Here is a 104,487-nt window from a genome sequence, read left to right on the forward strand (position 1 = left end):
TTATCTACCATTTCAAGAAACACAGCTATCATATCTCTGTCCATATTTATGGTACCAAGCATTAATGCAATGTTTGGAAAACGACATGTACAATCTACCTTTATGTAGTTCTCATTTAGCTCTTACTTACCTTTAAAATGTAAGTTAAACCAGAGATACCATTATAAATAAGCAAATTAAAACAGTATCTTCTGTCTCTAATACAACATCTTTAATTTAAGAAATCATCACAGTATCACGATAAAGTCATCACTGACTCTGGTTGGGTATCAAAAATCATTAGAGTTAGCTAGCTACCAAGTAATTAAGCACAAATACCCTTCTTGCTATCAAATGCCACTCACATATAATTTTCCTAAACTGTCAAACAAATATGCCAGCTCCTTAGTCATTATTGTTATTCACATTTGCAGTGTTTGGAACTTTGTTACTTACAGCCCAGTCCAAAGATGCAGAAATCAATGCAAGATTCCCATTAGCATTTGATGGTTTTACATCAGCCTATGGATATCCAGCACAAAGGAGTATTATAGAATCATAGAATCATAGAAAGTTTTGGGTCGGAAGGGACTCCTAGAGGTCATCTAGTCCAACCCCCTGCAGTAAGCATGGACACCTCTAACTAGATCAGGTTGCTCAGAGCCCTGTCCAACCTGGTCTTGAATGTTTCCAGGGATGGGGCCTCCACTACCTCTCTAGGCAACCTGTTCCAGTGTTTCACAACCCTCATTGTAAAGAATTTCTTCCTTATATTCAGCCTAAACCTACCCTGTTTTAGTTTAAAATCATTACCCCTCGTCCTGTCACTGTTGTCTCTACTAAAAAGATTGTCCCCATCTTTCCTATAGGCTCCCTTTAAGTACTGAAAGGCTGCAATCGGGTCTCCCTGCAGCCTTCTCTTCTCCAGGCTGAACAAGCCCAACTGTCTCAGCCTGTCCTCATAGGAGAGGTGCTCCAGCCCTTGGATCATTTTTGTAGCCCTCCTTTGGACCCGCTCCAACAGTTCCATGTCCTTCTTGTGCTGAGGGCTCCAGGGCTGAACGCAGTACTCGAGGTGAGGTCTCACCAGAGCAGAGTAGAGGGGCAGAATCACCTCTCTCGACCTGCTGGCCACGCTTCTCCTGATGCAGCCCAGCACACGGTTGGCCCTCTGGGCTGCCAGCGCACATTGGCGGCTCATGTCCAGCCTTTTGTCTATCAGTACCCCCAAGTCCCTCTCAGCAGGGCTGCTCTCAATCCTTTCATCCCCCAGCCTGTATTGATACCAGGGATTACCCCGACTCAGGTGTAGGACCTTGCCCTTGGCCTTGTTGAACCTCATGAGGTTCACACAGGTCCACCTCTCCAGCTTGTCCAGGTCCCTCTGGATGGCATCCTGTCCTTCTGGTGTATCAACCGTACCACTCAGCTTGGTGTCATCTGCAAACTTGCTGAGGGTACACTCGATGTCGCTGTCCATGTCATTGATAAATATATTGAACAGCACCGGTCCCAGTATGGACCCCTGGGGGACTCCACTCGTCACTGGTCTCCATCCGGACACTGAGCCGTTGACCACTACCCTTTGGCTGCGACCATCCAACCTATTTCTTATCCACCGAACGGTCCACCCATCAAATCCATGGCTCTCCAATTTAGAGAGAAGGATGTTGTGGGGGACCGTGTCAAAGGCTTTACAAAAATCCAGATAGATGACGTCCATAATAATAATAATAATAATAATAATAATAATAATAATAATAATAACAACAACAACAACAACAATAACAATAACAATAACAATAACAATAACAATAACAATATATAGCCAATAATAACAATAATAATTATATATAGCCAGTGCACATAAAATAGTTATATTAATTTCACCACAGTTTTATGGCTGAAGGCTCCAGATGGGCAATCCTTAGAGATATCTCCCTAAGTTTTATTTACATGTGAAATTCCAGGGAGCATCTGTAGTCTACCAAAAACTATTCATGTCACACTAAGGATCAAAGGAACCTGATAAAAGGTGGCATACTCTGATGTACAGAAGCTGATGCTTAGCAAAAAAAGGTATGACACAAGTTCTTCTTAGTCCTGCAAAATTTTAGAAGAAAATCATTCTGAGATAAAAGAGCACTATCTGAAACAGCCCTGGTGAAATGATGCTATTTCTACCTCAGTAACTGCTAACAAAAAGACCTCTGATACAAAAGTCTAGTTTGTCCATGATGTTTATATGGGCTTAGTTATCACTCTCATTAGTCACCAGATGTCACCTGACATAGTTTGTTTTCCCCTGGAAAATGTTCTTTAACTTCCCCTGTTCAATGTAAACATTTTTCTTCCACACCAAAGTTCAAGTTAATGAAAATATCTAGATCACTGTGGGACACAGATTGCAGAATATTTTAACAGACCTCATAGACTGCATGGCATTTGTGACACTGAAGCAATAACAAAATGAATTACCAGCTTATATATGGCTTGCAAAAAATGTTGTAGAACTTCTAAAGATCAGCATGTGTTCCAGTCATATACCTGCACTTAGAGCTATGGACTGACACTCTTAACAGTTGACTTAAATGGATCATAATCTGAAGAGTCATTTCAGATTAATTTTGCTGATTCTTACAAATAATGTATTTGGAGGTATTAGAAAAAAATAACAAAACATTCGCTGGCTAAACATGGGGTTTGGTCAAATGTTTGAATACTGTTCAATCAGGCCCAATTTCCTTGAAACTCAGGGGACGCTGATTTTAATTTAAAAAAAAAATTAAAGACATCTTAGAACTGATCTGTGGTGTGACTAAGCATGAGACCCACTCTGAACTGGACAGAGTGGGAACTGTTGGCAGATCAGAGACACAGGGACAATGTTGATGCATCAGCCTCTGTTGTGTCACATTACAGAGAGCTCTAACCTGAATCTCCACACCAGTGCATACCAGCTGAAACAGCGCTCTGCTCAGGCCATGCACAGCTTTCCTTCTCCAGCTCACCTCGGCAACATGAGTGAGCACTGAACCTCAGTCTGATGGTTAGACAGAGCCAGGGCACCTCTGTGAAGGACAGGGGCTTAATTAAATTTGTTACAATCAGATGTGTTCCAGATTATTTCTTTTTAGGCCTGTACCAGAAATACAAAACCCAACTATCTCCAATATCATTGACTGCATTCTTTCAAACAGAAGTGGGTAAAAGCAGAAATCTTGATGTCTGAGGGCTGTGATGATCATATCCTGCTTATGTTGTGTGTGTTATTTGCTCTCAGTACAGCAAGATCTACAGCAAATGGACAGACATACTTGGCACATGCTCATCCAGTGGAAAAATATAGGTTAGCTATCAAGACTCAGATTATTCCTTCCAAATGTAGTGTTTTTTCTAGACCCAGAAAATGTGTGAGAAATAGGATAGTAACACTGGGTCTGTAGTTCTCATTACCAAAATGCTGCATACAGAAAGTCCATACACACTGGCATAAGGTTATAGTTTCTCACAAATTTCAAAACTCAAACACTTACTGAATTTGCAGACTCGCCCTGCTGCAAGCCTACATCATTTCCTGCATTTTTGAGAAGCAGAACACTTGCTGACTAACTTATGTTAAACTATTCAACAAACAAACAACAGTTTTGAATAAAGTAAAACTTGTACAAGATGTATAATGCCCTCTAGCAGTGCTACCTAGAGTGATTCTTGGTAATGCTTATTCTTAGTAATTCTTACATAAAACAAAGGTATAAATTTTCTAAAAAACTGAGTGGTGCAATGAAGCAGTTTTCTTCCTAGTACACTGGCCTTGTTAAGCCTCAACATCTGAAGTTTAAATTTTTTTTAAAAAGAGACTAAATAGGTCTATTGCAACTGAAAAAACTAGAACATAGCCAAAGCCAATCCAGAGTTTTTGATGTCGCAGATACTGCATCAGGAACTGATTGGATAATAATCAGTCACCATCAGTTCCTAATGCATTGCCTTCAGCATCTAAACAAGCATCTATGAGTTTCTAACATGAATAGCTGCAATATGGTACTGTTTGCATATTTGCTAAATGTCCACCCACCAAAAACTTGACAGCTCTCTCACAGAAACACAGTATTGCCTTTAGAGAGAAATCTAAATGTATTAGTGCTGTTCAGTGGGAGACCTCACTCCCTCCTAGATTAGGGCAGCGCAATTAGAACCAGACTGGGAGAAAAAATTGAAAGAAAAGAGGCTATTGTTGCCTGAGGTGGTTACCTCAACAATGTATTTCACTTCATAAAAGATTTGCAAGACATACCTAAAATAAAAAGACAGTGATAATGACAATAGTCATGTATATTGTGCCTTATTTCAAAGTACCCCAAAATTATTTACAATCTGTTTTGTATTATTATGATCTATGCACAAAAATATGCATACTGATTTATATGTATGTATCTAAGAGACCAAATGAAAAAGTAGAGAGAGAGCAATCTTTTCTTCGCTGATGAAAGAGAAGCCACAATGAACTGGAACACAGCAAAGGAAAGCATATACTATTAATGCACAACAATTCACTCAGGAACTGAATGAGGCATATCCAACTTTAACAGTGTCTGACATCTGTGTAAGTAGAAGGCCACTTATAAAATACTGATTTGGCAGATATTTGTGGCTCTTTGGGTTCCTGCCTCTCCAAAAGTAATCTGAGTCTTGATTTAGACCTCATCTGAAGAACACAGCCCTCACCAACACAATTTCTATTAATATCACAATTTCTCAGCTGAGCATTGTCTCAGAGCAAAGCATCTGGACCTTCCAGTACATCCATGGATAAGTTGGAGGTCTCATATCTCTATTCTGGGCTATCTCATCCCACATGAATTTGTGATCACCGGTCCACAGCAGAAATCTGGATAAACTGAAGCAGAAAAATGTACAGCAGGATACCAAAACTATCAGTGAACATACTTGTATTAATTGCTCAGAAAGATAACCTGGCAAATATTATCTGCAGTCTGACAGAAACAATATCACCTCCACAGTTCTCTGAGGGGAAAGCGGGTGCCTAAAGACTTCACTACGTTATAACAGAGTCAACTGACATTGTTTTATTCATTATTCTTACTCAGACCTGAAGCTCAAAAACTTTAAATACAATCTCCTGGCTATCTCCTCATGAGTTTTACCCATTTCTTCTACCTAAATATTAGTCTGGCCACAAACTCTGAATAAGAACTCCGATCTGGAACTCATCTCCATCCAACAAATTGTAGGCATTTCTTTAACCAAAGGTGTGTTTCATCATGTTACATTGGTAGGAAGCAAAATCTATATTCAAATCCTCAATCCAGAATCCATGTATTTGGAGATAGAAGTGCTGGCACAGGTCCACAGCTTAAATCCTCATACTGAACCATTCTACTGAGAAAGACATTTGCATAGCACAAAAGCAGTCTAAAGGCACTGCTGTACATAGAATCATAGACTCATAGAATTATAGGTTGGAAAAGACCTCTAAGATCAGCAAGTCCAACCATCCACGCAACACCACCATGCCTACTAAACCATGTCCCAAACTGCCAAATCTACACATTTTTTGAACACCTCCAGGAATGAACACTCAACCACCTCCCCGGGCAGCCTATTCCAATGTCCGACCACTCTCTCAGTAAAGAAATTTTTCTTAATATACAGTCTAAACATCTCCTGACACAGCTTGAGGCCATTGCCTCTCATCCTATCGCTAGCTACCTGAGAGAAGAGACCAACACCTGCCTCACTACAACCCCCTTTCAGGTAGTTCACAGAATCACAGAATCACAGAATGGTAGGGGTTGGAAGGGACCTCTGTGGGTCATCTAGTCCAACCCCCCTGCCAAAGCAGGGTCACCTACAGTAGGCTGCACAGGATCTTGTCCAGGCGGGTCTTGAATATCTCCAGAGAAGGAGACTCCACAACCTCCCTGGGCAGCCTGTTCCAGTGCTCCGTCACCCTCAGAGGGAAGAAGTTCCTCCTCATGTTCAGACGGAACTTCCTGTGCCTCAGTTTGTGCCCATTGCCCCTTGTCCTGTCACTGGGCACCACTGAAAAGAGCTTGGCCCCATCCTCCTGACACCCACCCTTCAGATATTTATAAGCATTTATAAGGTCCCCTCGCAGCCTTCTCTTCGTCAGGCTGAACAAGCCCAGCTCCCTCAGCCTCTCCTCATAGGAGAGATGCTCCAGTCCCCTCACCATCCTCGTAGCCCTCCGCTGGACTCTCTCCAGTAGCTCTTCATCTTTCTTGAACTGGGGAGCCCAGAACTGGACACAGAACTCCAGATGAGGCCTCACCAGGGCAGTGTAGAGGGGAAGAAGAACCTCCCTCGACCTGCTGGCCACACTCTTCTTGATGCACCCCAGGATCCCATTGGCCTTCTTGGCAGCCAGGGCACACTGCTGGCTCATGGTCAACCTGTCGTCCACCAGGACGCCCAGGTCCCTCTCCACAGAGCTGCTCTCCAGCAGGTCCACCCCAAGCCTGTACTGATGCATGGGGTTGTTCCTCCCCAGGTCCAGGACCCTGCATTTGCCTTTGTTGAACTTCATCAGATTCCTCTCTGCCCAACTTTCCAGCCTGTCCAGGTCACGCTGAATGGCAGCACAGCCTTCTGGTGTATCTACCCCTCCTCCCAGTTTGGTGTCATCAGCAAACTTGCTGAGGGTACATTCTAACTCTTCATCCAGGTCAATGATGAAGAAGCTAAACAAGGCTGGGCCCAGTACTGACCCCTGGGGGACACCACTAGTTACAGGCCTCCAACTAGACTCAGCGCCGCTGATGACAACCCTCTGAGTTCTGCCATTCAGCCAGTTCTCAATCCACCTCACCAACCACTCATCCAGCCCATACTTCCTGAGCTTTCCTAGGAGGATATTATGGGAGACTGTGTCGAAAGCCTTGCTGAAGTCGAGGTAGACAACACCCATGGCTCTCCCTTCATCTACCCAGCCAGTCATGTCATCATAGAAAGCTATCAGATTGGTCAGGCATGAGTTTCCCTTAGTGAATCCATGCTGACTACTCCTGATAACCTTCTTTTCCTCCACTTGCTTGTTGATGAGCTCCAGGATAAGCTGCTCCATCACCTTTCCCGGGATGGAGGTGAGGCTGACTGGCCTGTAGTTCCCTGGGTCCTCCTTCTTGCCCTTTTTGAAGATTGGAGTGACATTGGCCTTTCTCCAGTCCTCGGGCACCTCTCCTGTCCTCCAGGACCTCTCAAAGATGATGGAGAGTGGCTCAGCAATGACATCCACCAGCTCCCTGAGCACTCGTGGGTGCATTCCATCGGGGCCCATGGATTTGTGGACGTCCAGATCGCTTAAGCGATCCCTCACACAGTCCTCCTCGACCAAGAGAAAGTCATCCTCTCTGCAGGCTTCCTCTCTTACCTCCGGGGCCTGGGATTCCTGAGGGCCTGCCTTGGCACTGAAGACTGACGCAAAGAAGGCATTCAGTAGCTCTGCCTTCTCCGCATCCTCCGTTATCAGGACACCCGCCTCATTCAGCAGCGGCCCCACATTGTCCCTAGCCTTCCTTTTGCTGCTGATGTAGTTGAAGAAGCCCTTCTTGTTGTTTTTGACATCCCTTGCCAGCTTCAATTCCAGGTGGGCTTTGGCCTTCCTTGTTGCATCCCTGCACGCTCTGACCACATTCCTGTACTCTTCCCAAGTGGCCTGCCCCTCTTTCCACAGTCCATGGACCTTTCTCTTCTGCCTGATCTCCGCTAGAAGCTCCTTGTTTAACCATTCAGGTCTCCTGCCTCCTTTGCTCGATTTCTTTCTCAGGGGGATGCATTGCTCCTGTGCATGGAGGAAGTGTCGTTTAAAGAGCGACCAGCACTCATGGACCCCCCTGCCTTCGAGAGCCCTGGCCCATGGGATTCCTCCCAGTAGCTCCTTGAAGAGGGCAAAGTCAGCCCTCCTGAGGTCCAGGGTTTTGATCCTGCTTATCGCCCTGCTTCCTCCACGCAGGATCCTGAACTCGACCATTGCATGGTCATTGCAGCCGAGTCTACCTCCGACCTTCACATCCTCAACCAGTCCCTCCTTGTTTGTTAACACAAGGTCCAGCAGCGCACCTTTCCTTGTTGGTTCCTCCACCACTTGCATCAGAAAGTTATCATCGATGCTCTGTAGGAACCTCCTGGATTGCGCCTGCCTAGCTGTATGGTCTTCCCAGCTGATGTCAGGGTGGTTGAAGTCCCCCATGAGAACCAGGGCCTGTGACTGTGACGCTGCTTGCAGCTGCCTGTAGAAGGCATCAATTTCCTCCTCATGGTCAGGTGGCCTGTAGTACACACTCACTGTAATGTCACCTGTATGAGCCTGTCCCTTAATTCTAACCCACAAGATCTCAACTTGTTCCTCATTTGCCCCCAGGCCAAGCTCAATGCATTCCAGTTGCTCCCTCACATATAGAGCAACTCCACCACGTCTCCTTGTTGGCCTGTCTTTCCTAAAGAGTTTGTAGCCATCCATGACAGCATGCCAGTCATGTGAGTTGTCCCACCACGTTTCTGTGATGGCGACCAAGTCGTAGCCGTCCTGCTGTATAATGGCTTCCAGCTCCTCCTGTTTATTGCCCATGCTACGTGCATTGGTATAGACACACTTGAGCTGGGCTGTCAATCTCACCCCTGACCCTGGCACGCCAAACCTGGGCTCATCCCTAGTGAGCTGGGCGATGTCCCCTTCCCCCTTCAAACCTAGTTTAAAGCCCTCTCAATGAGCCCCGCCAGCTCGTGGCCAAGAATCCTTTTTCCCCTTTGAGATAGCTGCCATCCACCTGTCGCCAGCAGGCCTGGTGCTGTGTACACCTCCCCATGATCAAAGAAGCCAAAATTTGACCGATGGCACCAGTCCCTGAGCCACCTGTTAACCAGGTGAGTTTTCCTGCCCCTTTCAGTGCTGTTCCCTGCCACTGATGGGATGGAGGAAAACACCACCTGCGCCCCTGATCCCTCAACCAGTCGCCCCAGTGCCCTGAAGTCCCTTTTGATGGCCTTGGGACTTCTTTGTGCTATCTCGTCCCTGCCAACCTGCATTACCAAGAGGGGGTAATAATCAGAAGGCCGCACCAGAGCAGGGAGTTTCTTCGCAACATCCCTAACCCGGGCCCCAGGGAGGCAGCAGACTTCCCTGTGGGATGGGTCCGGTCGGCATATCGGGCCCTCTGTTCCCCTCAGAAGGGGAGCAATAAGGTCCCCCCTCAGCCTTCCCTTCTCCACACTAAACAGCCCCAGCTCCCTCAGCCGCTCCTTGTAAGACCTGTTCTCTAGACCCCTCACCAGCCTCGTTGCCCTTCTCTGGACACACTACAACAACTCAATGTCCTTTTTGTAGTGAGAGGCCCAAAGCTGAACACAGTACTCCAGGTGTGGCCTCACCAGTGCCGAGTACAGGGGCACGATCACCTCCCTACTCCTGTTGGCCATGCTATTCCTGATACAAGCCAGGGTGCCGCTGGCCTTCTTGGCCACCTGGGCACACTGCTGGCTCATGTTCAGCTGGCTGTCGACCGACACCCCAAGGCTCTTTTCTGCCAGGCAGCTTTCCAGCCACTCTTCCCCAAGCCTGTAGCGTTGCATGGGGTTGTTGTGACCCAAGTGCAGGACCCGGCACTTGGCCTGGTTGAACCTCCTAGAGTTGGCCTCAGCCCATCAATCCAGCCTGTCCAGATCCCTCTGCAGAGCCTTCCTACCCTCAAGCAGATCAACACTCTTGCCCAGCTTGGTGTCATCGGCAAACTTACTGAGGGAACACTCAATCCCCTCATCCAGATCATTGATAAAGATGTTAAACTAGACCAGACAAAACTGAGCCCTGGGGAAACACCACTCATGACCGGCTGCCAGCTGGATTTAACTCCACTCACCACCATTCTCTGCGCTCAGTCATTCAGCCAGTTCTTTATCCAGTGAAGAGTACACTCGTCCAAACCATGGGCACCTAGTTTCTCCAGGAGGATATCGTGGGGAACAGTGTCAAAGTCCTTACTAAAGTCCAGGTAGATGAGGTCCACAGCCTTTCCTTCATCCGCTAGGCGGATCACCTGGTCATAGAAGGAAATCAGGTCGGTCATGCAGGACCTGCCTTTCATGAACCCATGCTGGCTGGGCCTGATCCTCTGGTTGTCCTATGCAATCCCCCAGTTGTCTCATGCAGACACATGGAGCGCCTTCTAAAAGGCAGGAAACATGCCTTGTGGCAAGAGTAATTTTAGGAGTAAGACAAGAAGCCTGAGTAAGCAGATGTTGTCTGCAAGGTCAGAAAGGTAAGTCCGGTTTCACAACACTGCAGTTTATGCAGTGACACAGAACTTATTCCAGCCCCTCTGGGGAATCAACATCAATTGTGTTGGTTTGTATCTGTGATCAGATTAATCTGTGACTACAGATCCCAGATTGCTTCACATGGAGATCCACGCTGTCTCCAGCTGGCACTAAGGTTCTGAGGGAACAGTCTGAAGGAAACCAAAGTATTTTCTTAGCCCTCTTCCTTCCCCTTCCCAAGAAAACATTTCAAGCCTACCAACAAGCCTACTACACTGGCCTTTCACTTAGTTTTTCTGTATTGCCTATCTTTTTTTTTAGAACACTTGGATTCAAGGGGAAATATACCAAACATTTTTACTTATTACTTTATTTATTTTGACCTTTTCTAGCACCATAAAGGTATTCAGCACATCATGCATGAGTGAATGGCATAGTTCCACAGGCCAAACATACACAAAATGTGAGGAATAACTGCTGCAGGAGGGAACTAGAAATAAAAGGATTAAATGATTAATAGTAATAACAGTTATGTATGTATGCATTAAGTATTTTATACAAGAGAGAGAGAAGGGGAAGGGAGGGGAGGGGAGGGGAGGAAAATGGGTCCCATTCATTGTGCTCATTGATTCCACAAGCTCACACCTATTTCTGCAGGAGATACACTAATGTGGGCAGCTGGCAATGCATGGATAAGGGAGCAGAAGTGATCCTACACCACACACATACGCAGAATTGCATGACGGATACTGGTCTTGGTGCTGTGGCAATTTGAGCCAGCTTCCACCATGTCCACACACCAAAGAGCACAGATTTATTTCAGAAGTTAAGAAGAATTGAGCTCTCTGCAATTAGCACTGCCTGGTGACACTTGCACTCTGATCTCATGGCATACAATCCTATCTTCTCAAAGCCCAGGTCTCTCATTCAGATAGAGGCCAGGCCAACCCTAACCAATAAGACTACATCCTTCTCAGAACTTATTACAGACATAAAGCACACAGCTAGTTTTCTTTGTTCGATAGGAGCCATTTTACTTTTACTTTTATTTAGTCAATGTTTAACAAAACTTTTTTTAAAACAAGCCTTAACCTTAAGTTTTGCTAAACGTGAACGCACTCCATGAACTTAACTTTGTGGCCATATAGCCACAAAGGGAATGAGGGAAAGAAAGAGAGCGCTCCTACAACAAAAGCTGCAAAACTTCTTACTCCTTTTAGGTTTTGTTTAAATTTACTACACTTCAAGGTGTCTATATCCCTTCACAGTAGTTCTGAAGTGCTCTGAAACCTAGTACTTTTTAGCCTGTTAGATACATCAAGTTACCTATGCAGTGTAACATGCATTTATCTATACTCTAGACTTCCCAGAACTGGGGAGTGGGACTGGCATATCTGGGCCTTTGCTTTGGACCCAATTAACCACCAAGGAATTAGCATGGTATTATAGGTATCTTCAGATCCTGATTAACCTAAACAGAAATGCCGTGAGAGAGCAAATGGGTGGGAAGACTGAAGAGAGCTGATCTCATTAAGCTCACACTGTAATCTAATTCTAGATTGTTTAGGCCTCCTATCTCTCATCCTCTTCTTCTCTTCCTGTTTCTAGGAAAGAAAATAGCCTCCACCCTGCTAATGATCCCTCAGGGGAGGCAGCGTCAAGAGGCAACCCTTGCTGCAGGACAGAAAAGCCACGGCTGCTGCTGTTGCGGCACACAGCATCAGGCTAAGAGTATCTGCAGCCTACAGATATCAACTAATCTAAGTGGGTGATGAAGGAAGCCTCCCCCCTTGGGAAGTCAGCTGATTCATGGAGGGAGGGGAACAGTTTTCCAGTGAAAACAAAACACAGCTTCTCAGAACCCCAATAATGTCTATGCATTCTCCAGAGGATTTGCAGAAAGACGGGAACAAACATACTCAAACAGAAAGATGCATAGTTGGAAACATCATTTGAACATGACATTTCACAGTGAAAACATGGGGCAGAGAGCTTAAGAAGGTCCAAATCCACATCCCCACCAGCAGGCAGCAACGGGTCCCTCTTGCTTTGCTTTTTCATAATTTCTTTGCCTCCCTCCTCCCTGCTGAATGCTTATGGCCAGCTTCTGAGCTCCCTCACTGAAGCTGCTGAAAACAGGTAAGCAGGCAAAAGGGACCATTTATTCTTCTTCCACGATTTTTTTTTCTCCCCTTTCATACTTCTGCCCCAGTTCAGCTACTGTCTAATCAGCCTGCAGTGACAGCCACAAAAAAAATAGCATTAACTGTATTTCTCCTCACTTATCTTTTTCTCACTGCCAAGAGAGTATGCAATAATTCTCACCCTGGGAAACCTTTGTCATCTCAGAGGGAAAGCAACCTTTCCATTACTTGCTTCAAATCCCTGATTCAGTCTCTGCCAGAGGACAATGCGCAAATGCAATTGTCCACCAGGTTTGCTAACCACAGAACATCACATTCATTTATGACAGGTATGACCTGGGAGAAAAATGAAGAGGGAAGGAGGAGGAAGCATTTGATAAGCCAGTAACTAAATACTAACATGTTGAATCTCCCACTCTGCTCTCACTGCTTTTGAAGGCAATAAAATCCAGACTGGTATTTCCTAGGAATCTCTATACATACAAAAAATTATCTGAGGCTGTTGTTCCCTACAACAAATATTCTCATAATGGTGTCAGACCAAAGACCCATCTAATTCAGCTGGCAGTAACTAAAATAAGGTGCAAGAACACAGTAAACACAGTGGTACTTTCCCAAACGCTCTTCCAGGCTCCAATAATTTGTGGCTCATGAACTCCCCAACACATACATTCCCATGCTTTAATATCCCTAACAAATTTATTTTTCATGAACCTGTCCTGCACCCCCTCGAACTCACATAAGCTGCAGCATCCATAATACCTGAGGCAAGCAGTTCCACAGTTTAACCACATACAGTAAGGAAGAATCACTTCTTTTTGGTACCTCTGCTCAGTAGAGGTTCCTCCAAGCTTTACCTTGTTTGAAAATCTGGCAGCTGAGTACGCATATGAAAAGCAGTGGTTGTTCCTAAAAATTTATTTAAATTTTACCACACTATTCCACAATTCCTGTGGGAAATGGGAGAAAGAACAAAGAAACAAAAAAAAAACATGGGGCGGGGGGGGAAGCCTATGCAATGAGGAAAGAAAAGAAGGTGACTGTGGTGAAAGAGGTCATTGTATCAAAAAATCTCTAATTCCTACTTTAAGGATACAAAGAAGTCTTCCAGAGAAGTTTACACATCTTTTGAATTTCTGCCCAAGTATCTCAGCAAGTAGAAAGATGTTTTAAATGACAGGCCCCCCCTCTCTCCTGACTGCATACTTGGAGACTTTTAGATGCGATATTTATTCCATCAGGCTCATGAAACGAGTTACACCCAAAAAATGTGCTCCAGAGATGCCCATTTCAGACAGTAGGGTATGAGTAACTAGCACGGAGGTCTACGGTCTCCGCAGTTTTGGTTAATCCACCTCCCACTTGGACCGTATCTCAGCACAGACAGGGAAAGTGCACAAAGCTGTCCACCCTTTTGGATGACTCTACAGTCCTGATGGAGCAACAGCTTGGGGCACACACTGCACTAAGCCACCCACACACATAGGTTAATGCACTTTTTGATGATTCATAAACCCAGATCTAACAGCAGAATCAAGCTTTTTCTTCATTATTTTGGAATGAAACATCAGCTAACATTTTTTACAGATGACTGTCAAGGCAAAATCCTGGACTCAAGAGTCCTGCTTATCTAAAATGATTCTCTGCTACACCCTTTAAGGCAAAGCCATGTCTATTAAAAGAAATAAAGAAAATCCCAGAATCATAATCCTGGAACATTCAGCTCTGTACTGTACTCCGTGCAGTTCATTATGTCTAGATTTTGCAAGGATCCTCTGTACAGCAAATGCTATTACTGTGCTACATAATCCCTACTCACTGTGGACTAGTTAAAGATGGATTTATATAGTCTTAACTGCAAATTCTTCTGCTTTTGGGTGTTCTTGCTGAGTCTTTAATAACATAGCTTTGAAGTCTAATTACTCTCTTAATAGTTGCAACCATTGTACTTGAGAAATATACAAGATGAGTAATGAGGTTCTGAAGTAGAAGTTAACTTTAATCAAAAGGGGAAAACATGAGGAAAGTTTTATTCATCAATAGCTTTGACAAAATCAACTTTACTGTCATGCACATCAAGTTCAGTTTTCAAATCACTGGAAATCTGCCCTTTCGCTCCTTCCAGCAAATTCTATTCAATCACTAATTAGGAAAGAGAGGAAGAGTTGCTAATCAAGGGGGGGGGGAAGATTCACAACTGCCAGTTAACTTTACTACTAACATAATGGAAAACACGTGCAGAACAGCCACCCAGAAGATGATTGCCCACAACGTTTTGAAGAAAGAGTTACATCAGAAGAGAAGATGGCCACAGAAGATTACATTGGCACACAGCTCAATTAACCCAATGCACAGAGTTAGAATGAGACTACGGACACAGAGAAACTGCTTTAACATAAAGATATATTGCCACATTCCCTTTCTTAGAGAAAGGGGAAAGATTAACAACCTATGTGTCAGCTAACAGAGGACAGATCTTTATGAGGGAAGCATTTCCAGAATATTTTATATGATTGATCATTTTCTTTTACCTCTCCACAATACTGCAATACTCTCAGAGCTATACTACTCATATTTGCAAAAAGAACAAAGAAACTGAAAATGCAGATCCAATTAGCAATCTCCTTTTCTATCTTTACTGTTGTTTGCCTGATGACACAGACACAGTTTTAGGTAACAATGTACACAGAAAAATGTGTGTATGTAGAAGTACATAACACCAATAGCCCCTTTGCACAGTTGGCAATGAGAAGTGGAAACACATTATGGCATACACTTCATGTAGTCAACAATAAATACAAAACTATACATTTAGACTCCAGTTCCACAGCTGCATTTTCTCAGGCACCCACCTATACTGAGAAAGCATCATTTGCACAGTAAGCACATATTAGCAAGAAGGACTATAGGATTTATTTTCTCTACAATATTCAGTAAGATAAAGAAAATAAATTTATAACATAGGACATGACTTTTTCTCTGGCACAGCAGGTGCAGAGAGACACACATCATAGTGGCAAGATTCAACTTGCACATTTTCACACACTTACAAAACAAGTTGTTTCTACCTCTTACTGGTGTCTATGGAATATGAAGGGAAAAGACATCAAGATTATGTAGGATCATTTGAGTCAAACTGTCACTGTAATACAATGCATGCTGTCCATAAGAAAAAATCAGCATCTTTATATTTCTTTTGCTAGAGATTCTTCAAATGTCAGATATTACAAGAAAACTGGAGTGTTACTTCTTTCTAAATGCAGTACTACAATTACTAGGGAACTTCCAAATCCTGTGAGACAAAACATTAGGGTAAGAAATGTTTTTACCCAATTTACCCTAACTTTTTAAAACTAAAAATCCCCCTCTTTGCCATCTAAATAGAGCATGTCTGGTCTCTCACCAGAGGAAAACTTTCTGAGAAAAGCTAGAAACTTTTGTCATCTAAATCCTTCTGTAGAAAACTCACAGAATTCATATTGTCATTCACTGAGAACTAGACTTTTGTATTTCCAGTCTTCCTTCACATCAAGACATTATAGAGAGGTTTCCAAACTTGCCATTTAGGAGGCAGAATTTATTACCTTCATGAATCATTAATTTTAGGCTCCAATAAAATTACAAGGTCATTTAATGATGTGATAGATTATGTGCCATCCCTGAAGTCTGAGGATCATGAGAGTAGTATCTCCTTTGCTAAATCAACAGGAGGGACAGTCTCAAAAACATTCTGCCCAGAAGCCAGATTTACAAGCTCTGCTGAGAAACAATCAGCACTGCAAATTCTCCAAATTTCTCCACGCACTGTGCCGGCTGAGATTGTAACCACCAAAAACCCCAGCTGTTTGTGCCAAAGTCCTTTACGTAGGTGCACCATTGGAAGTTGTAAATTACATGTAGAAACAGCTGAGGCTCACGAAACTCCAAAACATTTCTCCTTTGACCAGTGTGGCCAGCAGGGTTGTAATTTCTGTGAATCCAGTATCTGGGGTTCTTGGAATTTGCCAGTCCTGCTGGCAAAACAGTCACATCTTGTAACTTCCATGTGGGCAGGAATGAGATTCAAGGAACTTACAAGCTCCCCAGGGTAGCTGGAGGAACTAGCAAATTCAGTTAGACAGATACCTAGTGTTCGTGGAATATTGCCAAGCCTTTTCAGAAAACAAACCACAGCTCATGACGCTTACAGATTTTTCACTGTTGGGACTAACAGTAAGGTCCACTGAAGAGGTTATATTCCCCACTAAATGCCTGAATGAGAATGTGTCTTTGCTGGGAATCTAAGTTATATTCTTGGCTGTGTATCTACAGAACAATACGAACTTCCCTAAAGATTCAATGGCTGCATCTTCTACCATATGCCTGAAGAATACTGTAAACGTTATTCTCATGTAAATTAACCTCCACAGGTACCTGGTGAAGATATAGTCTGTATCAAGTATATCTCACACAAAATAAAACAGGCATCAGAGGAGCCAGGAACTACTTCAGGTTTCAGCCTCAGGACAGTTCTGGAAGGCTTGATGAAAGGTGAAGATGTTCCTATGCACAAAGCATTTGTTTGCTCCTCTGGTAACTGCTTTCTTTTGTTTGAGATATCCCAAACTGTCATCAATGAGAAGCCCTGAACGGCAATAAGAGAGGGGGAACACTGATCACTGGGGAGGCAAGTGGGTATGGGTGATGGGACAGATGGGAAAAGCAAGGACAACAACACCTACTCCTGGATATGTTGCATTGTGAGATGGGCAACAAAATATCCCAAATGAAGGGACACATGTAACAAAATATTTCCAAATTATTATTCCACTGTTGCTTCAAATGAAGCATATGTCCTAGCTTCAGCTGCTTGAGCCTATCCTTCTAAGCACAGAAGTCTGATAAGTTTTAAAGATTCAGGCTGTTATTATAAGAATAGTACATGTCCATCAGTATAATGCGTATGAATTAACAGATATTCTGCTCTCTGACCATATCCACAGAGTCTAACCAGACTTAGTTATCCCTGGAAGTTTCCATCCCATGTCTGCCTCCAAGTGTCTATGAAATCACTAAGCAGCTTCTGTGGAGCATCTGCATCTCCCTACATCAAATATCAGTATATCAGTATATTAATATGACAGTCAGCCTCTTCATTCAATCAGATTCAGGACAGGCCAAAGAATACTCTGACCAACAGAACTGAGCCAAGATGTCAATTCTTACACTAAAAGCAAGAGAGTAGACCTTGGAGGGGAACAGTCAGAGAGACTAGTCAACATCAGGCCACCAAGGAAGAGAAGATTTTGCCCAATTTGCAGCAATTTAGGGAAGGCCAGGATTTTCTGGAGAGAGGTCTTTGACTCTGTGGCCTCCAGCACTGCCCTCTGACTTCCCAGTTATGCAGCTACATGAGTCCCATGTTAAAAATCACTCCTAGCTCCTAATCCCAGAGACAACCTGGTGCACCATTATCTTTAGTAATTCTGGTTCACAACATGAGAGAAGGGGTAGCCCCATTGAGCTATCTTTTCTTTCAGCTTTCTGCAAACCTGCTTTGCATAGCGTAGTACAGAGAAGCCTCTACAGAACCTGTGGAGACAAATACAGAAGATGCTACCAGAAAGGCCCTTACACAGCTGCATGTGCTCTCTCTCTGTGTATGCATGTGTGCATGTGCTTTTCAGCACATGTACATGTGTGTTCATAGGTCTGTCCATACTTCCAGGACTTCTGCACCCAGAGAAATTGATTCTTGCCTTCTAAGAAGCATTGCATTCATTAAGCGGAAAACAAAAGAGGCTGAAGGAAACATGAACAGGAGGAAGATGTACCAAATAAGCATGGATAAAGGAAAACTTGATTCATCGACACTCTTTAGACTCTGCTTCTTACACTGTCTTCCCCAGGCAGAAGTCTTCCCTCTCATTTTAATCTTTTGAAGACTCTGCACAGGCAGTAAAAACTGATAAAAACTGTTTGCAATCAATACTATCTTTACTTCTCCTTTTGTCCACACTGGTATTAATACACACAAAGAAACTTCGCAAAAGCCTTTCATACCCTTCTTCTCTGTGTCTTACTCTCCCCCCCGCACACGTATCACTATCACCTCAAATAATACACTGGGGTAATGCAGTCATTCCCAGATTCCCTTGTGGTGTACTCTTTCTAAATCTGAAACAATCTGTTATTCCCAGAACCTGAACCTTAAGACAAATCATTGCATTTAGGATTCCTAGTCTTGCCAGGTTCAGATTTTTTCCTGAATTCATCTTACCCAATTTTCTGTTTAACCTAATTGAAACAGAAGCCAGATTTTGCACAGAAGATGAAGATATAGCAGCAGCTTCAGAAAATACCACACCAGGACAGAAAAGCTTAACGCTCACTAGAGTAGAGTCTAGCTCTTCCTAACATCACATGGAAAGACACCTCTGTAGTCATTACAGAAACTCACATGATTTTCCACATAAACTGTATCCTAGAGGATTAATTGTTTTGACAAGGCAACAAAGGAAGCCTCACAAAGGATGTGTTTATATGTAACAGTTTGCTACGTCACTTATATAATTTATTCTGGTTGTCTTCTCTTTCATGTAATTTTAAAGAAGTAATTTGACTTAAGGGGGTCGGGGAGTAGTTATTACCACAGTTTAAACAAGAGGAAATTTAGTTTAATTGCATATATTATGTTAGAATATGCTGGCACTCTCCATAAAGACATCATCTTCCTTTTTAAGGTGAGTCTGTTCAGAATATTTATAATTTTGGCTCATTTCATCCATGAAGGTTCTTTCCTCATGAACCAGAGAAGTGAACAGGATTAATGTAGCACTCAGGAAAGAGTCCTTTCATCTAGCAGAGCATAACTATGGACAAAGCCACAGATTTCAATAGTTCCAGACTAGGGCAAGTTCAGCTACGAACTACATCCAGTTTCACAGATGATGTCTCTTCCCAAAATGAGCTGAAGCAAATGTCCAAATTCAAACTTCCTCAATACATGCAGAATTTTTGGAACAAGCTCTGGATATAAAGTCCGTGGAGCTCTTCTGTACATCATATGGTATGAGAATTGTGAAAAACAGCCTCCCCAGAAGGCACTATGCCTGTGCTCTACATCTAATATTCCATCTGCTCCAATGCTGGTTTGACATTTGAACTGCAACTATAGAATCCTCTCAAAAATATTTGGGCATTTTTGTTTGTCTTCCAGTAAACATTCCGCTTTTCAACCCCTGTGAGCACTGAAGGAGACAAAACACACCTCACGCTGCAATTTTGCCACTAGAGGGCAGCTCTATATTTCTACATTTTGTTCATGCCCTCAAAGAGGAATTAATTTCATTGCATTCCTACACAATGGATCCACAACGTGTAACTTCGGCTCAAGAATCTTATAAAAGCCTTCTTTGTTTCTAAATCAAAAAACAGTGGTTACCGTTTAATTCACCAGTTTATGAGGTATGCAGTATCCCTGTATGCAGAGTTCAGAAGGAACTATGCTGAGTTGACTTTTTAATGCAGACCACCATTGAGAAAACATCTCTTTATTTTGTCAGGGTGTGGTTTGTTTACATGGTGCATTCCCAATCTCATAGGCTTATGGTATTTTCTGCTGCTTGTAAGTCCATGTGCTTGAAACAGCAACAACAGCAATTTATCAAAAACCATGTTTTTAAAGTTCAGCATCATTCTTTTAATGTGCACATTTACTTAAAACCACAAATTTATGTTAAGCATTTTTCACCAGAAAAGAACTGGATCGTTCAAATTTCCTCATTTTTTTTCTAACACACACCCCCCCCCCCATCATATGGATAAATCTCCACCAATGTTACACTATGCCCTCAAATCAACATTTGCATTTAGATTTGCTTGCTTGTACACTCTCCCCTTCAAGGCCCACCCATCAGCCAATGAATGATTGCTGTCAATCAGATCACAGGAGCTCTGCCACATAGGGTGCACAGTCCCACTTACTCCATACTCAGCTGCATTCCCCACACAAGCTTCGCAGGATGGCAGGCTCCACAGTAACTTCTCACATAGCTTGAAGCAAAGTCCAATCTCCACGAGGCTCTAGTCACAGATCTGCATGGACATAAACCAAAAGCATCCTTCAAATAAGTCCCGCAGAGGTTTTGCCGTCCTATTCTTTTCTTTTTAAATGACTAAACAGACAATGCATCATGTTACTACATCTCTCATTCCCTTTAACAGAGAAGTTCCCCTAATTTTTGTCCCTTATTTCTCAGAACAGAAGCTGCAAGGATTACTGAGGCTTTGAAGCCAGCTGTTAGTATTATACCACAATAATCAAGGAAAGCATGGATTGAATCTCCGGACTCATTCATAGACCTAGTTCCTCTTCTGACCCCATCCACACCACAACACATCTCACACTGCTGCATGGCAATTGGTGCAATAGAAATGGGAGGTTTTTCTGAGACTACCATATTAAATTACTAGGAGAACACCCCACTAATAATAATATGTCATACAAGTTTCTTTTCGTATTATAAGTCCTACAAGTCAAGCCCTACAACTGAACACTTGCACTGGGTATCTTCGATCCATGAATTGAAAAACGCACTGACACAAAAGTTTACTTTAAAAGACACCAAAAGGATCACTTCCAGATTAGGCCAGATTGAATTTTCTTCGCATTTTGTGAAACTCCTGAGGAGATTTGTTGTGACATTCCACAGTTCCCCAGGCAAAAAAGCAAAACATACTGTACAGAGCTTGCAGATGCAACAGTTGAACACTTCTTTTTAGAAAACAGCAACCTACAATAACAAATCTTTTTGCTATTCACAAGAGAATAATTGAGTATTGCAAAACTTGATAATTACTGATTCATGACAAATTTAGGAAAAACATCAGCTTAAGTAATCAGGTCAGGGAACTGCTGCTGACCACAGTGTTGGCAAAAGAAAGAGTTTCTTTCCTCATATCTTTCATCAAAGTTTAACATTTCACAGTATTTAGATTTTAGCACTTCATTGGTCCAGACCAGTAAACAACTGATAGCTTGAGAACTAGAAGTAAAATTGTGAACAAACATGTCTATTTAGAATTACCTCATAATTCACTTACACCGTTCCCATACTTTCAAATTCAAGTTAGTAAAATTACTGAGGACCCCTAATAGTTGTAAAATAATTTATTACTTCTGTTAGTAAATTCACAGAATAATCCCTTACACAGCCTGCCACAAAAGGTATGCTGGGTCAGATATTGCCAATTGGGAATAAAGATTTCATTCAGATCTCAAGGTGGACAAAGACCAAACCTACTTTTTTTTGAAGGAAATGTATATTTGATCTTCATTTTCTCCTGGAAAATGAAGGAGTAAAAGTGAAGAGCTTTTCTCTAATAAAAATTACTGCAGGTAAATTCATTCCACCTTCTTCCATGCCTCCATGATATTCTTTACCTGACAGTGAGGAATCATTCTTAAAAGGCAGCAGTGCAGTGAAAGAAGGTCTCAATGAAGTATTATAATAGCTCCTATTTACCTTCCTAAGATGGACACTATAAAAAAAACCCAAACATTTAAAACTGAGAAACTGTTAATCCACCCCAAGTAAATATTTGTTCTGCTGTAGAGAAGATATTGTACTGACCACTTCATGTAACTATGCTAAATGTGACTTACACAACAAAGTGTGCTTTAGCAATTTAAACACAGCCCACAGGGGCCAACTTTTAACTATCACAACTTGCTACACTTCAGGCCTATATCACAGATAAATTTCCTGCATTATAGGAGGGTTTTACTAAATAATGACAGCCATGTTGAAGAGGAAAACTAAAGTTAATTGGATGAAGTGTGTCAAGAACCTGGAGTAATTCCATCCAAAGTAATGTCTTGTGCCACAGCCATAAGCTGTGATTTTCTACACAGAAGTATTTTTTATACACATTTGTTCTAAAATGAATGTTATGTGACTGCTGCTATGAATCATTATTAGCTCTAAAGGAATATTGTAAAACCACTCAACTCTCCACCTTCAGAGAAAAAAAATTATATATCCTCTTATAAAAACTCCTGCTAATTAAATAAGCAAGGGAAATCTTTCGTGGAAGGCAGGAAACTATAGGAAGAATAGCAGGTAAGACTGTTTTACAGTCTTCTCCTTAGAACTGTCATTAGAAAATTTTCATCCGTTCACGGGATTACACATTATCTTTGCAGACTTTCTAACTGAACAGATTGTATTAGGCATAAAGAACTCCCCTCTTCATAACAAGATGTGTCCCTGTAGATGTGATCAGGACACAGTGGCAGCGCAGTCTTGAGTACTTGGACAATGACTGTCAGAGTACATTACCTGTTACTCTGAAGCTCTTCAAGTTTTCACTGATCTTGTGATATATATACAAGTTAATGCACACGTACACTCACATATACCAGTGGCATTCTATTTCCACACAGGGTGAGAGCAAATTCTGAGTTAATGATAAGTTCAGTATTTACTAGTTTCAATGACTTGCCCAAGTAACATTGCGGTCCAGTAGTCACTTTTTTGTCTCTTTTTGCTTTTGGCTAATCTTCTTTTGAATCAGCATAATGAAGGGGACTGAAGAAATGCATGGAAAAAATAAGGAAAGGTCCTTCTTAATAACTGCAGTGCCTCAGTCTTAAGGCCAAAGTCACCTCCATTGTTTTTGTGCCTTCCCCTTTAAAGCAGCAAGGAATTTACCTACTAACAGCAACTACAAGACCTGCCCCCAAAAGGCATTATGCACAGTTACTCACAAAACTGTAACAGGCTCCTAACCCACTGGAGTTGGACCACAGGAGTTTCAATGCATTTGCAGTGCAAGGGAGAGAAAGAATCAAATCCTTAAAGCAACAAGTGTCAAAAAAGCTATTTTAGAATCATACAATCAAACAGTCTGCTTCAACAGGCTTAATTCATTCATCTTCGAGATGACATGCTTCTTAGTGTCCACAGCTTACTTAGAGATACCAGTCAGAAGCTCCAGTAACATTCAGAGATTTGTATATTAAATGCCTTCCTGAAAGATTTAGACATTCCAGGTACTTAATAACTGAGACAGATAAATTTGCTGACAAAATGTGAACAAAGAGCTCTCCTTTGATTTGAGAAAAGAACAGGCAACTCGATCAATTATGCTTCTCCTGCTCTAGCGTTTTCTTGTAAAGCTTGAATTTATGTGATAAGTCTGTTCTCTCTTAGAGCTACATATTTGAAATATGATTGATGAAAATGAGCATAAATGACCAAGGGCTAAAATTGACACGTTCTAATTATTGCTTCTAGAAGTGAAAATTCTGCAACCACAGTTCACTGTTTAAAGCACTGACAACTACTACAGTGAGAAAGGCACATTTTTTCAAGAGTAAGGGAGCTGGAAAGCAAATACTTTTTCTACATAAAATGGGATAAAAGGTAGTAAATAAGGAGTCTGAAAGTAAGTACTGGTAAGAGACTGAGTAAAATCCAGGTAAATATATTCCCCTCCTTTGCACTGATGCAAGTGATTTTTTCCACATGCCCTCTTCTCTTTTTGTTCCTATTTTATAAATGCATGGAAAGACACAAGGACAGCCTGGTGCTCCAACTGTAACTTGGTCTGCACAAAGTGTCCAGTGCTTTTCTTCAAGCATATATCTATCCTTTCTTCTGTGCAGTGAATTCAAGTTCAGTAAACCACTTTAACCAACTTTAAAGCACCTTCTTACACTCCCTGGCTAACAAAGGAAATGGCAGAAACATCATTTCTGAGAAGAACTAATCCCTATGCGGGAATCTCTTTGAGCGTACTCCATACAGTCACCTGACAGCCCTGGGAGGTACCAGGCTGCCTCGGAGGCAGGGGACAATACCTCAGGCATTCTGCAGCCTCCAAAGAGGGACACTTTAATTTCTTAATCTCCAGAACTGTATTTATGACCTGCAGCTGTGGTGCCAAAGAGGCCCACAGCCCTGTACACACTGAGACTATTGTTGGCAAAACAGAGCTCTGAGATTTCTTGAGTGACATATGCAAGTTAACTGAACTACACTAGGCTGAGAGGGTTATTTGTTATTCTTTGTATCGATCAGCTTATTTTGGGCCTTCATCACTTTTGGCATTAGCAGTCTTCTAAATTTTAATAGCCCTTAAAGCACAGTAAGGTGTGAATGAGCAGGAATTCATTCATCAGGGCTTTGGGCTTTAAGGGAGCTTGAACTTGAACTAATTAATAAAAAAAAATTTCCACGTTACACATAATTTAAAACTAGTATATAGTGTAAGTTATGTGTTGGTTTATTACACAGAAGAAATGTTTGGTATTGTTCTGCAGCCACTTAAAAGGGATACCTCAATGACTTAGAGCAGTGGTGTTCCATCTGTCTCACTCCCAGAACTGAGTTTTTCCCTGATGTAGTTAAACTCCTACAGAGTGTATTTCAGAAGCACACAGGGATTTGGACTTTTCTGTGTCAGCCTTCAGTTATATCATTTTCCAGCCTTTTCCAGAATTTTGATGCCTTGCAACCACACGTATCTGCAAAGAAGGGCAAGAGGATAACCACTTCAATCTCACAAAAAGGAAAATCCCCACTGTTATTTTTCTTCTGCTTTCTGTATGACAGCATGCAGACTAACACTAAGTTAAGTTTAATATTCTAGGGAATTAAAATGCTCTGACATATAACCTTTAGTCTTAATATGCAGATATTCACCAGAAAAAACTGTGTCTCCGGACAGTAATTAGCAGGTTAACTGGGCAGGTTGTTTGCCAAGTTCACCCACACACTATATAAATAAGAAATGCTGCTGTTTTTCCGGTATTAATAACTTTTTCAGAAAAGGGAAAGGAAAGAAAAGAAAACTCAGAGAGTTCAGAAGATGCTTATGAAACCAAATTATTGCTTAACATATCTACTGATCCTGATGTTTATGAATTCTAAAAAGCAGAACAGTCATTAGCAAGAGCTCTGCCCCATAAATCTGTTCTTTTAAGGTCCTCTTCCACTGCAGCATTTCTGAGATGTCTCATTTTTGTTGTGATGAAAGATCACAATACTATCACACTCCATTCGAGGTACATGAGGTTATGCAGAAAGCATTATGTTAAGGTTTTCTAATATAGATGTCTGCCTTGAAGGTGTTTAGCACTTACTGAAAATCAGGAATACTCGATGTCTTCTTGACCGAGGACAATAAAGGTTGACTTATTCAAAATAATTCAAAAACAGCTGGAGTTAAACACAAAACTAGAAAACTGCAAAAATTAAAAACAGGGCATATTAACAGGTTGAATAGCCTGCTGGAGTTGACCCGCCCGTTAGAAATCCATGCTAGTCATACATACATATTCTATTCTAGTCAGCTCACATTTAACCTTCTCAGAAATAAAAAAGACTATAGGACAAAAAGAGAAACCTACTGCTCAGAGGAAGCAGAAATGGATTTCCTACATGGAGGAAAGATAAAGAGAGGACACAGAGTTTTTACTCATCCACACTCATTTTTCTCTCTGAAACATGAATGTTGCAGTAGATGAAGTTCTCCTGATTTTACTTTCAGCACCTTAATGGCAAGGTGCCCATGGCAGGCCCTGTCACTGCTGCCTGAAGTCAACCTCACAGATAAGTATGCAAATTCTACGGACTTTCAAAGGGATATGGGTATCTAAGACAATTAACTATATTTGGAAATCCTTGATACATAAGTGAATGCATTCGCCCCACTTCCCTGTGCAAGCATCACATATTTTCTTTATTTCACAGATGGAGAGCGTACCAAGAAATAGATTAAATGATCTGCACAAAGCTTCATGAGAAGCCAATACTAGAGACAAAAAATGTCTCCAACATATTCTGGGTAATACTGGATCTGAATTCTGGCATTTCTGTTTTGCCTCTTAGCCAGAGCAAGGAAATTCAGTGACATAATTCAATCAAGAAAACTATATATTCCAGCTAGTATTTTGAGTATCAGGGAGGTTGCCTATTCCTCAGATGGGTTTCAGTTCTGTGAAGAGGTTCTAGACAGTTCTCATTTTAACCAAACTGGTTGAAACCTAGTACAGCATCAGACCTAAACTCCTGTATGCAACACCGCTGGTTTTCCAGAAAAAGGAAAGAAAAAATGATGACTCCAGTGTTACAAAAGCCATATAACTACACTGATGCGTGTTTCCTGGTCTGCTGTTTCTCTTATCTGGCATGAGAAGAAGAAAAAGAGAAGAGAAGGAAAATCACTGGTAGAGAGCTCAATGGAAAAGAGCTGCTAGACAGAACAAAATGATTGAATGATTCAGAAATACCCACACAAGCAAAAGATAGGAAGACTGATCAAATTCCAGGTACAATTGCTTAGCAAAATAAAATCTACACAGGAATAGTGGTGCAATTTAAGTCCCAAATTTGTCACATCTGAAATGCTTACCACATCAGATAGTCTTTACCTGAATGGCTAATCCATAAAAATAGGCACTCTTGGACTGTGAATAAACTTGTGTTAAGCTGGGCATCAGAGCTGTGCCCTTGAAAACACTGAGAAAGCACCTGTAAACCATATTCTCTCATTTTTCAAAGGGAAGCCTGAAATTAACATCACACCTAAGTATCAACAGGAGTGGTTTACAGTCATGAAAAATATTAATTACATAAGACACATTAGGTGGTGAACCATACATGGAAAGTAAAATGGACTCATCCTTCCCCGACACTATCACATCCTCATTTCATGTGTTGTTTTCAGCTGTATCAGAAAACTACTCACACTTCTGAAGCCCTTCAATTTTCTAATGTATTATGGCTGTACAACTGCACCCACAAAAAAAACGGGCAGCCTCTAGGGAGACACCTTTCTCATTCACTCTCTCTCTCACTCACATTTTCTCTTACTGTCACAGGACTCTGGTGAGAATACAATGACCACACTCTCTGGGCATTGAAATTTCAGCTGGAGTTTATGAAACATACAAAATATAAGGTCACATCCCTATAAATTGCAGAAGAAAAGCAAATAGCATGCTTGATAAATGGCATGCAAGCCACACACTTGATCTTTAGTAAAAGTTAAAATAAAAAATGGCAACAAAATTATATTTTAGTATCCTCAGAGCATTGTTAGACACTTAGAAATTACATTAGCCTAAGTTAGCGAAAGGCCTCAGCACAACAAAACTCACCCAAGACCGTAAAATAAAGGCTAAAATTCTAGGCTACCAGATTTTCTAATCCAACTGTCATGCTTTTTTCCTCACCAAACTGCAAGAATTACAGGGAAGGATTTTTCTCTAATTATGTGTTTGTATCATCTATCACCTATGTACCCTACTGTAATACAAGGCAGCAAACTAATACAAGGCTGCTGGAGAGCAGCTCTGTGGAGAGGGACCTGGGAGTGCTGGTGGATGACAGGTTGACCATGAGCCAGCAGCATGCCCTCGTTGCCAAGAAGGCCAATGGGATCCTGGGGTCCATTAAGAAGAGTGTGCCCAGCAGGTCGAGGGAGGTTCTCCTCCCCCTCTACTCAGCCCTAGTGAGGCCCCATCTGGAGTCCTGTGTCCAGTTCTGGGCTCCCCACTTCAAGACAGATGAGGAACTACTGGAGAGAGTCCAGCGGAGGGCTACGAGGATGGTGAGGGGACTGGAGCATCTCTCCTATGAGGAAAGGCTGAGGGAGCTGGGCTTGTTCAGCCTGAAGAAGAGAAGGCTGCGAGGGGACCTAATAAATGCCTACAAATATCTGAAGGGTGGGTGTCAGGAGGATGGGGCCAAACTCTTTTCAGTAGTGCCCAGCGACAGGACAAGGGGCAATGGGCACAAACTGAGGCACAGGAAGTTCCGTCTGAACATGAGGAAGAACTTCTTCACTCTGAGGGTGACGGAGCACTGGAACAGGCTGCCCAGGGAGGTTGTGGAGTCTCCTTCTCTGGAGATATTCAAGACCCGCCTGGACAAGGTCCTGTGCAGCCTGCTGTAGGTGACCCTGCTTTGGCAGGGGGGTTGGAATAGATGACCCACAGAGGTCCCTTCCAACCCCTAACATTCTGTGATTCTGTGAAACAAGTAATAATAATATAGCTTTAATTTTAATGAGAGGCTTCAGAAGAAGGAGAGAATATGTTCTCTGTCCTTTGCTACTGACATTTTGGTCCTTATTAACTTTTGGTAATTTCAACATCTATGATCAGAAACTGATATGACACATTTTTACCTCTCACTGTTAGCTTTCTATGAAAAGTGAGAGCAATTTGCTAATGCAGTTCTTCTTTCAAATTAAGTTCACAGTAAAGTAACACCTCACGCCACGTGCAATATGCTCACAATATCTCCCTTAAAGATAAATAAACTTGTAAAATCTTACCTCAAATAAAAGTTCAACATTTGTCATATTTAATCAGCAATACAGTGAGATATATAATTCTTCACAATTTATCCTTCAACCAACACGATGTCATTTCCAAGTTGAAATGTGGAAAAAATTTTGACATTTGCAGGCAGTGTGGCAGAAAGGCAGCCTGCCATGTTATCAAAATAATTTATGTTCTAAAATTCCTGGGAGTCCAAAATGAAAATAACATCTCCACCATTCCAGATCTTAGTTTAGACAACTCCAGTGTTACTTGATATGACATGCTCAGGAAAAGAAATAATCTTAAATTGACACTGATGGTCCCCTGAGCTGACAAATACAAGTTGCTTAAATTTGCTGTGTGCTTGATTTTCTGTTCTAGTGAGCTATGTTTGAAACAGGAAAAGGGGGTCAGATCTGGGAGCAGAAGAGATTAAACTGCAATTTTGTTCTCCTCATTTTCAGGCTAGCCTTTAGTATCAATCTCAGCCTGCTCTAAATTACGTCCAGCTGTCTGTTGCCCCCAGGGACAATTCTAGCAGCCAGATTTAGCTGGAGTGCAGTGACATATTGACCACACACAGTCTTCCTTCAGCCTACCTATCCTTGGCTCTTTGAGGACAATGTGGGGTGGCAACAAGCCCTGCCAGGAAGAAAAAAATGTGAATATTTAAGTCATAAACACATATGAGTTAAAGAGTGTACAAAACCCATGGTTTTTAAAGAAAGCAAAAAACTGAAAGGTGACAAAGAGTTCACTAAAGCAGTAAGGAACTGAGCGCACCATTTTCAGAAGGAGCCAAACATAAATAATTAGAGGCGAGCCTCATGGGGCTCCTTTGATAGGAAGCACTGTCAGCAACTGTTGTAAGGGGTTGACCTCGGCAATGCCATGTTGTATGGTCAGCAAGAAAGAATGGATGGTTTGACCACTTCTTACATGACGACTTCAGACATTTCAGATATGTAAATAAGTTGTTCTACTGCTAAGCTGCTCAGTCACATACCTCACACACACCTCAACATTTCCAAGGGTCTAAATACTGCTATCCTACATCAGACAAATTTCCAGTTGCCTCAGTAGGAAATATCTGAACTACAAAGTCATTAACTGAGTCTACTACCTCCATTTAAAGGACTGAGAACTACTGCTGGCAGAATATGGTATTTCAGCAAATGTGTAACACTGTCTGAAGCCAAGTATAGGATCTATGCTAAGCCATCGTTCATACATCCTCCAAAAGGATGTTTCTGTTATTCTCTGCTTTGCTTTTTCTAGAGTGAAAACAATCAATTGCAGTTCTATGATACAGGCGATGCTTCCTTAGGTGGTAGATTAAGACAAAAATTTTTAAAATTTTGACTTAATTCAGAATCGAAGTTAAATTCAGTTCTCTTTGCATGGCAGATATGACAAAGCATTCAAAACTCACTAAGTGCTGTTGCTAGTAGACATAAGTAATTGACGTTACAATTTTGCATTCATTAGATTATTAGAAGTGTCTGTACTGCTTTCTGTAAGCACGAAACTGTAAAATTTCAAAATATATTAGGGAGCATGTCACAAACATGAATCCAGTTTACAGTAATAGGAGTCAATAACTTAGAGCCAATCTAACACTTTGAAGCTGGATTTCTAAAAAATGATGTATAGGCTTTAAGCGAAACTTTTTCGGATTGACAGAGTAGGTGTCCAAAGATAGCGTGTTAAATAGGCCAGCATATGAAAGTACATGCAAAAAAAAAATGTAGTCGACCTAAATTTTCTCTGTTACTCCATGTTGTTGCTTCTGTACTTTAATTACCAGTGAAGTGTGTGGACTGCAGGTCCTACATTTTTAGGAGTCCCACTTATCTGTAAGCACAGAAACTGCAGTAAGAGAGAAAAAATCCCTTCTCTCATAACTACCTAAATAAAAAGAGATAGGCAACATACTGTTGCAGCTCCAAGCATTCTGATACCACCAACTTGGCTGTTTCTAAAACAGGTAAGAAAAGCAGCAATTTGGTTCAGAGACAAAATTAATGTGCACTGTACAGCCACCCAAAAAAGAACTGATGTTTTGCATAAGATCAAATATAATTTAATGGTAAGAATTTAAGGGATTATATAGGAAAGCTATACTCTAGGCCAGCAGTGCCAGAGATCTGCAACCTAGATTTTTTTCTGATTTTTTTCAGATCTTAAGTTCTCCAGGCCCTTCCTGGTCAATGTTAAGGAGGTAAAAACGTTTTTTTAAGATTAAAGATCTGGTGTTCAACTGTAGGAATAGAGTAGAGCTGCACTACTACGGCATAGTGCCCCCAGAAGCACAATTGGGTACCCAAAGATCCAGCTTATGTCTCTGTGGAAAGAGTTCGCTGGCAGACTGCTCCTCACCATAACTGTGCCACCTATGAGAGCTTCTGTATCTCTGTCATGCCTTCTCATCCTCTCTTCAGTGCAGTAACTTTCCCACTGGGTAGGGAAAAAACAGCGTTTCACATTCAGAAGAAGCTCTTAAAATTGCTGAACTTACATGGTGTCTAAAGGAACAGGCATTCCCCTGTGAAGGACTCCTCATGGGTTTTATTTACTGAATTCAGAATGGGCAGGAAAACACATCAGCCTTGCTATTTTAAATTTCAAATAGCTTGCCTAGCTGGATGAAGACCCCACACTATTGCTTGCGAAGTCACAATTCAGCTTAAATAGAAAAAAAGATGTATATATATACGGGTTTCCAAATATGTGCTCCAATGAGCAAGCCCAGCGTCCAGCATGAGCCATCTGATGAAAAGCTCAGTCAAGAAGATGGCAAAGCTCATTTGTCATGGAGCAAGACAGCCACCACACCTGAGTGCTCCTGGGATCGCAGCCCTACTTCATTCAATAGGGCAACCACACCATAAGCTACGCTATGAACAGCAGGGTTACTACAGGCCTACCACAATCTATATAAGGTACATCAGCAAGTGCGGCGGCGTTTCCCTCCTTCCCACCTCAGCGTCCTGGGGCTCCGTCGTTAGTCGCCAAGACTCGAAGCCTGACACACATGCCCTGTGACAGTCCCCAAAATGATGGTCGCCCTGCGCTTCCACGGAGATATCAACCGCGACAGTGCTGGCCGCCCTTGCTGGGGAACCCAACTGCACACGGCAACACCCCACAGCCGTGGCTGGCGTGAGGGAGCGGCTCTCGCGGGGTTCGGCAGCCCTCCCCTCACAGCTTCCCCAGGCAGGCATGGCGGGAGGGGGCCGCGTGCCCTCCCCGCCAGCCGCCTCTGTTGGCTTTGCTTAGGGCTCCCCTCAGGACGCCGCCCGCCGCCCGCGGCCCTCACGGACCCAACAGGGCGACGGGTCCCCGCACCTGCCCCGCCTCGAGGCGCCCCGGCCGGCGGCGGGCGGGCGCGGGGAGCGGCGAAGGGCCGTGCCCCGCCCCGCCGAAGGGCTCCGGCTGCCGCGGGGTCGCTAGGGGGCGTCCGGGGGCTCCGGTAGGAGCCGGGGCCGTTTCTATTTAGCTGCAGGCCCGCGGAGGGGGGGAAAGGAGAGCGAGCGGGCTCCGGCACCGCAGCGGAGCCAGCAGACGGACGGACGGACGGGGCCGCGCCGCCGCGGTAACGCGCCGACGGGAGCAGCCACCAGCCCCGCCGCCGGTAGGAGCGGGCAGCGCGGGGCGGGTTTGCGGGGCAGGGCAGGGCGGCCCCGGGCCGAGCCCAGCAGGTGCCCGGCGGCTGGTGCGGCGGCGCACCTCGGCCCGGCGGTGCCTTCTCCCCGCGGGGAGGTGGGTCCCGGCGCCTCCCGCCCAGGTCTCACCTCCGGCCGCCCGCCCGCCCTTCTGGCGAACGGTGAGCTTTTACCGAACAAATCGCTTTGCCACCTCGAAACGTGCGAGCGGAGGGCGGTCGCGCCGCCTGCGCCTTGCCCGGCGCCGCTCTGGAGGGCACCGCTTCCAGTCCAGCGTGGCGTGAAGCGCTGCGTTACTCTAAACTCCCCTTACCTATTATTTTCCCCTCCCCTCAGCTGGATAAAACACAACGGACTGGCGGCACGACCCAACCTCACCCCCTTCTTGCCCGGAGGAAGGGGGCAGCGAGCGGGCCGGCTCCCCCGGGTAGGGGCCGGGCGGGCGCTCTCCGCCGGGACGGGACCCGCTGGCCGCGGTGTCGGCTGCCTCCGCCGGCGGCGGAGACCTCTAAAAATATTCCCGCTTTATTTGTTTTTCTTGCTTTCAGGGTTCACGATGTTGACAGCTATGCTCTTGGCTGCTCTCATTCTTATTACAGTACATTCGCAGGAAACTGAGGAAACCATAACGTACACGGTAAGGTTTAACAGAGTTCGAGATAATTACTGCTTTGCAGGGATTCTTTGCTAAGTGACCCTTAGAAAAACCAAATTTCTTGCCAACGTATAGCATGCGATACACAGTTCTTTGAGTTCGAATGTTAACCATAAAATAAGCTGTTCCTGCACTGAAATGGTGTTTTAAAGTTGAAGTTGACAAGATTGAGCAAAATAGGCTACAACTGCCTGTTTTGCAGAGCTTATCTATGTGCTCAGCTTGATGAGCTGGACAAAATTAAGAGGTTTTAATTTTTTTTTAAAATCCATTTTCATAAAGTCAGGGTCCCTAGGACCTTCATTTGAAATGTATGAAATTTGACAGATAATTAGGTCAAACATTCTTTTGTGTTTTTTCTTTTGGATATTTCAAGCTGTTTTTAACAAAATATAAGTACTTCAACTTTCAGTGCTCATAGTGAAGCATCTAAGTCCTAGAGTGATCACAGGATTATTAGTTTCTGAGCTGGTTTTGAGCAGTGGTTTTGCATAGCTTGATAAAATTGTATAAGAACACTGGAAATAGGTTCTGCTTGCAGCCAAGTGATACGGTAAGAGAATTAAAGGCCTTTTTGTAAGGCTTTTTTTTTTTTTCTTTTTTTAATCTGCTTGTGTTCAGTCTTTGGCTTGCATAATGCATGTCATAGAAGGAGTGGCAATTACATTGGCTTGGGCTGGGGAAAAACCCACACTTTCACATCTGATTACAGTTGTAATCCCTGCAACTTGCTTCATATGGGTGGACCTCTGAATATGTGTACAGGCATTAGCGCAATGCCACACAAGCAGAAAATTCTGCACACATGCAAAAAGTTAGAGAACTACAGCCAAAGACTGAGATTGTGTTTTATACAAGTAATCCCACTGAAGTCAGTGGGATGGCTCAAGCAAGTAAATATTGCAGACTTGGACCCGCTCAAAGAAGCCTCAAGTGAGCATCAGGAAGTCGGTCATAAAATACTTTAACACCGGGCTTTGGGAGCAATAGATTTTTGAAGGTTGGGAGTACTTCTGTGTTCGAGGCTTCTGTGATTTAAGTCCCTCTATATAAGGAGAAGCTGAAGATCTAAGTATCTTTTGAAAATCTAGACTAATACAGGGATCCCATCCCCTTCGTTTTCTGCATTTATTACACATCCTTTTTAAAAAAATAAGTAGCATTTTCTGATAAGCCTACGTAGTTCTGGTTATACCAATGGAAAATTTCCAGCCTGCATATATGACTTGGGTTCCTATTTCAAAGAGGTCTTAGCATCTAGGTGCTTCAATGATCATTAGACTCTAATCGTGTAAAACAGTGTAACAAAAAAACTTAGCTTTTGGAAATACTACTCTTAGGATGCTACTGTTTCTCACGCATACATTGTATTCATTTAGGGTCAAATCATTTTCTATTGTAAAAGTCCCTTCAGCTGCAGTAATAGACGGACTTGGCTCCTTACAGTTAAACAGAGAGTACTTCTGTTGTGCATTAACAGGAATCAGGTGATTCAGTAAATGCATGAATTAGCTGTTTTCCTTTGGGCTTGCGTTTTCATAGCTACGTTAACTTCGGTGTTGTCAACTCAGCATGTAGTCATTGCTTTAGAGATTGAGAATTGTAATACAGTTTGCTGTCTGCTTACCCCTTTGGAAGAAAAAGCCTCCAAAGTTACAACTTGCTGCTATGTTTGGCAGATAGCTGGTGTCACCTGCAAATGAAGAAAATTTTTTCAATCCTATTGCTGAGTCAGTGGCCATTAATAAGAAGTTCCTCACAATAACTTTAGGATAGTACATGGAACAACTGGATCTCGGCATCGGAAGGTCAAATTTGTCACTTGTATAGTTCCTCTGCACAGAGGAGTTGCAACAAGATTTAGCTTGCTTGACTGTGACTAATTACATTAGCCAACTCGATTCTTTTTTTCTATAGGGCCATTAAAGTAATATCCTAAGCAACATAGCATGCATGTGCACCTACATAGTACAGTTTAGTTGATTCATTGATATTTTAAATGTGTTTGCTGCAGTTGGTAGCATTGTGATACTTTGCTAATCAGTTTCTGTAATTGTCACCTGTGATTAAAATTACTGCGCTGTAGACATTTTAGTGCTTCTGGACAGAGGAATAATGAAGATACCAACTGAACTACAGGGTGGAATATTTAAAATTCTTCCTGAAGTTATTAGTCTGCATTGATATGAGTAGTTGCTGAGTATAATCTTGTTTCAGTTTTGCAAAGTCTTATTTGTATAAGTAGTCCTGCTGTTACAAACTCTTAACTGTTTATTGTATGTCTCACAATATAAATGGTTCTTCCTAGACTGCAGTTCCTGGAGTCATGTGATTAAAAAGCACATGAATGAATTTCCAGCTGTCATGGGAACCTTCCCCATTGCTACAGTGCGAATGGGAGAGAGGATGAAGTACAGGGAAATAGAGGCCCATCAGTCCCCTCTGGGAAACCGGCCCCAGGAATGAAAGATGTTCACCTGTTGGAAGGCAGTGAATAAGATCAAAGTTCAGAAAAACTTGCTTCTTTTTCGTATGAAGATTTTCGTACTGGTCAGCTGGGTCAGTCCAGAGGTTCATCTGTTCTAGGATTCAGCCAGTGACAGAGGCTTTAGAACACAGTATAGGAACAAGGCGGGGAGAAGGTGGTGCTTTTCTCACTTTGTTCCCCAGCCCCGATAACGCGTACTCACAGCAAACGATATCTTAGGAACTTCCTTAGATAGAGGCTCTCTCTGTATATACTTGTTGTGCCTGCACAGCAGTGCTGTACCAATAGCCATTTTTCTGTCTTACTAAGGAATGAAAACATTGCATTTCCCTTGGTGTCAAACTCTGAGTCCATTGAAATATGCTTGATTATTTTTCCAAAATAAAGAAACCCGCATAGCCTAATTTTTTTTTTTTTTTTCCTCTATAGCAATGCACAGATGGCTATGAATGGGATCCTGTTAGGCAACGGTGCAAAGGTATAGTAAATAATTTTCAAAGAGAGACTTGCCATTGGTATTCTTCTAAGTATTATCATTACACACCCCTGTTTTGGACAAGGAGGTGTGCTTGCATGTCTCATTGTGTTATTTGTATTAGTGGCTGTTGCAGAAGGTTCGACTGTTAAAAGCATGACTTGTGTTGTTGCTAACCACAGATATTGATGAATGTGAAATAGTCCCAGATGCATGTAAAGGTGGGATGAAATGTGTTAACCACTATGGAGGATACCTCTGTCTACCTAGAACAGCACAAATTATTGTAAATGAGCGAGAAGAAGCAGCAGCTGAATCCACTAGTGGTCGAAACAACGTAATTCGACGGACTCCAGCTGATCCTCACCGTCCCCCTCCAAACCCAACTCATCAAATTCAGTGTGCAGCTGGGTATGAGCAAAGTGATCACAATGTGTGCCAAGGTAAGCAAGCTGCTATATGTTTTACTTTCAGTATAATTGGAGTGCGTGTGATACCAAATCTAATGCCTGGAAAATGACCACCTATAACTCTTGCATTTAATAGCACATGTTGTTGCACCATTAAACTGGACACGTACACACTTACTTAAGATATGTAAATAAAATACATGCATGTTGTTATTATTCAGGGTAACAGAACTAACAGTTTGTTACAGCTGTACAGTCTGTTCTATCTATTTCAGGCCAACAAGTAGAATTAATTCCGTTGTCTGTAGATCCTCAAAAAAAAAAAAAAACACCTTAATGCAAGGAAGCAACTTTAGTCAAACACTTTGTATAGTATTAAGTATGTCCAGGAGAGGCAGTGCTTTAAAAAAAGTAGGCAACTTAGCCAGTTTTATTATAGATGATTTCTAAAGATTTGCAAAACAAATGATTTCTACAGATTTGCAGTAAGTGAACACTGAATAGAACAAAAATCAACCACCATATGATCTTTTGCTTAGACCAGATTGTAATGAAGAAGAGTAGAGTGTTTTTATTATGTATGATCAAGCAGTAGGAACCAAACATTTGAACAGCTTGTGCTCTTCTGATCTCTATGGAAGGAGTTCTACACAGACCCTGCCAGCTTACTTCCGGTCATAGTCTGGCCAGTCTCTGAAACTATGGCAATGAAGAGCTCTGATCTGAGTGTACATACACCACACACAGTGCCAAAATTCTCAGGGTATTAGCAATCTTAATTGCATGTATTCAGGAACCAGACTTACAGCACTACTGTAAACTAAGACTGTTACATTTATTATTTTATATAAATAGTTTACTCTCATACTTGCTGAAGTAACAAATGTTTTGTCCACTGTTTTGTTTTCTTTCATAAAAATGTATTCTAATCCTTGTTCATAAACTTGGTTTTCAAGCATGTTAGTGGGATACCCATGCAAACAGAGGGCAAAACTTGACCCTATGGTTCATCTTTTCCACTTTGTGGCCCATAACAGTATAATCATATAAAATAGTGCTTAAGTGACTATAATCAGGGCAAGCTGTAATATACAGTGGTAGTTCCTTTCTCCCTGGTATTCATGTATACAGAACATTATTTATCACTAGTAAGTAAATTCCCTGTCATTCTGAAGCATAGTAATCATCATGGACGCTGGACAAGTTATTTTTATAGGCAAAGCCTCAGAATTGCATTTCTAGCTTATCAGCTAATGTTTAATGTTTCTGTCACTCTAATTCAAGAATGTCAAGTAAAGAACCTACCGCAGGAGGTCAGGACCGTGATCCATAGCCCTGAGCATTCACTTAGGATTATCAAGGAAATAATCAATGCTGAGGATGGCAAGTGTTTTTTCGTCTAGTTTAACTTCACAAAGTGTAGCAGAACCAGGAACAGAATACTGGACCCCTGTGTTTGATCTGGAACTCCCTCCTTCAGATGACGTTGCATTACTGTGGCTGGCACTCATCCTCGCTGGTGAGCTGCAATGAACTGCTTCAACTTTAGCCTGCAACAACCTTTTTCCTTGATTAAAAATGCAAGTAATGCTAGAAAATTTCCAAGCGTGAGCATCACTTGCTACAATGGCTTTAGGTGTATAAATCGGGTATAGCATTGGAAAGTTTAGCAGCGTGTAGTGTTACTAATACCTTATATTCCAAATAAAGGTCGAGAGTTAGGGTTAACTTAGAGACTGACAACAGGCTGAGGTTTTTGTTTTGTTGAGGAAAAGATTGGTGGTGATACATTACTATTATTTTACTTCATGCTCTGGCTTCCTGAAACTTGCAACTAAATATTTGTATTCAATTCACAAATCTTTGGTTAATTTATAACAACAACTAACTGTTGTTCTAGTACCAGAACTTCTTAACTAGCAGACACACAAACGATGGTGAAATCTTGGGCTTGACTGAATCAGAGTTTTGCTACTAATTTCCTCATGCCAAAATTTCAATCTAAATGCAGAAAGCATGGAAATATTAGTGTTTAAAAGCTGAAATGTATTGTACTGAATGAATTCCAGCTGGACAGCGTGCTTGAGAGAAAGTATAAAAGACCTTTGGAGCACTTAAAGCATGCGTTCAACTTCATGATCTTCATGCTTTTCATTGCTGAAAATATCTTTTATAAGATAATCTTGATCAGCAATGGTCCCACTGTGGTTTTATTTAATTATGGTTAAAAGACACTGCTATGATAACTGTTTGAGGCTCCTAGGGAGTGTAACTTACACATATAGTCACACTTAAGCTTGTTTTATTGTTTAGTAAATCAAATATGAAGTCCAGCTCCTTCTAATTGTTTGCAGATGTATGACATTTTCCTTCCAGTCCAGCAGCACTAAGTATTTTATAACCAATGTGAAAGTGCGGAGACCTCGGTTTAAAACAATAACGTGCTCTGAGGAGCTGTATTACTGACATCATACTAGAGTACCAGTGGCCTTCTGTTTTAATATAAATGTCTGCTCCCTTTTTAAGCATTGAATAGTGAGGGTATGGTAGGCCAAATGCACTCGTGTTGGTTTTTGTTTGGAATAAACACGCATAAATGACACTAGTCCTGTTGGGCTTTGAGAGGCTTCAGTGATGTGCTGAGCTTTGTCGTTAGGTAAAGCATGATGCGGTGTCGCCGGATCCTATTTCTATTGACAGGAATGAGAAACGTTCAGAGAGGCACGTGATTCGCTGCGCTGCCTAGTCTACCAAAACATGGCCATGTGCCTGAGTTACAAAAGATACTTAATACCTTCTTAACTTTTGCCCTGAAGGAAACAAGTGACAGCTATGATATTTATCAGTGTTGAGAGTCTTCTGTCTGCAGGGCATGCTGTTGCTTATTAGAGACCATGTAGCACATGAAGAGTACAGATGGCAGGTTGATAGCAAAGCACACTGCCTTGCAGAAGACAACTCCACAGAAATGACTGCAGTTTCCTATGATGTACATAATTTTTATAACTACGTTCTTGTATGGTTGTGTTGATGCTAGAAGTGTGGGTAGCAAAAATTTCTTAGGAAATTCTTAAGATACTGTACATGAGCAGTAAGTGCCAGGAACCCCCAAAATGAAAAGATGAGTGGTTATTCTGGAGGAAGTGCTCTTATGTAGAATGTGTACAGAGCACTGAGTTTAGTACTTCAACTTTAAACAGTAACTGTATCTTAAATTCTCAGTTTATGACCTTAACTAACCCCCCTCCCCCATCTCTGTGTAGTCAGTTCACACTTTACTGTCACTTCTAAATTTGCCTTTAACTCAGAGGGCTGCTGGATTGGTCACTAAGGTAGATTCCCATACGTGGCACCTGCCAGCAATTTTAGGAGGCCACTCAGATGTTCTGACCTGTCATTTTGAGAGTATCACTCAAATGGGGAAAGGCAAAAAAAACAGTAAGACAGAAGCAAATTACCGAGTTAGCTAATACAGACACATTTTGCTTGATAAAAAACATAAATAGCTAAACACTGTTGCCTACATACAAGACTGAATTGTATTTCTACTGTGTTGTTAGGCTGTCTGTGATATGAGTCTGTTCCTACTGAAGTCAGAAGAAAATCACCCAATTAATTAGATTTTGTCAAATCTAGTCCGCAAGAAACTACTAGCTTTTCCTAGAATGTTAATGATACTTGAATGAAAAAAAAAGACCAAGCAAAGGTACCAAATAACCTGTAAACTTGAGAAGGGAAAGGAACTTTTTTTTTTCTCCTTGCCTTCCTATCATGCTGGCAATACAAGCAATAAAGTAAGCAAGCATTTTTTTGCTTCTTAGCTAGATTAGCTTCCTGTATTCTTCCAGTCTCTTTATAACCCTTTGTTCTACTGTGACTGTAAAGTGCAGGGGGGAGACAGATTGTAATAAAAGATATCAATGCTTTCTTACGTGTAAGAGACACATTTTTCCACATAGTTCTGTCTAGACTTGGTGGGCGTCAGTTGCTTTTTTTCTTCTCTGTTGGGGAGGAAAGGAATGAAGTTGTTTTCTGTGCTGTGGTTATTTTTCCCCAGCAAAATCATTTTAGGGATCTCTTCATTCATAGGGGTTAGGGGGCTTAAGTTTTCCATTACTTTTCATAGTAACTTACTGTACTCAATGTAGGCTTTTATCTCAAGAAGTTAATGTAAATAAGTCAAATAAGCCTAAATTTTACATCTCTAGATTCCTTTTTTTTTTTTTTTTTTTTTTTTGGAAGGAAGGACAAGGGGGAGCAGTTCATGATGTTTTGTTTTCCATACAGAAATCACTTTATAACATATATATATATATATCAGGGATGTGCAACTAGCGTATAAAGGACATAAAAACTGGGTAAGTACAGGTGCACTCGGCCTGACCCTTTACAGAACTGGTTGAGGTTGGAGAGTGTCGATGTGCCTCTGGCAGGGTGTTCCTCACTGACATTTTGGCTGGGGCGCAGACTGCTCTTCTGAAACACAACTCCTTATGAGCTCCACTTAATGTGCTTTGGTTTGCCTCACCAAGTGGTCTTGGAACGTGCAAACCGGATTCCATTCAGAATAAACTAAGCCTGAAATGCACTGTAGAAGTGCCGCTAATACGCCACAACCACTAACAAGTGTTCATGCTCCAGGACCAGACTAGAGCGAGCCCAGAGACCCTTAGAAATGCATGTACTGGGTCACTGGAGCCTCTGCACCAACATCGGCTCATATGGGTCCATGCTATTTGCTAATATAGACATAACCTAAAATGCACCTATATTAGTTTCCTAGGCTGGCCCCAGAAATGTTTTGGAGAGCCTTTTGCAAAATATTGCACTATCTCAAGTTTTCCCCCTTCTGGTGTTTAAGGAGTACTTTAAAAAATGCTTTCAGGGCTACTTTTAAAAGAGCCTGAGTAGTGACAAGTTTAGTTCCAGAGTTGATCCTCTCAACACAAGACTTGTTTAGTTTGAGGATAGTGCGAGGAGAGAGGCTTTGGTAGGAAGATAAGGTCAAGTTGTCTGTTTTAGGATGCTGTTAGTTCATCGAAGTGCTTACTCAGGCACAGTTCATATGTACCTGTGTTAGCTGCAGTACTTCAGCAAGTGGAGAATACCCGTTGCCAGCAACAGCCACCCTAAGACCTGGTTACACATGCCATTTGAATGCTCATTACTTGGAAAAGCTGTCGGAATTTTACAGGTCTAAGAGGATCCACAGGGGGATACAAGCTGACATTTTCACAGTCCTTTGTACTGAGTGTTCATAGATGCCAATTAATTTCTTGTACGTTTAGGTGCGTCATGCAGAGATCATCTTTCATCAGCCCATCCTGAACCAATTGTTCAGGCTGTTAATCTGTGAAACCGCTGCGTTTTGCTGCAAAGAGGTGTTTCTGGAGCATCTCTTTAATAGCCTTAAGGGACCAGAGGGGATGTCGCAAAAAACCGTCTTGTTTTGAGGGCCTGAGGACCTGTTTTTGGGCATTTTCAAAATTTGGCCACTCTGAATCATCTTCCCATCTGTGCTGTTTGCACAGCTGTGAGTGTCATGTCAAGACCTTGGATAGATATTCTCTGTTCTGTCTGACCGTTTTACTGTGAACATCCATCAAGAGCATAAATACTAGCAGCTGCTTCACTTCCTTTAGTCACTTACTGCTTTTCCATTATCCTGACCCCTGCAGGAATACTCTTGGTACATTGCAGCGAAAGATTCATACCATATGCTAATCACGCTAAGTTTCCTAAATTCAGGCAAGCTTCTGAAAGTTGTGTTTACCTTAGCTGCTTGATTTGTAATTATGCAGGCAAGCACTAGACTTCAAGTTTAAGTAAACTCATTAGCAGTTCTCATGGCTTCTTATTCGAGAAAAATGGGATAATACAGTAGTCACATCAACTGTCATACTTTTGAGTTTGATTTGTTGATTGTAAAGCCTGTTTGCTTAGCAGCTCTGAGGAGGCTAATGTTTTGACAAATGAAACATAGCAAATGTATTCAGAAAGCACATGGCCTGAAGAAAGTCCAAACCTGCAGACATCTGTCTTCCTTCAGAATTTCACTAAGCTGGAGGTCTTTTTTGTAATGCAATCAGGAATAAAACCAGATAGAAATGGGAAGAATGTGCTTATGTCTGATCCTGATTGAGCATCCCAGTGTATTTGGTACCCTATTAAATGGCACAGAGTATTTATGTTTTCAAAGAATTCCCTGTAACTGTTGCAAACGCTCGGACACAAGCATCCTTAAAGCCAGTAAACCCTACAAGGAATGATAGCTGTCATCTGTTGCATTCAGTAGCATCAGACAGCATAAAACATGACTTGTGAGAGCACAGGCTGGCTTTTGTTCCCTGTTTCAATACATGCTGTCAATGAATTGTGGTCTACAGCACTGCAGTGATAACAGAAAGTTTCCCTAGCAGGAACAGCAGTGTGAGAGCATCCTGGCAGCACTCTTGGATAATTTTATAGTGATAACTACAGTATAGTGCTACTTTGTGGATAGATTCTTTCTCCCATACTACTATGACAGAATTATAGCGTTGTTCTGGATGTGTTTGCTTTGAGCAGCTCTGCAGTTATTTCATCCTGGACTACTGCATTATAGTTCTTTAGCCTGCCGAGAAAGATTGTGTGTTCCTTCTTTCTCCAGTTGTTTGCTCAGGTTAATTTTGTCTCAACTAACACTTTTTTCCTCTGTTTTCAAACCTGATTCCTGCTTCATATTACTTAGCATATAATGTAAGCGCTCTTACCTGTGTTTTATTTTCATTTTTGAAGTTTGGATTACCAAGTCACTGTTTCTAACCTTAGAACAATTCTAAAGGATCTCAGCATTACAGACACACACTTTTTAAAGGTCCAGTGTATTTATTTGAGCATCTCCAATGATGGGACGCTAATTCAGCAAGCTAGAAAACTAGTTCAAGAGCTGAAATTCAGAACTGTTATTTTCCTTATTTTGTTCTCTTTCCAAGTGAATTTCTTCATTTCTTTTCCATGTTGGCAAAGGAAGAGGATAGCTACTGTTTCTCTTTGCCTTTCTGTGTGTGCCAAAATAGTCCTAGAGGAAGAAAAAAGCTTCCTGCAAATAGAGAAGTGGTCTGATTCTTCACTGTACCTACCGCTAGTGATGCCTGTTTCTTTGGATAGCCTTTACTAAGGAAGAATATCTGCTGCGCTATAGCCAAGCGAACTGGTCTCCACCATTACTTGAATTAATTGTATTATTTAGGCTTGCTATTTTGTCATTTTTCCTATTGTCAAGGTCAATGAGAACATAGTGTTATAGGATCCCATACTAGTGAGATATTTTTGGTCTGATGGAAACTATAATGGAAGAGTAATTTTTGAGTTCACCTTACCAGGTTGTATCTTAAACATTCTGCATCTTTTGTGGTGTAGTCAACTATTCTTGTACAGAACTTTGTCACGGCAACCCATTTGTCCTCTGTATGTGTTAACTGAGTAAGAACTTTTACTTTTTGTTCATGGGTTTCCTAAATTGAGCCTGGCTGTCTCCTTTCATTATACTTAAAGAATACTTATTCTTATTTTCCCTTTGTGATGCTTTTTGAGCTATTTTTTCTGGACTATCATAATTTATGCATGTTCTGTAATAATTCATACAAGATTCAAGCATCCTTTCGTCTGGAAGATTCTTAACAAAGAACTTGGCTAGTAAGAGCTCTTCTTTCTGTATGGGACAAAAATATATGGAATAGGTAATCAGCAATCTAAAGTTCATGGATAAAACCCATGAAATTTCACAGATTATATCTGTTTTCATCTTGAATTTGCTAAGTTTTGTATTCATAGCAGCCAGAAAGCAGTAGTTTTGGAGAGAAAGCTATTTGCCATAATTCAGTATACAGCAAAATTGAAAGAACATATTAAATGCACAAGAATCCTGCTTGTACCTTCTTTCATTTACATTTTAACTTTACTGAAAATACAAGAGAGATTTGCAAATTACAGAGCTATGAAGTAGTTTGAGCATAAAAGGTATTTTATAATGACATTGTGTATGCTATTCACATTTGTGTTCTATTTGTTGATCTGAAATCATGTTAAAAGTTGGTTGTGTTCTAAGTATAGTAGAGAAATGTCTAATCTTTGTTATGTATAAATATGGTAAAACCTGTAGCTTTGAAGATGAGACTAGGAAAACAGTACGTGTTACACACACTTTTGTAAGCTATAGTGCTAGAAAAAGTTCTTGAGGCCCAGAAATACATTATACCAGAAAAGGTCTAATTCATCCCAGTCTCTTAGTTAGGCATTTTTAGAGCTAGATATTCAATAGACGCTTATCTGTTGCTGTTACTTTACATAAGTAACTTCACCTAACTGAAAAGTGCCCCATGACTATTCTGCAGTTAGGTAGAGGGTTTTTTGGTGGTGGGGTTTTTTTGTTTGGTTGGTTTGGGTATTGGGGGGGGGAGTGTTTGGGTTGTTTTGTTTGTTTGTGTTTCTTGTTTTCATTTCTTATTGTCAGAACACTAGTTTTCAGGAGATAGGAAAAATAGTACTTTTTTGGTCAAGGATAGCGGTGATCACATAGAAGTTTAATCACAGAAATAAGTAAAATTCTTAAATAGGATGATAAAGGATTCAGTGTATGAAGGTGTATCTCCTGGGAAGAGGTGTTTTACTTTGGGAAGCTCTGAATCTGTCTTTATTATAAACTCCTGATTCAAAAAATTCATGCCTTTGAGTGGATGTATCTAGGCATCATTTAAGCCTATTTAAAACAGATCTGAAGAGAAGACATGGCTGAGCTTTCTTTTCCAAGCTGAGTTTAATCTGGAGTAAACTTCTAGTCTAATGCATGACCCGGTATGATATGATATAAGCAAATCTGACACTGCACTTCAGCATGTTTAGTCCATGCCTGAACAGATGTTCTATGTAGTTTCCTGAGTACAAACAGAACATGTTCAAGGATTTTTATATGCATATGCCTGCATGGGTGGGATTTCTGTTAACAGGTAACTGGTCATAATGTGTGCAATCAAACCTCAATAGATAGTGAAAGGAACAGAGTACAGCAATTTTAAAGTTTCAAGCCTGAATGGCTTCAGGATTTTTTTTTTTTTTTGTCCGTCAACATCAGTAAAATCTTCAGCCTGAGTTTTCAAAGTAATTCGTCACTGTCTACCCGTGAATTTTTTTTTCAAAAAGATGGTCTTTTTATAAAGAAGAACTGGCCTTCTGCTGGCCTCTGAGTAAATAATCATCTTGTCTACTTTGATACTAGTGACACCTAAACTCCACTACCAGCTCTAACTTGCACCTAAAGAACAACTTTGGTAAGTCAGATTGCTGTGTAAAACTGGTGTTTATATGAAGATTTAAACGTTTCTTTTGCAATAATTAAAATTCACAAGAGTTAAATCCATGGGGAAAAAAAATAAGACATCTTACAGGATGAAAAAATATCACGATGCCAGAAAAACAGTAATATGGACAATCAATTACTACATATTTCTTAGCATTAACAATTTAAAAAGAAATGCTTATCAATACTGTAACAGCTGCCTGTTCTAACAGAATTAGTTACAACTGCAAAATGCAAGGACTCCTGACAGGTAAGAATTTTCTGTAAGGTTTTAAAGAGGGAGGTCCCCTCCAACCCCTAACATTCTGTGATTCTGTGATTTAATAACAGACTTGCACAGAGGAAAGGAATAAAACGTGGCAAAGTGAGCAGAAATTTAAGTGTGATTTTAGCTTGAGTTGACCTAGCTTATGAAACTCTCTTGATCAGAAAGATGAAAGAAGCAGTCACTTTCTTGTGTAGACTTACATGGAGAATTTTGAGTATCTGGGCTGCATTAGAAAAGACATGGAATTAAATACACATTTAGAAGCAACAAATACAGTTCACTATTTAGAGAACATTCATGAAAGTTGATAAAGATAGCATCATTTCAAGAAATATGTATCTTTATCAAGTGCTTTAAAAGAAATAGTTACCGAATTCTACAGAAACTTTGAAACCGTTTTGTTCTGCACCTGCGTTAGACCAGATCTTACTTGTACTTTTATCTCTTGTAGTATTTAAAGCACTTTCTTAGTAGATGAATTTGTTCTCAAGGGACTTTCTTATCAGAAAGAAGTTTTCCACATAGCTTTTAGATGATAAAGGTGAACCAGATAAAACAATGTATTGCCTGTTGCATTTAGGGCTAGTTAAAAGCAGTAATAATAGGTGGCGTTGCAGTTAGTACGTAGTCACATCAGAAATAAGTAATGCTTTGGAGCACCCACTGATCTGGCCCTGGAGGCTGTGGCAGATACCTTACTTTCTTCCTCCCAGAAGTTGTTGTAGACTAAATCAGGAAAGTGTGCAGAATCCAAAAGTCATTCCCATTTCCCGCGGGGGATAAAAAACACATTTTTATCTGAAGTCATCCTGCTTGTATTTACTCTGCATCTACATCTTCCTCTGTCTTATCTGTCTTAATTTGAGGGGTCAAGACAGATCGTCTTTCCAGCTTGTTCCTTGTGTGTTACTTGAGCAGAAAAGAAGTTCAGGATGGTTGCAAGACCCTAAGATATTGCCGACACCTTGAGGCCCAGCATTTTTTGCCTACTGCAGAAAGCACTCCAAAAGCAGATAAAAATGATAGGTGTAAGTCAATAACATTGTACTGTTTGAGCACCTCTTGGGCTGCCGGGGTTTGCAGAAGCAGGAGAGCGTGGCAGCTCAAATGAGCTGTAGTTGGAAGAGAGTTATAACCATCCTCCTGATGCATTTTGTGCACTGCAGAAGTTGGGTGCAGGAGAAAACCATCCGTTTTCCCCATTGTAAACACTGACCATTATTTAAATAATCCAGAAAATACATTCATAAGTTTTAATCTATTATTCACCACTTGGAAAATGATGATTTTGGGAAGGGAGATACTTTGTGTGTGTTCCGAGATAAAGGATTCCTCAATCCGAAACTGTGGCTCTATATGCCTATAAAAGGGAAAATTCCCCATTTCTAGAAGATATTTTTGTGAAAAGGTTGCTTCGTTTTGTATTTAAATCAGAATGTTCTCTCCATTATGATTACACTCAAATTTCAGTATTCACCATTAAGAGAATCTCTTCCTTACTATGTATTCAGATTTATAAGGCTCCAGGCACCTTTGAAATAAATTGAAAGCACAGCCATGTAATAAAGCCAAAACCAGAAACTAGCCAAGGAGATCCACCCAGCAACACCCTCGAACACCCTCAGCCTCTTGCCCTAAGCACAGCTTTAGAGCACTAGTCTTGATCTTGTCTCCGCTTTCTCCACCCTCGTGAAAGCTTCCTGGGGGATTCCCCAGCTAGCAGAGAAGCCGGAGCTATGCAAGTGGCTGTTCGTGATGCAGGAACAGTTCACTTGCTTGATTTTCTTACCTATCGAACAGCTCATAAAGAGCACGGCTGTTTGCAATACTGCTCAGCCGATTTCAAGGGAAATATTGCAAAATAGGAGCAGCTCACAGCAGGAGAAAGCAGCAGTTAGGGCACAAGGAGAGATTTTAACAACTGAAAAAAGAGGTAAGTGTGGCAAAACCACACAGAAATAATGAAGGGGTTGGAGAAAGCAGACTTGCAACTGCTGTTTCCCACTTTGAAACAATGATTCAGAACTTCATTTATGACAATGAAGGATAGTACAGTCGAAGGACCCCAGAAAAGGAAACACTTCCTGAACTCACTGCTATAGCATATGAGGGAGGCTGACAATATAGGAACTTAACTAAACAAAGATTTGGACACTTTATACAGTGAGACCAGAAGTTAAAAAAGAGCAACTTTTGAAAGGGACAACAAACCTAATTTATATGTTTAAGACAATCTTTAACTATTAAAGAATGTCAGGATGAGGTTAATTGTAGGTGAGCAATATCTGTACCCTTCTAAGGTTATCTCATGCTGCCCAATTTCAGAAAGCATAACGTGTTAAATTTCCCGTCTTTCTGCATTTGGTGGCTACTACCTGTGGATTGAACATAAAGCCTGTTCCCCAGAGCTTTCCCATTCCCCAGAGCTTTGATTAATCAGTCTGGTGAACAGTATCATAATGGAACCATTCCCTGCCTTACAAGCTGCAGAAGGTTAAGACTGCAAGAGAGCAAAAAGGTGTAAATCTGTTGAAAATTAAAAACATTGGAAAATTCAGACAAAAATTTCTGTAATTCTGACAAAGTGATGTATAAATAATCTGATCTGAGTGTTAACTGTCAAATGCAACTTGAAACATTTCTATACCAAAAAGAGATCAGGTATTGGTATCAGAATGTTTTCATCATAGGAATCACAGTTTGTTATTGTGGCGAAGAAGCATGCAATACTGAAACTCAGTGACATTTTGTACTGCCACAACTTTCAGGGGCCTCACTTAGGGTCCGTTCTTCTGGGCAACATATGCACGTAGAAGGAAATCTGTCCTGCTCTGAACAGCTTAGTGGTGCGTGCACTTGCATACCTTCATAAGCCCACATTTTACACAGCACTATTGCTGTGTTTAGTGTTGTATTTGCGACAAAAGCAGCAGCAGCTTATATGATTCTTTGCATTTGATTCTTTGTTTTAGTATCTGTTATGTCCAACCTAGCCAAAAACTGGCCTCAGCAAATTCTGGCTCGTAGATGCTGTGGGAGCCCTGGGGGCTCCATACACATGCCTCATCTGTGACCAAACGGGCTAAGGAGCCATTTCACAGTGCCTTGTCCTCAGGGTGGAGTCACACTCCTATGACAGCTGTGATCAGTAGGCTGAAAGCAAAATATTGAAGAGACCAATGGGACCAATTGGGATTTTCACAGATTGAGCGGCCACTGAGGGGGTTCAGCCAGAAAGAATGATCTGAAGTGTCTAAAAATATGAAAAATAGCAAAAAGGCAACTGAAAAATGTTTTTTTAATTTGGCCATAACATTCCAAGTGGGACAGCTGTGGGATCTGCCTGGATCAACTTGAGACTGTCTTTGCAGAACACCGCAGAAGCTCACGCAACACACCAGCTAACACGCACTGCAGCTTTATGGCATAAAGTTACAGAACCATCTTTGCACACATTCAGATTCAAGACAGCATTACTGTCCCATTGGGATGCAACTGGGATGGGCTGGGTAGACAACAGCCTTTAAAAACTGGAATGATAATATGCAGGTTTTTCCATTCCTATCATTTGTCCTTAATCTGAAAAATGCTTATGTCCCATTGTTAACTATTCTTAGCACTAATTTCACAATTTAGCCCACTGATGACCAAATGGCTTCCTTACAGGTTTTTTTCTCTCAGTTCACAGCTGTCCTGAATTTATTGAGTTTGGTGCTTAGGTTGCATAAAAAAAAGTTTTGTGGCTCAGCCTCCATAAGTGTTTTAAATCAGAAACCTCACTTGACTCAAGAACTGCCTGAAGATCGCTATCTATAAAAAGTCAGAGAAAAGAAAGGTGGTACAGTTCTCCATTCTGGTTAATAGCTTAGAGTATATTTACATCATCATAGAATAATTCAGGTGAGAAAGGAGCTCTCTAGTCCAACAACCTGCTCAAAGCAGGGCCAACTCTGAGATCAGACCGGGTTCATCAGACACTCACGACCAGGGAGGTTTATCCAGTCAGGTCTTGAAAACCACTGTGGATGGAGAGCACACAACCTTTCTGGGCAACCTGTTCCATTTCTTGACTGCCCTAATGGTGAAAAAGTTTTTTCCTTATATCCATTCAGAACCCCTCCTTTCAATTCACCCTAGATTGATGGACAAAATAGATGTGCTAAAGATGCAGACTTCTCTTCCCCCCCCCCCCCCTTTCATTTTTCATTATACTTCTAGCAGGTTTGCATTGGTCCCTCAATTTTACTTAGTTATCAGATTATTTAGAATTATTTATTATTTCACTTGGCTGTAGCACAGAAAGGGTGCCAGTCACCAGTGAAAGTTTCCTTCTGGAAGGCATTGTATGCACAAATGCAGTGAAAAGGTTTACTTGAGAAAACCTTCCATCAGCATACTTGTAGACATTTGGTTTGCATTCCTTCTTTACTCTGTTTTCTTAAAAATACACCTTCTTGGGGTTTACCTGCCACTAAGACTATTTCCTGTACTTTTTAGAACTAAAATTTTTGTTGAACTGTGCTGTATTTATGGAAAAGACTCACTTGTTTTCTTACAAAGTGTGAAGGTGAGGAAGTGCTTTCCATAAGGGAAAGTAACACAATTCTAGGGCAGCCCTGAGTTTCAATGAGAACATTTTCATGGGAAGCAGACTAGCTAGTGAGAAGCGGAGTGTCATTCCTAGCCTCGCATGACTCAACTCTTGCTACAAGTGAATCTTTGCAGAAGGATTATCAATGTGTATCCACAAACGAGGATAAAATGTAAAGTTTCACTGAGCAGTGTCTATGCTACTTAACATGCAAAGCTCTGAATAAATGCAAAGATTTATTTATGGCTAGTGCTCACCAAACTACTTAAAGTACTGGAAGTGTATCAAGATGGATTTTAATACACAAAACCACGGTTTATACTTTGAGGTGTCATATTAACACACATTTAGTTGTGCTCCAGCATTTAAAACACACACTTGGATCCCAGCAGTTTCACTGACATCTTTGCACATGCCTAAATTTACATGATTACTTAATACTGTCCTGAATAGGAATGCTGTCCTGAATTAGTCCTTCACCTTGTTGCTAGGAACTCTTATTTTAAAAGCCTTCACAAAAGAACTTGCCAGAGCAAGCCTGCAGTACCAAGCACAGACCATTCCTATTTACGGGTGGGTAGGAAATACTTGAAAGTATAGGAGGGAGTAGCCTTGATCTGAAGGAATGGTGCTGTTTACTCAGCTTGCAGTTGCATGGCTGGGACACAGTTTTCAGATAATTCTGCTGAGTATCCCAGCTTGTCTGGCATCTAGCAGTGCTGTCCCTTTTAGATATTCTTCACGTCATTTTTGTGTCTATTTAATTCTTTATTCCCTCTTCCTCTTTACTTAATCTGGCAACAAGTGCCAACAACTGACTGAAAACAGCAATTGACACCGTGATCCTGGATAAATTACTATACAATTAGCAACATCACAATGTGAGTTTCAAAATGTTAATGAAATAAAGCTACTTCTTTAGGAAACTAGATACTTTACAGTTTATGATTTATGGTGACTCTGAGTAGGATTGTGAACAGTTTACAGTGCCAGCTGAAAAAATACTGTCACTTTTACTAACTAGATACTTCATGCCACTTCTTTAGAAGAGATGCATGGCTTGACTAAAATAATTATCTCCTCAGTATCCTCTCTGTAAAATCTTATCCCTTTTAGAAATTGCATTGCAAAATTGTTATGATCTGAAAATCAGATACAGTTTCTTCATTATGAGAAGCAGAATGATGCAGCAGACATGGTTGGTTTGGGACAGAATGACACGTCATTGTATGTTCACAGAGTGTTCTTTCCATGAGCTTCTCAAATTCATTTTCTGGCTTGACAGGCTTTGCTCTCTACTGCTGGACATTTCGGGCAAGCACACATACATGTAAGAAGTATGAAGCCTTACGTGGTAAATAAAAATTGCTGCACAAATAAGCATAATAACAAATCAGGCCCAAGAGTTTTAGATCAATGTGTAGAATTAACCTATTTACTGAACATTCTGTAGATAAGAGATCATTGTTCTTTGCTTTGAAAAGATTTCTGGTTTTAATGTGTGTTCAGCTATTACTTATCTATTATGCTTTGCTTCCTTTTTATTTTCCTTTCATTGAAAATGAGACCCAACTCCTTAAAAATCATTTGGACTCAATCCTAAAACACATTGAACACTTCCCAGTCCTTTTGAAAATAGTAGGATACAAGAACTTTCTTGACTCAGTTTTCATTTCTCTGAGGTGTTTTTGAAACTTTGAAATCAGTTCAGAAGATCCTATCTTGTTATTATCTGAGATACTGTATTTCTTTTCTTCTGTATTGATCTTTTTACAGGACCGTGAAGTCTCCAAGTCATACTAATAGTCTGTTAGATCCTAAAAAAGTTTAGAAACAGATCTAGCTACAGAGGATGTTCAGCTAACTGCTAGAAACCAATCGTGTCATTGGTCTTCCACCAGTGTTTGACATATTTATTGGTAGCATCTGATCAATTAAAACCAGGCTTTAAACCAATGGAGCTAGTTAGGTGCTATATACAGAAGTTTTCAAGCTACTTAAGCCTACATGTGTACAGTATGTTAAAAAACCTCCCCTCCTCTTCCGTAGTCCCTATCCAGAAATCTTGTATTTTGCAAAAGCTTTAAAAAAAAAAAAAAACAAACCACAACAAAAACATCTTTACAGGCCACAAATATGGTTACCTGCCAGACTGGTTCTTGGTATCCTTTGAAATCCTCCACTCTCTTCTCTCAGACTGTAGGTTGCTGGAGAGTGGCCCTGTCTTTCGGTTCAGAATTTGCATACCAGCAGAACAATGGAATCCTTATCCATGACGAGGGCTTCTGTAAGCTAACAGCACAGACAAATACAAGTACCGCGTTAGATCTCTTAAGCTTACACAGTAAATTTGAAGTTGATTAGCCTGGGAGAAGGCTTAATGTCACAAATAGTGGTTTGGGTTATTCAAGCTAACAAAAATCACAGTAGCATAAATTATAATAGGATTGGTAAAATTATCAGAAAACTTATTTTAAAATACTTCAGCTTCAGAATTGTAAGCAATTCTCCCCCTTATCCTATTGTTAAGACATTAATGTGGTTGTAGATGTTTACCTTTCCTCCACTACAAATAGACCGTCTCACTAATATTTAGGTACATATCTCCTTTACCTTTTAATTCTATTCTTTGCTCTTGGCATTAATTACTTCGATATAATTAGCGTCACCTAGATTCATCTTCAGTCAGTTCATCTCTTGCCTCATCAGTTATCAGAAGATAGCACTTCGTGAAGAAAGAGCCACTAGTCTTTTTTTGCCATCCAGCAGATGAATGAGCATGGCATGGACTTTCCCCCTGAAGTGCACAGCTGCAAAGCTGAGGGGACAATCAAGAATACTGGAAGGCATTTGAGACATCTATGAAAACCTTGAGTGTGACTGACAGCTTTTTGCAATAGCTGTGAGGGAAGTCTAAATTGAGAAATCTCTCCCATCCTGCAAGAAGTTACAAGCAAAATTTGTTTTGGCCAACCAATATTGGCCTGTATTCAACAGCTCATGAGGCCCTTGTCTTCTCCTGTAGGCTTATGCTCATTAGTTAATCTCTGCCATAGTCATGGAAAGGCTAAATTAGATTTTAATCAAACATTTATGACTGCCATGTTAGAGCTAGAGACAACCAGGCAATGAAACAGTTACGCTGAGCAATGTACTGGTAATGTTCTGGGCATCCCTCAGAAATGCTGAGATGCAGACAGGCTACATAACCTTGGCAATTAGCTCATACACTCAATTTGCAAGAAAATCAAAATCTGGGACCTCATGCCTTTTAAAAGGGGAATGGAATACACTGAAAACCAAGCAAAATACCTTCTGAAAAAACAATGAACGTAAGGAAGGGCCTCAACACTACCTTTTCAGGAAGGACGGCTAAAGCTTCTCGCTCATCTTTCTTCCTGGAGCAAGAGAAGCATCTCATGCCACAAAGTGTTAAAAAACTTGTCCAGTGAATCTGTCAGGGCCTATTACTTCCCTTCCCCATGTTAGTTCCAAAGTCTCTTCCTATTTAATCTCTGGAGGCAAAAGGCCTGGTTTGGATGTGCCTCTGTACTAACAATTGTCACATAATAGATCTCCTTTTACATGCATACTAGGCTCCGTGCTGCTGGTGCTTTTCAATGCCTGCCGGTGACCCAGAGCCAAAAGTCTTGCCTGGCATTATGCAGTTGCTAATACTAGTGTACCCCCTGAGGGCCGAAATGGTTAATTCCTCAATGTCCTCAGCTATACTACCTACTTAACATCAACATGTTCTGCGGAGTGCCCACACTTTGTCACAACCACAAGTAATTTAAAAACGAAGTTTTCTTCAATTCGATTGTAAACTGCTCTTTCAGGAATTTCATCAACTTGTGCAGAGTAGAAGGGATTGTCAGCAGAACTTCTTGTCCTTTCATGACCGTCTTGCAAAAGCTGATTTTCTCACCAAACTGTGTTTTGACAAAGTGTGCTTCTCCCAGCGCTCATTTACCTGTGTTCTGTACATTTTAAGATCGTCTCGAGACTTGCACAGGGCTGTATCTATTTTAGATTGTTTTTATTGGCAACTAATGCGTACTACCATGCACCCATGTGAACAAAATTACAGAGCCCAGACAACTTTTGTACAGAGTTCCTTTGGCCACAACTTCTCTGTGGGTTTCATTTGGCAGAAGTGATATCAAGCAGAAGTCTTTCCCTCAGCTTCTGATGTAAACTAAAATACACCTTATAAATAGAAAATATAGGCACTGAGAGCAGTGCCTTTGGGCAAACAGCCACCTTTTGGCTATGGGAAAAATTCAGTTAGATATGATTCATAAATATAATGAATAGGGTGCCATAAACTTGCTTTGCTTTTCACAAACAAAGGCGCATTCTCTGCCTTGAAAAATTAGAAGGGCAGAACCCAGAGCAATAGGGAAAGAAAAACAGGAGGAAAGTGAAAGTGGGAGATTTAAGGAGGAGAAAGAAAAACGTGGTCTTGAGTTGGCAGAGTGGAAAATGTAATTCTGAAGACCATCAGACAATGCATGGAGTACAACAGTGGGCTTTGTTAGGCACCTAATCCCCCTGCACCTCACTTCTGATGAGCTCCAGCTTCAATTTTTCAAAATTCAAACTGTAATACATTTCAAAAAGAAGTTAGTTTGTTCTTTAAGCTCCAGTTTAGTTGAAGGCTCCTATTGATTACAGCTGGAGCTGGATCAAGCTTGTGCTGACTGTGTTCCCCTGGCAGAATCTTGTTTGTAAATACCTTTCATCTCATCCAGCAGTGATAATGATGTGCTTAGATGATGTGGCAGCAATTATTTAACTGCTGTGTCAGGTTTTCTACTTATGCTAGCAAGGCATACCATAGAAAGGGATGCTTACATTTTCATTAAATTTTACAATTTTTTCTGAAGAAATTGTAACAGCTCTGTTGTAGTTTTAGTCATTTCTTTCTTTGCTCACACTGACAAATTTGGAAGCAAAGGGCCCTATTCCACAATACTTAGCAAGTTTAAACATGTTACAAATAACCTTGTTATCTGATAACACATCCCAAATGAAAACCCCTCAAAAATTCAATTTTCTGAGGTTTCTGAGCATCCTGTCTAATAACCAAAGATGTAGCAGAAAAAAGGGGGTGGTGTAGGCCTTGGTTACTCTGAATGGATTTACACACTTGCTTCATACCATGTAAATACTGGAAAATAAAGCATGGATCTCGTCAAACTTAAGAACGTAGGAGCATTAGAAACAGCAGTAATAGCAAATAGAGCTGAAGTATCTACTGCCAAGTCAGTGAGAGATCCCACGTCCTGCCTGGCAATCAGTCTAAATACATCCTTTCTCCCACTTCATGTGACCTTTTCAGGTCAGCAGTGTTGTGTGTTAGTTTAATATTTTAAAACTGGAACTTTACTGGTATTTGGCCTACTTTTTTCTATTTATTTTCTAAACAAATGATAGGCACTCCCTTCTCAAACTAACCTTTTAAGCTTAGCCAGAAGTCTGCGAAGATCACAAGGTATAAAAAAAAAATTTTTTTTTTAATCACACGCTCAGGCAAATGAAAGCGGGTTGCTACATTTCACCATCCTGACAGCCCTGCAAGCAGACTTCAGGAGTGCTCTACTTACTGTAGGAAACACTGCTGAAATCTCATTTTCAGTGAAAAGTGCCAGGGTTATGGTAGCACAGCATTTATTCTAAGGCAAACCCATGTAATCTCCCAGCCAAAGATGGGGGGGGGGGGGGGGGCTAGAAAAACTGTCCCAATTGCTACTTCTACTTGGTTGCTTAAAGGCAGCTGGGAAGTCAGATCCTTAGCCTGAGAGCAGAGACGATCACAATGTTAAGGCAAAGTAATTTTGGAAGAAAAAATTGCTCTCTCTTCCCAAGGAAACTTCTGAGTTTTAAAATGTTAGTTTTTATTTATTGCTGGCTCATTGAAAGAACAAAGTATTTTTTGGTGTCTTTGTTCTTTTTTGTTCCTGAACACAGAAAAAAGTGTGGCTAAACCCCAGAAAAATCTTAGTTTGAGGCCAGAAATAATAATAATTTTCAGTTTTCAGACTTTTTTTGTCAGGTTTTAGAAAGAACAACAAATACTTCCCAAGCACCACTCCAGCTTACAGTCTTCAGTAGACTGCACACCCTTAACTTCTTTGAGTTACACATCTTGTCCATCCCCTTTTGCTCACAGCCCACCATAACCTCCTTTGGGCTCATGTCTTGCTCTTGCCATGTCCCAGGCAACCACAGCAGGACACAAGCTCCTGCACTACACAAGGTGCACTGTACCACCTCAGCACTTGCTATTTAGGCATTCTTGTAACAGCTCCAATTATACTTTGAATCAGAAAAACAGCAGCAAAATACAGACATTAGCAGGTACTTACCAGCTCTCCAGTCAATAAATGAGCATCAAAAACAACTTGGTGATCTAACCAGATCACACTGCTAGTCTTGAGTTGTAATAAAGTGTTTAATAAACAGTATTCCTGTGAGTGAAAAGCAGCTACATTAGTAGGGCTCTTATGTACATAACTTTCTTTTTCCCCCTTTCTTTTCTTTAGCCTGCGCTTAAGTCACATCTATCATGGTACATCTTTTTAACTTTGATGTTCGTTTTTCTTCCTTCATAAATATTAATACTGCCTTATTTTCCTTTTACAATCAAATAATAGATTTCTTTTTCCCTGGTGCCTCTGCCTCTCTTTTGATCCTGTCTGGCTTCGCCTCTTGTATCTATTCTCTTTCAAACAAAGAATTTTTAAAACTTCATTTCAAGCCCTCTTCATGTGAAGAATTATGTGGAAAATTGGATTTTCCACTTGAGTTCAAATCCAAATTCTTAAGGCAAGACAGACAAACAGAAATTTACAAGATACTGTTCCTGATGGTTTTGTTAGATCAGTGCCATATAACACTGCTCATTTGTAGCACTGTCAGATTGATGCTGCCACAGGAATCTTAACTTTTGCACATCCATTTCACTTCACTTGAACTGTGCAACCTGAACATTGTGTTTTTCTATTCCAGCTCTTCCAATCCCCTCCCATCCCTAGAGTATATTTTGGACCAAACCAACTGATGTGTCTTTTTTTTTTAAAGTACTATTTCCATAATTTGCTTTTATTGTTCTGTCATTCAAAAGTTGTAGAAGGTGTGAAAGGGAATTTCTTTTAACCATTTCATTTTTTTATTTCACAAGAAGGTAAAATACAGACCAGTCCCCACCAATTATACTTTGAAAGTAAGTTTTAGATACATTTCTTCAAAATAAAGCATCTATGGGTACATACAGCAACACGCTACGAGCATCACATAACTATGTAGGAAAAATTCGTAACTAAGTAATGCCTTCAGAGGCATTTCTGAAGTTGGAACGGCATCAGGAATCTGCTTATTTACGTAGGGAGCTGTGGAGATTGCAGCATGTTGGTACTGCCAACAGATAGGATGATTAGTGCTAAACACAATATCATCGTTTAGATAAGCCTTCTCCTTCTGATAACTGCTATTGAACTCAACTTGAACTTACATGTTCTCAGCTTGGGAACTACAGTTATAATTCCTAAAACAGCCCATTCAGCCTGCAGAAGCTGAAGGAGAATAACATTTTATTGATAAAATTGGTCCCTTATATCAAATATTCTAAGTCCCTTGTCTTATATCTTAAGGTCCCTTGTTTCTGAAGTTAGCAAAGTGTGCACTGATGAGCTATGCATTTACTACCAAAAAAGAGGCTATTGTATTTCAGGCTAAGGTTGGATATCACATAGTTTATGCTCAGTGCATCGCTTTGCTTGCTGTATTTTGTTCAGTTGATAACTAGCTGTCTTTACTGTCAGAAGGACATGCAGCCCATGGTAGTGCCACACAGACAGACCAGGTTTTCACCTGATTGCATCCCCCATTGCAGAACCTTTGCTAGAAACTCCCACGTGGAGATGCCCCCACCTCAGCAGAAAGAGACACTGTGGCTCATCACAGGAGGAATGGTCTGATTAGGATTAAAACGGCTGAAGACATGCCAACATACAAGAAAAGCAAGTTTTTTTGCAGAAACTGTTTTCTGTGTTGTCTCAGAATAAAAGTTGATCTTTAAAGTATGCTCTAAAGCACCCTTTCTGGATAGAAGTTTGTGTTTTGCTTTGCAGGGACTCAGCAGCTGCCAGTGTTAACTGCTGTGAAAAGGCTTGCAAAATTTAATGAGTGATTCTTCAACTTCCTAATTAAAAACCACAATGAGCTTTCAGGCCTGTATTTCCCTAATATTACAGGTTGTACCAGTAATATTTTGTTTAGTCAAGCCTAGCTAAAGGAAAATGCTTATGAGGTTTCCACGGAGAGAAATAAACAAAATGGAAATGAATAGGGAGCTTGGAACTTTTAAGTGTATGTAATTAAGAAAAAAAAAATACATCCTTCAGATAATTCTGGAAACTATTAGGAGATATTCATAATTCATAACCAGTTGTTTGGTTTTCTTTCAAGCAAGGGGGCAGCTTTACATCAAACACTGACTAGCTTTTCCATTAACTTCAATAAACAAACCAGCATGCTTCAAGTTAAGTGAACATCTTTTTTTTTTAGTTTTTTAATAACTGAGTGAATTAGAAATAAGAACGAGACATTTACTTTCAAATAGGAAATTAGTTTGCATGCTATTTCTTCATGTTAAAAATACTTTGGAACACTCACAAAAACAATGTTAAGCTGAATTTATGGAAATGTTCCATATCAGTTTTGAAGATGATATGCCAGATGTCGGGGAGAACTCTTTCATCTGCAATAATGGAATAGTTTAATCCACCCATGTTGTTTTTGAGTATAGTCCAGGCCTATTGGTCATCATGGGTGGGTGATCCTCACTTAAGCAGGCATGAACCAAAAAGCACAAGTTGTTAGACCTCTAGCATAAAGTCACAAGAAAGCAACAGCAGGAAATACTCTACTGAAAGTAAAAATAAGCTATTGCAATGTAAATCAAAAAGTTACCATTATGACAACTCACATTTCGAAGCACTCTGAGACTTGCACTGAATTGCTGGATTGTAACTTGAAAGCAAGTATGGCTCCATTTATGGCCCCAGCAGAAATAGAGCCAAAAATACAAATGTCAGAATTTTTCAATATACATCAAAGACATGGAATGTTTTTCTTTTTGATGAGCAGGAAGACTAATAGTTAACATTGTGGTCTTCTATTGGGAGAAAAGTACTCTTCCCTTTGAGAAACTCTAAACACAAAGTTATATATGTCAATATCCATGTTCTTGTTTAAGAATAGATGTTGAAGTAATGTTGAATAGAAAATACTATTGTTAAATGTCTTTTGGGAATAGTTTTTGTGGCCTTAGATCAGACTAACATTGTTGTCATATTAGCCATACCACTTTTATTTGTAATAATCATTTTAAATACTCTACTACTTGAACAGTGGTGTATGTGTCATATTCATTTCATTCACTATGGCTGCGATTCGATAATGAAGTCTGTCTTTTTATCAGAGCACATTCCTACAAGCCGCGTTGAACCATGGCTTGTACTGGTGAGGGCCTGAAAATGACAGAGCTCAACATAAAGTTGTAATACAGCATTGGGCTTTTTAACGTGCCATACCATTTCCAGCACAGTCAGCTACTGTGCAGAAGGCACAGAAGCAGAATACATGTTTGGGCACTGATTCAGGTTAAGCACCCTTACATTGTCACCACTGAAATGCTGTCCTAAATGTAATGCTTTCAAGTATTGTCTTATGTTACGATACTGGATAGAAAAAGCATGTTCAGTCGCATGTGGCATCTCAGTCGTCAAAGTAAAAATCTCAGAATTAAAAGCCATTTACCTTTTCCGGTGTAATTTACAGACTGCATGGCATACACTAGAGAAGGAAGGTATCATCACAGATGGAGGCAAAGTGGAGGAGAAAGGAAGTAATGCATCAATTCAAAGCTTCATTCATTTTTTTTTCCCGTTTCAGCTGCCTACCACTCCCAAACACGTGGGAGATGTTCTAGTGCTGAAAGCTATGGCTCACTCCTTTATTTAGCTATTCGATGCGATAAGTCAATTCAGTTTAGACATACCAAAGACAATACATAATTGTGACAAAGTACCACAGTCCAGGCTTGATTATTACAGCTTGATCCCTCGTTAACTCTGCTGAGTAAATAGAAGGATGCTTTTCCTGTATCTTCATATTCATGAAGGCACTGTGGTTGGATAACTTTCCCAAATTCATGGTAGTTGCTAAACACTTTTGCAGTCCAAATACAGAAATCACACAAGGTACTATCAAGTTGCACTGCATTCGATTTTTTTTGTTGTGCATTTTCTACATTAATACTTTGCATTACTTCTATTTTGTTGTGCCATAATGTCTAGGAGTACTAAAAGACAAATCTACAAGGAGCTTGCGTTGCTGTACTCTCACATTTGAGAAGGGAAATGTTTCGGCACACGAAAAGAAGTCGTGCCGTTTTTCATGAAAATCTCATTAATTTAAACATTCTACCTCACATATTTGCTTAAATGTAGGTCTTGGCTCTCACATATATTTTTCCTGTGCAAACAAGTATTTGTGCAGGTTACCTTCACTCAACTGTGAAAACTTGTTACCAGGGCAATCAGTCCAATATACTTAACATGAAAGGGCCAAAGGAAAATTTAAAAGGGAAAGAGAAAAACTGGCAATAGAGAGGGGGTTTATGGGCTGCTATGGAGTTGTACAGAATTATAGACGCTACCTCATGACACTGCTTGATAGTGACTGCACTGTTCAAGTGCAGGTCTCTGTATTAACAGGTTTTGCCACTCCAGAAGGGAGAAATTTCTCCAAATATTTAGTCTTTTGCTACCTACTGACCTGATGTTATGTAACAGATTTTCTGCTGGTATTTACCACTGCAAAGCGCAACCTCCCAACACCAATGAGTTAAAAGTTTTCTGGGCATCCAGCCCAGATGAATAACATCCCAAATGTTGAAGGAAGTAGCAAGGGAAATAGAAAAGCCTTTGACAGAAATTGTTGATAGCTTGCTAAGGCTGGGGAGGGAACCAGGGAATTTGGAGGTTGCTAGTGTTGTTCCTATGTGTTAGAAAGGATCAGGGAGGATCCAGGAAACGACATAGCAGTGAGCTTGGCTTCAGTTGCAAGAACAATATAAGAAACATAAATAAGGAACAGAATGCTTAATTTGGTAAAACAAAGCCCATACTCGTGGAAGAACTATAAAGGTCTAATTTCTTCAAGTATTTTGCCTTCAGATGGTTATTTCTGAAAAATACTAATCTAAAATGTCTTACAGACAAAAGGAAAGCTAATAAAGCAGACCAAGCGAAAAATTTTACAGAATCCTGAAGTAAATTGTCCATGATACCTGCAGTACTGTGCAGATGATTGTATGTCTGATATCAGACTCACTGGTGCCATTGCTTACATGGGAGGCAGTGTTTTCAGTTCAGACGAATCTATTAGAAAAACAGACCAAGTCATTTTCTGGTCTTACTCATACAGAGAGCTCAATAAATTTAAACTTACTAACTAAAATATTTATCATTTACATTCAAAACAAATGGAGAAGAGCTTTGCTGGAGTCAATGACAAGTGTAACACTGACGTTGGTGGAATCATTCTGGCTTCACATTTGTGTAAATCATTCAGAAGCGGGTCCATTGGCACTGCTTAGTGAGGGCAGAAACAACAATTTGAATCCCCTAAGGTCATTTTAAGAGCCCTCTTTTTGATCTGGTGGCATATTCTGCTTACAATATTGCTACAGACCAGAATAGAGAAAGCAACATATGAGCATTTTGTGACTTGTTTGAACAGATGAATATATACACAAACAAGGAGAACATGGAGATGCTGCAGTAAATTGCAGTATGTTGACAGCCAGTGAGCAGCCAGAAGGTGAGCACTTCAGTCACAGGAGTAAGACATACTTGAGTTAGTTAAGAATACAGCTCTCCAGCTCTGAGCACAACATACAGGTATAAGTTACAGGAGAAAAGGTTTAAGTGGCTTAAGTAAGATGAAAGATTGATATGGATTGGATTTTTTTTTTCTACAGAAGTCTGAAGCACTGGTGAAACGTATCTCGTGAATTCATGTACTTCTCAATGATACAAAGAAAATTACAGAGATTAAGCTGTTGCATAAGTGAGCAAGCAGCATGAGTCAGGGGGTTTTGGGAAAAATGAGTCACAGCGTGAAGGGAACAGAGCCAGGTTTGTAGCTCAGAAAGAAACTAGGAAAAAATTTTATGGATGTAGATAAGAGCCTGACAGAATGGGTTGCGGTAGAGAAGCAGAAAAACTAACTAGCTCTAAAACAGGGAACGATACATTAGATTTAGAGAAAACTGTACCTAAAAAGCAGGTCAGGCAAAATTTGTGTACACAACTGGCGGTTGAAATATAGAGCAGGCTGCTAAAGTCAGCAATGGAAGGACCTAATTGTGTAAATCACTTCAAGAGGGAGTGCGGGTACATTTTTGGAAAATGAGGGAATCACTGGGTATAGCTATTAGTGAGGCTTGTGGAATTATAACTATGAAATGCAAGTTGATTTATATTTTGAAGGAATATAGGACTAAGCTCTGCTGCCCTCCATGGTTCTCATGTTATTTCTGTAGCACCTTGCAAACTTCAAATAGCATTATCTTAACCTGCAGATAGTTATCAATATGAAAGTCTTCTAAAATGAACTTTCTAGAATAGCGCTGGAGATTGCTGCAAAAGGCACTATTTATATTAGGATGAGTCATTGGGGTCTGATGGCCATATTTACCATAGTACGATTGAGGACTTCCATAAACATTTCTGGAAGAGCTGTGTGGCTTACACGTAATTTAACTGAGAGACCAGTGTCCTTAATTGTAATGTTTCTCCCCCAACTTCTCTGTTGACTCTTGACTCTTTACATCAATTTAAGCTTTTTATATAGCAGTAATTACTGCAATGTCATAGAGGACCATACCACCTAACCCATTTTGGGAATGCCCGAGCCCAAGCCTGTGGGAAGAACAGAATTCGAGATTCATAGAATTAAAGACTGTATCATGATGCTTAATGGATCTGAATTCAGACTGTTCAGAGAACCTGAATTCTGTGTTTCGCAATTCACCAGGTACTTGACTTTGAAACTGTCACATTCTGTCAGTGTAGTATTCTGGATGCAACACCTATAAACAACATATGGAAATTAAAATACTCAATCCAAACTCATTTTACAAATATTGATATGTTTTTATAACTATTTAAAGTAGAAATAAATCCCATAGTAAGTTTGCTTTTGAGTTGCCTATTGAAAGACTACATAGTTATCCGAGTTCAATTATTACAATGATCAACACACTGAAGGTAACCCAACTCCATTTTCAAATAAGATCGATCTGATAAAGGATTGTTAAGAGACATCCAGGATATTTCAGAGGAAGTTTTCCAACTACACAGGCTGTAACTGTCCAGAGAATGACTGCCTGGGAATAAAAATCTGAGCAATATCTTAGATCACACTCAGATAAACAGTAAATTTAAGAATTAATCTATATTTCACAGGTTGCATGCATCAATAATCAAATATCATTCAAGTCATTAAACAATCTGATACAAACTTACAGCTTTTGTTTATCTGTAGCGAATAGCACAACCTTTTAAAATGTTAGCTGAGATTAGAAAACACAAAGAAATAAAGGAAGGGTAATGTTAAAAAATTCTCATTACTGGTTACCAATGTAATTTAAATTGCCTACCTGAGTGAACAAGTGTATGTGTAACCTCTAGAAATGAAATTTATCCAAAGTTGATGAGGAATGAGTTGAGGGTATTTTCAGGTAGAGCTTACAAGATACTTGCTTAAGGTAGAAGTTTCAGCTATGGCATCAGTTGCTGAAACACTTACGCAAACAAACTTTATCATGATGACAATAAATTTGGAAAAGAGGTTGCAGAAGAAAGATGCTCAAGAATGATCTTGTAAAAGTCCATTATTTTCTTTCTAGATCTGTTTCTTATACTGCACTCATCACTGTGGTATCTTGAGTACTTTCCAGTAGTGCATTAAGCAACATGACAAACATCTGTCACATGTTTTTTGTTCTCTCACCCCCTCCCCAGAGACACAAGTGTATGCAGTGGAGTGTCTTGTTTTAATTTTTTTAATTATTATAAACACACATGCACATAACACATATTATTAAACATTCATGCTAGAGAGGAGAGATCAGACAAATTTATCTTGCTCTTAGGATTAAAGCTGGTGAGCTCTGTAATGTTCCTGTAGCAGTTTCTATCCCACCCTTGCCCCGGATTGCTATGTCTTTACAGATACGAAATCAGTCTGGTCATGGGTGTCTTCAGTAGGCAGAAACCAAAAGTATGGATTCTCAATACCTTCATGTAGTGTTCACACTCAAGTCCAGGGATCAAATGGAATGAGATAGTAGAATTTAAGGAAAAACATGTGCTTTGTATAACTGCTGCCTCATCCTTGTATCCTTGCATTTGATACAGACTAGAAGCAGGAATTGATGCAGCTTCCAGATCACTGTCACAGAATCAGAGGGCACTGTGCAAGTTGTGATAAACAAGCTAGGAATCTAATGGATTGGAAAAGTCTGATTTAAACCGGGAAAAGAAATTCTTAGTATAATGGAATGAAGACCTGCAAGTTACTGATTTCCATACAGAGGGGACATAACTGCGAAAACAATCTGGAAGCTTTGGATCAGAGTTCAGTCAGACCCTAAACAACTGGAGGTAGACAGCCTACTCATTCAAGAACCATGAACACATAAATTGGCATCCCAGATCACTACTGGCACCACCAGTGTAAGCTTATGCTATTTAATACGGGGAGAGAAGTGTGTGTGTATTGGTAGACAAGTATCTCTGCCACCTCAGAGAAAAATGGAGCTGATCTGCCTCATACCAAGGAGACCTCCAACATTGATGTTGCTTCCTTCCTGTGGCTTCCACTCCTCAGTTGCTGCAGTAACTCTCAGGACAGTTAGAAAAAAAGACTGTTTCTCTAAAGGAGGATGATTTGGGTCACATTGAGTGCCAAGAAGCTGAAGACTTCTCTTTGGGCCTCACTCACCAAAGGCATAGATGCATAGATCTGTGCAGCAACATCACATAGCAAAATCCACCAGTGGTTCTTTCTGTATTGCACAAGGGCTGGGCTGCTTCTGGTATAACACCAATAAAATTCGCATTTGTCACTGCTTTCAGCACTGAAATCTTCCACTCGCTTCCTCACCCTTGCGTAAGTCACAACAGTAGACATATCTGTAATTATAGCAATACTAGAGATTTCAGAACTGAATGTTCCAGCGCTGAAACCTGTCTAGCTGCTTATTGTTCTCCTCCCACAACATTTTCCTTGAAGCACTACAAAATACTATCTTCAGGCCATCAGCCTTCCTCTAACATTACTGATTTCTTTGCACATACACAAACAGAATTCCTTCAAGCATGGCACCCTGCTGCCCTTCCCCAGTGAAAGCTAGAGGCTGCTCCCCTATCCGCCTTTGCTTCCCACCTTAGGCAGTTCAGTAAAGTCCACACAAAAAAGTTTTGAAAGAACTCCCATCAATAGTTCATTCCATGTATCTGTTTCCCTAGCTTGCCTAGCAACTCACATCACAATGAAAGCCATCCAGCAAAGACAGTCAAAAGGTACCATGATGTTGCAGAGTGACAACACTGATAAAGCTCTTCTGAAGTCCACCATATCATGTATCATGCCACATACTGATACACATTTTTATGGCATGTAGAACACAGACAGGACATACAGTCACAGCTAATATGCAGCCCAGTTCAGGATCCTAACTTGAGTAAGAAGCTTAGGAGAACTCTAAAGGATTCCTTGAAACAAGCCTCAAGAAAAGGTTGTTCTTGTAAATACAGATCTTTTTGGCCATAACATCGAATCCTCCAAGAGTTTCCAAATGAGGAGCAAGCTAGCAGTCAAATACTACTTTTGAATAATTGTTTTTATTTCAAGCTGAATTTACCATTGGGAAAAATCAAAGACCCTGATTGCGTAAGTCAATCTAGTTTGGTTCATTTTAGCTGGAGTAGCTTTTTATTCCATAGAAATTAAGCTAAATGGAAAGCAAGCCAAGGATGCAGATAGCAAGATAAGGACTTAATGTGCTTTAACTAATCCATCTTAAAAGGTAACTCCTGTTAAGTTTACTCATATATGAAGTTCCTAAAGATCAAAGAAACTTTCTTTGTTCCAGCACACTCTGCAACAAAAAGGATTTGAACTGTGTGAGTATTATAGCCATTTTATTCTCAACTTTTGTAGAGACTAGGAGTACATGCAAAGCCCGGTGAAGTCCCTGCAAAGACTTGCATTGAACTCCACCGTGCTTTGGCTCTAGCGTTTTATGATGTGTCAGGTTGGTATGAGGCAGCCAGCTATAGTCCCTGAAAGTCTTTACACCTGAGAATGTGCTTTTCAGCTGTCAGTACAGAACAATGCAGTCAGCAAGTACTGCATCAACATAGAAGCTTTAGTACTAATAATATGCAGAAATGCAAAGAGCAGGCTAACATAAGAGGACTTTATTTTTCCTGTCAGATAAAGAGAAGATACATGTAAAATATTTGGACATTTGGGGAAAGAGCAAACATTGAGAATTAATTCAAACTGTTGATGGTTTTTTTTTTTTATTGAATCTTGCGGTCAAAATTGTTTTCATTTGCTATGAGAAAGAATCCATCATTTTTTCCAAAGCACCACCCAGAATCTGCCACTGGTGATGTTCTAACATCCCCAGTGCCTATACAAATAGAGAAGTCAGCTGAGATTTGTAAACTAGAGATCATAAGTTTTAAGGAATTTGTTTGTTCAGCCTAGAGTCTCCAAACTGTGTACAATGCCAAAATTAAAAAGTCCTTGCACTGTACTGTGTCAGGTTACAATAAAAAGTTCTCCAGCGTTTTGGATGTTCAGATGAGAAAGCAAATTGTAATTCTATTTTGAGCAACCATTTGTCAGCACATGCAGTTTAATTATAATTAAGTACCTCCAACAGTTATAACGAATAGGCAAAATCAAAATGCTGTTTTTATACTTGTGTAAACCTGCATTTAAGTGTGAACTAAAAGCTGCCTGAATTACACTGAGAAGTATCACTCTAGTATTTGCAATTTGAGCTGCACTGTTCAAATACAAACATATGTAAAGTGTTTCCAAAGACTTTAACAGACTGACTGAATTAGGGGGATTTTCATGGGAGTGACAAGAGGCAGATCTCTTCCTGATGAGAAGGCCACCACATACCAAGTTCCAAGTCTCTGTCCAAAGTATGGAGCACAGGAACCATGCAAAAGAGATCACCAGAGTCTTACAACATATTTCTAACTCATCTCATTCTTGAGAAAGAGCTGAACTACATTTGCTGAAATTTTCCAGAGTAATTCAGCATGCAACGAACAACCAGCCGGGGCTGGGGGGGGGGTGGGTGTGGAACAAAAAAGTCTAATTATTGAAATATGATGAAATGTGATAAAGTTGCAAGAAGTTTACAGAAAGTTTTATAGTGATAAGTACAAAATACTAATGGTATTTGACAAAAATATCTGATTGTTTAAAATAACCGTATCTGAAAATATTTTCAAATGCAATGTATCAGAATTAAAAGCTATTAGAAATCTGGTAACATTTCATGTCCTGCAAATGGAATAAGCGTTGAGATGACATCTTTGGAGTATATATGAACTTTGCTGCCTTTACTTATAGATAGCTTGGAAGATGGGCAGAGCAACTCAACAGGTGTTTTCAGTATTTTCAGTAAACTGTATGACTAATATTGCATCTGCTTTTTTTGTAAAGATATAGATGAATGTGCAACTGGAACCCATAATTGTAGAGCTGACCAAGTATGTGTCAATTTAAGAGGGTCCTTTAGCTGCCAGTGTCCTCCAGGCTATCAGAAACGAGGGGACCAATGTGTTGGTAAGTGTTGCTCTAGACTGAATTATTTCCTTTCATTATCTACAGTTGCAAACTTTATACTGATTATAAAGTATATAGGTATGTGTACTGTAAAATGGCTGTGTAACCTTGAAATGCAATGGAATAATCACTTTATCACAGTACGTAATCACTAAAACATAGAACTAGAAACTATCTTCAGTATAATCAACACTTGGAGTTGAACTTCACAAGATTAATTTTCCTAATAGTTACCATCGTGTTTATGGTAGGTTTTGCCTAATGTCCCAGATATAGTCATAAGTCTACTATAACAACAAACTAAAGCATGTCTTTGCACTGACCTCAGTGAGACTCGACTCCAGATCTGTAGGACAAAGCACTACCTTCACACAGACCTAATCCCTGCTCTGCAGAGCCCCATTGCACAGTCTGTTTCAGTACTCAGATTTATGAGTATAAATGAAAGAGATGGAAACTCTGAATGCAGGTATATGATATTTACAACTTATAAACTACTACGCTTTATTCTTTCTGCCAGAATAAACTTTTAGCACCCTTGGGACCTATGCAAGTATAACATTAAATTAAATCCAAGTGCAGTGTAAACACTGCATCTTTCCTATTCCATCCTCACTGGGGGACACTATGCAAAAGTGCCGTTACTCTGTTCCTTTAGTTTTCCTTCAGCCTTTATTTAACACCTCTTTAATCATGATTTCAATGGATTAATTGCTTTTAGAGGCACTCCTGCCTTAAGCCTTAAGTTTGTCAGAAATAATAAAAACAACTATGAAATAAGAGAATCAAATATATACATCATGAGGTGGTATTCAAGACTGCCTCTTGTAAGACACAAGAATGGTTTTATGCAGCCTAAGAGAAAAGCATTTGGGGTTTCTTTGTCCTCAGCAGAACAGAAACAACAGAACTTCAGGTTTTCTTCTTTATCTTTGTGTTAGGGATCCCACATTTGAAAATGTTTAAGAACTTTTTAATTTTTATTTTTAATCTATTTCAAAAAGCCTTGCTAAGACTATAGGCAGTCACCACCTAACAAGCTGCAGGGAGGAAACTGGGGAAATTTCAGTACACATCTAGACTAACTTAAATTTCTGGGCACGGCTCACTCTTTAAGGTTCTAAGCCAAGGGCTCTAGGAATCAACCTAAAAATTCTTACCTCTTTCCTAAGAGATGTGGATTAGCCCTGAACTGTAAAACTGGTGTAAACACAGAGGCATCTGATTGTTCTCAGTTCTCTGTGCAAGAGTAGGATGAGTAGTTTGGAATGTGGGTAGAGGAATAGTTTTAATAGGTCACTGATACTTTTTTTTTTTAAAGTATCTGGAGTTTATCTAGATTCTTTAGAGAAGATAAAGCATATTACTGCTATGCAATAGCACTTTTAATGTCAAGACCCATGGTACTAACTGAAAGTCTTGCAGGATACATTACAGCACTCAAAAGAAAAGAAGCAGAATGATATGCCCTTATATCTACATGTGAATACATTTATGTATCTAAATCTATACAGAAGATGTCTGGAAAGTGAAGTTTCCCTTCCATTGAAGGCGAAATCAAGAATAACACCTGTGTTACGTATTAGACACTGACCTAAATTATAAGTACATCCCTATGCTTAGTACTGTCAGCATTTCAGAACAAAGCCTGTCTTTGGGGATTTTGTGACAACTTAGCCAGAAAACGTTCTTGAGGCCAGATCTTGATAGAGGTTCTCCATATGGGAGGAAATGTTTCTCAAATTTGAAAGAAATTTTTCCAGACTATTTTGGCTTCAAGGTAGAGGGAGAAAAGGACTAATTTCTAACAAGTGATTGATTTTAATCTAAATTGACTAATTATTTCTGGGTTTTTTGACTTTTTTTTTTTAAATTTGCTTGTTGACATATTGCAAAATTAGTCTTTTCTGAAACACAGGACTGCAGATAGAAGGAATTGTTTTCCAGCATTACTTTGAACAGAAGATTTGGCTGAATTGATTAGATAATGCTTAGCCCTTATATCTGCATGGAGTTGATGTGCTTAATCCTGCAAGAAGAACTCCCATTGAAGTAGAGTCAGATCCTGGAAGCATTTGTGTGCATAAATGCAGTGCCTAAGCAGCAACGCATTGCTCATATGTCTATATTGTATAATGAGATCTTTAAAGAGCAATTTGTAAGAACTTAGTCCTGTGAAAGGTAAGGATGGAAGAGAACTACCGTGCCTCCTAATTTATTCCATTTCTACTTCCAAATTTCTCTCTGCAACAAAAGAGTTACAGCAACAATCACTAGTGTACGAATAGCCAGGAATTTTCCAGCGTAAACCTGTTCATTCAGAACCATCCAAAACACTCCACTGCTAAGTTTAGGCCCAAACAGTGACTGCAAATTTGACAAAGAAAGGGTTAACTTCTAAAGATTATTTTTTTACTTGATATTAAAACAAACACTTTCCTCATTATAAAAAAAAAAAGTCTTGGCCTCTTTTTAAACACATCTATGGTGGAAACAGCTGGAGGTAGGACACTCAAGATCTGGCATGGGTGTGGGAAGTGCCTTTGTTCCAGTGGAAACTGCTCTTATTTTTCTGAGCGTTGAGCCTTTGAAATCTCACATTGTGTACATGTACAGAATACAGCATGAATTTCTTCACCAAGCTCAAGCAGGCCCAGCATTGTGGCATGATAAAAAAAAAGTTTTTCAGACAAAAACAGAGGCAGTATCACCTCCAGAATGCAAAGAAAACTTTTAAGATGCAGAGGTAAAAAAATGGGCTGTTGCACATCTTGTGTGGTTCGCAGGTGAAAACCCTGCTCCAATGCACATCAGGAATGCTGAAACTTGGAAAGGCAGCCTGCTCCACCTCAAAACCAGGGCTAATCTGCAAGGAGGGTCTGTGGAAAGTTAATACTGCCTGAGATAGCACCAACTTCAGCCAGTCTGATCGCCTTCCTTGGCACCAGAGAGTGCAGCCAGAAGGTGCTAGTGCAGCCGTGTGGAAAGGTACGCAGGAGAGGCGGGGAGGGGGAGCAGGAACAGTGGCAGCCCCTTGTGGGAGCAAGCCAGTTTCTGGGGGATCCCTGCAGAAGCACAACCACCGGTTTCTTTTTCAGGCCAATTAATCTTCTATCCTCACAGCTCCCCTGTACTTGCACAGAAAATTTGGACTCTTCCTGATGGAGCTGGAAAGATTTAGTACATGCTAAGTGTGTTGCATGCAAATTTTTGAAAAAAAAAAAAGCTACAGGACACTTTCACTGTGTTAGTTGGCTTTAATGTCTGCATCATGAGAAATCTTTGAAGAGCAGAACAAAACATTCTCAGTTTTACCTATACAAAATAAACAAGACAAAGCAGTACTGTGGAACTGAATAAAAAATAAAGTTCGGATGTGTATTGATCTCAGTGGCTGGAAGACAATCAGCATAGAACAGATTTTTACAAGAGTTAAAGTAAAATAGTATTCCTATTAATATCCACAGAAGCAGTGTCACATAAGCTTTTTTTTCTTCCTGCTTTTAATCAAGTGCAATTAACTTTACAGATTCTTTGGACACAAGACAGCAGCAGTGAACTGCCATGACTCCATTTGAACTAATTTCTCTTTTTTGGTAACTCAGACATCGACGAATGCACCCTGCCTCCATATTGCCACCATCGATGTGTGAACACTCCTGGTTCCTATTATTGCCAGTGCAATGCCGGTTTCCAGTTAGCATCCAACAACCACACCTGTGTAGGTAAGAACTACTCTGCACATACTTACACATCAGCTTACTTGATATACAGGCAAATACTGACACATAACTTGCCACAGTTGAAATTTAGGTATCTTCGTCCCAAGTTAAAGGAAATAAATATCAACCAATAAGACACACCAGTTGCTATATTGAGAGGCTCTCCTGCAAGTGACCTCAGAAGTACAGGAGGGTTAAAGAGAAAGTTGGAGCCTTATTGAAAACCTGTTATTTGTTGGCATAGCAGGTTTCTGAGGAGCATCTAGTTTGGCAACTGCAAGCCCAGAGGATTATATTAATTGTTTAAGCTTAGATTTAATTATTCTTTCAGTTTGGGTGGATCATTTTGCATCATCATTGACTTTTATTCACAGCTCATGCAGCACAAAGGCTGGAACTGGAAACCAGGGGAAGCAATACTGTACCTCTGCTGTTAAGTGTAATTACCCTCACCACAGGACGAATGTAATGACAAAAAAGGCATCTATGAATGTCACATTTGACTATCTAGAAAATAATGTTAAAAATGAAAACAAGGGTCACTAAGGAAGAGTGACTCTTTAGAAGTGATCCTCCCTTTAGAAGTAAAACACTAAGGGAAGCCTTGCAGTAAAACTTTAAGACTGCTATTAAGTTTGAAATCATAAGTTAATGGCTTTAAACTAAGTGAAGGTAGATTTAGACTAGATATAAGGAAGAAGTTTTTTACCATGAGGGTGGTGAAACACTGGAACAGATTGCCCAGAGAAGTAGTGGAGGTCCCATCCCTGGAAGCATTCAAGGCCAGGTTGGACAGGGCTCTGAGCAACCTGATCTAGTTGAAGATATCCCTGCTCACTGCAGGGCGGTTGGGCCAGACAACCTCTAAAAGTCCCTTCCAACCTGAAGTGTTCTATGATTCTAAGTTCTATTCCAGAAGAATCAGAGTAATAATAAAAAGGAAGCGATGTCTGCTGAATTGCAGAGAGAATGGACATTTAAAAAAAAAATAGATGGGTGATGAAGATCTTCATGGCTGTAATATATCTATAAAACCTTTATTATATACATATATAGATAAAAATAGAAAAATCAGTCTGGGTTTTCCAGCTTCTACCATTAGTTCCAAGTGTTGCCATATCTTATCATCAAGTACCCGGGCACACTGCATAGCACTGAAGTGACAGAGGCATTTCTTGGTTTTCACCAAATGATAAGATAAAAAAATTGTACATTGACACAACATAACCCTGTGACAAGTTGTTACTCATTTGACCCTTTCCATGGTTCAAATGCAAGGTGTATTATTTCAAAGACAAATCCGTAGGACAGCTCCAGTTTGCTAGGTGCTTCACCAAGAAACCCCTTCTCTGATTCTTGATGGCCATCCAGCCTAACAAGACATACTTCCACCAGGAAAGATGAAGTAAATCTTAAGAAGAAATTTGTAAATGAGTGGTTGCTGCATCAAGGCAGACTTTCACATCTGCAGCAGTCATCTGGCAGAAGTGATACTTGACAGCTGTACCAATTACACTTGTGTTACAACTTTTGCAAGTATTGAAAGTGGGTCAATATTTCTTGGAAGGAAAAGAAACAGAACTGTGGCTTTGGCTAGCTTGCTTATTGCTTCTGGTAGCATTGTCATGATGTACACTCTTTGCTCTATTGCCAGAAATTAAGTAAAAGGAGGGAGAAAAATCTTTGTACTCAGTTTTCCCATATTACCATTCATTTTCAGGACTATGAGGTTCATCATACAGAGAATTAATATTCTCCTCATTGATTTAGTTCTTGTGAATGCCTAATCTTAGTCATCTTTGTCAGTTTTTAGCTGTATCTATAAATGACTGAGTGTTGCTGACATTTATAAGCATTTGCAGAAGCCATGAACTCAAGACTTTTTTTTTTTCCCCAAGTGCAGCCCTCTACTAATGGCTATATCTGATAAACACAAATATGAATAGAAAACATGCAGCGGAGGAATACAAAGGAAAATACACTAAAGTCTACAGAGTGAATGACAGAGGAGCAGCAGTTAGTCAAGGGCCTAGGAAAAACAAGCGTTATAGATTCCAGAGGTGATTACAGTTATGTAAACCTCCCATTAAAAATTGCTTCTCTTCTCATACCAGTGTTCTCACATATGTTCTTAGGATGGGCACATCATGGAAAAAATCTAGCAGAGAAACATACCTTCCCCCAATATGGTCTAGTCCTTAGAGCATTGCAAAACTCTACTGGCCTCAAAGGCTCATGTTATAATTGTAATGGAATTTGAAAGAATGAATTTTAAGAGTAATAAATAGCTCAAATCTTAGCTACTGCATGCTGAGAGGTCTTATCAGTGTGTGTTCCTTATATCAATTATTTATAGAGACTTGGCATTTCATACCTGAAAAAAGACACTGGAATGTGGAGTTTAGTAGCCACACTAAACATTTTTGGAAGACTTCATCATATATTAGAATAACTCTCATTCCTGGAAAAATACTTTTTTTCTACATGGAATGTAAAGCATAGATCTGACATTGTTCCAGTGACTGCAGATCTACATTCATATAGTCAACTGAGCTGCTGCTAAGCAATAGACCCAGACTAAGGACTAATCCACTTAAACAGCCTAATTACCAGCTACACAAGATAAAGATCTGTAATTCTTCCTTTCAGACATAAACGAGTGTGATGCCAATAACCCATGTGCACAACAGTGTTACAATATACTGGGTTCTTTCATCTGTCAGTGTAATCCAGGATTTGAGTTAAGCAGTGACAGAATCAACTGTGAAGGTAAGCAATTTTTTTGTCTTGGAAGAGTGATTTTTGTCTTTTTTCAGTTGTTTTCCCAAAAGTGTTTCTGTGAACTAAGGGATATAATTCAAGTGAAGCCACACTGTGGGTGCAGTTTGTAGCTAAAGCCCTTAAGACATTTATTTTGTTATATTGCAAATGTGGTTGCTAATACAGACCTTAGCAGCTACATTGAGGTACATGTAGATATGGGTATCTCTCTTTAATAGTAAGTGCAAAACAGGACAGACATTACTACATTTCGGATCACAGCTGGGAATAATAAGGCTTCTGAATACTTACTTCAGAAACTCACTTGAATTGTGTGTGGTCTAATGCCGATGACAATTAAAATGAAGCAGAAAGGAATGCAAACCAAAAACAAGTGCAATTTTGTGTGTTGTTAGGCTCCTCTGAAAATAAAACCTCAAATTTCTGATTTTAAGGAAGTGACAATTGTGCTTCTGAGGTGCTTTCAAGCCTGTGTATACAAACAGCATGTCTCCTGATGATTATACAATCAACACTATTTCCTCTGCCAGAGTCTCCACAGGGATCCTCTAATCTCCTTTTGGACACATGATGATCTCACCCTTAAAGCCCATATCCTTTCTACCAATCTTTGAGCCAAAGAGGTCTTTTTGGTTTACCACTGCCCTCCTAAACAAGCCAGTGGAGCTATTACAGATGCTCCCTCTCCAAGCTTCTGAAGCTAATCCTACTTGCAAGTGAACAGAACAGGGAGCAGCAAGTATGCAGCCTCCAAGGACATCCCTGACATAAAATCAAGAACTGGGCTAAAGCCTCCGAGGTCATAGGAGGGAGCTATGCTGTTTTCCAAGCCATTCCCTAGTTTTGATGAGTTTAATTTAATTTCCCATTAATGGCATATACTGTTAAATTCTGTTTCACACTGCACGTCTCCAGCAAGGGACTGGTGGTTACACAAGAATAAAAAAAGCAAGAGAGAGTGGTATACACTGAATATTATTTGGAGGAAAAAAAAAAAAAAAAGAGAGATCTTCCCCTGTTTCCCAGAGATCTACTCCATTAGCACAGGGCACAAGTACAAAGGCAATATTTTTGCCTTACTAATCTCACATCTGTATTTTTTTGTGAAAGTAATCACATTTTGGAATACTATAAGTATAAATTCTTTAAAGAGTTATTTTCCCAAACCTGTTACGAAGACTAATTTAGCTTTTGCTTCCTCAAATCCAAAATCCTCATTTTAAAAGATTATTGATAAAACACAAGTAGATCTAGCCCTTCTGTTTGCAACTTCGAGGCTCTAAGCAGTACATTTCAGGTTTTTGATAACTTACTCTTTTTAGACAGAATTCATTTTTTCCTGTTAGAACCAGCATTAAGCTATTACATTTAGTTCTGTAACAAGGTAGATGTTAAAAACAAATAACTTTAAGCTCTTTTGCTCTGTGCAGACACTGATGAATGCAGAACCTCAAGTTATATATGTCAATATCAGTGTGTCAATGAACCAGGAAAATTCTCATGCGTCTGCCCTGAAGGATACCAGGTAGTAGGAGGCAGAACATGTCAAGGTAAGTACCTTCATCTAAGCAGTCTTAATACTGCATTATTAATAACATCATTTCAAGCAAGATTAAGAATGCTTGCTACCTTAATATTTATATTTCATGATAGGATTACCATTACAGCATTTGATGATTAATTGCATATCGTATATTAATTCTTACTTGAATCCTTCAGCTCAGACTAAATCTTTCAAATTCCTAGCACAAAATTTCAGTTTTTGCAACCCTTGGGTAAAACTTTTCTTGGATGTCTAAGTACTAAGTCTAAGTTTCAGAGAGAAATATCTCCAAAAAAATCAGGCTATTTTTGAGAGACACACGGGTTTATATAATGTTTTATATTATAGGTATTCCTAAATCCAGCCACAGTAGGAATGAAAGATATGTTTCTTCTGATAACAGGAGAAAAAAAATGCAAGACTTCAGAAGCTTAGATAATTTGTGTTTAGAAAATAAAAGTTCTGGTCAGGTGCCACTGAATACCAGAATTTTAAAGTTCATGTTTTTTTCCTCACTAGTGTTAAATGTCCCTGTATCTTAGAGAGTATTGCAGAACAACATACTAAGTGCAAGAACCATTGCTTCTGTGATCCAGAACCCGATTTAACAGTCATTGTTTTTAGAAATAAATAGGTGTGCTAATTATTGGCAGAAGGGATGAAGAAATAACTAATTTTTATTAATATTTTTTATAAAATTCAGTTTTCTTTCCCTTCTTAAGACCAGCAGCTGATAGTGAACATTGTGGGGTAGTTAGCTTGATCATCGAAAAATCTGTTTCTGCTTTCCGAGAGATTATATTTGAATAAACCCTTTCTGTGACTGTTAATTTCAAGAGACAGTATAGGTAGACAGTAGTGGGGTTCTGGCACTGACAGGGTTAACAGAACATTAATAAGGTGCAAGTCTGACAGTCCCACCTCCATTCAGGGTTACTTTCCCAAGCAAAAAAGGAAGCTCTGTTTTGCACAATAAACAAGTTTTCATTATTCTTTTTCAAAGCTATTTAAGTTAAAATGTAGTTATTAACTAAGCATTTTAGTTAGACCATGAAATTGAGGCAATTAAAAATGAGAATGTGCAAAAGTTAGGAAATCACAATTCTTCCTCAAAAACTTTTTCCTCTTCTACAAAGTATCTTCTGCTATAAAATAATTCTTTGCTAATTAGAAACTTCACAGTATTTCTACAGTTACATTACATATGATTAATGCATATCTTTAGTGAACTAAAAAAAAAGTCTCCAGACTGAATTAACGTTCAATAAACAAATATATTCCATTTCTGCATAGACACATCCTTTATAGCCAGGCCCCAGAAAAGCCGGTAAAGAACACGGAAACCTGTTGGTGGGGTTTTTTTTTTTCAGTTGTTTTGAAGACATTGTGTTTGTTTTTGTAGCAAACTCATTTCCATCTGCTTTGACCCAGTCCCTTTTCCTTTCTCCTAGATATAAATGAGTGCGAGACTACTAATGAATGCAGAGAGGATGAAATTTGCTGGAATTACCATGGTGGATTTCGTTGCTACCCAAGAAATCCTTGTCAAGAACCCTATGTCCTTACATCTGAGAAGTAAGAGAAAAATTAGTCTTTTTTTTTTTTTTTTTTAGAATCATCCTCAACAGCCAACATGATCAAATACAACAGAAAGCACCATTTGTTTGCAACTATCAGTTTCTTTTTTTTTTTTTTCCAGCCGCTGTGTCTGCCCTGTATCAAATGCCATTTGCCGAGAGCTGCCCTACTCTGTGGTGTACAAATACATGAGCATCCGTTCAGACAGAACAGTGCCCTCTGATATCTTCCAGATTCAGGCAACCACGATTTACCCTAATACTATTAACACATTCCGGATCAAGTCTGGAAATGAAAACGGAGAATTTTACCTGAGAGTGAGTATTGGTGGGAGCTGGACCCTGAGCAGGGTGGTGCTACCCAGCTGTTACAGTGCCTTGCCATTTTGACAAACCCATGAAATGTCCCTCAGGGCATCACAGCATCCCAGAGTTTGTCATCTTTTTGGTACTTCCTTATTGAATGTGCTTGGTTTCCAAATTTTATAAAGCCTTTTACTTTTCTGCCTGAAAACCCTAAACTGAGTATCAAACTGTTTCTTTTAAATGAATACAACACTAGTAGCGGTCATGAATATTTAGCAATCGTGGGACACCCATGTCAGATTCAAATGAGATGCCTCCACGCTTTTCACTCACTGTACGAACACCCCATATGTATGTATTTAGGAGAAGATTGTAGAAAGAGTCCTTGTACAATTACTTTAAATTTCTCATTTTTTGCAAAAAAGAAATCAATAATAGCTTACGATGGAGCACTGATTTCTAGAGTGCCAAGTTCAAGCCAACTTACAAAGATTTTGTGTTAAGACATACTTAAACCTTTATTTTCCCATAGTGCTGCAACTATTTCAGAAAACCACAAAAGGGCTTACTTACAATAGCAGTATTTCCTGTTGGTATAATACATTTAGGTAGACACACATGAATGGAAGTGTCTTATAACATCTGCTTTTTAAGATTTTTTGGGGAAGAAATCTGATTTTCATGGACGCCTGTAATATTTACAGATTCCTGGGAAATCCTTCTTGCTTCATATGTGGCTTTACTCAGTAAAACAGAATCAACACAAAAAGCTTCAGCAAGAAATACATTAATTGGAAGGTTTTCATTTTTGTTTATTTTTCTTCAAATCTGAAGATTAGGGGGGGTTGACAGTACATCCAAAAAGTGTATCAACATATGGCATTGACTATTTATACCATGTTTCCCCAAGATGGGAACAAGGAACTACTCATCTGTATCTCACTTTTTTCTGGTATAATTTATAATCCAATCCTTTTCCCTGGATTTATTACACATCAGACCCCCACACCTAACCCCAAAATACAAACAGTTATTTGCTTAAAAAAAGAACAAGATCACTCCAGCTCCAGGTTGGGTTAGACTCCAATCTAGCCTTCAGACTGACTTTCTTTAGACTAACAATTCCAGTCTTCTGTTGCCACCCAACAAGAAATCACAGGCCTTAAATAAGGAAGCATGTGTTTATTCCTGCCAAGGGACTGTGGTAAACAAAGGCTTACTTAGAAGTTATTCCTATTGTTTTAGTACAACTCTGAGCTGGGTCTCAGATACAGCAGATGGATTAGATTCATATGTATACTGTACTCCTTTGACAGGTTGAGAAAAATATTTGTAGTAGGTGAAGGGAGAGATGGAGTTTACCCTTTTATTATCATCTGTAAATTACAAAATTGTTTAACAAACTAGCAGCATGCCACAGACAAGGCCTGTCAGTGTTCCCCAGCAGCATGATCCCAGACTGGGAAGAGAGCTTCAGAGCAGTATAAGATGGGGATGGCAATAAGCGCACCAGTTCCAAAACTTCCTAGTGTTTACAAGGGGAGTATAACTTCGTCTGGAGTATGAGCCATGAGATAGAGTTTCCCTCCACTGAACAACCTACATCACTGTGAAAGACATTAGGTCTCTCTTGGTTTACTTAATGTATTTTAAAAGCTGATCGATGGGGATAAAAAACAAAAGACCATCCTGGGATAGATTACCACTTTTTACATCCTTTAGGAGAGTCAGCATAACTAGGAACAGATTTTGCAGTGCAGTTTATTCCTCTGAGCCTTAGTCAGGTAAAATTTTCCTTGCAAAGCCAGGTGTGATATTAGTCATGGCCATTTAAAAATGCTAAAAGAATACTTGCATTGTGTATCTCTGTGCTGAGACAGAGTATTTTTACAGTGTAGTAACACACAAGCACTTTCTTGATGCAACTAGGGAATCGTTTTAGATTTGACTGAAACTTTTTTTGTTGTTCTTTTAGCAAACAAGCGCCGTAAGTGCAATGCTGGTACTGGTGAAATCACTATCAGGACCAAGAGAACACATTGTGGATCTGGAGATGCTAACAGTCAACAGTTTGAATTATCGTACAAGCTCAGTGTTAAGATTAACAATAATAGTGGGACCGTACGCATTTTAGTGGTTTTCAGTAACCCTTCACTGGCACTTAAAGGAGCCAAAGGATATTATCTTAAAGCACTTACTATTTTATTTATAGATTTCGCTCTCTTTTTTTAACATTTGTTTAGTGAATTGATATCTTTAACCCACACGTTACACCTATAATTCAAAAGTAGTAGATGTGTTCCATAGTAGAACATGGGCATTGTCACTTTCTGTATAAAGATTTAAATCTTTTTTTATTACCTTTCTTGGACTAGATACATACTACGCTTTTCTATGAGAACTATATGTTCATACTATTCTGTAAAACTTCACACACTCTTCCTAGCCAAATAGGTCATGCAATTAAAAGGTGATCTTCTGTGTTGTTTTTATTTTAAGTTCTAACATAGCTACACTGACAATCTCCAAAAGAATTATATAGTATGAATGATATGCAAAGTAACCGTTATCTGATAAGCTAAAATATATTTCTGCTTTTTAACTACTTTAACAAAAGATAACAGTCAATAAAAATCTATTTCTGTAGGCATTTATATGCTATCAGTTGGTTTTTCTAATCTGGGTTGGAGGTAAAGTGACATTGTGAGAAATGTTTTCATTGGGTTTTTATATGCAGATTGTGTTAACCAGACCACAGAAAAACATTCTGCTCTCTCCGAGAAAAATGGACTATAGAAGAAAATTTCTCCAACAATGAAAGATATGGAAAATCACCACGCAGATAAGAAATGGAAAATCACCACGCAGGGCACATGTGTCCAAGCTTTCTCCCGAGAACACTGTTGGTAGTTACTGGTTAGAGGGATACAGCATTTTCAGACAGAAGTTAACATGCTATTTTTCCAGAAATATTATGTTGTATACTAAGAATTGAGTGCATTTGCTTATTAAGTTATATCATTTTCAGGCACTCTGTCCTATTCCTGCTCTTACAACTCGGATGTATCATGTACAGTGTTCATAAAATTTATTTCTAATTCAGGAACTAATAACATCTTTTGTAATATGTAAAATCTTATTTCTTGTTTAAATGTAGTAGTTAATCCTTTGATGTACAAAATTTTTAATAAAGATCTCTTACCATATTGTATTTAGTCTTTTTTGAGGTAGTTTATTAGCTGCGTTAGAGGGCTGAATTGTCAGCTACTGTGGGAGCCAGAAAAGCCCCGTTGAGTTCTGCAGAGTCAGAATGACCCAGAGCTCTGTACCTACACTGTTAGTTCTCAGAAGAATAAAAACACCAATGCTTTGTAGATGGGCAAGTAAATTGCCTACTGAGTTTTAGTTTTACTGACCTTAAAAAAAAGGAAAAATACACCAGCATACATACATTGCTAATTGCCGATTTACAGGAAGAAGCCTCTTTTCTACTTAAAATTCATTCTCTGTAGAAATTATTTGTGAATAGTGCATCCATTATACACAAACAAATCCTCTTGCAGTGCAGACCCACAGATTCATATTTATCTAGTAGGTCAATCAGCCCTAGTGATTGCTTTCAGGGGATGTACCCAAAGAAGCAACAAGCGTGGCTGGAGATTTTGGTGTCCAGAAGTCCTGCAAAATGTCGCTGCAGAATATAACTTGGAACAGGCCATAACCGCTCTGGCTTAGGGTGACGCATCCCCCAGTGCTCAGACAAATTGCAGAGCAGGACCCCATTATCCAATGATTGTTCCTTCAGGCAGTCATTTGTGGCTTTAAACAAATACCTCATCTGCCAAAAGGGTCAGAGCACATAGTTGTGGCATAGGCCAAAAAACAGTGCTGGCGCTGGATTCCATTTTCTTCGCTTGGGGCCCCGGAGCTGGGGAGCAAGACCCCCAATAGCCTTTATCCCTCTCTGCTGAGAGGAGCTCACCAATACAAACCCCGTTGCTTTGTAGAAGGATTTAATTGGCGTTTTCCATCGTGAAAACTCTCCAATATAGAGAGTTTGGCTTGTAGGAAGCTCCTTCTCCCCAGAGGGATTCCTCCCCATTCATCATCGCTACAAATCCGCTTGCTTTGAAAGGCAACTCCTCATCCCACACATGTACTGAGCAAAATGCCTCCAACCTCCTCCTCCTCCCTGCAGTTCTTGTGGCAAGCAGAACATACTCACCTCCATACTTAGTTTGACAACAAACATTTTTATGAGGTCTGTCCTCACAGAGGACGTGAGCTTTGCTGGCCCTCAAGCATCTCCCTCTACCCCCAGCATCAGCACTGTTCTTTTAATATCGACATTTAACTTCCCAAATTGTGGAATTAAGCATTGCCCACTCCAAGAAACAACTGATTTTGTTGTTGTTTCTAGGTTTGAAATGTGCAGTTTTCTCTTGACAAGTCCCCAGAGGAAGCTGAAGTGGCTTTGCCTCCTTCAGTCCTGAGACTTGCAAGGCACCAGGCTGGTCGCTGCAGTGAATTAAGCAGCCACAAATCACCCTCAACATCCCCAAGTTGCTGGGCTCTGCCTCAAGGATTTACTCTACCTTCATGCTCTGTCAATATTCACACCAGTTTCGTCACCAGCACTTCTAAATCTTCCTTTAAAATATCTGCTCATGCGACAGCAACAAAATTGATCGTTATATAGAGAGAAACATTACGTTTATATACTTATCAAATGGCATGAACAGCAGAGGCAGTTGTAGCTCATACACGTGCCCAAGCCATATTCAGCCTGCTCGTTCCTCCACATCTCATTGTGCTCATAGACTTGGCTTAGCCCATTTTATTTTCGCACAAACTGTCCTGCCAACTACCCCACTCCCCATTTGTTTGCAATATTCAGGTTTGTATGAGACCGCTTACATCCCACACTAGCCAAGTCAGAGGTCATCACACAGTTCATGAGTGCAGATGCACACACTCGCCATTGTATTGCTACGGATTGGTTGAGACCTAAATGCAGTCGCTGGGTGTGGGCACCACTTTCCACAAGGAACATTAATGGTAGAGCTTTTCTGGAAGCGGGGAGCTGAAATAACAGCAGCCCCTCCAAACCAAAACATCAGCAGGCAAGCAGAGCAAGCCAGGGAATACAGCAGGGCTGTGTAGAAACTGGAAGGGGGTGGTTAGTATTATTTTGGATAGGGGTGCGGTGTGTGATCAAGTGTGTGAGAGTATCCGAAAAGCCCATAATCAAAATGAGAAGATGGTTCAGAACCTGAAAAAGAGCAGCTTCTATACGCTGTGCTAGAAGTTGTGTGTACTGTTAGGGGGGAAACCTGCAGGTTCATCTGATTCTCCAGGAAAGCAGGACTTTGTGTGTTTCTTGCAAAGGATACAGAGCTGCAGCAAACATGCAACAAGAGTTTGAATAGCTACTTGGGTTAAAAGTGACACTGAAATCCCAAGAAGTTATACAAGAGCAAAGTGTTTGCTCAGCTTTTGCTACATCCTGCTGGCATGACCATTATCAGTAACGCGCTTCAGGAAATATTCACATACAAATCTGTCGCTGTTCGATAAGAATTTAAATCGGGATCACATGCCAAGTTTAATATCTTCTGAAAAATAGAAAACAGGGAGAAAAAAAGTAAAAAAAAAAAAAATAGGACTTTGAGTAAACAGAACTCAAGGAAATAGAAACGCAAGTTCATTCACTTCCCTAAGACCACCTGAACATAGTGCAGTGGGATTATTTTGTTTGGAAGGCTCACAAATGCAAGTTTATTGTTGAATCCTGTTTCCATGACTGCAAAGAGTTGCTTATGTTTTGAATGATCATCCATGTTCCTAACTTTATAACTCTCCTATTAAAATATAGAACAGCTGCTGCCCCAGTCAGCTGTTCGGCATATGGAGCCCACCAGGGACAAAGCCCACTGTTAACACGAAGAATTATTTTTAACGCCCTCACATTTCTAAACTTCACCATCATCTCAGCAAAATGGCACATTTCCACACTTCCCAGCTGGGGGAACACCTGCGTAATGCAAAACTGAACTGTGCTGCATCTGTTACAAAAACCAATTTTATTTCATCTGGCCAACAGAAAAAGTTATCAGCCTTGGTGAACAGAAACAGCAAAAAATTAACTGTGTTGTATATCTGGGGAAAAGCAGATGTCTAGTTAAGATGTTTATACTGCAATCATTTCTGTATATATTAGGAGGAAAGAGAGCTGTTTAATAAAACGGAGTTAGCTTATAGCTGCCAAAGCAAATTTGAAGGACAGTACAACAGCTTTTGTCTTTTTTGCGTGGGAAAAAATAGAGTCCAATTTTACATTGATATAGATTATGTACATTGAACAAGTAATTATTTTTTAAAAGTAAGTGAACTCAGAGTTAACTCTTTTTAAAGCCTCCCGTTTATCGTGTATATTTGCTCAGCAGAAAAAGCTGCAAACATTGTGTCGCACCAATATGACAAACTAGTATCAAAGGCTTCCCCCAATTTATTCTCTGGTATCTCAGAAAACACCTTCATACTGGATTAGGTGCTGTGTGGCAAAGGCACATAGCAATGCTTCCTGCAGATCAAAGTACTGGACTTCGCTGAGGTCCAGGATTTGTTTGTAAACACGGTCACAGCATGTCAGTCACATGCTGTTTCTGCTCTCGCTTGAGAGAGAAATTATTTCACTCTCTGATCCAGAATCCTAACAGTCTCAGAAGGAAGATCAGCACTCTGCACCTCTGCTCCCGCTCACAAATACGTCTGGATAATCAATTTTTTTTTTTTAATTTTAAATAGTATTTTTGTAATTTCTACATAACCACACAGTATGTATATATTCAAACAGGGGAAGCATTCCCACTAACATTCTTCACATTAGACCTTTGAGAGTGAAAGGTGCATCCCCCAGCTAAGCACTTCAGCAGCTCGTGCCCTGCAAACACACACTCTGGTGCACTTTATTGCATAGCTTAAATGAAACATTCATTTTCCCCCCCCCCTCCAAGAAGCCAGCCTTTAAAGCCTCTGCAGTTCTGGTCTACAAAAACTCCACATGCAAAGGCATGAACCACCCCTATCCATACAACCAAACAAGCATACAGAACGGCTTTCAAATTTAGCAGCCTGCCAGCTGGGTTAACAGAAGTAATATATTTATGCTGTTAAACTCTGAGACCATGATCATGAAAGTTGCACAGACACCTCAAGGTCTAAATCCTGCTGATGCCACTCCAGAAACATCTGAACCTGTGACCACCTCCTCTTGAGGGTCACATTTTCTTCTTGAACTTTGAGTGTTTCTGGAGTATCTATGTGTAGTATATAGGAATGTTTCCTATACAGAATATATACAACAAACACCCAAGTGGGAAGTCAAACGAGAGAAATTCTTGCAGGCGGCATGGAAACCAGGAAAACAAACAGATTTTGGAAACTTAGAGTGAGGGTTGCAGAGGGGAAGCCAACATACCAAAACAGCAGGGTAAAAGGCATTATTAAAATCAATAAGTCATCTTCTGAGAAGCTGAGGTTGTATATGAACAAGGAAAACAGAAGTGTTCCTGAGATCTGGAAGGTCACATGTAAAAATAAACAAGGAGGCCAAAGGAGCAACTTTCAAATGCCCAGACTAGCAAATCAAACCTCTTCCAAGCACAGCAGAAGCAACTTCCCAGGAGGCTGATAGAGCCAAGGAGTGACCCACACATTAGGGGAACAAGGAAAAAAGGTAATGCCGTGGCAGAAAAACAAAGTGAAAATTTCTATCATGTTCCTGGAGGAGGAATTTGGCAATACCACCATGTCAGAACTGTTCTTACAGGCAAAGTATGAAAGGACCTGCCTCAAATTAAGAAGTCAATAGAATATATGGAACAGCAAATTTTGCTAATAATATCCAATTGTTCAGGTAAAGATGAGCATCGCCTGGAAAACAGGGCCTTTACAGTGCTCTGAATATGGAGAATAAAGGCCAAATAAAGCCAAAGGGGATAAAAGTAAAGTGATACACATAGGGGAAGATATCCCAGCTTTATTTGAACAGTGAAGGCCCCTGAACTGACCACCACCTCTCAGGAGGACAGTGTTACGGTTATGACAGACCGTTCAAAGGAAACCACAGCCCCAGAAAGCAAATCCAGCACCAGGAATAACTGGCGATGGGACAGTGAACATAGCTGAACACTTACACAGTTGTGTAAATCCACTACATCTTGAACACAGCATGCAGTTTGAGTCCCGGCCCCCTACCCCTTCTTACGGCAGGATGTTGGGAATGTTAAAGCTCAGATCAGTCTGAAAAATAACTGCAGAATTTCACAGAAAAGCCTCCCAAGACCCATTAAACATGTGCCTGTCCTGCACAGGAGCTGTTCCCCTGGCACTTGTGGGCACAGAGGAAGCGTTTGCAGGTTGCTATTAGCAGCTCCAAAGCTATTACACACCCTTGCCAGAAGCTCTACCATCAGCACAGTCTGTTACAATGCCAAATGCCTAAAAACTGAAAATCGCACTAGAAAGAAACAGGGAGGTAGACTGCACAAAGCATTCTGGTGGTACGTCCATTATTTGCATTAGTAATGCTTTGGTGTGGCTGCTGCAGTTAGTCCATGGTGAACTGCCAGCACTGGCTTTGGTGAGCAGCCATCGCACCCAGCTCGGCAGTGGCCACAAAAGCATTAAAGCAAATGGCGTGAGCAGCAAACTCTTGCAAAAACATCAGCTTCAAGGGAGAAAAAAATCACTTCTGCCCAGTTTAAAAGCACTACCTGGGGGAACGTAGCAGGAACCAGATGACCGCAAATAATGGCATTTCTGAGAAAGCCATTTTTGGACACCCTTATTAAATGTGACCCAACCTTTGAAGCGATTCAAAGCTTGAGGCTGAAGTTTGTGTTTGCTGCTTTCTCCTCCCATAATAATCTCCCGGGAAAGGTGATGGAGCAGCTTATCCTGGAGGCCATCATCAAGCAAGTGGAGGAAAAGAAGGTTATCAGGAGTAGTCAGCATGGATTCACTAAGGGGAAATCATGCCTGACCAATCTAATAGCTTTCTACGATGACATGACTGGCTGGGTAGACGAAGGGAGAGCCGTGGATGTTGTCTACCTCGACTTCAGCAAGGCTTGCGACACAGTCTCCCATAATATCCTCCTAGGGAAGCTCAGGAAGTGTGGGCTGGATGAGTGGTTGGTGAAGTAGACAGGGAACTGCCTGAATGTCAGAACTCAGAGGGAGCGGCGCTGAGTCTAGTTGGAGGCTGGTAACTAGTGGTGTCCCTCAGGGGTCAGTACTGGGCCCAGCCTTGTTTAACTTCTTCATCAACGACCTGGATGAAGAGTTAGAATGTACCCTCAGCAAGTTTGCTGATGACATCAAACTGGGAGGTGCGGTAGACACACCAGAAGGCTGTGCTGCCATTCAGCGAGACCTGGATAGGCTGGAAAGTTGGGCAGAGAGGAACCTGATGAGGTTCAACAAAGGCAAATGCAGGGTCCTGGACCTGGGGAGGAATAACCCCATGCATCAGTACAGGCTTGGGGTGGACCTGCTGGAGAGCAGCTCTGCAGAGAGGGGCCTGGGTGTCCTGGTGGACGACAGGTTAACCATGAGCCAGCAGTGTGCCCTGGCTGCCAAGAAAGCCTATGGGATCCTGGGGTGCATCAAGAGGAGTGTGGCCAGCAGGACGAGGGAGGTTCTCCTTCCCCTCTACACTGCCCTGGTGAGGCCTCATCTGGAGTACTCTGTCCAGTTCTGGGCTCCCCAGTTCAAGAAAGATGAAGAGCTACTGGAGAGAGTCCAGTGGAAGGCTACGAGGATGATGAGGGGACTGGAACATCTCTCCTACGAGGAGAGGCTGAGGGAGCTGGGCTTGTTCAGCCTGAAGAAGAGAAGGCTGCGAGGGGACCTAATATATCCTTACAAATATCTGAAGGGTGGGTGTCAGGAGGATGGGGCCAAACTCTTTTCAGTAGTGCCCAGCGACAGGACAAGGGGCAATGGGCACAAACTGAAGCACAGAAGTTCCAGCTGAACACAAGGAAGAATTTCTTCCCTCTGAGGGTGACGGAGCGCTGCAACAGGGAACAGGCTCCCAGGGAGGTTGTGGAGTCTCCTTCTCTGGAGATATTCAAGACCCGCCTGGACAAGGTCCTGTGCAGCCTGCTGTAGGTGACCCTGCTTCGGCAGGAGGGTTGGACTAGATGACCCACAGAGGTCCCTTCCAACCCCTACCATTCTGTGATTCTGTGTAATAAGGCTCCAGACAATTTTGCAACCCAGGGTCGGCCTAAAGTCTACCCCACAATATTTAGTATGGCTGTTTTGTTTCACGGGAGTTTTAAAAACTGGCAAAGGAAGGTAGGCAGTGGAAAACATGAAGCAACATGCCAAGCGCTCACTGCAAAGCTGGTGATTTTATACAGAAAACCAAATCACAAGGATCAAAATAGTAACATGAAACTTTAATGGGGTCGGAAGGTTTCTGCCTTTGCTCTGGTATGCTGAAGAGGGAAGACCTAAATTATACAGTGAACATCTCCAATAAAGCACTAAAATTTCATGGACAATCAAGCAGTATTTTCTTCTAATATATCACAAAAGGCCACAGTTTCTTCTGTTTTCTGCAAACACAGAGCAGATCAAGCTGGCATATGCTTGTGTCTCACTGCAAGCCAGACTCGTGCATCATCTTCCTTACTGCTGTGAAACATCAGACTGAAACCACAGCAGAACCTTTGCAAGAGCATCACATTTTGTGGTCCAGCTCCATCTCCAAGCAAACTGGCTGGGATTTGGCTGCCCACTTTTATCAGGAATATGCCCCCTCTTCAACAACCTTTTCCCCCACTACACAGTAAAGGCATTGCTGGCTGTTACAATTCCATTGTACCAGGCTGAAAGCTGCCCAGTTCCATCACAAGCAAACATTTTTCAGGAATATGCTTTCTTGCTCAGCTTAATAATTTTTTTCCCCCATTTCTGGAGTTGGCAGAAATTAAGAGGCCACAGTGACATTGTTGGGAGCTTCAACTTGTGCTTTGCACAAAGGCTGTTTGCATACACATGTAAAGAAAAGGTAAAGGCACCACGTTCGCATCACGGCAACCAAAGATGAAAATAAAGCTCTCCTGAAAGATTATGCGCACATACACATTGCAGCTGCACAAAACCTACATGCATTGCTGATATGTAAAGAAACAAGGATCCAACCTGTAGCAACACCCCACTCAAATCCACCTGTCTGCAAGGTACCAAAATAATTAAAACACATCTCTTAAGCTGGCAGTTAGTTGGCACAACCTTCTCCTATAGAAAAATTTGCAGTTAAGTCACTATTCTTCTTGACTTGATGCTTGTACCTAGGCCAAAATCCCTTAACCAGGCAATTTTCAAATGTTAAGTCCAGTAGCTCGATTTGTCTTTCTCTCCCCTGTACCGTGGGAGATGACATAAGGTCTAACCAGCTTGGGAAAAAAACACAACACATTTGTAAAAATCTCCAGATTCGGGCTTTATGCATCTATTACTGACTTTCCAAAATATTCCTGATATCCAAGATATGAGTACCACGTGCTCAAGGCGCATTTCAGAGGGGGTGGAACACCCCCAGCCCTCTCTCATCCATCTTTAACTTACCTCTTCAATGGGCTTTGGGCAGCAACCCAACACATCCTCTACTGCAGCCTTTTCTTATCCGAATTCAGTCCTTCCACTGCTGTGACATTGCTGCAGGAATATTTTCCATCTCTGGAGAGTAGAATATTTCTTTGCCTTCAGGCCTACTCAAATTTGCACACACTCAGGCACTTGGGCATCAAGGCTTTGCTCTAGTTGCTCTCAGCCAACATCACCCAAGCTGGTAACACTGTGCTTCGGGGCAGGGGGAAATTACTATCTAGATGTTTAGAAAGATGAGCCTGGCTCTGAAAATTAGGCAGTGCTTTCAAGCATCATAGGATATTTGGTGATAGGGGGTGCTTTCTCACAGCACAGGCCCAAAAATCCCCCTGATCATCTATTCAACCTGGGGTATTTCAGCAGCTGTCCTCAGCAGACACTTCCTGAGGTTGCCTGGAGTCTCAAAAAGGATGTAAAATATTTGTAGTAATTCCCTGAACAAACCCAAGAGGCTTCCTCGAAGCAGAGTCCTCAGCTCTGTTGACTTGCATTTTTAAAAGGTAATATAAATTCCACTTACATTGGTTTGTTTTGATGTTGAAAATTGGTCTCCATAGACATGGTTGAAATCATGCCCTGAAGCGCTGAGGCTGGAGCCAACAACCACACAGCCCTTCGCCAGTGCAGAGCCGAGGCGGTTTTAAAGGTGTGAATGCCATCCTGCTTGCCACAGTGGGACCAAGAGAGCACAGGGGAGACCAGGCAGGGACAGGGTGCCCCACTGCAGAGGAAAAAGCTGTGGCTGCCTAGGCACAAGGAGAGGTCTATGGGGTCCCCTCACGTCACCCCTCACTTGGATCCCTGTGCCTACACATTTCCTTCACCTGGCATAGACAAGGGGGTGAAAAGCCTCACAGACCCTGTAGGAAGCCTAAAAATTTTTTTTTTTTTTTTTTAATATTTGAAACCTCATTGCCCTGTAGAAGTTCCCTTGAAGGCTGACACACAGCTAGGCCCGCAGTGGTGTTTGCCAAGCAGAAACAGCAATAAAAAGAAATAAGGGCAAGACAAACAGGGGGAATATATGGAGAAATGACAAGTAGAGGTTTTTATATGGAAATTTAGATCGAGTGTAACATTCCTGTCTAACAAACACAAGCGTTTTAATACTTCCGTATGCAAGCCTCAAGCCAAAATCCAGTGAGGGCTGATGCTACGATAGTGCTTAAGTTCAGGGATGCTGAACATTTTACAAGAGCTACAGGTTTTCTCAGTGCCAAAACCCATCCAGAACAACAAGTAGAAAGCTTTTAATTCTCCCCCAAATAACCTCACCATAATGTCCCAGCATGAAGCAATCACACAGCAGAAATTAGTCCTGAGGCACCAAACCGCCCAAGTTGATTTGAATATCAGGATGTGCAGACTGCTGTGAAACCTGCTCACCCCCACCCCCAGTTGGGATGGGAAGTCAAAAAGCAAGAGACGACCTATATTTGAGAAAGCATTATTTTCATTAAACTGTTTTCTTCACCCTTCCAGCTCTACCACTGCTGCTGCCACCTGCCTCTGCCACCCCAGGGGCAGTGCCACAGCCCTCCCTACCACTGCAAAGCCCAGGCAGAAAGCAGTCGTCAAGGATTTCCCCAAAAGGCCAGCTCAGTTTCGAATAAAGAGCAGCATTGCTCCGCCAAGGGCGATATCAGGCTGAGATCAAACCGGGAGATGCATTCCCTAGGTCAGCAACGCAGCAAGCGTGAGCTCACACGAGCGATAAACTGTTCAGAACAACTTGTCCCGGAGACGCTGCTGCTCCTTCACTGCTGCCAAAGCCCATTTCTGCTTGGTTTATGCACTATGCCAATTCCTCCCGTATAAGATTAAGCTGCCTTGAGGCAATTTCAACTTACACATCTGATATTTTGAGCATTTCCTATGCTCTGCAACTCAAGAGCTGGCACAGCCCACATACTGCCACTTCCCCTTTTCACCTCGTGTCACCCTTGCAAAGGCATTTGTTCCCATTTAAGTGCTCACACACATTTTCTGGGACTTTGAAACATCAGAGGGAAAATTCAAGAAAATAATATTTTACTGAAGAGCAGAACAGAGCCATCAATGCCATACAGTTCAACTCTGCAGGGTCATCAGCCTAATGGCAAAGTGTATAGGACCTGTTTGCTTAGATATGTCCATCACACCAAAGAATTGTTTCCCCCTGTTGAGGCTGTTCTGGGTTTATTAAATCCCATTAGTTTATCACAAGTACCACTAACATATCCTAGAAATAAATGAATGGGCTGTTAAGCCTAAAAGCTTAGTTTTAAGACCATCCTGGGCAGCTCCAAGTTAAAAAGACAGATACCAAAGGAAAAAAAAATCAGTAATCCAAAGAGTCTCCAAATTCCTTATTTGTTTACTTATCCAACTACAAATGAATAATGTCAGTCTACTACAGGCCTGTTCGGGTGCCAGATCTTTGTTTTCAAGTTTTCTCTGTGAAAGGCAAATATACAGTTGAACTTGGATGCTATCCAAGTATCAGCCAGCTATTAGCATTAATTGCTAAACAATTTTTCCAAAAATTAAATTAAATATAAAGCTCAATGTCTGTGGTTTTTGCTGGTTACTGCTGTGAGGAAAACAGTTACTAATACACAACTGGTTGGGCTCAAATTATAAACACAATTTAAATGCGGCATTTAACTAGCCAGAACAGTAACTCTGTTTTATGGAGAAGTGTTTTTCTCCTTTAAATCCAATTTCTGTACATTTCTGTACGCACCAAGACAGACAGATCTAAAGGGACCATGATCATTGTGATTCAGCTCACAAAACAGCAAAAAATTTTGCAGGTGCATCTCCAGAGCCATTGGTTAAACCATTCAGACGAAACACCATTGTGTAACAAAGTAAGTTCTAAACAAGACTACAGAAAAGTAGGGGAGGAAAGAAACTTACTGAGGGTTTGGCATTATTATTGTTAGTGATGGTTGAATTAATTTTGCCCCATTTCCAATGTAGTCAGATAGTGAAACAAAACGTGAACACCATCTGTTTGCCATGATCCAGAGACAAAGACTGGAGACCAGAAATCATGAAGACGGCAACAGCTACACACAGATTTCGTCTATATAATCGGTTTGTATCAGACCAGGTCTGGGATCCACGAGAAAGGCTGTTGTCTAACACAGAAAAAGTTTCCTCTAAATGCAAGAACATTTGTAACTGAATCAGCACTGGATTGGTGGCAAAAATACATTTACAAGGAAAAAAAATTTTACAAGAAAATTTTGCAACTGCAATCAGTTCCTCCATGAAAAGAGTTTACGCTCAGATCTCTGAACCAGCAAGGCAGAAATCACTGGCTTTACACCAACTGGTGAGGAAGCGAATCCTTTGCCTGTCAACCTGTACTATAATTATACAGATCATTAGTTTACTCACTAACATCTCCGGTGTCTTTATCATGAAATAAAAAAGAATGCTGTTCCTTGTATTTGTGAAGCTGTCGGAAATCAAGACACCTGCTGAAGTTTTTTTAGAGAGTTGGTGAAAACAGGAACACTAAAACTCCATATTCAGGAACTCCACTTAAGTAAATCAATTGAATAAATTATCCGATAAAAGCACAAAAACCTAAAGTAATCTTGATTGTGATAACTGAGTTCAATGATGTTATAAGGCAAAGCTCATCACAACAAATCACAACTGAAACTTTCCTCTGCAGCATTATTATGGGCCGGTTTCACTCCATCCAGCTCAGACAATAGGAACGAGATGCACATTTTCATTTAGTACAGGAAAATCTGTGGGGAACAGGAGGGCTGAGGAAGTGTATCCATAATCAACTAAATTCAGAGGCAAATTATGGTGCAAGTATGCACTAATACTGCATTTTTCTTCTCTCAAACATTTGTGCTCCTAATTTTGTAACCAAGATTTGCACATTTCCCTGAAGAAGCATAAATCTGTGCAAGCCTTTGCTCTGACATTTGCTCAGCATTGAGACTGAACTCTATCCCAACCAAAACCAGCACAACTAGGCACACAGGGTGCCCCATCCAATTCTTCTGCCATCAGCAGCACAAGTCAGGTGACACAGCTGGGCTGCCCTCAGCCATTTTGGGGATTGCAGCATGTGTCCTGCCCAGCTACAAGGGTCAGGCTAGGAGGTGCCATTACCAGCTGCCTGGTCACAGAAGAGAAATCCCCTCCAGGAAGCACTAACACCCGCCCACTAAAAGGCAGGTGCTGAACAGACCCCAAATTGCCACAAATGCACCTTAGCAGTATTTTACTGCAATCCTCAAAAGCATATTCCCTCCCGCAAGTAAGCAAGGCACAGGAGCCACTGGTGTTCAGGGCCAGCCCTGGCCAGGGATCCCACTGCAGAGGCCAACAATCCCCAAACCTTGCAGAGTCAGCCAAGAAAATTTGTTTTATTCCAGCTCAGCCACTCATGGCAAGAGGCTCCCAACCTCACAGAGGCTTTAAATCCTTCCCAGAGTCAAAAAAAGCCCTAGCCTCAGAATTGTGTGGAACAGCAAGTCAAACTCCTTTTCAGAGTACGAAGCAGAGGGAGGAGAGGGTTTTCTTTGCATTGTTTTACCTGCACAGCCTCCTTAGAGGTTGTTTATTTGCTGGTGCCCACCAGCATCTTGCACTGTACCACTGTTATATGTGGAAATTGCTGTGCAAGTACAGCTGAACACACACTACTGCCAGGCAGGCGTCACAGCATCAGCACAGTCTGCAGAAAGTAAAAACAGCTCAAAAAAAAAAATACAACACAAAAAAAGAGAACTCATGCAACTAAGGTTTTAGAAAATGCTGATTATAGTGCATTTGAGAAACATTTTGCAGCTGTGCCATTAAAACCTATAACACAACACATACCCACAAAGGCAAGATTACAGAGGTAACTTGGATTTTTTACATTTCCTTTTGCACACTTGGCCACAAAACCCAAAGCTCCCAGAGTCACTCCTGCAGGGAAGCTCACATGAGTGCACGGGTGATGCGAGTGGGTTACGGTAACAGCCAGGCTATAAACTAGACAACTGGGAGATGGGTCTACACAGCACGAGCTTTTGATAAAGCAGGATAAAGTTTTTATTAGCATACTTTTACAACTACTCCTCTCAAAAGTATCAGACCAAAGCAGGTTCAGGAAGAAAATAAGAGATTTCCAGATGACAGTTTGTTTGTCAGTCATGGCAGGGGCAGAATTACATCTGTTTGAGGATTTTGCAAGCAGAAACTACTCGACAACTGTTTGGAATTGGAAAAAATAGAAATAATCCTAAAGGAAAAAAAAAATCACACAGAAGATTAGGTAAACAAGAGTACATAGCTAACATGGTACAATGGGTATTGCTCCCCTGAGTTTGTGTGTTTATACATGCCTGTACACCCACAATCATTTTAGTATCTTGAAAACAGCAGTAAAATTATTTAATAATACATGTTTTTTTCAGAACTGGGGTGTAACCTCTGAAGCCAAAGGCAGAGAGATAAAGTATCACCCATCCTGGGAATAATACGCTGACAGTTGTTGATAAGGATCAGTCCAGTGATGCAGTTAAAAATCAGAGTGTACCACAGAGAAACTCCTGGTTTTCCTTTAGATGCTTTTTACACCCACTACACAAAGATGTATGAATAACTTATAAAGGTTAGAACTGGGGGGTTAGGATGTTCTTCGGACAGGGTAAAGCCTGGAAAAAAGATCAAGGCCAAACGTGCAGTATGAAGTTAAATGAGAGAAATCAGAGTTTGAAGTTGAATCACTGAACTGTTATCAGCTACAAAGCAATTCCCTGCCACCGTGAGCTGAAGTATTCCCCCTTCCTCTACTACTTTCTTTTCTGCAGCTGCTCTTACACTAGTAAAAATTTTATATGTTCTTCTACACATTTCAGGTCCCAAAACACAGTCAACTGTACTTAGCTTTAGATGGCAGATATCCTTCTGAATATTAACATATATCACTACTCTCTTACTAGTTTTAATAACAATGCTGGCATTTTTCAAACTAGTTGCAACTTGTGTAAGTAACTATGAATTAAACACCACATACCTAATTCCTTTGCTAACCTTTGTTTCAACAACACAGCAATGTGTAAGTATAACTATAATAAGTGTTGATGGGATTTATAACTAGGTCCTGACTATAAATCATATTTTTATCAGTCTTATAAACTTTTTATTGCTTTTTTTTAATCATTCATTTTATAGGAATACGTGCTACCTCCTCTAATCAGAAGGACCTATATGAAGGTTTAGCTTCTATTACGTCCGCCAAAAGAAAACAGGTATTGCTCTTTACTCCTAAGAAAAAAACAAAAATCAATGTAAACATTTATGGATTCCAAGGAGAAAGAAGTTTATTTGGAGTCTATCTGAAGAAAGAAGTTTATTTGGAGTCTATCATATTTGTGTTCATGGTAAAACTGAAAGCTCTGTACAAAGGGATTGACACAGCCCTGCCAAAATCAATGGCATTTGTCACAGCAAGAGGATGGAGCCAAAACACTCAAAACAGATCAACGACATGGCACAGGTGGACAAACCGCTCGATCATTAGCTATTACTTTAAGCTTAGATCTCCTTTATAAGGCAAGTGGGTGAGAAGAGCAAACAAAACCCATATCAATCACCACATTCACACAGTTCCCAACTTCTATTTATAGTTTTACTTTGAAATTAAAGAGAAAAATGCAAACCATCATGCCAAAGGGGAAAGAGAGAGAATGGATACAATCTGCAGGACTGTGAACTTTAAGACTGCTGCTTTATTTCAAGTGTGCCATCCACCATGCCCACAGCACTGACAAAATCTGAACTTGCAGCAATGTCCAACATCTGAGAGTTTCAAAGATTTTTTCCTTGAGTTTCATAGAGAGCAAAAATACAAATAATTCAACGGCTAAGAAGTTTTAATTATTGACAAGCTGTAGGAAAGTGATAATTTCCTGTCTTTTTTTTCCTGATTTTTACATGACATCCTCCTGCCTTTCTCTGAGACTACTAGGGCCTTTCTGGATGGTACCACCAGCAGCTTTGAGCCTTCCAGAGCTTTGTTCTTGGTTAGAGAAGCCCTATTAATCACTGTGTTGTCTTTTTAGTCTCTTACTTGAAAATGCATTTTACAATTAAAACACTAAGTTAAAAGAAAGCACACCCAACATGAAAGCCTAAGTAATCATTAAATAGCTATTTCAAAATGTCATATGCACAGCTCAATAATCACGACTACTTTATCAACAAAGGATTTGAAGAGTCCCAAATTTACCTTTTTCATTATTTTTGTACCATCACCTGACACAACAGATCAATCACATTTGCCTTTGAATCACCCATCTTCGCCCCATGCTCAATTGCCAACTTGAGTCATGTCATCAATCCTTATTGCTGTCTTCCATCTCATCTTCTTGTTTAATTAACACCTTGCTTACTCATCCATTTGGTACACTAATCCCTAACACAAGGCCTTTCACCATTGTCTTGCCTCAAAACAGACAAGAGCCCCACAAGGACAGGGGCAGACCCCAAACCTGCAGCCACACTCCCAAGCGGAGCAGTGGCCAAAGGGATTTTAATCAGGCAAGTACATCCTCACATGACAGCAACAGATAGCTCACATTTCTCCCTAACAGAAATAGGAAAGCAGTAAAGGAAATACATCAAGCCTTCAAGTTCCAATTCCTTTAAAATTTGAGAAAGATTTAAGGCAATAGTGTGCGCAATCCCACTAGTTTGTGGGTTACCACACAGGAAAATCCTAGACAGTAACTGGGTTTGTTTTTTGAAATGCATTAAAAAAATATATTTATCTTATTTTACATTCATTTTCTTTGCATTACATGCTGGATCAGACAGCTACTTGCCCATTAAACAACGTGCCTTTGCTTTGCTTCAGAAATCACCTTCCCAAAAGGATGCCCGCCCTCAGTCTGACACTGCCATTTGCACAGTTTTCAGCCCTGGGCAAGTAATTCAGGGCCTCAGATCATTTCAGACCTATTTATATTCCTTGGTATTTATCATAATTCTGATCATAATTATTTAAAATTAGCCCTCTGGCACTTCACAGCCAGAGGTCTGCATGACCTCATAGGTTGGTACAGAGAGGAGCCTTGAGCAGTGCTCAGCCCTCAGATGGGATTTTTGGGGAGAGGTTGCCAGGCCACAAAACATTTTAATTTGGGTACCCAAAACTGAATTGACAGTAAATAAGCACACACATTTGGAAGCTTTGTGCATTACACATGGTGTTCACTTACATTACTTTTTAAACTAACTGAAGATACAGGTCACAGAATTCATTTGTGGTGTTAGAAAGGGTGCCAATTCAGTTTTGAAACAGGCATCTAAAAATCATCCCATACAGCCAGAGTGTTTGTGTGTTTATTTTTGTTAAACTGTTCTGTTAAGAATACAGCATTGAATGCTCAGAGTTCACATAAATGCCTGAAAAGGCTTTAAATCACACCTCTAGGTCCTCCTCTTTAAACCATGGACTGAGTGTCTCTTCAGCCACTCTTCACTCCTATTGCACCCACACAAAGGGCAAAGCACTGTCTCTCATCAATTTTGTAAAAGTCATTGTTTTTGTAAATTTTCCCCTTCACTCCAAGTAAATTGTTTTGTTTTTTTCTTTTCTGTGCCACTCATCTTCCCTGTAAGTTAAAAATTGTCCATAAATATTTTGTTTGATAGCACCAAAGAGGCAAGCTGGAGATTTATCTCAAGGACTACAGAGCTATGAGGTAATATGTAATGAAAAACAAACTGTTGTTTCCTATTATTCCACAACTATTCAGTCTATCTCCTGAACTTTCCAAGCAAGCTGTGGAGGATTTGTGTGGGTACAAGCTGCGCTCTGCGGGAATCGCCATACAACAGCAAGAACCCAGCTTGGACTGCAACATGGGAAGCAGCTTCCTTGGTCAGCTAACCAGTGCCATCGTATGGCAGAAGATAAAATAGAGGAAGATGCACAAAATAACTACTTGCTGCAAATGTGGGCAGGTAGTCCCAATTTATTCACTACAGAAAGGTCAGGGCATGACAGACACACACCCCGACACACACACCCCGACACACACACCCCGACACACACACCCCGACACACACACCTCCAGTGATCTTCCAAAAAAGACTCCAGCAAAGACGTGTAGCACAAAGGATGGTCTCTGGGATGAAAATGTGATGTTTCACACTGGAGGAAATGCATCATTATCCAGTGCACTGTTTAGAAACTCATTGTAGTTATTCATTCCTCTCATTTTCTGGTGAAGCCAAAGCAGATTAAGTGACACATCTTAAGGAAAGAGAAACTTTGTTGTCAGAAGAGGAGAAGAGGTAACTTTTAAAGCCTTTTACTGAGCTCTGCAAGGCATCCTCTCAGCCAGGATTTGGGATAACAAGGTGACTTCCAAACATGAACAACAGCACTCCCTGCTTGCAAGGATTTCTTTAAGAAAATACTCTTTCCCTCAATACTGTTTTTTCAACCTCACCAGCTGCTGCCTCAGCTAAAGGGCACTGCTCTGCCACCCTCACTTACACCTAGCAGTACCCACCCAGCTTTTACAAATTACATTTATGAATTTCCCCTTAATTTATGACATTCCTCCTTTTTCCAACCCAAATGCCCTCATTTATGACAACACAAATGAGCAGCAAGCATTTTGGGTCCATCTACTCATTCCTTTCCTTTGCCCCCATGAGCATACCCCAGCTCCCCAGCCTCAGCTCGATACCCACCTCCAGAGCACATTTGGATGTGTAAATACGAAGCTAACTCCTTTGAGAGGACAGACCTTGTTACAGGGAATAATATTCCTTTAGGCAGATGATGGAAATAGGCATTAATATAATCTTCCAGCACGTGCAGATAATTATTTCAGAAGAACCTGGACTTAAATGAATTGAGGTGGTTTCAACTGCCAAAAGACCCAAATCCACAGCCCCAAGAAACCGTTACAGCTCTACCTCAGTACCTGGCCAAGGACATTAAAATTTCTGAAAAGAAGAACTACAAACCATGTCTTTACTTCCCAGTAATATAGAGGGTTTTCTATCAACATATATAACAATTTCTATTAGCAGCAGACAGGCACCCCCCATTATCCCACAGAACTGCTCTTGCAAGCTCACATTAACATGTTTTAGTCAAAGCCTGTGCACAGCTACAAAGTCCCTGGATCTGAATGCAGAAGTTTTCATTAGAGACCCTCAGTTTTAAAGACTGCTCCTACCCTACACATCTGCTGAGCCTCTTTTTAACCTGACAGAAGACTGCAAAAGACCCAGTTGCCCACACTTTCTTGCATAAAGCATATCTTAAAGCTGTCCAGTTGGAGACACATCACATCCCATAACACAAGCAGGACATCTTGGTTGAAAACAGGTTACTAAATGTAAGACTGTTTTATTCTCAATTTCATACAACAGATAGGACAAAGGAGAGCTCAAGCAAACATGAAGGAGTTGCACTCCACTTGTTCAAGTGAAGAGCCTGTCTTATCTTTGTTGTTTTGTCTGTTTTGTTTTCTGCCACAACTGGAAAAAAAATAGCAATCTTGAAGTCTTTCACTTATTTTAGATTTCACAGTAATAAAAATCATAATGCAAATGTCTTGGAACATTATTACTCAAAAGAAAAGAGTACAATGGACTGTGTCTATTACATTGTGGATATGGTGGACCGTACTGTATGCAAACATAAAGGCTATACACACAGAGTTTGATTAGTGCCATATCCAAATAGCTTTCCTGGAGATAAGAAAAAAAAAAAAAAAGATTTATTCTGACAATCATTCAATCCTCTGCCTTGCTTACGCTTTATAGGGTCCTTGGGACTCACAAAACCAAACCAACATGCCCGACTTACTTCAGAAATCACAGCACTGGTTTGGGAAAGTGGATTTGCAACTGCAAGTGTTTCTTATGGGTTCAAGCACTCACCTAACAGAGATGCTTGGCTGTAGACATCTCCAACTTACTCTGTAGGCCAGTAACACTTTGGAGGATCGCAGGCTCGAATTTAGTTACCTACATCCTCTGCTTGAAACTGTCCTCTGTTCCCACAAACAAGGCACAGCCAGTGCTACTGTATCACACCTCCTTCCTGCTCAGGGAGCAGAGCAGCATGTAGTCCACAGCACTCAGAAGAAGCAGGAAAGAGGACTAGTGCTGCCCTAAACCAGGATGAGACATAATGCAAGCCAGGAGTCAGACCACTGTGGCTGGGTAGTTTGTTTAATGCAATCAGCCCACCTTCTTACTTTTGCTCCAAAATCCCTCATTCAAATAATTATTACATCCACCTGCCACAGGTTTGATAACTAAGTTCATCCAAATGAATTTTGTGGAGAAAACAGGGAGATTTACTCAAGTAATCATTACAGCTAATGCAAGCTAAGGAAATCTAGCAGCATCTGAAAGCTATCACAAGAGATATGGCAGGGAATTAAAGTAGAGCTAACCATGATGGGAATATGGGGACATGGGGAGAAGACCAAGTAAAAGAGACAAGAATTTGCTTTAGAATCTCTATTTCAATGTATACTCCTAAGGCTTCTTTAAAAAGTTGGGATGAGCACTATGTATCCTGCTAAAACAAGTTTACCAGTTCAAAAAAAGTTACTTGCTCAGGTGTGGCATATGAACAGCCTCCTAGGGCTACTTAATGCTGATTCCAGTCACATTCTGTAGTTGTTGTTCATAGCTTATAATCAAATCAGCAGAGCAAGATATTCACTACTGGGAAACTTTATTGGAACAGTAACAGGCACAATTACTTACCAGCATTGTCCTTTTCTGCAATAATGACTGAAAGAAGGAAAATAAATGACTGTTGAGGTTTTTTTATTATTATTTTAAGGTAAATGCTATCTTTGTCATTCCCCATGAGTTGCTTTCATATAGCCAGATTAGTGCAATGGGTTTCACTTAAAAAAACAAATGTAAAAAAAGTAATATGTGCATATAACTTCATGCCAAAACTATTTAAGGAGCTCAATTTAAACTTATAGTATAAAGTAGCATATAAACCTAAGCCTAGGAGAAAGCAGAGCCATAAGAAGCCATTCAGTAGATGAGTGTATGCAAAATGGTAAATGCCTCTTGCTGCTGAAGTTGGCCGTACGCTTTGCCATGCACTTAAAACATGCACGTATCACTTCTTTACACATGCATGTGGCTTTTTTAAAAATTTTTTTTTTGTTTTACAAGGGAGACAGCGATTTAAATGAGATATTTATTTAGCTGCAGGATGGGGAGTGGGCTGCAAACAGAATTGGGTGATGAACTACAGATGTATCCTGGCCAAAATAAGTAAGTGGCCTAAGACTAAGCGGATCATAACTGATTCCCACACACAACTTGGGAAACTTTAATGCAGATGAGTTTTCTGCCACTGTCCCACAAGTTGCACCAGCACACCCAGTAAGCTGGAGAGGGTGGGGCAGAGACATACAGGCTGAAAGGGAGTTGCTTAAGCTACTGCTGAAAGAGATGCCTGCTTTTAATAAACGCTACGGTATAAATAAACTCATACACCATAAGAAGATGGAGCAATTTCATTACAGATGATATTAAAAGTCTTGATTTCAATTGGCAGAGGCTGCTAGAAAAGGCTCAAAAACTACTGCCAGTCTCGTGTAAGCTAAACTAATGATCCAAAGCATATCAAAACTATTGACATCAAATAGATATATTTACTCAATGCTTTCCCCAGATGCTTATAACTGCACATCCAAGCTGTCTGGGTGTTTCAAAGAGCAGAAGGCACCTGGTGAATTCAGTGTTTTTCTTAACATTGCTTGTCTGACTAAATGTCTCCCAGGAGAAACTCATAGGCTTTGTATTACGTGGGAGACTTTGAAATAGTTATAGCAGAGCTTTCTGAAGAAGCAATGTAATATTCTTTAAGAAATTTCCATTTGTACATTATTATAGAGGCTAAAATTTCAAATACAGCAAAGAAATATCTACTCTGAAATCCCATTTTACAAAAAAAGAGGTACTAAGGATGGACTCTTAAAAATTCTTGGCAGGTTCAAGTTTTTATGCTAAATAGCTGCAGGTATCCACACTGATCTTGATTTTTTTGTTGTTATTGTTTGGTTTGAGGTTGGTTTGGTTTTGTTTTTTTTTAATTTCTTACTGATTCCTCTTGCTTTCAAAGGGAATAACTTTTCCAGGTAAGCAGAAAGCCACAGCCAGTGGAAGCAGAACACATACCATGGGTGCCTTTCTGAACGGGGCGAGAAATGGGGTAAATGGTGGCAGTCGCAGCTACTCAGCCTGAAACATAGGAAAAGGGTCTGGTGGCAAGCAGGGGAGCTGTTCTGGGGGAGACATGCCTCATACTGCAGCATGATGGGAACAGCCTCACCCACAGAAAAGAGATTTGGACCTCCCGGCTCCTTCTCTGTGGGGTTTGCTATGAGGGTAACCTGGCTAAGCCAGCCACCGGAGGCTACCGGGAGAGAAACGCCTGCTTGGGTGATCTCTGAGTTCTGGGTGGAGAAAGATTTCAGGAGAGGTTTTACTCCTAGACATTGTTCCAAGGATAATGCGTACAAATTTTAATTCGGTTTTCAGCGTGGATATATATTTGGATGGATAAATTTTCAATAAAATAGCAAAGATAAATCTATCTCCACATGTGCTGTCACCAGAGCTGAGATTAGCCCTTATTTATGGTTGCTGAACATCTGTGGGTAGGGCGTTCACAGCAGAGGTCCTTTGGCTCTGGAGCTTGTTACCTCTCTTGATGAGGAATCCAAATGTGCTGGTCTTCAGAGCATGGTGCACGGACTGTCTATTTGACACATTTGGTCTTGTTTTAGGAAGACAATAATGTGAAATACAGTCAGTAAAGCGTGATCAGGTGAGACCTGAATAAGAGCATTTGTGGAGGTTAACTATAGAAAAGTGGTATCAGCAGCATGGTGTCACAGAATCACAGAATCACAGAATGGTAGGGGTTGGAAGGGACCTCTGTGGGTCATCTAGTCCAACCCTCCTGCCGAAGCAGGGTCACCTACAGCAGGCTGCACAGGACCTTGTCCAGGTGGGTCTTGAATATCTCCAGAGAAGGAGACTCCACAACCTCCCTGGGCAGCCTGTTCCAGTGCTCCGTCACCCTCAGAGGGAAGAAGTTCTTCCTCATGTTCAGAGGGAATTTCCTGTGCTTCATTTTGTGCCCATTACCCCTTGTCCTGTCGCTGGGCACTACTGAAAAGAGTTTGGCCCCATCCTCCTGACACCCACCCTTCAGATATTTGTAAGGATATATTAGGTCCCCTCGCAGCCTTCTCTTCTTCA

General features: G+C 40.6%; 1 protein-coding gene across 3 annotated transcripts; it reads left to right on the top strand.

Moving 5' to 3' along the window:
- The first annotated feature begins 32,222 nt into the window (after nt 1-32,222).
- Nucleotides 32,223-81,708, top strand: EFEMP1 (EGF containing fibulin extracellular matrix protein 1). 3 transcript variants are annotated; one of them, XM_075446300.1, is made up of 11 exons: nt 32,223-32,371; nt 32,951-33,039; nt 35,975-36,023; nt 36,203-36,463; nt 68,462-68,584; nt 72,190-72,309; nt 74,956-75,075; nt 76,518-76,637; nt 78,082-78,205; nt 78,330-78,525; nt 80,489-81,708. In XM_075446300.1, the coding sequence occupies exons 2-11, from the start codon at nt 32,959-32,961 to the stop codon at nt 80,645-80,647; spliced, it is 1,353 nt and encodes a 450-aa protein (XP_075302415.1). In that variant the 5' UTR covers nt 32,223-32,371; nt 32,951-32,958; the 3' UTR covers nt 80,648-81,708. The 3 variants fall into 3 exon arrangements, with proteins under 3 accessions (XP_075302415.1, XP_075302418.1, XP_075302416.1); XM_075446303.1 differs by lacking the exon at nt 32,223-32,371 and adding an exon at nt 32,479-32,563; XM_075446301.1 differs by lacking the exon at nt 32,223-32,371 and adding an exon at nt 32,633-32,829.
- Nucleotides 81,709-104,487: the final 22,779 nt, after the last annotated feature.

The sequence above is a fragment of the Opisthocomus hoazin genome, chromosome 2 (genome assembly GCF_030867145.1).
Source record: "Opisthocomus hoazin isolate bOpiHoa1 chromosome 2, bOpiHoa1.hap1, whole genome shotgun sequence".
Classification (NCBI taxonomy): Eukaryota; Metazoa; Chordata; class Aves; order Opisthocomiformes; family Opisthocomidae; genus Opisthocomus; species Opisthocomus hoazin.

Coding starts and splice junctions, on each gene's coding strand:
- EFEMP1 (XM_075446300.1), top strand. CDS start 32,959: ATGTTGACAGCTATGCTCTTGGCTGCTCTCATTCTTATTACAGTACAT. Junction 36,024..36,202: donor TGTTAGGCAACGGTGCAAAG/GTATAGTAAATA, acceptor TGCTAACCACAG/ATATTGATGAATGTGAAATA. Junction 76,638..78,081: donor AGGAGGCAGAACATGTCAAG/GTAAGTACCTTC, acceptor CCTTTCTCCTAG/ATATAAATGAGTGCGAGACT.